Here is a 144,179-nt window from a genome sequence, read left to right on the forward strand (position 1 = left end):
GGGAGAGCTCTCTGTTCAAGAAATATTTTTTTGGAGGCATCACTCTTTTTTCTCATTTTTTGATTTCATTTTACATTCCAACCATAATTCTCACTCCCACCCCTCCTTCCAGAAAATGATACTACACACTATAAATTTGTTCATCTATTAGAATGAAAAATATTGAGCTACCTAATTCACAAGATTATATAAAGCAAAAGGAAGGAAATTCAAACCTTCGCTTCTTGTTTATATAAATTGGAACAGGGATTACATTGAGGATATCATAATAGGTATTTGAAAGCAAGCATTGAAAACTGTGTGAAATGAAGTTATTTGAATTAAAAGCTAAAATTCTTTATATTCTAGATTGCTTAAAAGTAAGACCTATATAAATAAAGTCAAATGATCTATGGGTAATGGGAAAATGGGGCAAGACTTTAAATAGGAGGTGGGGAGGCAGACAAATATAGAATGAGGGAAGAAAGTAAAATAACAGAAAGGATGTCTGAAAACATTACAATGAATCATAATACTATCTACCTAAAACAGCTACAATACATAAATTACATATAAAAACTATACATATGTGGTTTTCTCATACGAGCTAAAAACTTTCCCTCCAAGAGCCAAAGATCATCTACCAAATATACCAACACAAAGCATGAGAAGCCCTCTTTTACATAATTGCTTAGCATTGTCCAAGAGACCCCCCAACACATTACAGGCTATTGTTATTGCCCTGGGTTTCCCCACAGAGGTAAACGGCAAGTCTCTATTGCAAAAGACATCGTGAACATCAGACACTCAGCCCAAAGCCCCCTGAGCTGGAACTGACCTGAGGAAGCCTCCTCCAAGATGACTAGCTTTCACTGACCAAGAGGTCTTATGCAAGCTTCCAAAGGCAGGAAGCAATACATGAGTGCCCCCAAACCCTGATCCACCATTGCACACCAACAGTCCCAGGATACAAAGGAAATGAGGAGCAAGGTCTCCAGCGGCAGTGACTACAGCAAGTATGGATGACCACAGAGACTGGTTCAGAGGACTGCTTGTTTATTGAAATGGCAGGGCTAGCTTATATAGCTCAAGTCAGGGGGAGGACGGAGGTCAAGGAATGAACTGCTGCAGTAGGAGTAGGAGCTCTCCAAGAATATGAGTCAGACTATCAGTCACATAATTTCTGAGGAGCCAGTTTTCTGGGAGGGAACAGAACCTTGACTGATTTTATCATGATGTGGCCTTTGTCTCCATGGAGTTGAGTAGTCCCAAGTCTGATTTGGGTAGGGAATGACCCATTCCTGCTATGCTCCCTGAGAGATGTCCGGGGTATGGGCAATGCTCTACTGTCCCTCATCTGGCTTGGAAACCCACACCAACAGTCCTCCCCAGCTATGACACCTATAAATCATATCAATGACCACCTTGGTATGATAATCCTAGGGTACAGTAGTGGCACACATACCAGTAATCAACATTCCTCTAATTGTACTTAAGACAAGCTCCACAAGAGGGAAATTGTGCCTGGTACTGGAAACCTAGCCTGCTACATATGGATAGTGAAGTCATGGATCTTGGAAGATATCTTAATTAGGGTTACAATTGCTGTGATGAAATACCATCACCAAAGCAACTTGAGGAGGAAAGGGTTTATTTGGCTTATACTTCCATATTACTGTTCATCACTAAAGTAAGTCAGGACAAGAACTCAAACAGAACAGGAACCTGGAGGCAAGAGGTGATACAGAGACCACAGAGGGGTGCTGTTTACTGACTTGCTCCTTATGGCTTGCTCAGCCTGCGTTCTTGTAGAACCTAGGACTATAAGCCCAGGGATGGCACCACTCATGATGGGCTGGGTCCTCCTTCTTCAATCACTAATTGAGAAAAATGTCCGACAGCTGGGCCTTATTGACACATCTTAATTAAGGTTCCCTCCTTTTAGATACCTCTAGCTTGTTTCAAGGTGTCATAGCTAAGCAGAAAGAGAGCCTACAACCACTACTTTGCTAAGTCAGTGTAATCCTTAACTACATTCTAAATATGTGTCCTTCTACTCACAGATAGTTGAAGCCTCCACCCAACATTAGGACATTTCTCTTTGCAACAGATGGAGACCATTAAAGAAAAGCACAGCCTATCAAAATGCAGAGTTTCAGAATCCATTCCCAAGGAATCCATCTATAACACAACAACTAAGGCTCCGCTAACATTGGGGAAGAGAGGGCGGAAAGATTGTAGAACAAGGGGATCAGGGAGTTTGCTGTGAGATTGTGTCTCCTAGGAATGTCAGAAGCTATGCCCTTTAAATCTCACCAATATAACTGCCTAAACAAGAACTGAACTAGGACAACTACTACAGACAAGCTAATGTAGATGCAATGCGGAGAACCCAGGAGGACTCAACCCGGCACAGTGAACTCTATAGAGAGTTAAGGAATACTGAGGATTGGAGAAATAGTCCTCTACATGGAAGAGCACATCAAATGATTATACAATATCAAATGTTCAGCCCTGAAGACACATAAAAGTAATATTATACAGACTGTGCAGGCTGTACTTATATATGTAGGAGTGTGTGTGTGTCTTTGTATGTCTGTGATGAAAATGTTGCCATTAATTTGAAAGAGAAAGGAAAGGTATATAGAAGGGTTTGGAGGGAGGAAAGGGAAAGGAGAAATTTTATCAATATGTTATAATCTCAAATAAAAGAAACAAATTTTATAAACACTGTCTGTCTTGAAGGGTGTTGGTAAACAATGGTTATCTCTACTGTCACTTGATGGCTTAATGTATCTGAAAGACTGGATATTGTAAAATTAGAGCAATGTATTATATTACTGGCAACTATGGTACCACTGAAGCAAAAGAGTCACCTACAGATAGAGTTTTGCCATTTTTATTTCTTGTGATTATCTTAGACCCAAGCTCTGTGGAAGAAGAAGTTTGATTGAAGGACCTGAATCTGTCCTAGTAATAGTGAAAAATCTGTAATAGTGAAAAAAGTTGAATCTTACATGGGTTGTGGCGGCAGAGTCATGGTGTGACAGTATTATCCATGTAAATACAAGATTAAGGAAAGTCTGGGAGAAAGAATGAATGTCAGGAGTAACTTCCCAGTATAATAATGACACTTAATAGAAGATGGCAGTTAATTCATTGAACTCTACATTATGAAAAAATTATTATGATCTTAGTATGGTATGTGCTGGGATGCACTAAAGAAAGGGTTCAGGGGGTTCAGGGACTACTGTCCTGTGGGAATCAGAGGAGTTTTGATTTTCAGTGCTAATTGTGATAGAGTGCTACTAAACTAAACAGGGACAGTTGGTAGGTATCCTGGAGGGAAAGTATCAGATAAAAGTCCCAAGCTGTCATATAAATTACACAGATTGGTAATGTTTTTGTAATACAAGTTTACCACGTTTTGATAAACAGTAAGAGTGAGAGAGAATTTTTACGTATATCACTGACTATGCAGTACTATAGTTTTTCAGTATATTGCATTCAGTTTGCAGCATTGAATAGAAATAAGATGATATTATGATATTATCTACCAAGGTTTTCACCCTCTCAAATACCACATGTTCTCTCATGTGAATCCTAGGTTTAAATGTGCTCTCTCTCTCTCTCTCTCTCTCTCTCTCTCTCTCTCTCTCTCTCTCTCTCTGTCTCTCTCTCTCTCTCTCTCTCTCTCTCTCTCTCTCTCTCTCTCTCTCTCTCTCTCACACACACACACACACACACACACACACACTGATGGGGATCATGAACTACAGAAGACATCATAAGAGAGAAAGACCTAAGGGGGATAGAAAGATAGAAAGAAGAGAAAGTGTGAATCCTTGTGATGTGAACACAGAAGGAAACTATTAGCAGGAAGAAAGGGGACCAGCAACCAAGGATTAGAAGGTGAGGAAGGGGAGTGGGGAGAAATGAATAAGAATAAAGTATGTTTGAAAATGGTGTAATAAAACCCATTACTTTCCATGCTAACTTTAGAAAACAATAGTTTAAAACAAACACAAAAAGAGTAAATACAGTCTCTGGTATTTGTTAGTGTCACAGAACAAGGGACTGCATGCACTTCTGAACCTCTATATATTGGGAGTGCAGAGTAGAAATCAGGGGATTTAGTGTGGTGGCACAAGCCTATAATCCTAGCAATTTGGAAGTGAAGGCAGGAAGATCACAAGTTCAAAACCAGTCTGGGGTACATAGAGAAATCCCGTTTTTTAAAAAAGGATTCTACTCCACAGAAATTCTGTAAAGAACTAAGTTAATAAATAGAAGGCATGGAAAACACCTAAACATAGCCAGTGGTCCAGTGTATATTCATAAGGATAGACTGACTTAAATTTTCTGAGACTATTAGCAGAACATTTATTTTATCCAGTCACAGAAAACTTGCTCTCAATGCAGGAGACAATGTAGACTTTACTTCAAGATTTTTTTTTATTATTTATTAGTTCAAGTTAGGGAACAAGCTTGTTTCACATGTAAGTCCCTTCTCCCTCTCCCTCCCCTCACCCCCATCCCTCCTCCCCCACCTCCAACCTACCCCCCGCCGCTTCCACCCACCACTCCCCAGGCAGGGTAGGGCCCTTAACTGGGGCTCTGCAGTGTCCAGTGTCCTCCAAATCTTCCTGTGCTGGGCCTGGGCCCTTCCCCATGTGTCCAGGGCCAGAGTGTATCCCTTCATGTGGGATGGGCTCTCAAAGTCCCTTCTTGCACCAGGGAAAAATACTAATCCACTACCAGAGGTTCCCTGGAGTGCAGAGGCCTTTTTTAATTTGTATTGTTATAATTTATAGGATTTTATGGATGTATTTCCAGCTTATTTATGTACAAACAGTAAACAGAAATTCTTTCTTTTTACAGTTGCTATGCTGACATGCTTCAGAGTTTGTGCATATTTAAGACTCAATTTTAAGGACAAGGCTTGTTGATTTGTAAGGTCCTTCCCTGTCAGCTCCTAATACATCTGTGCAAACAAGATTTATTTCTTGAATTCACATCTATGTCGCTGAAGTTAGGATTGGTCCAGGGGTAAATTTTGGAGATCAATTAGTGGCAAATGTAATGAGTTCACATTTTGTGAGTTGCTGACATACTGTAAAAAATAGTTTTCATATGCTACACTTGGCACTAACTTCAGAATGCCACAAAATGTTCTGTATCATTTCATGGCAAAATGAATTTCTGTATTACCTCACTTTCTCCCCAGAAGGATGCCCTTCTGTTCAAGTTGAGCAGACATTAATGTCTCAGCAGGGAATATATGACTCTTATAATTCATATAATAGTCTTTCAGTCCCAAGAATTACAGCTCAGTTATTACAAAGAATTCCTTTCAACAAATATTTATTAATCACCTTCTACACCACAAACCAGGCTAATCTCTAGAGTTAGAGATGGAACTACTCGTAGACTACTGACCAAATATTGGAGGTCAAAGTGGAAAGAGAACCTCAATATAAATCCTAAAGACTAAGGACCCACAAATAGGGAAACCTTTCTAGTTTTCACTTGTCCAAATGAGAACCATTCTTCCATTCACACTGATACTCCTGTCCTCTGAGCTCTTGCCAGGGAAAATCTCTTTATTACTCTTTCTGCTGGGCATTCTGCACATCTGTAAGTAATCAGGCCCTGGGTAATACTAAAATACAATGCTGAAAAGTTTTTAAGGTTCAAGTCTTCAAGGCCTTTAACCAACTTTGAGCTGATATTTTTGTGTAGGATGAAAAATAAGGATCTCTTTTCAATTTTCTACATGGATATATTCAGTTTACACAGCACCATATTTTGAAGATAACATCTTTTTCAAAACTCAGTTTGCATCACATACCCACACTTATTTTTAAGTCCTCTGTTGGGTCTATTGTCATGTCTATATGTAAAGATAAATCTTTCTGCCAAGCCACCCGGGCCCCACTGCCACGTGGGCGCCCAAAATAACACACAGATACTTATATTAGGTACAATGCTGCTGGCCAATGACTATGATTTCTCATCTGCTGTCTGTCTTAAGTATTAGCCATAATTATTAATCTGTTTATTTTATAAAGTTATCTCATTGAGAATGCTGGTGGCGTGCGTCCATTCTTCTCGGGATCACATGATGGCCACTGTCCTTACTACATTTCCCAGAATCCTCCTCGACAACTAGTCCTACCTATCTTTCTGCCTCATTGGCCCAGCAGTACTTTATTCAACAACCAATAAGATAAACATACACAGAAGGACGTCCCCCATCACCTATGTTGTTTGAGTAACTGTCTGTATTATATTTTGAAATCTAGTATTGACTTTTGTGCTTAATGTTAAATTGACTATCTAGGATGTTCTGTTTCCATATGAATTTTTCTTTTCTTTTTCTAGGAGAACTGACTCAACTAAGTAGGGCTCATGTGGGCTCATAGAGAGTGAAGTGGCAAACATACCAGGTCTTCTGGTTATACCTAGTGGCTGTTAGCTTAGTGTTTTTGTAGGACTCCTAACTGTAGGAGCAGGTGTGTCTTTGACCATTTTAACCTGCTCTTAGGACTCTTGTTTCTGTTGGGTTACCTTGTCCAGCCTTGGTATATCTGAGGACTTTTGCCTTGTTTTATTATACTTTATTTTGTCATGTTTGGTTGTGTCTCTTGGAGGACTGCTCTTTTCTGAAGGAAGATGGAGGGGGAGCGGATCCAGGGTAGAAGGGACATGGGGGGAAGCTGGGAAGAGTAAGAGAGGGGAAATTGTGGTTTAGATTTTTGTATTAGAGAAGAATCTGTTTTCAACAAAGAAAAAAAAAGAAAATGAATAAAACTAGTTAAGTGATCCTAGAAATAAATAAATACAGAAGTAACAGGTAGGATAACATGTCTCCACTACAGCCCACCAACCCTTCCACAACAGGCCGTAAGTATTTCGACATAGCAAAAGAATTACAAAGAGACCTTAAAACAGCCTTTATGAACATCATAGAAGTCCTTAATGAATCAATGAATAAATCCTGTGAAGAAATATATAAAAACACAAACAGTGAAAGAAAATGAATAAAACCATTCAAGACTTGAACATAGAAATAGAATCAATAAAGAAAGTACAAACTGAGAGAAATCTTGAAATGAATAATTTAGGAAATTGAACAAGTACCTTGTCAGAAGCCAGCCTTGGAGACCCCCCATGCCTAGCTAGCTGCCAGCCAGTCTAGCATCCCACCCCTAAGGTTCCGGGACCTGGCCTGAGAAGCAACTAACACCTATCCCTTCCCCCACTTCTTTAACACAGGAGATTCCAGATACCTGCCTGAGAGCAATTAATTCATCCCTTCCCCCACCTCCTTTTTCTCTGCTTCCTCCTTTCTCTATAAAAACCCCTTGTAATAATCAATAAAGGGGACCTTGACAAGGGAATCTGCTTGGTCCCACTCTTTCTTTCCCGCCCATTATTTGCAGGTGTGATCCACCTCGGACTCACGAATTACCAGAGCCCCGAGGGACGGGGCAGTACCTCAGAAGCAAGCCTGACCAACAGAATACAGCAGATGGAAGAAATTGTCTTAGACATTGAGGACACAACAGAATGGATACTTTAATCAAAATAAATGCTAAATTTAAAAAAAAACTCCTGACCCCCCAAAAAAAACTATGAAATCTGGTACATTATGAAAATACGAAATCTAAAAATAATAGGAATAGAGAAAGAAGAATCACAGGTCAAAGGCAGAGCAAATATTTTTATGTTCAACAAAGTCAAAGAAATTTCCCTAGCCTAAAGAAGGAGATGCCTATCAAGGTATGAGTAGAATAAATCAGTCTAAAAGAGTAACAGATCACTTGCCTTTGATTCCAGCACTAGAGGGGTAAAAAAGATAGAAGCAGGATCTTCAGTAGTCAACATCAGATATTCATTCTCCAGGAGAGGCAGCAGGATCAGCCTCTTCGGGCTGAACTTGAGGTAAGAGCTGGCCCACCACTTCACTTTTCTGATCATCGGCTTGAAGTTTGAACCCCAATATCAGTCACTGGGTCTTTTATTTTGCATGTTACATAGACAAAGGTCAAGGAGGACCTGACTGAAACACAGTCTTCTGAGCCTGACAAAAACCATGTACTCAAAAACTCAAAATAGCTGTGGCTGCCTGAACAAGACCTATACAAGGTCAACCCACTCAACACTCCTACATGGAGTGAGGAAGAATTCATAAGGCATCACCCCTAACTGAGGAACTATAAACAGTTGGTGGTTTGGGAGGAGAGAGATAGTTTTCTTTATTGATATGGTCCCTGGTCAACCATCCTCCATTGGATGGCCCCACACCCGTGAAACCAGGTACACTGAACCTGAGAGAAGAGAAAGTGGGAAATGGCCTTGAATACTTTGGACAGAAGACAACTTTCTGAGTGGTACACTGATAGTACAAGCACTAAGATCATCAATTAAGGTAAGGCCAACAACTAAGCTACACATGCACTGTATCAGACCCCAACCCTAAACTCATACACATACTCACACATCATGGATGTACACAAATTGGATTCTGTGAATTATTAATAAAAAGAAAACATACATGAAGTTGGTAGGAATTACAGAGGTTTGGTGGATCTGGGAAGAGTTGTGAAAGGGTTAGAAGGTAGACATGGTCAAAATATATTGTATTACGTTATAAAAGTCTCAAACAATAATATATTATATTTTACAAAAGCAAGGTAAGCTGGCATACACATTTAACTCCAGCACAGCAGAGCAGGAAAGACAGGAAGAGTCCAGACTCTCTGCCCAATGAGTCTGACCAAAACAGTGAGTTTGAGGTTCCATGAGACACCCTGTCTCACAAAAGACAGTGAAAGAATGGAGTTATGAAAATATAAGCAAAAATTCTTGCCAGATCAGACTAATAATCTGAGTTTAGGATCCACAAAAAAATTCAATAGAAGTCAGGCTGTGGGGGCACATGCCTTTAATCCCAGCACTCAGGAGGCAGAGGCAGGTGGATCTCTGTGAGTTCCAGGCCAGCCTGGAACTCTATAAAGCAAGTTCCAAGAGATCCGGAGCTACATGGAGTAACCCCATCCCAAGAAAAAAAATCCAATGGATATGACAGTACAAGTATCTGTAATGTTAGCAGTACCATAATCTTAGTAACACGCCTACAGAGAGAAAAGGACTGTTTCAAATACAGTGGAAAGGCAAGGTCAACACCAAAGTTACACATGCAACGAATCAGACCCTACCCCCAAACTCACACACATACTCACATATCATGGACGTGCACACACATCAAAAATAAATCTGAGAGCTGGATAGGTAGCTTTCAATTGTGAGAGGGTACTGCTTTTGCAGAGGACTGAAGTTGGTTCCAAGAACCCACATTTGGCATTTTACAACCACCTGTAACTCCAGCTACAGGGGAATTGATGCTCCTGGCATCTTTGTGTAACTGCCCATACATAGAAACACATTCAGATGCATAATTTAAAATAAAAAATAGATTAACTTTTATTTTTTCTTTCTTTTTTATTTAAATTCTTTAATTACAACTCATATTTACATATCCATCCCCCCATTCCCTTACCCTCCCATCCTCCCATGTTCCCCACCAACGCCCCCAACCCATCCCCCAACTCCTCTCCAGGGACAGTGAGGCTCTCCACCAGGGGCCTTCAAAGTCTCATATTGTTTGGGGGAGGGCCCAGGCCCTCCTTGCTGTATCTCTGCTGCAACAGTATGCCTCCATAGGGAATGGGCCCCCAAATTCATTTGTGCTCTAGGGTTGAAGACTGGCTCCACTGTTAGAGGTCCCATAGACTGCCCTGGCCTCCTAGCTGGCACCCACATTCAGAGGGCTTGGTTCTGTCCAATGCTGTTTCTGAAGCTTTAAGACTAGGATCTCACTAGGTCAGGTCCACTGTTTCTGCAGGTCTCTCCAGCCCGGTCTTGGCTCCTTGCTCATCCCTCCTCCCTCTCCACAACTGAATTCCAGTAGTATGGTTCAGTGCTTAGCTGTGGGTGTATAAAAAGATAGATGATAATTACATAAATATATTATTGATAGATGTTGTGTTTGAAAGAAAATGGCCCACAAATGGAAAAGCACTCTTACAGGTATCACCTTGTTGGGATAAGTGTGGTCTTTTTGGAGGAAGTATGTCACTGTGTGAGTGGTCTCCTATGCTCAAACTACACCCAGTGACACACTTCACTTCCTGTTGCCAAGATATAGAATTCTCAGCTCCTTCTCCAGCATCACGTCTGTCTGCATGCCACCATGTCCTACTATGGTGATAATGGACTAAACCTCAGAAACTGCAAGCCACCTCAATTAAATGGTTTCCCACATGCACACATCTCCATCTCTCTCCTCTTCTCTTTCATACACACACATAAATAAGCAAATGAGAAAACAATCAAATAAATAAACAAACTCAAGGGGTTTTTAGCCAACAGGATATTGCAAAGGATGACTTTTTTAACTAGAGACTCAAAGCCTTAGCACCCTCACCATTGCAACCCTTCAAACCACAGCAGTGTATTTCCAGCTAGTCTGAAATGGAAGGCAGGACCAGAACGATTGGCACAAAGACAACCAGGTTCATGTGACTTTCACCAAGCATGACTGTGGGTGCTGCCTGGGTAGACATGGTCATGGGGCTAGGATGGTATAAATAAAAGTACAGGAAAGATGTGAGATAGTATACTTTAAGTGTTCTCAAAACAAAAATGATGAATATGTGTGATATAACATGTTAATTGGTTTAATTTAGCCATGCCAATGTGAACATACTGTATTGTGTATCATAACTGTGCATGACTTTATTTATGACCTAAATAAATGAATGGAAAAAATAAAAATAAATAAAAATAAAAAAGTACAGTAAAGAGACAGAAAAAATAATAAGAAAACAAAAGTTTCAAATCCAGTGGCTTCTGGCCTTTCAAAAGTCACAAGAATGGGCATATGGTACTGCCAATGCCACCTTCCATCCAAGGTTGTCTCTTCCTAATGATTTTATTGAACACTTATTGTGGCTCTAGCATTGTGCAGACTTTATCCATATTAATTTTGTTCTCATTACAACAGTATGAAATAGTTACTAAGTCTAGCACATTTTCTATTTAAAATGTTTTTTCACACAGGATATTTTGGTCATGTTTCCCCTCCCACTACTTCTCCCAGATCCTCCCACTCAACTTTGTGATCTCTCTCCCATCTCTTTCTTTGCCCCTTCTTCTCTCTCTCTCTCTCTCTCTCTCTCTCTCTCTCTCTCTCTCTCTCTTTCTCTCTCTCTCTCTTTGTCTCTCTCTCTTTCAAAAAAAAGAGGGGAGGAGAAAAAGTTCCACTGGCACATGGGAGCTCAATCAGTGTTTTCCAATGGAGTGTCACTGGGTATATCAATCTCACTTAAAGGCAGAATCCAACACTGAACAAACTCAGTGCTATTTTTTGCATACTTTTGTTTCATTTTGGTTTGTTTTGGTCTTTTTTTGTCCAAGGTTGTTTAATATTGGCATTTAGTTTCCAACTGCAGGCTTCACTTTTCACTAAAGACAAGAAAATGAGAAAATCAAACACAGAAAACAAGTCAGTACTTAAGAAGAAAACACTTCTGTTTTATAAGAGAAACAATAAAATATCAAAAAACGCAATCCCTATCAAAATCCCAACACAATTTTTCACAGACATTGAAAGAACAATACTCAACTTTATATGGAAAAATAAAAAACCCAGGATAGCCAAAACAACTCTTTACAATAAAAGATCTTCTGGAGGCATCACCATCCCTGACTTCAAGCTCTACTATAGAGCCATAGTTCTGAAAACAGCTTGGTATTGGCACAAGAATAGACAGATAGACCAATGGAATCGCATTGAAGACCCAGATATTAATCCACTCACCTACGAACACCTTATTTTTGACAAAGGTGCTAAATCCATACAATGGAAAAAAGATAGCATCTTCAACAAATGGTGCTGGCACAATTGGATTCGGACATGCAGAAAATTGCAGATTGATCCATACCTGTCACCATGCATGAAACTTAAGTGCAAATGGATCAAAGATCTCTCCATAAATCCAGCCACACTGAATCTTCTAGAAGAGAAAGTGGGAACAACCCTTGAACAAATTGGCACAGGAGAACGATTCCTGAACATCACGCCAGAAGCACAGACACTGAGGTCTGCAATCAATAAATGGGACCTCCTGAAACTGAGAAGCTTCTGTAAGGCAAAGGACACAGTCAGTAAGACAAAACGACCACCCACAGAATGGGAAAAGATCTTCACCAGCCCCACATCTGACAGAGGACTGATTTCCAAAATATACAAGGAGCTCAAGAAGCTAGCCACCAAAACACCATACAATGAAATTAAAAAGTGGGGTGCAGAACTAAACAGAGATTTTTCAACAGAGGAATCTGAAATGGCTGAAAGACACTTAAGAAAGTGCTCAAAATCCTTGGCCATCAGAGAAATGCAACTCAAAACAACTCTGAGATACCACCTCACACCTGTCAGAATGGCTAAAATCAAAAATACCAATGACAACCTATGCTGGAGAGGTTGCGGAGAAGAAGGAACACTCCTCCATTGCTGGTGGGAGTGTGAACTTGTAAGACCACTTTGGAAATCAGTATGGCGGTTGCTCAGAAAAATGGGAATCAATCTACCTCAAGATCCAGCCATTCCTCTCTTGGGTATATACCCAAATACTGCATGTCCATACAACAAGGACATATGTTCAACCATGTTCATAGCAGCATTGTTTGTAATAGCCAGAACCTGGAAACAACCTAGATGCCCCTCAACTGAAGAATGGAAAGAGAAAATGTGGTACATTTATACAATGGAGTACTACTCAGCAGAAAAATGCAATGGAATCTTGAAATTCGCAGGCAAATGGATGGAACTAGAAGAAACCATCCTGAGTGAGGTAACCCAATCACAAAAAGACAAACATGGTATGTACTCACTCATATATGATTTTTAGACATAGAGCAAAGGTTTACCAGCCTATAATCCTCTTCCCCAAAGAAACTAGAAATCATGAATGACTCTAAGGGATAAATGGACCCCAGGAATGGGAAGTGGCATAAACTCCCGAGCTAATTGAGAGCATGAGGGTAGGGGAGTGGGTGCTGCCACAATAAGAGCACAAGAAGAAGAGGAGAGGAGAAGAAATGGAGGAGCAGATATATTGAGTTGGGGGAAGAATAGAGGAGAGAGAGCAGGATGAGAGATACCATATCAGAGGGAGCCACTATAGGTCCGAGAAGAGATCTGGAACTAGAAAGATCTCCAGAGACCTATAAGGATGACACGATCTGACAGTCCGGGCAGTGGAGGAGAGGATGGCCTAGAAGCCCCTCCCCTAGAATGAGAGTGATGACTACTCTCTATGCTATCCTAGAGTCCTCATCCAGTGGCTGATGGAAGCAGAGACAGACATACACAGAAATACACTGAGCTGAAATCTGGAACCTAGTTGAAGAGAGGGAGGAATGAAGAACGAAAGGGTCTGTACCAGGTTGGAGAAACCCACAGAAACAGTTGGCCTGAAAAAGGGAAAGCATATCGACCCCAGACGCTCTTTTGGAGGCCAGTACGGGACTAATCCAGTCCCCTGATCATGGATGCCATCGGGGAGGCCCCTGCACTCCTGGGAGCCTCCGGAGGTGGACTGGCTTTTTGCCCTGGTGTATGTGGGGGACTTCGAGAGCCCATCCCACTTGAAGGGATGCACTCCGTCTCTGAACACATGGGGAGGGACCCAGGCTCAGCACAGGAAGATTTGGTGGACTTGGTGGAGCCCCGGTTGGGGGCCCTACCCTGCCTGGGGAGTGGTGGGTGGATGGGTGGGGGGTAGGTTGGAGGTGGGGGAGAAGGAATGGGAGTAAGGGGAGGGAGAGGGGGAGGGAGAGGGGAATTACATGTGAAACAAGCCTGTTCCCTAACTTGAATTAATAATAATAAAAAGAGAGAAAAAAATTATACAATATGACAAAGCAAAAACAATTTTCAGTAAAAGGAAAAAGAAAGAAAAAACCATTTTTCTGACTTAGTAACCACATATTAAGGCATCTGTAAATTATCTTTGAAGCTTAATAAAACTGAACTAGACTCACACTCTGTAGCTGTCATTTTGGAGATGCTAACTACAATAGTAGAAGCTGATTTCTTTTTGTTTGTTTGTTTGGTTGGTTGGTTGGTTGATTTTTTGTATAATTGTAATTAGACCAATTTTAAATTGGAAACAAGCTTCTTTTACATGTCAATCCCAGTTCCCTATCCCTCCCCTCCTCCCCTGTTTCCTCCACCCCCTATCCCAATCCCTTTCTGCTCCCCAAGGGGGGTGAGACCTTTCATGGGGGACTTTCAGAGTCTGTCATATCATTTGGGGAGGGCCTAGACCCTCCCCCATGTGTCTAGGCTGAGTTCCTCTATTTGGAATGGGCTCCCAAAGTCCATTCGTATACTAGGGATAAATATTGATCTACTTCCAGAGGCCCAATAGATTGCCCAGACCTCCAAACTGACATCCTCGTTCAGGGGGTCTGCAACAGTCCTATGCTGGTTTCCTGGCTATCAGTCTGGGGTCTATGAGCAACCCCTTGTTCAGGTCAGCTGTTTCTGTGGGTTTCACCAACCTGGTCTTGACCCCTTTGCTCATCACTCCTCTCTCTCTGCAACTGATTTCTTTTTAAAACATTCATATTAATTAAGAATTTCACACTATATATTTTATCATATTCACCTCCAGCTCTTCCCTCTACCTCCTCCCAGATCCACACCTTCTTCATGTCCTCTTTTTAAAATTAACTTATTTTTATTATTTTTAATTTTTGTATAATACATTCAATCATATTCTTTCCCCTCCCAGATCTTTCCCACACCCAAATTTATATATACACATATAAGCATATATGTGTGTGTATGTGTATGTATGTGTAAAAAAACTATTAATGGGAAAAGTGTCCATTAACTTGAAAAAGACAAAGGAAGAGTATATGGGAAGGTTTGGAGAGAGAAAGGAAAAGGGGATGGATGTACTAGTCAGGGTTCTTTAGAGAAATAGCATAGAAGATAGATAGATAGATAGATAGATAGATAGATAGATAGAAAGATAGACAGACAGATAGAGGATTTATTAGAGTGGCTTATAGGTTGTGGTTTAACTATTCCAACAATGTCTGTTTCCTGATGAAAGTTGAAGAATCTAATAGCTGAGGCTGGATGTCTCAAAATGGTGTTTGGTATACACTGTAATTCTGAAGAAATAAGATCTAATGCCAGTGAAGAAATTAATTTGCCAGTGAGAGTGAAGGAAGGCTTGAAAACAGCAAGAACTTTCTTACTCCATGTCTCTTATATAGGCTGCCTCCAGAAGGTGGGGCCCTGATTTAAGATGAATCTTCCCACCTCAAATAATCCAATCAAGAAAAAATCCCTCACAGGTGTGTCCAGAAGCTTGTGTATTTGTCGATTTCAAATGTAATCAAGTTAACAGTCAAGATTGTCTTAGCCATTGGTTCTATTTCTGTGAAGACAATACTTATGAATGTAACACTTGTTAAAAAAAAAAAACATTTAATTGGGGGCTTGTTTACGGTTTATCATCGTTGAGGAACATGGTGGCACTCTGGGTGCTGGAGCAGTTGCTGAGCATTACATCCTGATCCCCAGGGAGAGAGAGATTGGGCCTGGCCTGGGCTTTTGAAACCATAAAGCCCACCCCCAGAGACAGACCTACTCTAACAAGGCCATACCTCCTAATCCTTCAAATCCTTCCAAACAGTTCCACTCCTTGGTGACCAAGCATTCAAATATACAAGCCTATGGGAGACATTCTTATTTCAAACTAGTACAATTACAATCTCCAAAAATAAAATCAATAATTTAAAAATCAAAAAGGCATACAGACACACACAAAATACCATGGAGTTCAATAGTCTATGAAGTTTGGGATTGGGGGAGTCTATGTGACTCTTCTGGTCAACTATTCAAAAAGATGTAACCTATTCCTGGTATTGGGAGATTTATTTAGTAACATATGACTAGTTAGGATACTATCTCCACCATGAAATGGTAATGGCACTTACCATTTAGAAAGCTAATACAGTCGTAGGTATTAATATGGTTTTTCAAAGGACTTGAGTGTTAGTTGCTTCTCTCCAAAGCCTTCCCTCTACCCTTCCCTCCCATTCCCTTCGCAATTTAATCTTCCATTATAGTTTTTTCATTATTTCTCCATAGTGCTGTCTTCTATCTCCCCATTCCTTGTAAGATCCTCTCCTCTCCAATACTAGGAACCTAACCTCTGTGGTTATTCAGACTGTAGCACACATATTAAAAGCTTAGTACCTAGCATCCACATCTAAGAGAAAACATCAATATTTGCCTTTTGAGATCGGGTTATCTCACTCAGGATGGTTTCTTTTCTAACTCTGCTCATTTACCTGCAAATTTCCTAATTTCGTTTTTCTTGGCAGCTAAATTATATTCCCTTGTATAAATGTACCACATTTTCATTATCCATTCATCAGGTGGTGAACATCTAGACTGTTTCTAATTTGGGGCTATTATGAATAGAACAGCAATGAACACAGAACTTCTATAGTAGGATGTAGAGTCCTTTCCGTATATACCCAAGGGTGGTATAGCTGGATCTGGAAGTAGATCTATTTTCAGCATTTTGAAGACCCACCACACTGATTTCCATAGTGGCTAAACCAGCTGGCCTTTATACCAGCAGTGAATAAGTGTCCCCTATCCTTTCATCCTCACCAGCATGTGCTGTCATTTGTTTTACTGACTTTGGTCATTCTGGATGCGATAGGATTACATCGCAAAACAATTCAATTTACATTTCCCTGATGGCTAAGGAAGGTGACCCTTAAAAAGCATTTCTCAACCGTTTGTGTTTCATCTTTTGATAAATGTTTAGTCTAGACCCTATTTTTTTAATTGTTTTCTTGATGCTCCATTTTTTAGTTCATTGTATAGTCTAAATACTAACCCCGTCAGATGTGTAATTGGTTGAGGTTTTTTCCCTGTTCTGTATGCTGCCTCTTTGCTTACGTTCCTTTGCTGTGTAGAAACGTTTTAGCTTCATGAGATTCATTTGTTGATTGGTCTTAATGCTAGTACTATTGGGGGTGCTGTTCAGAAAATCCTTTCTAGATCTAGGATACCTGGTCTTATGTTGATGTCCTTGATCATTTGGAGTTGAGTTTTATGCAGGCTGGTAGATGTGAATCTATTCTCATTCTTCTACATGCAGCTATCCTATTTGACCAGAAACATTTGTTGAAGATCCTATGTGTATTTTGTTTCTTTGTCAAAAATCCAGTGTCTGTAGGTGTGTGAACTTATATCTGAGTCTTCAATTCAATTCAATTCAATTCCTGTTTTCATTCAAATATCATGTTGCTCTTATTGCCATAGCTCTTGAACACAACTTGAGATCAGGATGGTGACACCACTAGCAGTGCTTTTATTATTCAGGATGCTTTAGCTATCCTGAGTTTTTTGGGTTTCCATATAAACCTGAAAATTGTCCTTTCAAGTTCTGTGAAGAATAATGTTGAAATTTGATGGGGATTGCATTGAATCTGTAGATTACTTTGGTAGGAAGGCTATTTTCCCAATATTAATCTTACCAGTCCATGAGCATGGGCCATCTTTCCATCTTCTAATGCCTTCTTCAATTGCTTTCTTCAGTGTCTTGAAGTTTTTATTATTACAAATCTTTCACTTGCTTGTGATTATCCTGACAGTCACAAGAGAAAAACCAGCTGAGACAAGTTTGAAGCAAGCTTTAACTAAATACTGGCCAGGTTAATGGACTCTGGCCAGGTCCACCCCTGGGTTCCAAGGGAATGGCCACCATGAGTCACATTTTGCAGGGGCTTAAAAAGGCAAAACCCAGTATTCATTGCATTTCCCACTATGTCCAATCAGGGGCAAGCACACATTCTGATGTATTTCCTGCCCATGTACCTCCTGCCTACATCAAATTAAGCACATCCAGTGTAAACAAACTTGTTTAGGAAAGTAAAAACACGTGGCTTGTTATTTCCCAAGAACTATAGCTTCCAGAATCCCAGGAAGTTATATTGTCTTTGGGCAAGTGGGGTTTATGCGTTAACTTTGGCTCCTACATGTGGTTAGAGTTATTTCAAGATATTTTGAGGCTATTGTTAAAGGTGTTGTTTCCCTGATTTCTTCCTAAGTATGTTTGTCATTTGTATATAGGAAGACTATGAGTTTTGTGTGTTAATTTTACATTCTACTACTTTATTGAAGGTATTTCTTACTATGTGTCCTCCTTTTTTTCAGAATAACACACTAATTCCATTTTGTGCTATCCATATAGTCCTGAATGTGGAGGCAGCCAGTGAATGCAGTCAACCTCCCTGGGGATACACCCTTAAAGATTATGCTTCCCCAACTAGTCATTAACTGTCCATAGCTCCCCAGTTAGGCTTGGTGACTTGTAAAACCCTTGTCCCTTCCATTGCTAGAATGTTGATTGCAGAAGCTAATTTTCTTTATCTCTTTTTTTAAACAGAACTCAAAGCATTTTAGCATTAGAGTTTATAAGCAGGAAATATTTCAGCATTAGCATTTTAATAAGTATCAATACTGACAATAGATTTTCACATTAAATGAAACAAAAAAGCAGCCATATATTGTAAACACACATTTAACCAACAAAATGTTTACATATAAAATATAACCTACTGCTTTCAAACTGAGTGCCACCTTTCAAACTATTTCTTTTTTCCTTTTATTGAAAATAGATTTTTTCCTCCTACATAATATATCATGATTACAGTTTCCCCTCCATCTACTCCTTCCGGTTCCTCTCTACCTCCCTTCCCATCCAGATCCACTCCCTTTCCATCTCTCACTAGAAAACAAACAGATTTCTAAGGGATAAAAATAAAATACAACAAAACAAGCTATAGTGAGATAAAACAAAACTGACATATTGGAGGGGTAGATCTATGTGATCCACTAGAGATGGGGGCAGGGGGAATGGAGGCTGCAGCAGATGGTCTGACACAGCTGTAGATAAGACTGCTTTTTGGAGGATGAGACTGGGGGGTTGGATTTAGAGGAGCAGAGGGAGAGATAGAGATCTACATGCAGCCTATCTACTTTCCTCAGAAGCTAATTTCTTAAAATGATAATTTTTTATCATTAAGTTGCTTAGTTAAAATGCGAGCTTATTAAGGGTGGCTGAAAAGGTAAGTCATTAGTCAGGGAAAATATCAATTCGCAAGTTTCAAAGATTTTATTTTTAGTAATATTCAAATAATTCTTTTTTAACCTTTTTTTTTTATTCCACATCCCTACTGAAGTTCTCCTCCCTCCTCCCCAGGCAATCTCTCCTCTCCACTCCCACCCCATTCTCACCCCCCAAATCTACTCCTCCTCCATTTTGCTTCAGGAAAAGGCAGGTCTCCCATGGATATCAACAAAATATGGCTTATCAAAATGCAGTAAGAATAAGTACCTCCCCCTGTATCAAGACCTGGCAAAGTGATGCAGTGTGATGAGTAGGGTCCCAAAAGCCAGTAAAAGAGTCAAAGACATCCCCTGCTCCCACGTTTAGGAGTCCCACAAGAGGACCAAGCTACACAACTGTAGCATGTGTGCATAGGTCAGTCCCATGCAGGCTCCCTGGTTGTTGGTCTTTGTGAGCCCCTGTGAAGCCAGGTTAGTTGATTCTGAGTTTTCTTGAAATATCCTTGGCCCCTCTGACTCCTACAATCCTTTCTCCCACTTTTCTGCAGGATTCCTTAAGTTCCACCTAAAGTTTCCCTGTGGATCTGCATCTGTTTCCATCAGTTGCTGGATAAAACCTCTCTGGTGACAATTGGGCTAGGCACCAATCTATGAGTATAGCAAGACTATCATTAGGTATCAATACATTGACTTTTTTTCTAACCTAAAACCCATGCCAGGAGAGTAAGCCCACCCCCTGACACTGTCTGGAGCACAGGACCCACAGGCTGGATGACCCAGAGACCTAGGAAAGAATCAAAGATTTTTTTTAACTATTTTTGAAATACACTTCAAAGCACTGATATTGCTCTGATGTTGAAGTTTGGCTAGACTCTTTAAGACGGCATTTAAGATTAAAAGGGAACCCCCACCCCTGTCTTTAACATGTGATATCTGACGGATGTGCTGTATATGGAATTGAGATTGATACTTGATGTTGCCCAGGTTCTGAGGTGGTGTCACAGTGAGAATCATAGGGGATATTGACTTACATTGATTCCTCTGTGAAGGTTGTAAAATGGTATAAAAGAATCTGAGTGCCTCTGATTTAGCCTACTATTTTCCAGAGGCTGACTCTTCTTTGCCATCAGCTTAGAGGCCGCAGGGGCATCTAATCTATTTTAGCTACTGTCTGCAGCCAGCCTGGCAGGACTTCTGGTCCCACCAACACCAGTTCTACCACTGCCACAAAATGTAGTTTTTAACTAATTCTCTACCATTCTATCTACCAATACAGACTTGGGAGTCAATTGTTGGATTGGAAACCTGCTAGCTCATAGAGGCCAAGAAGCAACCAGTTGATGCAGCAAGAGAGTGTCTCTGGCCGTCCCAAAAGAAAAGGACCGCCACATTCCAAGTCCCTCTCTACTACTTCCTATGGGTCTGTCTCTTCCTGGCTCCCTCATACTCTCTATGGCTAATTCCTGTCAACTAGTTGCTGGCTCCACCTCCTGACCCAAGGTTGATTTTATTAACACAGTCTTGGGGTCCACAGTGTGATCAAATATCCCTCAACAGCTGACAAACTTAAAATGAGAAGGTATTGTTCCTGCAAAGTAAAATTAGTTAATCTAAAAATCTGGGGAGATGGCTAGTGGGGGGACCAGAGTATGGATGCCCATATCCATATAAATACATAAACACTGGGCAGGTATGGTGGCCCATCAATCCTAGACCTCTGGGGAAAGAGGCAGAGGGATCCCAGAGCAAGCTGGATAGCTAAAGTAGCTGAAAAAGTAAGCTCACTGATGGTCCCTGCCTTGATATATATGATGAAAAGCAATCAAGAAAGATACCTAGCAGCAGCCTCTGACATCCACCCACATATGCTACCACACATGAACATGCATACATACATAAACACCACACAAATATAAGGAACAAAATGGAATATGCCTGTTTCCTGAAATAAGGGTTGATTGCTGCATGTCACAATGTACAGAACCAGAGTGAACAAAGTAAATGGGGTACAAAATGTAATTTACCCTAGATTCTCCTTTAGGAACTGAAATTGCTGATATAGCTGATATATTTAATATGTCCACTGTGCCTCGAATGCATATACTGTTCTCATATAACAAATAGTCACTCATTCTGAAAATGTGGATCTCAAAGGCCTTTTCTGGTATACTCAGAGACCATCTTCTTCTTATTCTGTAGCATGAAAAGAACATTAATGTTTAATTATTTTAAAAGTCTTACATCTCACAAGTACCATACAAATCAAAACTTCACTTTTGTGGCTGATGTTTTAACTAACTGAACACCAATTCTTTCCATTCAAAAACTATACTTTCAAGGCAGATCGACTCTGCCCCTGAGGACCAACCAAAACTGAGTCTGCTGAGATCACTCAGGGCAGAGGTGAACTGCTTTGGCCTCTACCTTGGGCCCAACTTCTGCCTGCCCACTCTGATAAACACATTCAGCAAAGTGGCAGGATACAAGATTAACTCAAAAAAATCAGTAACCCTACAATATACAGACAATAAGAGGGCTGGAAAACAAATCAGAGAAACATCACCCTTTACAATTGCCACAAACAACATAAAATATCTTGGGGTAACACTAACTAAACAAGTGAAAGACCTGTATAGCAAGAACTTTGAGTCTTTAAATAAAGAAATTAAAGAAGACACCAGAAAATGGAAAGATCTCCCATGTTCTTGGATAGGTAGGATCAACATAGTAAAAATGGCAATCTTGCCAAAAGCAATTTACAGATTGAATGCAATCCCCATCAAATACCAGCACAATTCTTCACAGACCTTGAAAGAACAATACTCAACTTTATATGGAGAAACTAAAGATCCAGGATAGCCAAAACAACCCTGTACAATAAAGGAACTTCCGGAGGCATCACCATGCCTAACTTCAAGCTCTATTACAGAGCTATAGTCCTGAAAACAGCTTGGTACTGGAACAAAAATAGACAGGTAGAGCAATGGAATGGAATTGAAAACCCTGATACTAACCCACATACTTACGAACACCTGATTTTTGATAAAGAAGCTAAATATATACAATGGAAAAGAGAAAGCATCTTCAACAAATAGTGCAGGCATAACTGAATACTGGCATGTAGAAGACTACAGATAGATCCATGTCTATCACCATGTACAAAACTTAAGTCCAAATGGATCAAAGACCTCAACATAAATCCAGCCACACTGAACCTCTTAGAAGAGAAAATGGGAAGTACCCTTGAACGAATTGGTACAGGAGACCACTTCCTGAACATTACACCTGTAGCACGGACATTGAGATCTACAATTAATAAATGGGACCTCCTGAAACTGAGAAGCTTCTGTAAGGCAAAGGACGCAGTCAACAAGACAAAATAGCAGCTGACAGATTGGGAAAAGATATTCACCAACCTCATATCCAACAGAGGGCTGATCTCCAAAATTTACAAAGAACTCAAGAAGCTAGTTTCCAAAACACCTAATAATCCAATTAAAAAGTGGGGTACAGAGCTAAATAGAGAATTCTCAGCAGAAGAATCTAAAATGGCTGAAAGACACATAAGAAAGTGCTCAACATCCTTAGCCATCAGGGAAATGCAAATCAAAACAACTCTGAGATATCATCTTGCACCTGTCAGAATGGCTAAAATCGAGAACACCAATGATAACTTATGCTGGGGAGGATGCGGAGAAAGGGGTACACTCCTCCACTGCTGGTGGGAGTGTAAACTTTTACAGCCACTTTGGAAATCAGTATCGCAGTTCCTCAGGATTTGCCACAAGATCCAGTAATCCCACTCTTAGGCATATATCCTAAAGAAGCACATTCATACACAAGGACGTCTGTTCAACTATGTTCTTAGCAGCATTATTTGTAATAGCCAGAACCTGGAAACAACCTAGATGACCCTCAACTGAAGAATGGATGCAGAAAATGTGGTACATTTACACAATGGAGTACTACTCAGTGGAAATAAACAATGGAATCTTGAAATTCGCAGGCAAATGGATGGAACTAGAAGAAACCATTCTGAGCACGGTAACCCACTCACAAAAAGACAAACATGGTATGCACTCACCATATGGATTTTACACATAGATTACCAGCCTATAATCCACACCACCAGAGAAGGTAGGCAACAAAGAGGACTCTAAAAAGTGGCATACATGATCCCCTGGAGAAGGAGAAAGAGACAAGATCTCCTGAGCAAATTGGGAGTATGGGGGAGGGGAGAGGGAACTAGGAGAATGAGAAGGGGAGAAGAGGAAGAGTGAGGAGGACATAAGGGAGAAGGAAGGTTGTGTAGTGGGAAGAATAGAGGAGAGAAAAATAAAAGATACCATCAAAGAGGGAGCCAGTATAGGTTTATAGTAAAATCAGGCACTAGGGAAATGTCCAGAGATCTACAAGGATGACACCAACTAACCATCTAAGCAACAGTAGAGAGGCTACCTTAAATGCCCTCCCCTGATAACGAGATTGACAACTAACTTATATACCATCCTAGAGCCTTCATCCAGAAGCTGGTGGAAATAGAAGCAGATACCCACAGCTAAATCTGAACTGATGGTAGCCTTGAGGGGTCCTGTGAAAAAAATGTTAGTATAGGGAAAGTCTCTAATGGGTTATATCCAGTCCATGTTAGATGGGATTTTCTTGATTGAAGATCTAGGTTGAAATCTTCAACTTGATTTAAGTCAGTACTCAAGGCTCCGGTCGGAGTGTCAGTTGGATCCAGTGCAGTCGAAGAGGTATGGCCCAATTCCTTTTCCGGAGCATCCAGGGATTGTCTTCAGGCAGGTCTTCATTGGCTGTATGGGACTCAAACATAAGTGTCAGCAGAGAAATGTTTGCTTGTACATGTATGTATAATGAGAAAGGCAACCATGGGAAAATGACAATTATGAGAGGGTGTGGGCCTTGAAAGAAAGAGCCAAGAAAAGACAAACGATAGTCCTCAAATATACAGTGTCTGCCTACAGAGATGTGATAAAGGTTCTTGAGGGAGTTATAGGGAAAGACTGAGGGGTGAGTATAACCAAGATATATTGTCTCCATGTGTGAACCTTGAAAAGAATAAAAGCAAATAAGATTTTAAAATATAAAGAGCTAAAAAAAAGACATTCTAAGTTTAGATGTGAGGTTTATTTTAATCACTCGATTCCTTGACGCCTGGAAAATGAACCGTGAGTTTATGAGAAAGCTGCTGCTGTCCTAAGAGTGAACAGCCTTACCTCTCTGTTCATGTATTTTGATCTAGCCAGAATAGAAATGTGTACAACATGGAGGAGACACCTGCTCCACAACATAGGAAAGTCCCCCTGTGACCCTAAGTTTCACCACTTTCATGTCATGAAACCTTTACCTACCCTTTTGAACTCACAAAATGGAATCAGAGTTTGTGTGTCCTTGCCTCTGTTGTCAAAGACAGCTCTTCTTACTCCAGCCTTACAGGAAAATAGTCACATCCCCTAACAAGCAAAGCATTTCCCTTCATCACCAGTGTCTTATTCCATCTATTACTCCTAAGTTATAGACAGCTTTGGACCCAGCCTTACAGTGGTTAGAGGTGGAAAAAACAAAACAGGATAAGAATTCACTGTCATGGTAGCAGTGAGAAGAACAGGAAATCATACACAGCACATGGCCCACAGCGTAGGCAAGTGCTTGAAGGACTATCTAATTTCTAACCCTGCCTGGGAAACTTGCTAAGACCCAGTGATGAATTATCTAACCACCTGGGCAGTTTAGGGATCTAGTCTAGAGAATACTTGAGAGATTCCACTCCCATGAGTGAGAGACGAGGGCTGCAGTTCTGTTCTCCTGTGGGTTGTCTCTCAGTCATGTCCTCCAGTTCTACTCTAGAGTGGGTTGTCTCACAGTGGTGTCTTCCAGTTCTACTCTTGTGCAGGTTGTCTCATGTTACTGTTACTGCTGTCCTGTTACTGCTGTTTTCTGCACAGTATTCTTTCCAAAAAAAGTGAGGCTTCCCTGTCTTAAGAAGGAGATTAAAGCAAATCCATTGTGAATTTGTTCCATAACATCAGATATGTGCCCCTAGAAGTCACAGCCCACATTTTTGTCAACTTTCAGAAAATATTCAAATGCTTCTAACAGAAACCCACAAAGAAAATTTTAGTGGCTACATTCCATAGGTCTAAGAGCCCAATGATTCTTCCAGCCTTTGAATCTAGTGATGTCTATTTTATTCTTTAACATTTAAAAAGTAAGTATAAGATGAAAAGGAACTAGTGCCTAAATGGGAGTAGATCTCACTCTGGATGTAGCTGGGAAAATTCACTCTGGATGTAACTGGGAAAAGTCAACGTTCACATTCTTATTAACTCACATTTTAATATTTCAATAAGCTCAAACACTGGCTAGAGGAAAAGAGGTCTACCTGCTTGTATTCTGTTTCACATCTCTACTCAGTTTTTATGTGAGTCCCATTTACAACCAGAGATAAACATGAGTCATTGTGACTTGCTATCTGTCTTCTGTCTGCTGAGTGAAGGGAACTTGGCAAGAAATGCTGTGGATAACAGGAAAATTCAAAGTGGAATCCCCTAGACTACGCCAACACAAACAAGCTCCTAATCTACAAAGAAGGATTATCCATAGAGTGAGAAATGGACCCTCCAATAGCTACTCTTTATTCTTCTAGTTCTGAGACGCCACGCCGCTCTGCTATCTCTAGCCCGAAGATAGTATAGTTCATAAGCACTAGTGCTATATTGCCAGGATTCTTTCAATGTTTCTGTTACAGTGGCAAGACATCCGAATATCTGGCTCTTCATAGAATGCAGGACTCTCAGCACAGTACAAACTCCCTGATGCCCACCTGCCCACAGTCTTCAAAGACAGTTGATTCTGTATGTTGAACTTTCACTCTTTTCCAGCCATATATGTTATATTCCCTGTCTTTGAAGGCAATTTCTCTGCATTCTGTGTTGTTAGTCAGAATGAATCCCTACTTGGGCTTACTTCCTAATGACAAGTTCCCTTGACAAGCAAGCCTGTATGATTGCTTCAATCTTTTCTTATTATTACTGTGTTCACTTCTCAAGGGCAAATCCTGTATCAAAAGATGTTCCTGAGCAATGGATGCAGACCTTAACCTGCATACAGTCAACAAAGCAATGTAAAAGACAGCTCAGGATATGGACTAAGAAACAGTGAAAAGATTTTGAAGAATGACGAGGCATTCCCTTAAGTTCTCCATAAAAAGGTTTATTTTCCCTTAAAACGTGAGTACTCTTTTGAAATGGGTGTTACAAAATAAACTTTATTTTCACCAAATTCCCATTTTTCACTTTAAATGCATATAACCATATGTTTTTAAAATAACATCAGTTATCTTTATTTATGATGTGCAGTTAGGAGACCAGAGAAGAACACACTAATTGGTTGCCAGTGTCAAATGGTCAACCCTGAAAACATCCATATGGGTAGCAATAGACAGACTGAAAAGGTTATATTTAGCAATATATATGTTTATGCAAATATATGCATACAATAACAATTTTTTTAAAAAGTCATGAATTTCAATATGCCAATATGCCCGTTCAGTATCCTATTGATGTACTTTTGTGGATAAACTGACATTTATTAGCTTTCTTCAGGCTGATTGTTTAATATGCATGATATCTCAATTTCCACATCTATAAAATAATAATAGTTTTAAGTACTTCATAGAAGTACTTAAAGACAGACCAGCATAAGTTAGTTAGTTAGTTAGTTAGCTAGTTACTAGATCATGGGAAATTAGTGTCGATTATCAATTCTCAGTTGAGATTACGACAGTAATAGTATTATCACTATTACTATTTGGAAAATAGGATTGACCAAGAAAAGTAAATGAAAACCACCTTTAAAAAGTCTGATGATATCCATGTGTGTCACTCACTACCTTTTAATAATTTTTGCATCAGGATTTAAGACTGGTGTCTCCTTAAGAATGTCCTATACATAGGCCACTGGGGACCATCAACCAAGCACATATTTTTAAATTTCTAAACATTAGTTTTAGCACATTTTGCCACAAATTATATTCTTATCCTCATACTCTTTAATAGGAAATCAAGTTCTCCCTTCTGCCAAGTTCCTCCAGAAGATACAATCCTTGAGCTCTCACAAGAAAATTTCCACAGGGAAAACATCTGTAAGTAAACATAATGGCCCAGCTTGACCTCTAGACACATGGCTGATAAAGAAGTTGAAAAAAATGGTTTACACTGTTTTTGATAATATATTAAAACTCAATCATAAAGGTACTATTCAGATTCAAGATGCCAAGAAGAAGCAGTTTCTCTGTGAATGCAGCTTCTAAGGCATGGGGCATTCATCATGGTGAGGCAGAACTGTCCCCTCTTCCCTGTGTTGCTACTAACATCTCACAAATTATCACCAAAGCATTGAGAGGGAGTGAACCCTGAATTGTAGGCACTGAAGAACCTGGCAGAATCACTTCCTGTAAACTAAGAGGGAAAAGAATTTGGACTGGCCTCCCGTCTCAACTCAACTACTGAGGGAGCTGGAGAGATGGCTCCACAGTTAAGAGCATGTATACACTTCTTGGGTTTAGTTCCCAGAGCCAATATGGTGGTTCCCAACCAGCCCAACTCCAGTTCCAGGGCATCTGTTGCCCTTTTCTGAACTCTGAGGGATTTCCAGTACATTCATGCTGTACCTACATACATGCAGTTAAAACAATCATGTGCATATAATAATTAATAATAATAATAATAATAATAATAATAATAATAATAATAAAATTCTAAGGACAATCAAGACTGAACATGTATTAACTAGCCCTGTCTATGTTGGTGAAGGTCATGTTCAGCAGAAAACATGTTTGGAGGTTGAGTAATGTCTACATTATAAGGGTATTTTCAGCCTCTACAATATTCTTAAGTGGTTAAGGTTTTCCTACCATCTTCAGGCTATTGTTCTTAAGGGTAAATTGAAATTCATTTTCTTTAAAAGTGCTATTTGGCTGTAAAGGTAATGGCTGTGAATGTGCATGACAAGAAGAAACTGTTAAGTTTCTTAATCCTTTGCCCTGAGCCTGGAAAGTGTAATAAGACAAGGCAGGAGGCAGGGGCAATGTTTATGTCACTCAAAACAGGGCTGTGGCTGTTTTGCGTCAAAGGAACAGTTGTAAAACTGTACAAAGCCTAGTTCAAAATAACTAAAAACCAGCTCCCTGTGAGCTGAGAAGGAACAGCCACCTTCTTAAAAATGGTTCTAAGGTATTTACTGGCCAGCGTTTTAATGTGGCCATGATCTAAAGTTTTAATCACTAAAGATAAGGTTCTTAATGCCTTTGAAAGGTCCAAAACCCTGCAGCAACTGAGCAGCTGGGTATGATTAAAAATGTAAATAGGCTCAAGAGATGGATTCCATTTCCAGGTCCTCTGTTTATGAATCACCCACCCAGAGACATAATTCTAGTGGAAAGAGAATTTCCTTCTAAAGCAAAAAATAAATTAAGTCACAGGCCCCAGCCTTCGTCTGCAGCATTGTGCTACACAACCAGGCTCAACTTTCTTTGCCATAAGATCTTTGTAATGTTGATGTGTAATCAGGAAATGTGGGTTTCTCTGGCTTTCATTTTCATGGGAAAGGAAAATATTAAGACTGCCTTTCCAGTAACTGCAACTTAAGCTCCAGATCTTGCTGTGGCAGATGAAAGATCTTTTACCCAGGAAGCAGTGTGCTTGCTGGTAAAACCCAGCGTGTTATAAAAGGGCGTGCAAACCAAGATAGGCCAGCCAGCTGCTTACTTGACCTCCATGATCTAGATGCAAGTGTTTGGTTTAAAGATCAAGATAGAAATCCACTCTAATCTGAAGTGGCTCAGAGACTGCACAGGGTGGCACAGGAGTCACCCAGCTGTCACCTACTGCCAGAAACCAACCCTTAATCTCCCTAGCCGGTGAGAACAAAGATAAGCGAGTATCAACCCAGGTAAAACTGAGTAACCTGAAATCAGGGGCTCTGGCTGAAGCTAAAGAGAAAGGCAAGTTACTTCAAACACAGACAGTGCCTCAAACACACCACCAAGTATATACTGGCAAAATACACATAGACACACAAACACACACATGAACACACACACACACACACACACACACACACACGTGCACACACTACTATGCCTGGTCATGGCTGTTTTTCTTTTCCCTCTCATAGTATGATATTGAGAAAAGTAAATGCATACATAGTATGAATATGTAAAATCAGACTTGAAAAATCTGTAACTATTAATTCTTAAAAGTACTCTGAATAGCATATGATATGAAGCATAAAAAGAATAACCCTAGGGACTAGGGTGGACTTTAATGATCATACCTGATTTGAAATGATGTGACTTACACTCTTTCATCTTTTTATAATCACCCTTGACCCTGAATAGAAGCCATGTAGGATAGAATGGCCATCACCATCCCCACCATTTCACTGACCCCCTGTAGAACACAATAACAACTGCACGTGATGAAGGCATGTCATGTAAATCTTAACACAGCTAACTATCCAGGCTTATTTGTGAGTCAGCACTGTGTTTTGATATAACAAATTGAATTGTTTATTTAATAGTCCTTTTACATTTTGTTGCCAACATCTAACCTGGAAATAACAAAGCAAAGAGTAACTGAGCAGAACCCTAACCAAATACCCTACACAGTTAGTTTTCACAGGGGCTGTCATTTACCTGAAAGCCAGAATGGCTCTTTGCCTTCTTCGAAGTCTTGTGTATAAACATTTATTTTATGGTGTTCTTCCTTACCCAAAGATATGTTTTCTCTGTGTCTTTGGTTTTGTTGGGTTTGCTTCAAGACAAAGTTATGGTAACAAAATGACACCAGATAGATTCTGGTGCCATGGAATTATAGAGACACCTTATACTTTGACTTTTTTGGCTTACCGTTACTACTAAGCAGTGCAGCCCATTGAGAATTACATGTCTAATTGCCCAACTAAAGCTGAGGGATTAAAGTAACAAAAGGTCATTGTTAATTAGTTAATACTATCTCTGAGAAGTCATTAAAATGAGAGGTAAATTTCTACTTCTAATTGGGAGGGAAAGTAACATGCTAATAATTATAAAAATTCAGATTTAACTCCTCCTTAATTACTTAAAACTTTTCCCTTACTGGAAAAATGTAAAATTAAAGTAAAACATAAGCTTTAAAAAACCATTTTACAAGACTAAATTTGTGACAAGATGATTTAATTAACCAATTATTTTTTGAGAGGCTCTCCCTAATTAAATTACTGCAGCTTTAGTGGTTATGAAATGACTGAAACAGACTAGAAAACCTAAAGAATTTTAAAATCATTTTCTCTCTACTCCAAACCACAGTTTTATGGAAACTTTGAAATGGCAGGAGTGCAGAGAGTATATTTGTTTTGGAATTATAATTCAGGCAGAAAAAAACAAAAGCTAAATCATGTTCAATATCAGGCACTAAATGGAACCAAGCAGAATGAATGCTTCTTTTCCTATCTTAGAAGCAAATATATATAATAACAGTAGGATGGGCTCCCAATGCTTTTAAATATGCCCATACAGATTCCAAACAATAACTTATTTCTCGTTCATGTATTCAAGACCAAAAGATATGTGATTTGAGACCAAAATAAATACAAAACAAGCAAGACAAAACCTAAGTTTAAATTTAGAGAGCAAGTGACAGATTTCCATGGATGAGTATAAAAAGCAAATTAACACAATTTATTTTTTAACATTTTGAACTTAGTTTTACTTTGCAAGGAACACTCTGTGTAATCAAACTGCCCCTTGGTTGTTGTTAATGTACTCTAGCACTACCATGTTCTCATCAAACTAGACATTTAGAAAGGTCAAATGGCCAGTTAATCACTAAAGTAGCATTACCACAGTGTACCTGCAACACTGTTTATGAAAACTTAGCTTCTGGGTTAAGAAGATAAAGATGAACGTGAATGATTCACTATAAACGAATGTTGTTTTCAGTGTTTATATAACAAAGCAGAAATGTCTCAGCGCTTAGGATATGATGAAGTGTGTAACAACACAAAAATGCTGTTAATACACATGATATTGCCCACAGTTTTAATCCCCTGATATATTTTATATATGCAATTAGAAGATAACTAGTTATTAATAAAAATATGTAAATTTTCATTCTGGAAAGTCCTGCGTTATCATCTTGAAATAATATAATTCAAGGTACTTCAAAGTTATAATTCTTTGTTTTTAATTAAAGTTTTATCTTCCTATTTCCAATCTTTTCCAGCATGACTCTTGGCAGTATCTGTCTGTCTGCTCTCATCACCTAATCTCTGCAGAGCCTCCCGAGAGCTTTAGAAACTGTACCAGAGCTTGATCTGTACTCTATACATAAGCTATTGCACATGTCATCCGTCTACCTGGAAAACATGCTGCCCTTTTCAGTTCCCCAGGCATCCCCTCTCTTTCAATGCCTGTCCACAGCATTGCTTGTTCTGTTCATGCTTCCTGGTGCCTCAGAATTATGGGCTGCTTCTTCTTTGCTGTCAAAGATTTGAACTCTGGTTCATTGTCAGTGTTTCATAACTGCTACATTCAATGTTCTTTACAAAGGAGAATCTCTTCTCCAAGCCAGGAGTCAGCCTTAAACTCATACACATTGGAGCAACACTAAGTGAACTCAGCAGGACACACACACACACACACACACACACACACACACACACCAATAATAATTACAGAAGGTGTTATGCATGTGAGAAGTAGTGGGGGCATATTTTGCAGTTGGAGGGTTATGAGAAGTGTGGAAATAACACAAAATAGTACTCATGTCAGAAATTCTCAAAAATTACAAAATTAAGAGTGAGAACCCTTGATTACCTTTGTTTTCCTAGAATCTCCAATTTGTAAGCAAATACCCTACCACTAAGCATCTTTATTCAAGACAGTTTCATTATACTGCGCAAATAGGTTTTGAACTCAGATTGTTGGCAGCCTCCCAAGAAGCCTCTACCAGCATAATCCATGAGGTACACAGATCTCTGAAAAGAGAAAGGGAATGGGGGAAACAGGAAGATAGAAAAGGAGATAGGTGGGAGGTGGCTCAGATCTGCCATCGTAGCTCCTCAGAGGCTGAGGCAGGCAGATCCTAAGGAGGGTGGATCACAAGTTCTGGTCCCACCTGGGCATCAGGGTCAGTTAAGAGGAACCTTGTTACCTCAGTGAGACCTCGCCTCAGAGTAAAGGCAGTGAGGGGGCTGAAGATAGACCTCAGTGGTGGAGTTCCAGATGAGCATGCCTGTGTGTGACCCTCCTTCACTCACCAGTACCCTAAGATGCTAGTTCCAATCATTTTTCCAGGCGTTGGTGGGGGGGTGATTACTGGAAATATAAATCATCACAAGATTCGAAATATTGGTCATCAGCAAAGCATAGACATCGGAAGACACTTAAAATGTGCATACCCATGTAGGTCTTTAATATTTGCAATGGCAGCAGTTAAGAAGTCATGTACATGTTGCATAAACAACTATTTGAACTGAGCATTAGGAAATAGGAATCAGAGCTATTACTTAAAAGTGGCAAAATCAGGAAGATCTAGCTTGTGTTTTACCAAAACTTGCATGACTGGGCTTCCTAAATAGACAAAGCCGAAAAGTTTATAGAGATGGGAAAGAAAACCATACTGGTATTAAAGACGTTTCAAACAGATTCCAACATTTATTTGGGGCAACTGTTTCCCAGGGATGAATTGCTTCACAATAATGAGGTCAAACACACTGGATGGTTCTCCAGAGGCCTTTTCTATTCAAAAGGTCTTTCAAAATCAAGTGGGAGTGAAGGAGGAGGCTAGGGAATGGCTCCTTCATGAGCCAAATGCATTCTCAGAGCACTAACATCTGTTTCAGTTTACATAGTTGAAGTATGACATTGCACATGGAAATTAAACCCAGGCACCAGGCCGAAAATGCAGCCTGTGTGCAAAAGAGCTGCGTCTACAGCTGGAATTGCTAGAGATTCACCTCCTACAGAGTATAATATCCTGTGAGCCACCCATGACCCCACTCTCAAAACCCAAATGTCACAAACATCATCCCAACTCTCATGAAACTTTTTAGTAGAGGGAGAAAAGGCCATGAAAGAGAGGAATGTGGTTACAATATGGAGGTGCTCTAGAATTTAAGACACTTTTCTCTAGAAAAAGGACTTTAAAAGTAAATATCTTTATTCATTACTTTAGACTAAGAAAATACCACTCTGTTTCATTTCACCAAGTTTCTTTGTTATTTAGGTAGATAATCATAATACTTTTCAGCTGGATAATCAGATCGGTTCTGGGAGATACAATGATGTGCCTTTGCTGCCCCCATGTGGTAGCCTTGTGTTTCTACAGTTGTAGTTGAACTTTTTAAGCAATAGTCTTCATATTTGATTCTGAAGCCATTTTCATCACCTCAGACTTTAGATAGGAAAGGACTGCTAAGGACTCGAAGACTGTAGGATCTGTTCACAGATAATTTGCATAGTAAAAAGCAATTAATAAATTAATAGTAAGTAGGAGCCAACAACACAAGAAGTACATATTATCTTGGATCAAACCACGAACAAATGTATTAATGTGCAGCAATCCAAGAGTTACTGTAAAAGTCGATGGCAATGAGTTAGCACTCATTCAAAGTATTTAAATGTTGCGAGCAGAAACTAGGAAGGTTCGTGCAAACATTCACAGAAGAGAACTGAGAAGCCATATACCTACTGGAAAGAGTAGATATTTATAGGAAAATAATTTATCTCCAAAACTGGAAATAATCTAGTAGGTCATGTCCTCCAATCCTGTACTCTTACTAGGCAATTTAAAACTACAAAGACCTGAAATCAAAGAAAAGCAGCCGATGCCTGCCACGTCTCCTGGAGAAAAATAGACATTTAGAAGAATAACATAATGGAGTTTGCACGGATGAGAAACCTGCTCTTGACGTTTTACTGAGGCATTCTGTTCTGATGAGGTTCACTGTGAGAGTGAGAACTTCACAGAAAGCAAAGAAACTCAGCCTCCCACAGTTTCAACACATCTCTGCTGTACCATCAGGGAAATACAGAGTAGTGCTAAGGACTGAACACTGCGGACTGCTCCCTGGTGAATGAGTCTCAGAGGCAAGCATGAAACTCCAGAACTTGATCTGTTTCCTCAGAAAATGATTGATAATTTTAATGGCTTAATGTGGACTAGATTTTATTGAATGTCATTCTTTTTTTTTTTTTTTTTTTTTTTTTTTTTAATGGAGTCATGGAGTACCACAAAAAATCAAGAATCCGCAGTGAGGCTCAAATAACAACTTCTCAGTCCTCACCCAGGTGAAGTGACAGGAAATTTACGTAGCCCTCCAGAGAAAATAGCAATTCTAAAAACCGCATACTAAACTTCACACTGTAACTCAGTGTGTTTTTCTCGTTGTAATGCTGTAATGCAGATGTTACTAATCATGACGAAAGCAGGGTTTCCCACTGCCGTTCAGAAGGGCACAGCGCCCTCTGACGGCCAAACTGCTTCCTGCCACCTTAAAGATCCCTAAGAGCCTGTGGCGGTTCAAACCAGACAAAGACCCCAGAAGCTATCTGCAATTAATTGATAGCAAAGGGGAAATCAGTTTTCTCCAACTGAGTGTCACTGGCATGTCAACCACACTTCAGGGAGGGCCCCATACCCAGGACTAATTGGCCAACACAAACTGAACTGGGTGATGTTGCTTGTTGGGGAGTTGGCTGTTTACTTGGGGGAGGGGGGGGAGCTATTGTTTCACCTTTTTGTTTTTGTATTTTTTTTTTCTTATTGGGTTTTCGTTTCGATTTTCATTTTCTAATTCGTTTGGAAATTTTTGGAAAGAAAGAAAGACAAAGTTGGGTGGGTGGGGAGAAACTGGAAAGAGTTTGGAAAAGGGGAAAATGTGACCAAAATATTTTTTAATGTTGAAAAATAATGCTTGAGAAATTTTTTTAAGTCTTTTTCTTTACTCCAGAGGAGGGAACATATGGGAGCGAGGAGGCGTCAGGAGCATGACAGGAAACCGAATGTTGATCCTGCCTCAACTGAATGTGCCAGGCTTTGTTGACTCCTCTCTGAGGAGTGGAGGCAGGGTGGGTTGTGAGGAGATGGAAGGAGGGGAGGGAGGAAGGGAGGGGGAACTGGGTTTAGTGTGTAAAATGAATTTTTAAAATTTTTTAAAAGGGGCTGGAGAGATGGCTCAGAGGTTAAGAGCACTGACTGCTCTTACAGAGGTCCCGAGTTCAATTCCCAGCAACCACATGGTGGCTCCGAGGGCACGCAGGTATACATGCAGAGCATTCATAAAAAAAAAAAAAAAAAAAAAAAAAAAAAAAAAAAAAAAAAAACTGTAAAAGAAAATAAAGTCTTTTGCCCCCTAGTGGCCACTGCTTAGCCAAGAGAAACAACAATATTAAATAGAAAAGTCTTTTGTTTTCTTTTTATTTATTCTTCTCTCATATAATACATCCTGACCGCAGTTTCCCCAACCCACCCCCGTCCCTCCTCTCCTCTCAGTCGCGTGCGTGCACACACACACACACACACACACACACACATACACACACACACACCTCCCTTCCCCCCCAGATCCACACCTCCTCCATTTCCCTTCAGAAGAGGACAGGCCTCCCAGGTATATCAACCAAACTGGCATAACAACTTACAAAAGGGTCCCAGAAGCAGACAAAACAGTCAGAGATCGTTGTCGCTCCTTCTATTAGGAGTCCCACAAGAACAGCAAGCTACACAACTGTAACATACATGCAGAGGGCCTAGATCAGACCCACACAGACTCCCTGATTGTTGGTTCAGTCTCTGTGAACCCTATGAGCCCTGGTTAACTGATTCTGTGGACCATGTTCTTGTTCTATCCTTATCCCCCTCTGGTTCCTACAATACTTCCTCCCCTCTTCCACAGTATTCCCTGAGCTCTGTCTAATATTTGGCTGTGGCTCTCTGCATCTGCTCCCATCAGTTGCTGGATGAAGCCTCTCTGAAGAAGACTATGCTAGCTAGGTTACTGTCTAAGTAATGTCCAAATGTCATTAGAAATCATTTCGTCTTTTTTTTTTTTTTCACTCATGTTTGGCTCTATTCTAAGTCTCAGGGCTATCCAGTCTCTGGGTCCTGGCCCTCAGAGGTGGGCTCCCTCTAGTGCCATGGGTCTCAAGTTGACAAGTCAGTGGTTGCACCACCTTTACCCTTGCACATCTTGCAGGCCGGACAAATTGTAGGTCAAAGGATTTGTGGCTGCATTTGTGTGTCGAGTGATCGATCCGCAGTCAGCTAGGCCAAGGTTTTCTTTATTCAGGTATACCAGCCAAGCGCAAGCCAAAGGCAGCCAGGCCAGAGAGAGGAGAAGGGAGCAGGGAAAAGAGGGTCTCCACATGTGCAGGGTCCCTTAAGAAACCTTCCCACGTCACCTTAGACTTCCCCTCACCACGCCCTTATGGGTGTGTCCCGGCACACTTGTCTGGGCTATTAGGAGGCGGGGCTACAGTGTCTCCCTACATTTGTGTATTAGTCAGGGTTCTCTAGAGTCACAGAACTTATGGAACAAATATGTATGTATGTATGTATGGATGGATAGATAGATAGATAGATAGATAGGTAGATAGATAGATGGAATTTATTGAAATGATGTATAGACTGCAGTCCAACTAACCCAGCAATGACTGGCTGTGAATGGAAAGTCCAAGAATTAAAAAGTTGCTCACTCCCACAAGGCTGGGTGTCTCAGCTGGTCTTCTGTATGTCCTTGAATCCCGAAGGCATAGGCTCCAATGCCAGTGAAGGAATGGGTGTGCTGACAAGGCAGGGGCAAGCAGGCAAAGGATATCTTCCTTCTACCAATGTCCTTACATAGTCTTCCAGCAGAATAAAGGTGTGTCTTCCCACCTCAAGATCCAGATCAAAAATTTGTATCTTCCAGCCTCAAGATCCAGATTGCCAGTGTGCACTCCATTTCTGTATTGTAATTCATTCCAGACATAGTCAAGCCGACAGCTAAGAACAGCCATCAAAATTGGTGTCCTCATCCTTCCACTGAAAGCCTTGCCTATTACAGGAGATGGCTTGTTCAGGCCCTGTATCCCCTTTACAGAAAAGGCTTTATAAATACATAGGCAGGACTCAAATGAGCCTCCTGCCTCAGCCTCTTACATGATGTCTTATATAGAGATCTTGGGCACTCAAGAATTGTTGGATATACAAGGGATCCTAGAACTGTGCCCCAAGAAACTCAGAGACAACTGCAACCCACTTCAGATGAATAAGGCCTTCTGAAGGGTTCTTCCTCTCTCTGGTTACATGTAACCTCACTTAAGAAACAGAGCACTCAGACCCAGGATCTATTAACTAGTCACTGTGGCTTGCAAGTTCAGTTCCTGTAACCTAAACTCTTAGGTGGGAATTTCTGGTGGATTCCAGGCTTCAGAATCCTCTGCAGTTACTTGGGGTTTCTCTGAGACATTTCCACACAATGTCGCTTATGAGATGCTGTCTGGGTGTCTGGAGATTTGAAAGTTAGCAATTTAATTTGGTTTGATTTGGCTGCTCATCTCATCTCTCTCATCTAATTGGTGCAGAGAGCACTATCCTAAAGAGCTCTAGAGACCTTGCTTCCAGGGCTCGTGTGGAGCACACACTCAGTTATGGAAGAGACGACACCTGTCAGGAAAGCCAGACTTGCAGCTTCCTCATTAGACGCTGATGTGGTGTTTATGGTGCATCCTTGCCCAGATGCAACTTCAAGTGAGTAGTTGTTTTGCTATACTATTATCTCAGTCAGTTCTCTGTTGCTCTGAAGAGACGCTGCGTTCCATTCCTCGGCCCCCGTAGGCTGGTGGCCATAGCATAACACAAAATGCATTTGTCCAACTTCAAAAGTCTCCATAGTCTATCACAATCTCAACGCCATTTAAAGTCCGAAGTTCGGGCTCTTCTGAAACTTTTAACTGTAACCTGCTATAGAATCAAACTCAAAAACAGATCACATATTTCCAACATACAGTGGCATGGAATAAACATCATCATTCAAAGGGGAGGGAATACTGACTCAAAGCAAGAGAGAAAACCAGATGGCAAACTCCAAACTCTGTATCTCCATGTCCGATGTGAAAACACCCTTCAGATCTCCAACTCCTTTCAGCTTTGTGAACTGCAACACACTTCTCTTTCTTGGGCTGGTTCTATACTCTGTTAGCCTCTTTCCTTGGCAGATATCCAACATATTTAACATCTCCAACATCTTTGGAGTCTCCAGCAAAATTCAGGTTTCACTTTCACAGCTTGATGCAATGGCCTCGCTGGGCCTCCATACAGGGACATTCCTGCCACACACCCGGCTTCAGCAGCTTTTCTTGGTTATGGAGGAAGAGTCAACAACCCCTGTCTTCTAACCTCATCTCTAAAGCCAGAGCCACATGGCAGAAGCTGCCAAATTCTGTTGCTTGCTAGGGCAGGAACCTGGCCCTTTGTTCAATTACATCTTCACCAGCTTTCTGTTTTTGATGGTTTCCTTCAGTGATCAAACTTTTCTTTAATTCCTTTTCATAAATTGGAAGCTTGGCTGGGTGGGATCTTGCCCTGATGTTACCACCTCCTTTATCCCATTTAGCGTTAGGCTTTAAACCTTTTATCTCCTTGAGCACTAGACTTAGCTCTATACCACATCCTGGTGCTCACACAGACTTTACAATATGCTCATTAATATATTTACTACAGGCACTGAAAAATTTGATTTGAGATTGCTCTAAACTAAGTAAAGTGTGATCCTCCTGCCTCTGCCTCTTCAACATATCCTACTGGCTTGCCATTTGCAATTGATGCCTACCGGCAAAGGAATAATCAGCTTTCCCCAGTGATGTGTCACTGGGTATACTGACCACACTCCAGGACAAGCCGCATTCCCAGGACCAGTTGGCCAACACAAGGCAACCCCGATGCTATTTGTGTGGAGTTTTGTTCTGTTCAGTTTTGTACTGGCATTTTTTGTCTTATTGGTTTTTTTTTACTTGTGTGCTTGATTTTTTTTGTTTTTGTGGGGGGCGTTGTTTTGATTGAGAAAGAGACAAATCATAGAATTGGGTGAGAAAAAGCATGATGGAAAGATATTATAAGAAATGCTTTAATTAAAATGCATATAAAATATGTATTTATAAGCCAGTTAATCAATTAACCTGACCTTTGATTTAAAAAAGAAAAAGTAAAAGGCTCCCCATTGTGTATCAGTATACTTCTCTCACCCCTTAACTCTCCTGTCCAAGAATATTCAGGGAATACCTCAGCTTCCCAGAAATACTTCAATTCTCATGAGACAATTCATTTTTGCAGGAAAATATTACCCCAGCCCCCAAATAAGTTGAGATATAGACATATGACTCAGACACTCCAAAGGAGACTATTAAACCTAGTCATGGTGATGTATGCCTACAATTCTCAGGAGATGGAGGCAGGAAGACCAGGAGTTCACAGTCATTTTCAGTTATATAGTAAGCTCAAGGCTACACTGGGCTATATGAAACCCTGTCTCAGAAAAATGAAAAAAAAATGTGGAGGTGGGGAAACAAAGGCAACCAGTCTGAAAGGAGATTCAGGTACATCCCTGATAGAAAAAGTCACCAGATACAAGAAAATTTTGTAATTTTTTTCTTTAATTAAAATATTACGACATCATTTCCCCCTCCAACACTCCAGTGTCCCCTCCGTGTTCTCTTTGTAATCCAAAATTATTAATTTTTATTAATAATAATAATTATTATTACATGTACATATGTAATAATATTATTTATTATTATTACATGTATATATGCAAATGAATGAATGCATAAATCCAATTTCTGAGTCCAATTAGTGATGTTTGCAGGTACATTTTAGGTGTGACCACTTGGGTTTGGTAGCCACTTAGGGGACTCATCTCTTGGAAAAACTAATTCTCCCTCACCTAAGAGTTTTTAATTGTCTGTAACTCCTCTGTGGGAAGGTGCTCTGTGTAATCTCCATTAACATCGAGTGTCAACTGGTGTTTTCATTGTTCAGGTCTTGTTTAGATGAGTATATTTTTGAGATTTTATGGGTGTAGCTTTGCTGACATATATAGAAAATACAACCTTGAAGCTGACTTTCTGGGCATCTGGCTCTTAAATCTTTCTGCCCCCTCTCCCACCATATTCTCTGAGCCTTACGTTTAAGAGTAGTATTTAATAGATGTATCAACTGTGACCAGGAACACTGCAGATAGTTGTTCTCTGGATTTTGAGCAGAGGTGACTTTCTGTAATAGTCTCTGTCTACTTCAAAAGGAAGCCTCTTTGATGAGGAAGTAGAGATACACATATCCGTGGGTGTAAGAACTTGTCCTTAGAATACAGCCAGGAAATAAAATGGCTTAGCAAAGTAACTGTAATAGATACTCCTCCAAGATCTAAAACCTCACCAGCTGTGGTTGACTAGCTGGGTGGGCCTTAAGTCCTGTTAGATGGTTGTTGGTTACCACCGAAATGTAAGTGCCACTACTGCACCTTTATCTTGCCATGCTGATCATTGTTGAGGTGTGTAGGCATTACAACTGGATAGGACTACTGAATATTTTCTTCCTTTGGCAGCTTGCAGAGCACTCTCTGGAATGATAACACTTAGGTGCTTGAAAAAGCCGTAAGGAATATATCATTTTACTTTTACCTAAAATTAAATATAATATATACAATAAAATATAATGTGTATATGTTCTACTCCGTGAGATGGAATCCATGCCTAGTACTGCTTGGGTAGCCAAGAACCTGAGACTACATAGGACACAAACATGGGAGAAAATCAAATACTACTGTTCTGTTAAAGTAGAAGATTAACACCAAACAAACTCAATGGTATTTTTTAAGCTTTTTTTGCCTCATAATGCTTTGTCTGGTCACTTATAAGTCTTTTGCTTATATATATTGTGGGTTCTGGTTTTGCATGTTTATGAGACTTAGAGTGTGCAAATGAGTTGTATATTTGTGTGCTCTGTATGTTTGTTGTGCTTTTCTTTGACTCTTTTCTGTTTGCTTTGTCCTATTTTGTTTAAATTTTTATTATCTTTTTTTAGATGTCTGTTTATTTTCTTTTTCGGGGTCATTTTTTCATCTTTGTAAAATTAAAAATTTCAATTTATTTTACACACCAACCACAGTTTCTCTTCCCTCTTCTCCCATTCTCTCCCCCACCTCCTTTTTATATCCCCCATTCACTCCTCAGAAAGGGTAAAGCATGGGAGTCAACAAAGTATGGCATATTTAAGTTGAGGCAGGACCAAGCTCCTTCCTGCTGCATCAAGGCTGAGCAAGGCATCCACCATAGGGAAGATTCTAAAAAGCCAGCTCATGTGCCAAGGACAGGTCCTGGTCCCACTGTTAGGGGCCCCACAAACAGACCAAGCTACACAACTGTCACACACATGCAGAGAGTCTAGGTTGGTCCCATGCAGGCTCCCTAGCTGTCAGTCTAGAATCCTTGGGGTACTCACCCATAAGTGGATATTAGATGTAAAGCAAAGGATAGTCAGGCTACAATCCACAGCCCCAGAGAAACTAGGTAACAAGGAAGACCCTAAGAGGGACACAGGGATCTCCCTAGGAAGGGAAATTAGATGAGATCTCCTTGGTAAACTGGATGCAGGGATGGGAGAGGGAATGATGAGTGGGAGGGTAAAGGGGAGGGGATAAGAACAGGAGGGATCCGGATGGTTGAGTTGGGGGGAAGGATGGAGAGAGCAATGAAAGATATATCTTGAGATTGTGATGTCTAAAGCTGTTTTGACCTTTGAGAATATATTTTCCGCTATGAATAAGCATAAATGTGTGGTGAGTTGCAAATGTACCAAGCCTCTGCTCCCGATAGGATTAAGCTATCAGTAGCTCTTCCTTAGGGGTTCTCAGCACAAATGGGATCTATTATTGACACATTAAGAGCTCAATATAGACAAACATGCCCTAATATGCAGGAACCACGAACATAATGCATATATAAAGTGTTAGAGAGGAATCAACATCCTCGGAATTCAGGACTAAAGCCAAAGGAACTGAACAACCTTAGCAATCCCAACAGCCATTGCAGCTTTTGTTTTTGTTTTATTCTTGGTTTTGAAGACTGGTTTTCTCTGTGTAGCCCTGTCCTGGAACTCGTCCTGGAACTCGCTCTGTAGACCAGGCTGCTCTTGAACTCACAGAGATCCGCCTGCCTCTGTCTCCCTAGTGCTGGGATTAAAGGTGTGCTCCAAGCTTAAAAAAAAAAAAAAAAAAAAAAAAAAAGCCTTAATTGGGCAACCGGGGTAAAACTGGCGCGACGTGATTGCGTCATTTCGCCGTCGCTCTATTCCTGGGACAGAAAGGGCGAGACCTTCGGTGGGAGGAGTGGCGCTCACTTCTGCCTCTGCGGCGGCTATAAGAGTCGGACTGAAGAGGCCGAAGAGAAAGCTGTTTGCATTAAATAGTTGTGGCGGTATTGGGCATGGTTTAATTTTGTGCATGGCTGTCTGGCTTCACTCTTAATTTGACAGCGCCCAAACTAAAGATGGCTGCGCAGGCGCGGACCTGACCATAGAGTGTCGGAGCTAGAGAAACCCGGGCGGAGCGCGGCGGAGAAACGCGCCAGTCTAGCCGGCCTTTGAGGGAAGTTAGTGGTGCGGCGGGCGCTCGCCGGTTCCTGCGTCTGCGCGAACATGGTTGAGGAAAGCGTGCGCGTGGTTCGCTGCGGCGGCAGCCGGCTCAACTTCAGGAGAGCCCTGTTCTCTGCGGATTCCAAGTATGTCGGGGCTGACGGGGCGCCGGGCTCCTCGGGCCGGGGAGGGGACTGTCAGGCGCGGCAGAGAGCGAGTCCGGACTCCGCGTGCCCAGACCCGGAGCTCCCGGGGCACCCTGGCCTTGTTGCGGCGTGGGTGAGCCTGGGCTCCCGGACTCCACCCCCGTGCGGGAGGTCGCGGGTGCGGGGACAGGTCGCGTGGCCAAACGAGGCCAGGTCTGCGCGGCTGGAAAATGCTCCAGGCTGTGTGCTGTTCCGCCCAGACGAGTGTTCGTTCTCTTCGTACGGAACGTTTTGGATCGCCATTGTTACTTAGGCTTTTTACTTTCCTGGAACGTCACATAGTAAAAACCGATGTTAGATCTGTAAGAGATAATCAGTCTACAGAGTTTGGGAAGAATGAAATGTCTAGGTGTACACAACTTTTACAACAGCGCCTGGCCTCAATGGCACGCTGCGAGTCAGCTGGGCATCCTTGCTGCTACATAGTATCATGTTAGAAGAGACGCCCGCTAGTAACTACTAAGTATTTACTCAGTATTTTTAAATTACTTAGTAATTATTTATTTGTTTATTTATTTATTCAAAGTACTCTGAATAGAGATACTTAGTAAAAAAAAAACTTTATTAGAAGGGTAAAGATTGAAGATTGTATTTATGGAGGGTGACTCTCCCTGAGTACCATGCCCATGGATGTATGATGGTATGGAGCTGGTTTGTTGAATGGATGAGTGATGAAAGTAACTTTCACACATTCAAGTCAAGGGTTTTTACAAGATAGTCCTTACAAGTAAAGGTAGTTTTGTTGGCATTGTTTTATGAAATACGGGGGGGCGGGGAGGAGGGGACACGGACGGGCTTAGAGTTGTCACAGTTCTGATCCTTCAGACTCATCCTTATATCCAGTTTCACCCTTCATTGAACTGCACCTCGGCTTAGCTATTAGAATGAGGTATGTGGTCCATTTCATTTACCAAGTCTGATAGTTAGATGGTTTTGTTTGTTTGTTTTGTATTTGTCAATTGTTTTATGGCGTTGGTGGCTCATGCCTTTAATCCCAGCACTAGGGAGGCAGAGGCAGGCAGAATTCAAGGCCAGCCTGGTCTACAGAGCTGAACTTTCCAGGACAGCCTCCAAAGCAATACAGAGAAACCCTGTCTTCAAAAAACAAAACACACAAAACACCATGACCAAAGCAATTTAGAAAACGAAATGTTTAATTTGAAGCTCACAGTTGCAGAGGGTTAGAATCTGTGATCATATCATGGTTGATATGATCTTGGCTCTGGAGCAGTACCTGAGGCATCTCCATTCAGAGAGAACTAACTGAGAATGGCTTGGGCTTTTGAAATCTTCAAGCCTGCCCCCAGTGACACACCTCCTCCAACAAGGTCATGCCTTGTAATCCTTCAGGAATAATTTTTCCAACTGGGAACCAACTATTCAAACATCTGAATCTATGGGAGCCATTCCATTCTCAGTGAAACCACCACACTAGGCTAGGCTGGTTTATTGAGGATATCAATGAAAGGCCTCCCTTTTGGCAGGATCCAAAAAGATAGTGGGTTGTTTTGCTTTGTTTGTGCAGATTGGCACTAGGACCTTGCATATACTAGGCAAGCACCATCACTGAGCTCTACCTCTGAGGAGACACACACACACACACACACACACACACACAGCTACCTGTTGGCCAGTAGTTTATAGACATACCATCAATTGTGAGCCACATTCTATCTTTAAAGATGCAAACAGGTAAGCAACTCAGTGTCATCGTTTTGCTAAAGCAGGCTATATCTCAGCAACCTCTCAGTCACATCTCCTCTTAGGATGTTCATGCACAGGCACTTTGGGAACACAGAGAATAGCCTGACTGGTCCTCACTGGTTTGAGCCTTCCACCATGTGTGGGAAGTGTGAGATACAATTGGCACCGAGCAAGTATCTTTTCTGAACTTTCCTTATGAAAAGTTCTATTATGAATGTAACCACCTTGGGTTATGAAGGAGCATCTGCTTTATGGGAGGAAGCCACAACTCCAAAGAGGTATAAACAAAATCAGCATTTCAGCAGTTGGAAAAGAAGCTGATAGAACCATTGAGAGCACCGTTCACTCAGCATTTGTGAGTTGATGTCTCCAATCAGCTGTGGAGCTCCAGTGAACCACTGAAGAGTAGCTGGATATCAGTGTCTGCACCATTAGTCCCATTGTTTGTGCTATGGTTCTGTATTACCTCATAGTCCTTTACGTGTTAACAGGTGAATCCATCTTTGATATCCTCATAGGTTTAACAACACATGCATTTGAATGTACTGTTCTTAAACTATTTGGAAAGGTATTTGCATGTCGTTGTCTTTGTAATAGGCCACAAAAGGATTATGTTGCCTTTGTAATATATGAGACTTAGATTTTTCTCTCTTCCAGGTATATCTTCTGTGTCTCAGGTGACTTTGTTAAGGTGTATAGCAGTGCCACAGAAGAGTGTGTACATGTTCTGCACGGGCATGAAAATGTGGTGTCAGGAATTCTCCTCAACCCCAACAACCATCTGCAGGTGCCAGTCTAATGGGACATGCTATCATTGGTCTTTCTGTTGACAGGAAGATTTCAGTTAAATTTGCTGGGGGTACTTTACCGATTATAACCAGAGAAATAATCTGTTGGGATGAGGTTGTGGGACAAAACTGATGTGAACTTAAGAGTTCTCCGTTGTTCTGACAGTGCTTGTATTTGTAACTGTTTTACTAATCCATATGTATGATTCCTAGATAAAATAACTGGCATTTTTTTTTTACCAAACATAATTATTTTACCTGAATAGATAATACTGTCTTACTCAAGTACTTTTTCTTTTTAATCTCTGAATTCATGACCTAGTTCACAAAAATTATCAAATTAGTACTTTCTTTCAAATTAAAATTATTTATAAACCTTATATAAACAAGCTATTTTCACTTAACAATACGTAACCCTAATAAAGCTAAGCTTATTAATCCTAATACCATACGTTATTAAGATCTGTGCTCACCAAGAAGGGTTCACAGACTGGTCTAACACTGTCAAGCTGTCTGCATTGATGTCCTGCAAAGATGAGTCCTGGAATGTGACAGCACTGTTTGCTGTAGAATTCCTGCTGTATTTCTGAAAATAATGGTCCTAAATGGGTTGGATTAAAAAAAAAAAAGGGGGGGGGTTATCTGGCCATTTGAGGAATGTATTTTAATACTTAGATAAGATGAAGTTGCTAACTGCTGTAATTAGATTATTTTGCAGAGACCGATGGCTGGTATCCTTCATCTCAGAAATTTAGGGCAGTAGTGTCTCAGATTCTAGAGCTTTGGGATTTGGGGAATATTTGTTTTACTTGCTGGTTGAACAGCCCCAAGTCCTAAAGCTGAAGCTGATATTTTTTTAGTATAATGTTGGGGCTCACAAAGCTTTGCACTTAGATTTTAAATAGGGATATTCAAATTTTATAAATTCTACCACCCCTTAAAGCTAACAATGAGCTAATGAGCAACAAACAAAAAGTAGGCCTTTAGTTATTCATGTGATGTTTTTGGAGTACTACTATTTAATCTGTTTTGTGCTATTTTACCCTTTTAGCTCTTCTCTTGTTCCTTTGATGGCACAATTAAGCTGTGGGACTACCTTGATGGCATTTTGATAAAGGTATGTATATTGCTCTTTAGTTTTCTTCTTCCATGAGACTTAATCTTAAAGGGACTTCCTGAACAAGTTAAGAAATCTACATTATTTTAAAAGATGCATAATCTTGACTATATAAATATCTGAAGATTCCATCATGAAAAGACTAATAAAAATCACTGAGAGAAAATGTTTTAAACACCAACAGGATGAGCATGGACCCTGAGGATGTAGCTCAGTGATAGAGTGTCTGTGAGATCCTGGGTTCTATCCCAGCAGTCAGTCTCAAGAAAGGGGAGGGGAGGCAGCAAAAGAAATACCGGTTACCATGATGACATGGTTCATCCCAGTAATTTTAGAAGTGTGAATTTAAACAGATAGCAGAGTGATTTCTCTCCTTGCCAAAACACACATTTAAAAAGAAATGCAGTAATGAGTATAATCTAGAGAGACCTTTGTATGTGTAGTCAACAAGGCAAAAACCAAAAACATAGTACTTTTTTGTCCATAAGAATTTCTCATTGAAATATCTTATAATGTATGTAGTTCTTAAATTATTTATAGTGGAAAAAATCTATATAAACTTGATATTATTTAAAATTATGATAGGTTTAATCGGTGAGACACTGTGCAATCATTGAAAAGTCAGGAAGGTATATAGAAGATTATTCAACAAATAGTATACATGGCCTCTACAGACAGGCACCCTCTTGAGGTAGGAAAACAGCAGGAAGAAAACCTTAAACTGCCCTGTGAGCACAGTGTTCTGGAAGAACTGGATAGTGCATAGTGGGATCTGTTATCTATTTCAGACGTTCATCATTGGACCTAAACTCCATGCCCTCTTTATTCCGACCCGAGCCGAAGATTCCATCTTCCTTACAATAAGTAAAGAAGAACCAGGTACAGCATAATGCACTTAATTTGTTTTTGTGGACATCAGAAGGATCTTTCAGATTCTCAAAATTATGTTTCTCAACAGTAGTTTTAGTCTCAAGATAGCAGTTCTGAGTTGGCATTTAAATTTCTGTCATCTTTATATTGGGGGAGGAGGTTCTGTTCTGAGGTGTTCAGCAGATGATGATTACCACATATACATACTTATTTATCAATTAATAATGGACTCAGAGCTCAGTGTTAGAGCCAAACTAGAATTTGTCTTTCTGCTGAATTTTAATGCCATTCTTAGTATCACTGTCCTTTTATTTGTTGGTCTTGAGTCATATCAAATAAAATAGATAGAAATTGATATTAAGAACCTGGAGTGTGTGCCTGAGTTGTTATTGTTTGCTATTGGTAAAACTATCATGTATCAGCATTTTAGGAATGTCTACAATATTATCAGTAATCACAGAGAATTATTCTCCATTGTAGAACTTGATATAATATAATATCAACATGAAATAACCCAAACAAAATTTCTGATGCTGGAATTAAAGAGTGCCACTCACTCTATACGATACAGTTGTATCTGAATTAAAAGTTCAAAGCAGCTTTGATACAGTTACTAGACAGTCAGCTGGATTGCCTGACATTTAATTCTGTATGTAAAAATACACAAGCATACACATGTCCTTAGTAGGACGGTGGTGGCACACGCCTTTAATCCTAGCACTCGGGAGGCAGAGGCAGGCAGATCTTTGTGAGTTCGAGACCAGCCTGGTCTACAAGAGCAAGTTCCAGGACAGCCTCCAAAGACCCAGAGAAACCCTGTCTCAAAAAAAAAAAAAAAAAGATATGTCCTTAGTATGAAAATTGTTTTCATTTTTACTAAATGGTACAATTATGTATACCAAAAATTGCTTATAGTTTAATATCAGTAACTTTTTGGTTTGTGTGCCTATTTTATGCTTATCTGTGAACATTATAATGGGCCACAGCTGGCTTACATACGTACTCATGTACACAGATGTGCACGTGGAGGTCTACTCCATGGTATCTTCCTTTATCTTAATCTCTGCACCTGCAGCAGGCTGACTCAGCTAGACTAGCTGCCAGTAAGTCCCGGAGCTCCTCCTGGGCACTCACCACTGTGCTGGCTTTTATAATTCATTAGAGAATCTAACTCGGGTCTTCATATGCTCATAGCAAGCACCAACTTTTCAGGAAGTTCTCAGATAGCTTCTTAATTGTGGTTGCTTAATTCACCAATCCCATTTTATTTTATTTTGATTTGTCAAGACACACTTTAAATAAGAGAAGATATGTTATCTGTGAGGTTAAGATATCTTTTATTAGATAAACTCCAGCCAGGGGCAGCAAGGCAAAGGAGGCCAAAGAGAGAGCCCCCATGTGCCTTGTCTGTCCCTTTAAACCCTATCCCCTGTCACCCTGACATCACCTTGACCACACCCTGGTGGGTGTGGTTGGGCACACCTATAGCCAGCTTCTAGCAGACGTGGCTTACAGTGTCCCCTACACATTTTCTCTGTGTAGTTTTGGAACCTGTCCTGGAACTAGCTCTGTGGACCAGGCTAGCCTCGAATACATAGAGATCGCCTCTGCCTCTGCCTCCCGAGTGCTGGGATTAAAGGCATGAGACACCACTCCCATTTTATTTTTTTTTATTTATTTACTTACTGGGTTTTGGTTTTTTATCTTTGTTTTGTTTTTTGAGACAAAGTCTTTATAGTCCTAGCTGTCCTAGAACTCAACTGTGTAGACCAGACTGACCTCAAACTCTCAGAGATCCTTCTGCCTCTACCTCTGACTCTAGAGTGCTGGGATTAAAGCCAAGTACCAGCTCAGACCCATTTTAAACCTCAGTTTAGTACTTTGAAACAAAAATATACCTGTGTAAGGTTTCTGTTTCTACAGATAAAGCCAGGAGTGCTGAGGAGTTTTGGATTTAGACTTCATTAAATGAAGAGTTCAGAGACTAGGGAGATGGTTTAGCAGTTAAGAGCACTTGCTGCCCTTGCCAAGGACTCAGATTTGGTTCCCTTCACCTATATGGCAGCTTAAAACCACCCATTACTCCACTCCCAGGACCCCTGTAGGCGCCAGACTCTGCACAAAGTGCACTTATATACAAGCAGGCAGAACCCATAGACATAAAATAAGAATAGAGAAATCTTTTTTTTTTCTTAATGAAGACTTCAGTCAGGTAGTGGTGGCTCATGTGGATCTCTGAGATCAAGGCCAGCCTGGTCTACTGAGTAGGTTCTAGGACAGCCAGGAATACACAGAGAAACCCTGTCTTGAGGGGGGGGCGGTATGTTTTGTTCAAGGTGACCTACAGTTAGTAGAGTACAGATTCACAGTTTTGTATGAATACATGTACTTGGTTTAAACAAACCGTCTAACAAATGACTTCCTCTGGCTAGACATATTTCAGCTGGTTTCAGTAAAGCTGCCCAAGTCATCAAGCCAAGACGTGGAAGCTAGGGAGCTGTCCTTTGTTTTGGATTATGTAAACCGGTCGCCCAAGTGCATTGCCTTTGGTCATGAGGTACATTTGTTCTGTTAGTTTCTGTTTATATTTAAAATCTATTCCCTGAAAGTTTCCCCTCAACACTGATGATCCAGTGCAATATTGTATTTTTGTTAGTAACTAAAAATCTATGACATTCTTTTGACAAGTATTCCTGAGTTATGGTATGTGTATTATTTTATAGCCTTCCTCATGTTATATATTCTGCCCTTTGCTCTTTTATAATTTTTCCCAAAATAATAATGTCTGGTATTTGTCTTCTTTGCCTGTTTCATATAAGAATCACTGATATTGTTCCATTTTAAAAAAGAAGAAATTGTTCCGTTTTAGGCCGTGTGTCTTTAGAAAATATGGGTTCTGTATCTATAATTAGCATACACTATAGGAAATTCAGATATTACAGAAAAATATAATGAAGAAAGAAAATATTCAGTCTCACCAGTGATAATATTTAAGGACTTTTCTAGACCTCTTTGAACACATAGAAGATGACAGTTCCCAAAGGAAGTAGGATGAGAATATTTTTCTCTTTTCAACTTAATATTGCAAAATGCAAGGCTAACATGTTTTAGACAGGTACTTTATGGTATTTGTACCATTGTTTAGCTGCCTGTTAATAACTTATTTTTTAAAAAATAAAATGCCACTAAAGACCTATTTCATTAACTGTGGGGTTTGTAGAATTTGTCATTGTTCTGGGCAGTGTTAATTCCTCAAAGGAGAGAAGGCTTTATCATTGTCAGTTCTGTATCCAGTCTTGCTGACCATCAGTTTGGGTAAAACCACTGTTAGAATCCTCTTCACCTCTACTAAGATTACTACTGGTGTCAAGATGAGGAGCAAAGTTAAATCCCCTGGCCCTAGTCCCCTTCTGTACTGAGACAGAACATGACCACAGAGTAAGATGTGTAGGAGTACTGACTGTTCCACTCCACGTAGCCCCCTATGGTTGTTACATAAACATAACAACCCAGAGTCAACCAGCTAACAGAATTCTGGTGTACTTATTCAGCTGAATGCTACTCATCAGTGAAAAGAAATTCACAATATACCTAAGGCGAATTTCAGAAGGTTAGTGTTGAGGTACATTTGCAATAAAATAAGCTGTGATGTTAAAATGACAGTTGCTGGTGAGAATTGGGACACTGAGGAATGACCAAACAGAGAAGGGACATTTTTGGGTTGAAGGAACTGTTTCTAGGACTTGATTATGGCAGCAGTTAATGTAGACAGAGTTACACAGGTATCATATGTATGCCTAATGGGAAAAAATGTAAATCACTGCACTTAAAGCTGGAGAGTGAAATTGTAGGTAAAGAGATTTCTTTTTAATGTTACCTTTTGCTTAAATCACCAGGGGGAGTATATTGCTGCAGTGCGGGACTTTTACTTATCTGTTTACTTTCTCAAAAAGAAAAAAACATGCAAGTAAGACTTCCCTTTTATTAACTTTGTTGTATTTACCAGAGCACTTGTTACAATGCTGTCCAAACCTGTTTCCAGGGTCTCTTTTCAAGAAGTGGGACCATCATGTAGAGGGACAAACCTTTTAACCCACAGTGGTAGGGGAGGATCTTAGCCATACTCCATATTTGTAGTGTACTAAGTGTGGATTTGGTGTAAAAATTTAGATTGACAAGGCTTGGCCTGATGATTCTCATTGGTTGTTGGAACTGAAATAGGCATTAGATTACTAAGGTTTTGTTGCAATCTGTTTTCTATTGCTGTAATAAGATATCTTTACCAAAAGTAGCTGGGGAGGGAAGGATGTATTTGGCTAACATCTTAATTTCACAATACATCATAAAGAGAAGTTAGAGTAGAAACTCAGGGGGCGGAAATAAAACAGAGGGCTAGAGTGGTGATTACTGGTACACTCTGTGGTTCACTCCACTTGCTTTTTATACCTCCCAGACCAGCATAGTCTTAAAATGTTTAGAGCATTTCAGCTACCATGTAGAGATAATATCTAATTGAGTTATTAGCATGAGTGAAGATGCCATGTCTAGAGAGGCTGGTGCTAAGCTGAGTGTTGTGTAGTCAGTTTGTCTTAGCCAGGGTCATCTTCCCAGCTACTGTTAAGATTAGCATTGTTTGTAGAAAGATCCTCACTTCTTCAGAAGTGGAATAGGAACCAACCTAGAAAAAGCGAATGATTTATCACTCTGTATTGTCCTTTAGGATACATAAAGTCATTTGCTTCAGCTAGAACTTAATAAGCATAGCCATACGTTTAATGCTGAAATTTTGCTTCAGAGAAAAAAAACTGAATCAGCTGTCCCCAGGTCAGAAAAAGGTACTAAAAGGACTGTCTTCATGACTTACCTTAGTAGCTTCCACTGACCAATTCTTGTGATAAGATCTGAGTCAGATGAAGTTTATACTGTGTATTGGTAAATGTTAACCAAACAGAATGCTTGATTCATAACCAAGGGAAAGTTGTTTTTTCTTTTTCCTAGTTTTACTTTACCATCAACCAAAAATAAGAAGAATGCTAAGAACAGGTTTACCTGTGTAGCCTGCCACCCAAAGGAAGACTGCATCGCATCTGGCCACATGGATGGCAAAATCCGCCTTTGGTGAGTGAGCTTGAGAAGACACGGGTCACTTCTGTGCTGCTTCACACTCATCCTACAGAGCAGCACTATCCATAGGTCTAAAGGAAGGTGGTGCGAGCATCAGTGCTGCAGAAGGACAGGGCTGTGCTACCACCCCATTTCTTGCCATGCTCTCCCTTCATACTGTGGTATAGGATTCCTGTCCTTAAGCTTGTGGAGAGAGTGAAGCATTCATGTCACCTGGAACCATTTTATGGCCCGTTTTAACTAAAACAAGACAGTGTAACATTGCTGAGTACCTAATGGGTGGAATGGTGGTACCGTAATAGCATTGCCTATAGAAGTGGTTCTGGTTAGGAACAATAAGGTATTCCTAAATACTGATGCCAGAGCACTTGAGACTGCTATTTGTTGGATTTGGCATGCCATTATTTCCTATTTTCACCTGGGGTCAAGTTCTCTTTCCTCAGCCCTAAATGAATGTCTCCATCAAATAACTTCACTCATAGCTCAGGGAACCCCGTAGAAGAGGAGGCAGACATAGTGTCCTATACCTGTGTAGCATGGCTTCCAGTTTAGTGTTTGTATGGATTTCCTGAGCACAAAAGTGGGTCTCTGTTTCTGGTGCCTTCTCTTAGACTTTCTTCCTTTTGTTTGTTTGTTTTGTCCAATTCTGACGTGTTATTTTGTTTTACTGTATTTTATTTTATTACTGTCTCAGAAGCCTGTTTGTTTTCTAATCAGAGACAGAAAAGGGAGTGGGTCTGGATGAGCGGGGAGGTGGAGAGGAAGGAACTGGGAGGGCTTGAGGGATGGGAAACCATAATCAGGATATATTATGTGAGGAAAGAAATGTTAAAGTATTTTATTTTCTCCAACAGGAGGAATTTTCATGATGATAAGAAATACACATATACATGTTTACATTGGCACCATGATATGGTGATGGATCTGGCTTTTACAGTGACAGGTAAGTGCCACTTTGATAATTAAAAGGAAATTTACAAGTATCTGAATGAAATGTTGGGAGTCACAGCATTTATGGTTTAAGATTTAAAATTGTACCAGGTATGGTATACAAATGAAAGGAGGCTGAGATAGGAGGATTACCATGAGTTCAAGGCCTGCCTAAGCTTTGTAGTGAGACACTGTCATACACAAAAAACATGTTATGGGAGTCAAATTTCGGACACTTTTTATGACTTTTGTTGGGCTTTGCTCACCACAGTAGTATGTGGTTTAGCTTCCAGAGTATATACTTGTGCTCATCTCTCTCCTGACATGAAGAACATATGTAAAGTGCACACCAGGTTTTGATACAGTCTTATTGTAAAGTTGTAGTCCATAACTGCTGCTATTTATCAGATGCAAATAGCTGCCAGTGTTTTCCGTCCTCTGTCTTTGGACTAGTGAAGTGTGTTATTAGTTGTCCTTTCACAGATGAAGGAAGTGAGAATTTGAGGTGGTAACTAGCTAGCATAAAGTTCGATGGTTAGTAAGTAGAATTTGGGTCTGGGTGTAATTTAGAAGCCCATGTTTTGAATTGACAGACTGCCTGATTGAGTGTTCCCTACTTTGTGTTTTTGGATGTGAGACTAGCACTTAACAGCTGCACCAGCTCTCCAGCCCAGGTATTTCCTACTTTAAATTCAGACCCTGTTGCATGTAAAGCAGACATAAGAAGTACATTGTGTCTTTTACTTTTAGTGCCCTCACACCCATGTGACAGAAGTTATGTTGCTTAGGTCTGTATTCTAACAGGACGCTAGGGAAGACCATGTGCCTGCAAAGCAAGACAGGAACATGATTTATTCTCCACATGTTCCTCCTGGAGCCTAACAGGACAGGTCTTAGTGCCCATGTGCTCTGGATGCTGGAGCTCCCTAGAGCCAGGAAGTAGAAGGTAGAGTTAGCCTCCTGAAGCTTTGGACTTGGGGAACCATGCCTGGTGTCTGCAGGAGTACTGTTGTGACATAAGCATCAAGACATAAAAGAGAAAGAAAGGGAATTAGTCCTACACATGGGAAAATGTGGGCTGTTTATTTACCTTCTTTATCCTCCTTTCCACTTACCTCGAAAAATAAAAACTAAATGCTGTGTGGTTTTGTTATGCTGGTACATGGCCTCTGCCTATCTCAGGGCAAGGAATGATCATAAACACACAATACTATGCACTATTAATGTTGGGTGAGTAAATCCTATCATGTCTTCTCCCAGTGCTGCTGACACTATTGTTTATTTGGGCTGAGCACAGCTAGTTTGTATAATTGAGCCCAGGCTTTGGTTACTTTCTTCAGTATGCTGGTTTCATTTCACTTGGGTTTCTTCCCAGAGCGAGCTTACTAAGTACAGTGTAGACTTTGTTTTCTGAAATAACTGTGTAAGAATCCCTTTTCTCCACACTCTCACAGAGTGAGGCTCGGCCTCATTTGGAGTGTTTGTTTGTATTTCTGATAGATACAGATGCAGAGGATTTTTTTTATGTATCTGTTGATCATCTGTGTATCTTCTGGGAAATGTCTATATTAAAGGGCTTTTTTTTTTAATCCATTCTTCAATTGTATTATTTATGATTTTGAATTATTTGAGTTCTTTACATCTTATAACTATTAATCCCTTATTAGACATGATTGACAAACATTTTATCTGTAGGTCATCTTTGCTTTTTCCTCTGGACAATAGGGTGGCTGTAGCTAGTACTATTATGACTGTAAAAGAATATTTTGATTGCTTCTTCATAAGGAATAGATAAATACTCAAGGTGTCATATGTTCAAATTACATGATTTGAGTATTACACTATATATGTATGCAAGCATTATGTTGTAATGTATATATCTGCACAGCTGTGTCAACTAAAAATAAAATAAAACTGAAAGATAATCAATAAAACCAGCTAAAATGATAGGACAACACTTTTGTAAGTTTCCAAAGAGATCACTTAAATGCTGATTATGTTTGTTTTTGTTGTTGTGTTGTTTTGTTTTTCCCTTCAAACTCTGCCCATTTGGTTTCTTTGGCTGGAAAGGCACCAGTCTGCTGAGTGGTGGGCGAGAGTGTGTGCTTGTAGAGTGGCGAGAGGGATCAGAGAAGAACAAGGAGTTTCTCCCTCGCTTGGGATCTACTATTGAGCACATCTCCGTCTCACCTGCAGGAGATTTGTTCTGTACTTCTCACTCTGATAACAGTAAGTCTGAGTTTCTTGTTGTGAGGCGGTAAGGTAATAAGGTTAAAAAGTTCTGCTTTTCTCCATCCCTCTTAGCCTCACATGCCACCAGATCCATCATTTTCAAAATTGTTTTTATGAAAGCATAAGGCTAAATGTGTTTGTTTGTGGTTATGGATATTATATTTTCAGAATCTTTAAAGTGGAAGGCAGGTTTAAAGTGGGCCTTCCTACTTTGATAAGTCATGGCATTTTCAGAGAATGCTGTGAGCTTCTCTTGATGCAGCTCTAGGTGTGTGCTCACAGCTGAGTGCTGTGGCGTGTGGTAGGAGGAAAGGGACTTGCTTTCCGTTCCTTCTCACCTAGGGCAGTTTGTAAACTAGAGTGGATAATAGATACCCTAATCTTATGCAGACCCTACTCAGTTCCCAGAACCCACATCAGGCAGCTCACCAGCACCTGTAACTCCAGTTTTGGGATGCCCGCCATTCCCATCTAGCTTCCCCAAGCACTTGCACTCCCATGCACATTCCTCCCCACACCCACACTTGGGCACACATAATTTGAAAGAAAGGGTTAATGACTTTCTACAGAAACTTCTGTCCCCATCCCTAATTGTTGAACTAACTCAAAGAATATAGCCCTGATTTCTAGTAACAGTGGCTTAGTTGAACTTACTGGATTTTCTTGTGTTCTGGTGTATTTCAAAGTAACATAAACATCTGGCCCTCATCACCTTGAAATTCTGTTCTATTTATGTTTAATTATTTTTTCTCTGCTTTAACAGAGATAACAGTTATTCACCGAAATCTCAACGCATCTGCGGTTATTCAAGGCCTAGTGAAAGGTACTGCAGCCTGTAGGGGATGCGGGACTGTACCTGGTGAGTGGCCGCTGCCACAGTTCAGTTGATGTCTGTCGCTTCTCTTGCAGATAGGAGTATATCTACTGGCTTGATGGTCGACCCAAGAACCAAAGCTCTAGTTTTGAATGGAAAGCCTGGTCACCTGCAATTTTATTCTCTCCAGGGTGATAAGCAGTTATATAATGTAAGATTTTGATCCATAAGTTTTAAAATGAGTGAAAGATCTTTCCAGTACTGCTGGGGTTATGTGGAAACTGCTGATACTGATCCCGTGCTTTTGTATTTGACCATAGCTGATGTGTCTGTGATTACTCTAGTACAGTTGTTGCTGCCCACACATGTGCTTTAGTCACAGTGAAAGGGAATGAGCCTGTGTGGATAGCCAGTACACATTGGGGTCTGCTGTGTGCTAAAACTGTCATTCATGTGCTAGAGTTAACGTTTAGTGTAGATTAAACAAGAACACTTCAGTCCTGACAAATGCAGCCCACCTTTTTCTTGTGCCCTGCAGAGCTCTTCTTACATTACTGCCACAGTAACTAACTTGTTCTTTCTTTCTTTCCATATCCTATAAACATAAAAACAATACCCCCCACATCTTCTGAAAGGACAGTTACTACATTTAATATAGTTTGAGCATCCCCAGCCTCAAAATCCAAAGTTTTTTCTTTTGCTTTGTTGTTTTGTTTTTTTTTTTTTTTTTGGGGGGGGGGGCGTTCAAGACAGGGTTTCTCTGTTTAGCTCTGTCTGTAGTGGTACTCACTCTGTAGACCAGGCTGGCCTTGAACCCAGAGGTCTACCTGCCTCTGCCTTCTGTGTGCTGGGGTTAAAAGGCATGTGCCACCATGCTTGGCCAAATCCAAAGTCTTAAAGTGGTTTCACATCTAAAAATTCTGAGTATCTCCCTGATAATACACAAGGAAAACCCTGTGCCTGACTTCATGTGAAGACATGTCACAGCACAATGCTAAAACTATTATGTAAAGTTAACCACCAGCTGGCTATAGATTTAAGTGCACATAAAAAACATAATGGATTTTATGTGTAGACTTGGGTCCTAGCCCCCAAATACCTCCTGTGTCTATATAACCATTCTAAACATTGAATAAAATTTGAAACATTTTGGATCTATAGCTATTTAGATGAAGGCTCCTCAACCAAAAACAACCACTTTATTTTCTTAGCAAACACAAGACAACCCATTTTAAGGGATTAAAAGATCAGTCATAAAAATAAAAAGCTAGCTTGCTTTAGGCTATTGCTTACCTTGTTTTAATTTTTTACTCTCTTATTGGGATAGATAATTTAATTTAGCCTTTAGGTTTTCTTAGAAGAAAGCACGACTGTAAGTTAATGGTATTAATAACATTTTGGACTCTTTCACCTTGTCAGTTAGATATCATACAGCAAGAGTACATCAATGATGACGGTCTAATTCAGATTGAACTAGTAAAGGCTGCCTTTGGATGCTCTGGCACTTGGCTGGCAACAGTTGAACAACGGCAAGAAAATGAAACTGAGCTCGAACTGCAAATGAAGCTGTGGACCTATAGCAAGAAAACCCAGGGGTAATCCTACTGTGTGGCCACCTCATTCCTGTTTTACAGTTAAAACTGTCAACCTTTATGTTTCATTTTGACACATATGGAAATGGGGCTTGTTTTATTATTCTAATAAGAAAGCTTTATTTTAGCTTTCTGTTTTGAGAAAGCATTGGTATAATGTAGGTCATGTTATGTCATCACAGAAAAGATCAAACTTGAGAAAGAATTGTAACCCCACAACATAATACCCAATTCTGAGCAAATCCAGAATTAGGATCCAAATGTGCCTCAGTACTGTCAAAGTAGGAGTATAACATTTGTCATGTTTAGGTAAATAACCCACTGCTTGTTTGCAGAATTGTTTACTGAGTCTTTGTGTACCAGCCTTTTTATTTTGGAGACAGGGTCTCTCTGTGTAGCCCTGGCTATTCTGGTACTTGCTATGTAGACCATGCTGGTTCAAACTCAGATTTGCCAGTCTCTGTCTCCCCAGTTCTGGGATTCATGGCATGTACCAACAACCTGGCGTGTACGTTTCTAGAGAATAGTAAGCTAAGCCTATGCCCCACATTTCACAGATGAGAAAATCAGCCCAGAATTAAGTGATTCTCCTAGTCCTCTCTTGTAACATCTGCTCTTGGAGGCACTTGATACATGGTTCGGTGTTCTCTAAGGACAGAGCAACCATTGTCAATGACTGGGGCTGTTTGAATAGGTCATTTTTATCCCATGTTTCCACAATGTAAATATAGTGGAGCTTTCAAGGCCTCTCTCTCTCTGTTTAGAAGAAACCAGACCTCTAAGTTCTGTGTAATTGCCCTACAGAGTCTGCTACAGAGGCCTTCGGTCATAGTTTGTTTCATATTAGGTTCATTTTTACCAGTGAGCTGGCCGCTGTCTATAATGATCAGTATTTGAGTCACCCCAGATGCATGTGATATTAGAGCTTGTCCTGTAATGTTAGACACAGAGTATGTGAAATTTACCATTGTGGGTGACAGCCCATCAGCTGCCCATTTTAAAGGTGTTATTGCATGATGTACAGAGTACTAGCCTACTGAGTCTTTTCTGAGAGTAAACTTGTGATTTTCCTTCTACTAGGTTTGCTCTTAACACAAAGATCGCCATGCCACATGATGACCACATTACAGCTCTCTGTTTCAATAATGCAGAAAACTATGAAAAACCCATACTGGTCACAGCTAGCAGAGATGGCCACTTCAAAGTGTGGGTGTTAGCAGATGATTCTGATATATACAGTAAGTTAACATATAGATTGTATTGAGAAATTACAGCTTTAAGAAGTGATATATTTGTATTATCATTAATATCCTCTTTGAGAAGGTGTTTTCTACCTTGTTAAATTCTGTAAACTATTGCTAACTTGAGCAGCTTTTTGCATATTAAACTTTTACATACTGTTTTACCAGAATCTGTGCCTTGGGGAAGTGAGTGAATTTGTGTCAGTTTGGTGCAGCTTAAAGGGTTCTTGCTGCGGGTCTTTCTCTTCTCCACTAGAGGGAGGTCAAGGTCCTCAGGAAGGGAAAATACCAAAACGGTATTTTGCAACACTTTGTTAGCACAGTTGTGTGGAATCTGTTTTTATTATGTTTGTTTTCTTTAACTTTTTCAGCTAATAACATGTCTGTAATGCTATTTATTAATGTTTATGCCATTTTTCTTATGGCTTGTTTTTCCACAGAAAAAGCCATTGGCTGGACCTGTGACTTTGTGGGTAGTTACCACAAGTATCAAGCAACCAACTGCTGTTTCTCTGAAGATGGCTCCCTACTAGCAGTTAGTTTCGAAGAAATAGTTACAATATGGGATTCAGAAACATGGGAACTAAAATGTACATTTTGCCAACGAGCTGGGAAAATAAGGTAGATAAATTAGTTTATATTGCTACCAAAATATCTTTGTAATTTCAGTGAGTCTTTAAACTTAAATAATAATGTATGTTTTCCCCAATAGAAGTAATCTATAGTTTGCTGGGGAATAAGGTTAAGAAGCTAATCAAAATGTTGGAAAACTGAAACTTGTGAGTACATGGGCAGTTGACAGGCATTCTTAAACTAGGAGTAACATCGGACTATTGTATCCAGCTTTGTTCAATATAATAGGCAATTTAGTCAGCATGTCATGTAGCAATTAAAGTTATGCCAGCCTTCGTTGATCCTGACATGCCAATCTATGTGTTCCATAAAAACATAAGGTAAGGGACAGTTCTGACAGGTGACTAATTTCATCTAATATAGCTGATTTTGAATTTACTTTTTAAAACTTTCTTTAGAATTCTAAATGTAGATTTCCTCCTGTAGGTAAAGAACATAAGGTTTTGTTAATTGTCATTATATATTTTACATAAATTGTTCTGTGCCATGTGGTGGTTGTTACATGACGCAGCATACAAGAGAGTTGATCCTTCAAGTTTCCTAAAGAAATCCAAGTGCCTACATAACCCTTTGTATAGCCTTAGCACCTTTTCCATTGCTGTTAGTACAGCTAGTAGCACAAAAAGGAAAATCCATGCCTGCTTATAAGTCTGTACTGAGTAGAACTAACCCAGTGGGCACATCCTGCTGCTCTTTGTATGTATGTAAATATGCTAGCACTGCTACGGCTCACCCTGATGTGGTTCTGACCTAGGCACCTGTGCTTTGGAAGATTAACATGTTCCAAGTACCTTCTCGGCACGACCGACAATGGCATTCTCTGCTGTTGGAACCTGCTCAGCTGTTCAAGTAAGCTGCTGTGTTACTCTGAGGTGACATAGAGAAGCGCGTGTGGGATGTTGCAGTTAGAATTTAACAGGTTTAGGAATAAAGGGTCCTATTTCCGTGTCTTTACCACAACAGTATGTCCGTTTTCACTTGACCAAGTTTTCAATCAGTGGGCTGGTAGTAGATTATGTACTGTAAACAATAAGACATTTGCACCCAGTGTGCTCAGGGTGCAGGACTCCATCATCAGACGTTGAATTGTGTGTATTGTATTGTTGATTGTATGTAAACAGTGTAAGATTTTAAAGTAGTTTGTCAGAGTACTCCTGAAAAATGAGGCTTTGGTGGCATGGTACTGATTTGCCTATAGGGAAGGTCTGGTGTTATTTTGCAATGAATGTTTTTGGTGGTCTCTGTCACTCACATTTAATAAGAGCAGAAAAGCAACATCCATGAGTCTGAAGGAGCCTAACTTTGTCACAGTGTGTTGTGATATTTTGTTTATGATATAACAGATAGAGCTTGCCAGATGATCAAAGTGCAAAGCTAGCCACACTGGCTAGCCATAGAGGCCAGGCAGTGGTGGCACTCAGCTCTCAAGAGACAGAGGCAGATGGATCTCTGTGAATTCAAGGCCACCCTGGGTTACAGGAGAGTGAATCAGTCTAAAAGAGGATCAGAACTCACACTTTGAATCCCAGCACTAGGGAGGTGGAGACCGGAGTGATATGGCTGGGTGGAGAGAGGAATATAAGGTGGGAGGAGACAGGAACTCTGCAGTCTGAGGTTTGGTGGAGACAGATGCAATTGGATTCATTCTGAGGATTTGTGGAGACAGGATTGCCCTTTCAGTCTGAAATAGAGGTGAGAACTCTCTAGTGGCTGGTTACTTTGCTTTTCTGATATTTAGCTTGAACCACAATATGTGTCTCTGGGTTTTTATTATTCATGCCACAATGTGTGGAAGGATCTGAAATTGGTTGTGCAGCTCTGCTTTCTCCTGCACACTTCAAGCCTCCCCAGGGAATGTCAGTGTGTGTTTGTTGTTACAGAATCGTAAACTCCTTCCATATAAGAGTAAGGGACTAGACTGTCCAGGAAAGAACACCCATTGTAAGACTTAGAGCTTTGAGTGAAGCTGTTCTCAGAAGTGTGTTGTTTTCCCACAGTGCAGTGGAGTGCAAAACTGAATGTTAGCGTTTTGGAACCCGACCCCTACTCAGACCATGTTGCTGCAGTTTCTCAGTCTGCGGAAGGCTCGGATCGTAAGTACTAACCATGCTCTGAGAGCATGAGGCCTGTTTCCTAGGTTTTCTTTTTAATGTCTTTAGTATAAGCTCAAGCACGCTCACTTTGAACCAGAAATTCATCTGCAGCTGTTTGCCTGGGGCCCTGCCCCACCTCTCCTACCCAACACCTATAATGTATGCTTTCACACTTAGTGCTAGGAGTGTTCTGTTATATCCCTGAATTTTCCACAGACCAGTTCACACTCAGTCTTCAAAATCTCCCTTTGGCTGTCTAACTGGACTTCTTCTGCTTCTGAAACAATGTCTGCATGTCTTTTCTGATGCTTAAGACCAATGTTTGGGCATTATTCTGGTGTCACACTCTTCTACAGATGCCCCTGGTCTCTGGAACAGAATTCCTTTTCTTTTTCAGATCCTAGTCCTCATTCCTACCCTGTTTGGTGCATAGTAGGCAGATTAAATGGAAACAACAGATTTGAAACAGTGCTAAGTAGGGCCATTTACCTGGTGGGCAGGGTATAGGTTGAGTGTGGTCCATCAGCCTGAGGTTAGAACCAACTTCCACAGGTAAAATGCCATCATCTTTCTGTTTTCCCCTTTAGTGTTTGTATTTAAACCTAGTGAGCCAAGGCCATTGTATATTCAAAAGAATGTCTCCAGAGAGGAAGTCCAGTGGGGAGTGTTTGTCCCTCGAGATGTCCCTGGGTCATTCACCTCAGAAGCTTACCAGTGGCTGAACAGGTCCCAGTTTTACTTCCTAACAAAATCACAGGTAATTGACTTCCTCCAAAAGTGTGAGCAGGTTATAGACGCCATTTTAGAAAATTTGTATCTATGTAGAACTCTTTCATTAAATGTTTTATTTCCCAAAAGAGCTGGTCAAATATACAGCAGTGCTATGGATGTGGTTGTCCTAGCACTTTACCCCACAACTGTGAGGCTTTGTGTTACCTCTGTGACATGAGAAAAGCACAAAATTACTTTAAGTTGCATTTATTAGCATTTTCCCCTAATTTTATGATTTGATTTGCTATGGAAGAAGCTGGTGGCTTTTATTTTGTTAGAAGGTCTTACATGCCTCTCATAACATAGTCTTATAACTCTTAGCAGAACCTTTCCAACCAAATTAAATCTTTTATAGCTTTTCTGTGAGCTGATGTGTATATCAAAATGAAACTTTGACATTTTAGGACCTTGTGTCACATCTTATTTAAGTTGTACCTCATAATGTTCATTTTGCTCCATTAATTGGCTTCTCTTTTCAGAGTTTATTAACATTTAGTACGAAGTCTCCAGAAGAGAAACTCACACCAACAAGCAAACAGGTAGGCATTTGCTACTGTGTGTGTGCTTCAATGTCTTCCTAAAGAAAGTTAGCTTTTAGAATTCAGCTGCAATGAAAGTGACTAGCTGGGCTGTAAGAAGGAATTTTAAATTGCATACCTGTAAACTGATTTGACATTACACTGCCCTTTTAAAGTTAGACTACTAGAAGAATAATCTTTGTTTTAAATCATCAGTCATTTAGCCTGCCATGTCTAATTTTTGAAATGGAATTGACTGAATAACCAATTGGTAGATCAAAAATATTGGGTTGGGGTGGAACATGCCAGAGTAGATGAGTGTATGTGATGTTCTGAGCTTATATTGAAATGACATCCCAACCTACTCCACTAAGGGTCTTGGATTTTGTTATCTATACTGTTTTCTCAAAACGACCAACACCCTATGAACTTTAAGGGATTTCAAGATCACCATCGTCACAGAAACTTCCTGTGACTGTGGTTAAAGTTTTGTTTACTTGCTTGGACTTCATATCTCTAAGAGCCTGTTTAAATTATAGATTATGGATTTAGCTATCTGTTGAATTTATTGAAGTTCTTGAAGCTGAAAGTTTGTATTGTCTTCACATATAAGTATATTCATAGCCAGGCCGTGCACACACACTCTTTCTGTGATCAACTTTTCCCCCTCCTGGAATTAATGATTGTCTCCTTTTTTTTTTTTTTTAATTTGCTTATTGTTTTGTTTTGTTCTTATTTAATTCTACTCTAGCATTTATGCAAATTAACTTAATTCTTTCAGAATTTTCAGACACCTGGGTATTCTTTCAAATCATGGAAAACCTATACCTTACTTCAGTCTGAACTAGTTGCTCTCTGAGTCTACTACACAGTGGTCATCCTAGAACCTGTGTTCTTCATTCTGGGGATCCGTGTCACCTCTAGGACATTAGATCCTGTAGAACTGCTCTTTCTTTGGTCACTGCTTTGCTTTGGTGAAGACAATAATGTATGTGTGGTTTAGGATCTTGCAGTTTGGGCAGTATTCTTTATTCTCTCTGACTTGATTGATTAGTTGTGAATAAATGTAAGCTGAAAACCATTTTCTCACACTTTGAAGGTAGTGGCCTAAGATCATTTAGCTTCTGATGTTGCTAAATACCCCGTGCCATTCTTTGTCTTTGATTGTTTATCAATAGCTTGCTTAATTTCTTCTGAAAACTCATTGAATTTATTCACAAATTTTTGTTTGTTGAACACCATCTATATACCACGGACTATTATATTGTAGACAGTTGGAACATGTTAGCAAAACAGCTTTGTCTGTAAAGATGTGATAATTAGCTGGGTGTTGGTGGCACACACCTTTAATCCCAGCACTTGGGAGGCAGAGGCAGGCGGAGCTCTGTGAGTTCGAGGCCAGCCTGGTCTACAGAGCGAGTGTTAGGATAGGCTCCAAAGCTACACAGAGAAACCCTGTCTCGAAAAACAAAAACAACAACTACAACAACAACAACAAAAAAGTGGTATTTATAGTTACTGGGAAGATACAGATGCTAAACCAAAAGCGATAAGTCAGTCAATGTGGAGTGCTTCAGACAATGCAGAGACGTGCAGCAGGGTTGGAGATGGAGGGATGGGAGTGAGACATGTCTTGCAGTTTTAAATAGGAAGTCAAGAAAGGCCTTACTGAGTCCCTACTCAGCATTCACTGTGGAGCTCCCTGGAGAGTTGGAATAGGGAACTGACTCAGGAGGTGCCTGCTCCTTCTCCCACACACGCTCAGCTGCCCTGGGCTGCTGTCTTAGAATATTGCTTTCTTGGCTCTACTAAGATTTCATCCTAGCATGTCACCATGGGGCCTTTCCCCATTCTCTGCCCTTGTGAGCATATGCCCACTGTGGTCTTTATAAGCCCCAGCAAGGACGCATGGTTCTCACATCAGCATCTGTGGTTAGCTTTCCCATATAGAAAGTCAACTGCTGCCTTGTCTGTGGCATGAAATTAACTGAGAATAATTTCTAAACTTTCACCAGAGCCATTTACAATTCAGTGGCATTTAGCTGTTAAGTCAAAGAAGTCCTCCTTTTTACTGAAATAATTTCCTTTTCTCTTTCATCCATACAGCTGCTGGCAGAGGAAAGTCTGCCGACAACCCCATTTTCTTTGATATTGGGAAAACACAGGCAACAGCAGGATTCAAGGTTAAATGAAACGTCAGAGAATGAACTGATACAACTCCCCTTAACAGAGAACATACCTGCAATTAACGAGGTGAGTGATCAGTACACAAGGCCATGGGAGGCAGTGGGTACAGCAAGCACCTGTCTCAAGTAGCATTTGATTCGTCCTCCGTCCAGACAAGCACAGTCCCTTAGTGGGGTGATTCTCTCCTGGACCTGGGTGAGGAGAGGGTTGCACAGGTGTGGGAAGTAGGAAGGATTTTCCTTTGGTTTGGTTTCTCTCCAGGGAAGCCTTTTGTGTTTGCCTTGGCACTTAGAATAAAGGGTATTAGGAAGTAAAGTAACCCTGGATGAGAAGACGATCTTTTAATAAACCCTTCCTTTCCATGTGCCTCTAGCTGCTTCACACCCCAGCCCACGTACTGCCATCAGCTTCTTTCCTGTGCTCCCTATTTATAAACTCACTGCTGCTGTCTAAAGAGACTAAAAGGTAAGAGTTCCAAATGGTTCATCTTTCCTATTGGTTGGGGAATGTCGTCCACTGTATTTGTATCTTAGCTTTGAAATGTAGCTAATGACATAAGATTATTAAATATACTTGTGACAAACTGAGAAAGATACTTTGCATGTGCTTAAAGCTGTGGTGAGAATTACATGTTTTCTAAGTTCACTTGCTCTTTTATGGCCCATGCTCCATAAGGACACTCACCACAATGTTTTCAGTTGTGTTACCTTTCTATGTGTATTTCAGTGTGGGTGTCTTAAAGTTATTATTTGGAAGTGTCTAACGGTGTTTACATTTTATTCTGTTATTGTCAAAGTACTGAAGAAATTCCTGATGATGTAGATATGGAGGAAAAAGAAGAAAGTGACAGTTCAGATGAAGAAAAGGATTTTACTGAAAAAGCCCAGGAAACAAATACCACGGATTTGGGGGAAGATGTTATACATCAGCTGTCAAAATCTGAAGAGAAAGAGCTGAGGAAGTTCCGAAAAGTAGACTACAGCTGGCTAGCTGCTCTGTAGGCCAAGACTCGAGCTGCTGGCTGAGGCACAGCACACTGACTGTTGTACTTAATTTTTTACTGTTAATTTTCAAAACATAGTTTAAAGTTATTTTATTAAGACAAAATATTAAAGGTCTTTTGTTTATTTGCTTGTTTGTTTAGAGTCTTGATAAGTTGCGTAGACTAACATTGGACTTGAGATTCTTCTCTCAGCCTCTCATGTCAGTCTGGTTAAGTTTATTTGTGTTTGATTAGATTTTAACTTTATGTGTATGAATGTTTTCCTTGCATGTATATATGTGTACCACTGACTTCTTGGTGCCCAACAAAGTCAGATCAGGGCTTCTGGTGCCTGGAACTAGTCACCCATGATCATGGGCTATCATAAGGATATGAGAAATCAAACCCTGGTCCTCTGCAAGAAAAAGAAGTGGTCTAAATCACTGATCCAACTCTCCAGCTTCTGGCCAGGCTTTTAAAGAAACTCATAGTGTAAAACTCTATTTGTGTCAGGCCTTACAGCTGTTGGGGGGTGTACACTTATCACCAGGTTTCTGTGGAATCACAGAGGAACATTTTTTTTTCTGGTAGGTATTGTTTCTAATCGATATGACACAGCTGACTGTAATTTACATGTATACCCTCATCTTTAGTTTGAAGATAGGAAAAGATTTCAAAAGTCAAGAGGCTTTGCTGCTATTACTTTTAAATTTGACACCAAGATTATTTGCCAGATCTGACTGATTAATTCACACACCAGATGTGATTCTTTTTGGTTGAATTTCTCAGCCTCTACCACTCAAGACAAAGTATAAGCCACCCAGCCAGTAGCATTGTGTCATTTTAGCACAAATAGCCTATATTTTAATCAATACTAAATACCAAGTATACTGAGCTGTAACTCCTCACTCACACATGTAAAATGAACAACTCAATGAAGTCTGGTTATGTTTACAAAATTGTGTATCATCATAAAATCCATCTTCTGAGCAATTTCATGCCCCCCCCCAAAAAAAGCCCACCCACTTCCTTCAACCTCCACACCCTTCCCGATAGGTAACAGTAGTCTAACTTGACAAATTTGCCACTTCTGAACAGTTCATTTCAATGGAGCTATGCAATGTGAGCTCTTGCAACTGGTTTTGTCCACCTAATGTTCTTTACTGTAGCATGGTTGAAAGGACAAAAGACTTTGTTTAGGTTCACTGTGTCCATGGTCAGCTAGGTCTCTTGCCACAGAACTGTGGTGAAGTATAAGAGCTTGGCTGAGGACAGCGTATTATCAAGCTCCTGGTGTATATAGTGACTGCAGAAAGAGAGGAGAGGGTGGAACAAGACATCTCAAGTAAGTTCCCTCCAACTGGGCCTCATCTCCTAACTGGCCATTTAGCTGTTAATTAGTGAATTAGTCCATGGAGGAAGTAAGTTTCAGGCACCCAATGATCCTGAGACCTAAATTGTGATCCTACCCCAAAAAAATTGTGTCCCCGGCTGGGACCAGGCCAACAGGTGAGCCTGTGGGGAACATTGATTGCATTTACAAATATGACCGATAGCATTCATGTTACAGTTTGTATCAGCACTTCATTCTGTGATGGTCATTTTTCTTGCATACGTAACCTAGGAGTAGAGCTACTGGTTCATTTATCGTCATGACTTGAAATGCCTACATACTAAACTGAAAAATCAGTTGTGCCATTGAACATTGCTTCATAGCCTGCTTCATTAATCTTATGTCCCTTTGGAAGAACAAGTTGTTCTGGGTTGTTTTAAGGCTTTAAAGAAAAATAATGGTGTGTATATTGGGGTGTAGGGAGCTCCAAGTGCAGTGCCCACAGAGGCCACTAGAGGGGACTCCTACATGGGCTGAGCCACCTGATGTGTGCTGAGAGCTGAACTTGGGGGCTCTGTAAGAAGGGTACACACTCTTAACCACTGAGCCACCTCTCCAGCCCCAATTTTTTAATCAATTTTAAGTTCAAAGCAAAACTGAGGAAAAAATTAAGAAATTTCCTAAAAGTTCCCTCCCCTACATGTGAATAAGTTCTGAAATATCAACATACTGACAGTGCTAACATTTGTTCCAGCTGATGAACCTGCATTAACTATCAAATCAAAGACCAACTCCTTCCTCTGCTCAGCTTTATCAAGGCATTGACATCAATCACCGTTGTGTCTGTGATGGGAGGTACAGCTTTTCATTCCTAGAAGTATATGAACTGAACCTCAACCTCAGGATGGGCCACAGCCTAACCACCTACATGTGGGGTATGCATTTCATACACTCCTATTTACTTATAATTCAATGTGTTAGCTATTACCTTTATTTGGTGGGGTGGAGATCTACTCATCTCTGGGGTCAGAGATGAGTAGATCATTAGTCTATCAAAAGTGCAATTAAAACACAAGAAATTTGCCTGACAAATTCCAAATGCTAAGCACTTCTAGTATAGAACTGTCTCCAAACATAACAGCCATCTATCATTGGGAAAGAACTGAAGTAAACAAAATGTCCCAGATTTAGAACTAATCCCAAATGAAAACAAGAGCTCCACATGGCTCTGAACCAGCTGAAGTCCTTTAAACTGTTTGGGCTTCAACCCTTCATCTATAAAGAATTCCCCTCCCCAAGCAGATGCTTTTGTTTTCCTCATTAGTTGTATCATGTGCAGATAGAAAGGGGGAAGTGTTACGTATAACATACACTAGAGAATAAGGAAATTGTGATTTTAAAAAATCTAAACTTTTGGATAGTTGCATATTAATTTAAACAGCTTTTGTTAATATGCTGGAACGCCATTCTTGGATTTTTTTGGGGAGGGGGGTTGATTTGGTTTTTGTATGTTTTCTTATTATAGACTAGAACTCAAAAACTATAAACTATGTTGCAATGTTGTGGATGTTTTCTAACTCTTTGTACCGTGACTGCACAGGCGCTTTTCATAGGATCGCTAAGATAAATATAACCATCTGGTTGAAATGACCTAAGTCTCATAATACACTGGTTATTTTGTAAGGGTACCTTATTTGAACTTCTAGAAACTATGTTTTCCTTAGCTAATTCTATTGCTTGCAGCCAAGAAAATGATCACATTACCCTATAACACCAAATTAAATTTCTCAAAGTGGAGGTTTACAGAAAGGATGATTAATAGCACAAAATACAACTGGTGAATAACTTCTAATGTTCTATAGCATATGCAGGTAACACTGATTGACAGTGATGAGTTGAATTTGAAAACATCAAATAGTTTAAATGTTCCTGACACAAATAATGAAGGCCCAGAAGGATTAAGTAAAATGTACACAGTGATAAATAAATATACCAATGATTCCAGTCAGATCAGTATACCTGTTCTTTATTGAAAGGTCACAACATACCCATATATGAACAACTGGTATGTGCGCCTAAAAGTAAAAATATATTAAGTAATGAAAGAGAAGGAAAGGGCACCAAAGAAACAATTAGAAGGACAGAGTGGGTCGTGAAGGGAGAGCCACCTGCAGGAAGATGCTCTTCCAACTTGCAGCTGTTCTGCCTCACATGGGTCCTGAGGTCTCCCAGCAGAGCCACTAGAGCTGTTTATCAGTCTCTCTACAATGGCATTTCACAATTCTCTACTTCCTCTCCAGACTTTTCATTCCTCGAAGTCCCTTTGTCAACTTGCAGTGCCTTCTTGCAGCTTTCAAACAACTGAAACAGTAATTAAGATCATTTCAAATGATAGAAGTCAATATGTGTATAGTATAGCGTCAGATAATTTTAGATAGAAATAGTAAGTCCAATTGGCTCAATAAAGAAGTTTCACATTAGATGTCTTCTGATTTCTTGGAAGCCATACATACTCAAGAGCAAAGCCTTAATAACCCCTTGTTTAATCTAGGTCTTTTTAAAAAATAAAAGATACAAAGGATTGTTTAAAAACAGGATTCTGTATCATCTTACGAGGTGAACTGAAAAGGCAAGAGGTAAGACCTGGAAAGGAGTTAAGGCCTGGAAGAATCCTCGATGGAGAACGGCTCTGAGATGAAAACAAGGCAGAAAGCCTCTGCTAGGATCAATGCACACGATGGGGCCTAACTAGAATACAATCAAAACAAGCAGCAAATCAGTGACCTAAGCAGTGATCATGTTTCTTGCTTGATTTGTTTTCTAAAACCCATGAGCAAGCCACTGCCTTCTGAATCACAGTTCCTTCCTCTTAAACTGCAGAATCAGACAAAATGACATCTTGCAGTTCTGCTTCTGTGTAACCACAAAATTAAATTAGGTACCAGAACACTGCAATATGGCTCCACTCCCATCCCACCCCAAAGCAATAAACTGGTCTGTCATACTAACTCATGATTCACATAGACAGTGTGGAAATACAGTTCTGGTTAGTTAGCCAGCTCAAACATGACACACCTTTGGCTTAGAAACTCCTTGGGAGATCAGAGCCCTGTGTTCACAAAATGCAATAATCAGACATGAAAGTGCACCAGTTCCTCCTATTGTTTTGTGAGGTTTTGCTAAGCCCTGGCACTCCATGGTCACCTGCCTTAACGGAAGGGGGAATGAATATGTGCTCCCAAACAAGCACTTGAAATACAAATATTGATATTGTGCTCTAGTTCACATGGAAAGTAAACATCTTGTTCCTTCAGAAATGCCTGTCTGTCTTTTTATGGCACCTCAGTCTTCTTGCCCAGCTCAGTGATGTAGTGAATGGCATCTATGCTAGAAGAACTCCATGCAGCACCAGGAGACAGCTGGATCATCTAGGCCTTTGACAGTCTATGGCTCTACCTGACTTACCACTTTTACTTTCCTTTTCATCAGATAGTCCTCAAATGACCCTTTCTTTACTCAGAAATTGTGGCTCTCCGAAGTCCCCAGAGAGTTGCTGGCTTTTTATAAAAACTTACAGATGGCCTTGCTACTTAATTGCACCCTCCTTTGGTGCAGAACAGGGCATCTTTGAAGTCCATATTTCTGAGTAAGACAGAAGAGCCTGTGCTCCCCTCGATCAAGATGTGCTTGACCCAAAGTTGTCGAAATTGTATCCTAGAGAAGACTGGAGTCAGAATTCTTCACCATCCTCAGAAATCATGTGGAAAGCAAAAACAAAGACTTAAGAGCAGGCTGGATGACACCAGAGACACACAGAAGAAAAGGCAGGGATGAGCCTTTGCTTGCATTCAAAAACTGGGGGGGAAAGGATTTGCCACAGCTTGTCTTGCTCTTCACCTCTGTCTACCAGCATGTGGGAGTAACACTATTAGGAGGTGTGGCCTGAATAAGCAGGAGTGGTGTCGTTGGAGAACTCCTGTCACTGATAGTGGGCTTTAAAGTCTCCAGAAGCAAAAGCCAGGCCCTGTCTCTTCCTGCTGTCTGCTGATCCCAATGTACAACTCTCAGCTACCTCTCCAGCAACAGGCTTGCTTGCATGCTGCCATTTTCCACCATGATGATAATGGACCAACCTCTGAAACTGTAAGCCAGCCCTGAATAAATGTTTTCCTTTATAAGAGCTGCCGCAGCCATGGTTTCTCTTCATAGCAATAGAAACCCTAACTAAGACAGGCAGTGAAGGAACTTTTGGAAATGCTACAAACCAAATGTCCTGTCCCATGCTATCCCATCCTCATGGAAGAATCAACCTGGTAACATTCTTCTGTCATGCCCACAATGTCATAAAATGTCCCATTAGCCATAAAAGACAGTCTAGAAGGAACATTAGAAAACATAGCAAATACATAAAAGTATCATATGAAGGGGCAGAGAGGCTTATGAGTAGATAACTGAAAACTGAACAACCCAGAGAACACACCTTCATTAGCACTGGGATTGTCTTGAAGAACAAAATTGCTATTTGATATTTTCCTTTATGCTGACTCATCAGTTTCCTCTTCCAGTGGGAAATCAGACCACTCAATATTTTTTTCTTCTTAGAGCATCTCTACAGCCGCAGCTATCTCTGTAATAGACACCAGACCCACCTTCCCTTCTGGATGTTAAGGAATCAGCCCACAGGAAGTGCTTCAAGTGCAAGAAATAAAAAAATGTAACCCAACTCTGATCTCAGTCACAGGGGCTCTGATAAGCTATAGAGGAAACCACTGCAACTTCCATGGATATCCTCTCTCTCATTAGGAACACTGGCAGTCATTGACTGCAAGCACTACTCAATACTACTTGTAACTAATGCCTTGGTAATGGTAATGCATTGTTGAATATGCTAATAGTCTAAAATCCCAGCATGGATTGCAATGATTCCCACCTGGATACCATCCTACAGATGTTCCAGTCCATGGGTGGTGGGAGATATTGTGGTTGGCAGGAAGTTGGAAGGGAGCTCAGCCATGAAACAACTCATCAGAAGAATCAACCGAAGTTTCTTAGGGGTCCAGGGGATATAGCAGCAAAACAACAATAATTAAGACAGTTCACAGTATTTATTTAGGATTTATCATGTACTGCTTAATACACTTCTTAGGATATGATTAAATGTATACATTAAAATGCAGTCTTGGTGGTGGCACATGCCTTTAATCCCAGCACTTGAGAAGCAGAGGCAGATGGATCTCTGTGAGTTTGAGGCCAGCCTAGTCTATAGAGTGAGTTCCAGAACAGCCAAGGCTACACAGAGAAACCCTGTCTGAAAAGACCAGAGAGAAAAAAAAAGCAATCTTGCTGGGGCTGGAAAGATAAAGAAGATAAAGCAGCAGTTAAGGGCACCAGTTGCTTTTCCTTGGGGCCAGGTTTGGTTTCCAGCACCCACATTGTAGCTTACAACAACAATCTGTAATCCATTTCCAGGGGTTTCAACACCCTCTTCTGGCTTACATGGCACTGCACACATGAGGTGCAAGCATAGATACATACAGTAAAAGACCCATACACGTTCAAATTAAATAAATAAAATGTAATCTTGCTGCCTTTATCTTGTAGGGTAGGAAACTGAGGCCCAGAAAGGTTAAGTAAAATATCAAAGGTCAGAACAGCTCTTTTAGACTCTAGGGGCCATGCCTTAGTCACCAGGTCCCCTAAATGAGTAAGCAGGCTTACCACTGCCACCACACCAACCTCCTTACTCCTGGAATCTTGAAAAAGCAGGTCACTAGAGCATTCCCCTTGAGAAGGCTGTGCAGAGCAGAGTCTCTTCTGCTTCATCAATTAGGCACATGATGGTTGAATGATGCCTACCTCCATCTTCAACCTAGCCCACAGGTTATTTTCCTTTTTATACACTCAAGCTTTGCAGGTCTCCATTGCTTTGAAAATCCCAAGCATGATCCTGACACTACTTAGCTAGGTGAATTTCCAGCACCCACACTTGAGGAAGGTGACTGCCTCAGCAGTTGCATTTGTGCCATGCTCGCTGGCACAGAAGGATTGTATATGTCCTGCCTGGTCCAGAGCATGGCTCACTACAGAGTCTTCTGCTGGCTCTGCCTCAAGAACTGTAGGCCACCCACACCATTTGCATCACCATCCTCCTTGTAGCCCTGCTAGGCTTTCTGGTCTACCTCACCAAAGACAACTAAGACCTTTATAAAGGACAGGAATTCCATTGGCCCATTTGGTGCTCATCCTGGAGATTGTCTTCCCCATTCTGGAACTGATTCTGATCACTGTCTCCTGGACAGCCTGCATCATCATCTGAGACTCCTGAAACAAATACGAAAGCTGTCAGAATCAAAATGAAGTCATTCATGTCAACTTAAAATGAAAACACAATTCAACTTAAAATGAAAACACAATGGGGGTTATGAAGGGCTTTTACACATGATTACCTAATAGTATTTACTCCAAAAGACTCACTGAGGCCACAAGCTTCACAGAGGCCACCACAGCCATATACTCATCTGCCCAGTAACATTTCAACCCCAAATTAACATCCCTTTCAAAGTTAATCACTATAACCAAGGGCCAGTGCATCAACATAGAATATGTAATCTTTGTGTTTTTTTTGTCTGTAAAATGTTCCCTGCCTCAGTCTCTTTAAGCCTACCCATAGTTCATTATGGCACCAATGTTCCCACAGCAATGTTCTACCATTCCCAAGTAACTACCATTATTCTTGGAAAAGATTTCTCTGACTTTTTATTTAAATTGGTCAATTTCATCAACTGTCAGGTAGTAGTCACATCCTTTTACCTTGGCTGTGCAATCTTGCCAAAAGCAATCAGTGCAATCCCCATCAAAATCCCAGCACAATTCTTCACAGGCCTTGAAAGAACAATTCTCAACTTTTATATGAAAAAACAAAAGACCCAGTATAGCCAAAACAACCCTGTACAGTAAAGGAACTTCTGGAAGCATCACCATCCCTGAGTTCAAGCTCTATTACAGAGCTAAAGTCCTGAAAACAACTTGGTATTGCCACAAAAATAGACAGGTAGACCAATGGAATATAGTTGAAAACCCTGATATGAACACACACCTACAAAAACCTGATTTTTGACAAAGAAGATAAATTTATATGATGGAATAAAGAAAAAATCTTCAACAAATGGTGCTGGCATAACTGGATGCTGGCATGTAGAAGACTGCAGATAGATCCATGTCTATCGCCATGCACAAAACTTAAGTCCAAATGGATCAAAGACTTCAACATAAATCCAGCCACACTGAACCTATTAGGACACAAAGTGGAAAATACCTTTGAATTAATTGGTACAGGAGGCTGCTTCCTAAACATTACACCAGCAGCACAGACACTGAGATCAACAACTGAAAAATGGGACCTCCTGAAACTGAGAAGCTTCTGTAAGGCAAAGAACACAGCAAGACAAAACATCATCCCACAGATTGGGAAAAGATATTCACCAACCCCACATCTGACAGAGGGCTGATCTCCAAAATATACAAAGAACTCAAGAAGCTAGTCTCCAAAACACCTACAATCCAATTAAAAAGTGGGGTACAGAACTAAGTAGACAATTCTCAATAGAGGAATCTAAAATGGCTGAAAGACACATAAGAAAGTGTTCAAAATCCTTAGCCATCAGGGAAATGCAAATCAAAACAACTCTGAGATACCATCTTACTCCTGTTAGAATGTCTAAAATCAAAAAGACCAATGACAGTTTATGCTGGAGAGGATGTGGAGAAAGGGGAACACTCCTCCACTGCTGGTGGGAGTGCCAACTTGTACAGCCACTTTGGAAATTAGTATGGCAATTCCTCAGGAAAATGGGAATCAGTCTACCACAAGGTCCAGCAATTCCACTCTTAGGCATATCCTAAAAAGAAACACATTCATACAACAAGGACATCTGTTCAACTATGTTCATAGGAGCATTATTTGTAATAGCCAGAACCTGGAAGCAACCTAGATGCCCCTCAACTGAAGAATGGATAGAGAAAATAGAGAAAATGTGGTACATTTACACAATGGAGTACTACTCAGCAGAAAAAAAACATTGGAATCTTGAAATTTGCAGGAAAATGGATGGAACTAGAAGACACCATTCTGAATGAGGTAACCCAATCACAAAAAGACAAACATGGTATGTACTCACTCATATGTGGATTTTAGACATAGAGTAAAGGATTACCAGCCTACAATCCACACCACCAGAGAAGATAGTAAACAAGGAAGACCCTAAGAGAGAAATACATGGCCCCCTGGAGAAGGGGAAAGGGACAAGATCTCCTGAGCAAATTGGGAGCATGGGATGGGGGGAAGGAGCTAGGAGAATGAGAAAGGGAGATGAGGAGGGATGAGGAGGACATGAGGGAGCAAAAAGGTTGAGTCGGGGGAAGAATAAAAGAAAACAAGAAAGGAGATACCATAATAGAGGGAGACATTTTAGGTTTACAGAGAAATCAGGCACTAGGGAAAGGTCTGGAGATCTACAAAGATGATACCAGTTAACAATCTAAGCAACAGAGGAGAGGCTACCTTAAATGCCTTAAATGCCCTCCCCTGATAATGATATCGATGACTGTCTTATATGCCATCCTATAGCCTTCATCCAGCAGCTGGTGGAAGTAGAAACAGACACCCACAACTAATCACTGAACTGAACTGGAATCCAGTTGCAGAGAAGGACGAGTGATGAGCAAATGGGTCCAGACCAGACTGGTAAAACCCACAGAAACAGTTGACCTGAACAAGGGGGAGCTCATGGTCCCCAGCCTGATAGCTGGGATACCACCACAGGACTGATCCAGACCCCAGGAACATGGGTTTCAGTGAGCAGACCTCGAAAATCTACGGGACCTCCTGTAGTAGTTATCAGTACTTATCCCTAGCATTGTTGTGGACTTTGGGAGCCCATTCCACATAGAAGGATACTCCCTGAGAAGGACACATGGGGGAGGGTCTAGGCCCTATCCCAAAGGATATGACAGACTCTGATGACCCCCCCACACACACACCATGAAAGGCCTCAGCCTTCCTGGAGAGCAGAAAGAATATGTGATAGGTAAGGCTTTAGTTGCGGGGGGGGGGGGGGTGGTAGAGGAGGGGAGGGAAAAGGGAACTGGGATTGACATGTAAAACAATCTTGTTTCTAATTCAAATTAAAAAACATCTGCAAAAAATGGAAAAAAAAAAAAAAAGAAGGAAAGAAATTACCAATCAAATACAGGTAATTCTGCAATTTAGGTTCTGTCTTCTTAGGTAACTATAGTTTGTGTTGAGTTGACACAAGTAGAATCTAGCCCAAGTAGAATCCAGTTCTCTAAGTCCCTGACCTTTGCTCCTCTTTAATCTGTTTTATCGTTCCCTCCAGGAACAGGGACTCCTAGCTCCAGATACAGGACTTTTTTACTTCTTAGCCACAGCCTGTGTCTTCCTTTACTTGCCTGACACTTGTAAGGTTGTTTGTTTTTGTTTTTGTCTTTTACCTTCAATAAAATGTGTTACAGTTTGTTTCTGTTTCTTTAGAGAAGCATATGAGGATGAAGCCACAGTTGAGACCACATCTTGACCATCAATTCTCCAGACACAAAAAAAATCATTTTATAATTATGTCAAAGATCATTGAGTTTTTATGTTCATCTTAATCTTGTCTAGAACATAGAGTGTTCTGGATCAGAAACAGATTTCTTGTTAATTACGTTATAATAACAACAAGCATTGCACACCCACACACACATACTCAGGGGTCAATGAGAACCAGGTGAAATGCTTTACATGATAACTGAAAACTCCAGTTTTACGAGTCATAAGAAGTGACTTCTTTCTTTTCCTAACAGGGAGGTCAGGGTTCTTAATTCTCCTGAAATAGCGTTCTTGGAGATAATGAATGTGACTGCCTGCTTCTTGTGTAACAGCTATCTCCAGGGGCCAGGTGGTCTTACCAGTGTGTGTTTTTATGACCTGGGCTGTCTTCTATGTTTGGTCTTCATAGCACTATCATCTCCAGGCAGCTGGAGGTCTGACCCAATGACATGGTCTGTGATGCAACTATTTGTATCTCTCGGGTTTATTCCTTATCATCAGTCCATGTCATAGCCACCAGCTAGGTAAACTGGTTTGATTCTCGTAACAGGTCCATCATCATCACATGCAGGCTAAAATGTCAATGACAAGAGAAGTGCCATCTTATATAAAAGCAAACCAGTTAGATTAACAGCAGATTTCCCAACAGAAAGTAAAATTCAAGATGTATGTCAAGCTCTGAAAGAAACAGTTGCTAATTTGGATTACTGTATTCAGCAAAACAATCCATTATAGCCAAAGAACAAAGAAACAATTCCACAATAAACACAAACTGCAGTAATTCATGAACACCGAGCCTGTAATAGAGAAGATACCTGAAGGGAATCTCATACACAGAAAAGAAAGATGAACACAATCATTAGACCACAGGAAGGAAAAAACTAAATAAACTAAAACAGAAAATAAAAAAATGAAAAATAAGAAAATACCAAATATTACAAAATGACAGAAATTAAAAGATACCTTTCAACATAACAATGCTAATTATCTCAATTATCCAATCAAAAGGCTAGAAAATTTGATTAAACATAAGACATATCTGCTAGAAGAAACCCCACTAACAAGAGGAAAAAAACCCCTGGAAAACACAGGGTTAATGAATGGCAAAGGATGGAAAGGCATGCTGAGCAAATGGACTGGGAACAATCATGTGTGGTTCCACTAACATCAGCAAGATGAGCTTCACACTAAAGATACTCACAAGAGTTGTTTTGTTTATAAAGGAGATTTCATTTTGACTAAGGAAACAAATTAAGAAAAAATTCAAAACATAGATGCTCTGAACATCAGTACATCCTGTTTCATAAGCAAATACTATTAGATGTAAAGGCATGGATCAACTCCAACACAACAGTAGTAGGTGACTTTAATACCTGATCTCACTACAAGACAGATCACCCAGACAAAATAAATAACAACAAAGATAAAAGACATTAAGAGTGTGACAGACAACTACACACTATTATACCTAAACCCTGAAGATCCTATTATTCTCAGCTGCCCATGAGACTTTATCTGAAATTAACCACATTTTGGGATACAAATAAGTATTAAATTTATCTGGTCATAATAGGACAAAACTAGAAGCCAAAAATAGTAACTATATCATACACACAAACTCGTGAAAATTGAACACACAAATAATGAATGATTTGCATTTCTGATAACACTTTAAGTTTCTCACTTAAAATTATCTAATTATCTCAAGTTTGTGCCTTTTGCAGAAAAAGGAGAATCCTTCCAAAATTTACAAGCAGATGGTGAAGTTTTTTGCCCTAGAACAATTGTAAAATTGTTGGACATCCACTGCAGCTAAACGAGATAAGAGGACTTCTGAGAGTAAAAGAAACAATTAACTGAGTGAAAACATTGTCTGTGGATGAGGGGGGAAAAAAGCTTTATTTGCTGTGCATCTGACAGAGGATTCATTTCTAGAATTGAAAAAAAAAAAAAAAGCAAGCCAGGTGTTGGTGGCTCACGCCTTTAATCCCAGCACTCGGGAGGCAGAGGCAGGAGGATCTCTGAGTTCGAGGCCAGCCTGGTCTACAGAGCGAGTGCCAGGACAGGCTTCAAAGCTACACAGAGAAACCATGTCTCAAAAAAAAAAAAAAAAAAAAAAAAAAAAAAAAAAAAAAAACCTCTAAGACTAAATACCAATAAGTCTCAGACAATCTTGGTCAGTAAACAGGCTAATGAAATACTCTAAAAACATGAAATACAAATGGCCTATAAATATATTTAAAAATGTCAGGTGTGGTTTTGCACACCTTTAATCACAGTAGCACACAGAGGGCATGGGCAGGCAGAGCTCTGTGAGTTTGACACCATTAGGGGCAAAATAGTGATACTCTGTGAATACGTAAAATAAAAATACAAAAAATGCTCAACATCTTTAACCACCAAAGAAATTCAAACTGCACTGACATTCTGTCTCTCAGTAGTAAGAACAACCATCATTAAGAAAACAAACAACAAATGCTGGTGAGATACAGGGGGAAAGACGCCCTGAGATGCTGCTGGTGGGGAGGGAAATCGGTCCCAGCACAATGTTAGAAATCAGTACGAGGGTGCCTCAAAACGGTAAAAGCAGAGCTTCGTTAAGACTCAGCCATACCACTCACGGTGTTTACTAGGAGGACGCTAAGTCAGCACATCAGATATTGTACATACACGTTTATTTCAGCACTATTTACAACCACCAAATTATTTCCTCAGCCTTGGTATCAAGCAGCAGATGAATGGATAAAGAAAAAGGGATATGTGTGTATGTCTATGTATATACTATACTGAAGTTATAACATTTGCTAGAAAATAAATGAACTGGAGATCACTATTACATGAAATAAGCCAGACTTAACATATAATCTCTTATAAAATTTGGAGTGTATATAAATTGACAAAAATAATTTATATGCGATATCATGAATACAAAACACAGAGAAAAAGACTAGTGATAGGTGATATGGGGTAAGTGTGGTTAAAGTAAATACTGTGCTTGAAAGAAACTGTCCTTATAAAATCCATAATATGTACAATGGATATAAGAAATAAAAAAATTAGAGAGAAGATTCTGACTGTGTTTTTTAGTTAGCTTTACTTTGCTTTGTTTAAATGCCTGGTAAACCATTTAAAAGAGGCAAAAACTTGCTCTGAATCAGGGCAAGGTTCATCCTTCTGGACAGGTCCGCCTCCATACTGGCTCCCTCTTCTCGGTTCCCACGTCCTTCCAAGTGTTTGTTCAATTCGGAACTCATCATTCATTGATGAGGTTAATGTCCTCCTGATTTACGAGCTAAGGACCAGACCTTCCACATAGGAGCTTTTATGGACATTTTGACTGTGTAACCTTATATCCTGCCTCTGAACAACCAAAATCGCTGCCTCCATCTCACTGTATTCGGTTCCCTTGGAGCATGTGCTAACAGGAACAAGCCTACCTGGGTCCCTCCGCAACTTACACAACATAACAAACAGAATGCCTGCTTGATCTTAGTTAGCTAAAAGTTAGCAGAAGAGTGACTAGGAGAGCTCAGAAATGACTTCCCAAAAATCAAATGATGGGAAAGTGACAGTGCCCAAAGTCAAATTTCCGTCCTTTTATTTCATTGTCCAAATCTTGTAGTTCATTTTATGTAAGTCTATGTGAGCACCCAATAATGCCAGTGATTTAGGGTAAAAATCGTCACTGTTGTTAATCTCAGTCTATGTGCCTGCTGGATAGATTCTCAGCCTTCGCTCATGCTTGCCTCAGCAGGCCTTAGTCCTGTGGAATCTTCCTGCTTCGGCTTCCTATGTGTAGGGGAGAGTCACCATGCCTGGCTGTTTCATTCTACTTCTTATGATATTAAGATGTTCAATCTTCTTAAATCAGTTAAGCATAAGTAATTACATAAGAATGAACTGAGAGCTTGTTGCCTGTGGTATAAACCTGGTATAAATACTGGACAATGACAGGGAAAAGCGGGTCAATTTGGTGTGTGACAATCTGTGATGATTTTTTCTTTTTCCAGAGGTGAGTATGGAATCGACAAGAGGATCACTTTTTCCAGTGAGGGAGACTAATAAACTTTTCAATATATGAATGTTCTAATGCACAAGGCTTAAATTAAGCCCAAGAATTGTACAGTAGAAATATACTTAAAAATGCCCACCCTGTGTGATAGCACACAAGCCGTATCAGCCGATCAGCTGCCACTCTCTGAACCCCAAGTCTACTCAGACAACATGGAACAAGGCACAACCCTCCTTTACCACACAGAGAGATTCCCCATAGCTATAAATACCTTTGACTCAGCTGTCACCAAGTAGCCCCGCAGGGTAAGTGTAGGTATTTGTCCCAGAGCTTGGAAGAGCCTTGTTTTCAGAAGTGAATGAAAGTATTGCAGTGTGAGGACGGACATCCTGCACGTACACAGTGCTTATTCCCTTAGGTCTGTGTATACTAGAAATCTACAGTAAGTAAGGCACTTTCACAAGATGACTATAGTTGTTTTTTTTGTTTTTTTAGGTGAAATAACATGATTCTGAAAACTGCACATATCTACCTGGGGAGGCCTACCTGTGTGAGGGCAAATCATCTCTAAGCCGCCAGGGCTTGACAAAACTAGATTCGTTGGCTTTCAGAACAGCAACTGCATCTTTTGCTGCATAAATGTGCCATTGTTCTTCAGCAATTTATTTTTACAAATGGTACAAGCCTGTGACACATGACAGGTAAGCCAGAATCAATGCTTCACACACAGGAGGAAACATTGAAGCAACCATAGAAGAAATGAGTTTAGGAGAACTTCCAGCTGGGATAACGTGTGTGTTCCTAAGACACTGTCCATCCGACCAGTGTGGCTTTCCATAGTCTCTTGATGAAGAGGCCCCCTTAGTGACTGCTCCTAATACAAGTTCTGACCACAGATGGGGTTGTGTTATGCCAGCCTTTCTTGCCTTGCTCTTGTGTGTTCTTAGGGAATCCTTGTGTCGTCTCCTTGGTCTTCAGAAACATGTCTGTCTGTATGCTGGGATGATCCTGCTTCTCCCCTTGTTTAATAGATTGCTTTACTATGATTCTCTGGTGTCTCATTTCTAAAGAGTTCCAGGGACTCTTGCTCACACATCCTTTAGAAGTCACCCTGTAGGAATGGAGCCACAGCCCCCACTTCTAACTGAGGATCCATTTGATGGCTTCTACGGAAGGGAAGTTGGTTTTCTTTAAGGGTGTGACCCCTGGTAGGTCAACTCTCCTCCACACCCAATAGTATAGAGGTAGCAAAAATTGGATTCAATGGATAATAATTTTTTTTTCCAATTTTAGAAGACAACACAAAGTTGGGGGAGGTAGGGCGGTAGAGGTGGATCTGGGAGGAATTGGGGGAAGGGGGTACATTTGATCAAAGTACACTCTGTGGAATTCTCCAACAATTAATAAAATATTACATTAAAAAAGACATGAGAAAAAAATTTGAAAGAAAATGACGCAGGGGCTGATGCCTTAATGTTTGAAAGCCCTGATAGCTTTTCCAGAGGACCCAGGTTCCATTCCTAGCATCCACATGGCAACTTGTAAGCATCTGTAACATCAGCTTCAGGGGACCCAATGTTCTCTGCTGACCTCATTGGGCACTGCATGCCTGTTATACATGCATCCAAAACACTCAGGTGCATAAAATAAAAATAAAGGAAAAACATCAGGAGAAAAATACAGACCACAGCATTAGCTATGTAATACACATTTAAATAAGGATTCATTTTATATTTCCAATGTCCTGGAGTAATTAATGCCTAAGAATTCTACATCTTGGGGCCCAGCTCTGGCCACGCAGATGGTTTGGCAATTGAGAAAGCAAGCCAGCATGCTTTCTCACCTGCGTCCTCTGCACTCAGTAGTTGGAATGCTGCCCTCTGGTACTCAAGCCTGGAGGCTTCCTGTCTGGAAGATCTCTGCTCTTGGGCTTCAGGTTTCAACATCACGAGCCCTGTTTTGTTTTCAGGTGATGTAACTTCGCATCCACCCCAGAAGTCGTCTTGTGTGGCCTTTCTGGTCATTTTGTTGATCTTGCAATTAACTAGGTTGCCTTCCTGATCACTAAACCCTTTGCTAAATGATTTAAGTTTCCAAGTTTAGTGTTACACTTAGGATGCATCAAGAAATCCTTCCTGGCTGCCCTTGTTTATCTGTCTAAGCACATTCTAGTTGCACCTGTTCTTGAAATCTCACATGCAAGAGACAGTCACAGACAGGTTTCAGAAGATGGGGTGTGTCACCAGTGCCTGAAGACTGAGTATGTCACCACTGCCTAAGGATCCTGTGATAACTCAGGTGACATCATATTTTCCACCAGAAACACAAAGGCATCATAAACAGTGTTTCAGTGTATGCTTGAATCCATTTTTGTCTGTTTTGATTGTTAACATTTCTACTAGTTAGGTTGTTCCAACCATTTAATTTTATTTTACTTTTGTTAGGGAGGTCTTCTATCTATTAAGTTTTTAGGTTATTGTACTAAGAAAAGGGTCTTGATATGGCATCTCACACACACACACACACACACACACACACACACACACACACACACACACACACACGTTATGTCCTTATGCTTTGTTCTTACATGTTCACCCATGCCAGCATTTTAAAAGGAGGTATGCTCGTTGGGTAATCAGTCATATGTTGTGGCTAGCTTAGGGCTGCATCCTACCCATGGCTGTTCTCTGGACGTTGAGGGATTCTGCCAGAGCACAATACCAGGAACAGACTTTTCCGCAACTAAGGACACCTGTGTTATGTCTTCTTTTGGCTGCCTTTGAAAAGCATTTGAAATTGTCTGTCTGATTAGAAATAATTTGCTCTGATTTCATATTTTGTTCTTCCAAAATAAACAGTTTCTAATAGTATAGAGAGCTTTTCCAGGATTTTCTGTGTATCCAGTTTTCTATTTCATGGGCTTGGCTCTTTATGCATTTCTATTCATTAAAAAAAAAAAAAAGTGTAGGCGGCACTCTGTTTATTTTCCCTCCCCTGATATGTTATCCAATCACAAGTAGTCAGTTAAACATTTGTATATATGAGCAATACTAATGGACTCAGAAGGGTGTGTGGGGGTGGGCTGAGACGGAGAGAAAGATAATTATAGAAGAGGTTTGTCATGGATCTGAAAGGGGGAAGAGACGGGGAGCAAGGAATAGTGGAAATTATGTAAATACAATATCCTCATACATAAAACTCTAAAAGTAATTTGATGGGGGATGTACTTCTGTAGATATGTTTCTCTTATTGGTTGATGAATAAAACACTGATTGGCCAATAGCCAGGGAGGAAGTAGAGGCTACAAGAGGAAGGAGAAGGAGAGAGGGGGAGTCCTGAGAGAGACGCCATGTAGAGACTGGGAAGATGGGATGCACAAGGTGTTCTCTAATAAAATAAGGCCATGTAGAAATACATAGATTAACAGTTATGGGTTAACAATTAAGAAAGAGCTAGCCAGTAAGAAGCCCTAGCCATTGGCCAACAGTTTATAAATTAATATAAGTCTTTGTGTGTTTATTTGGGGCTAATCAGCTGTGGGACCAGGCTGGAAAGAAACTCCAACTACAGAAATTATTTTTAAAAAGAATCTGGACATGGAGAATGCCTTAATCCCAACTCCCAGGAGGCTGAGGCAGGTAGATCTCTGTGAGTTCAAAGCCAGTCTGGTCTATAGTAAGTTCTAGGACATCCAGGGCTATGTTCAGAGACCCTATCTCAATGAATGAATAAATAAATAAATAAATAAATAAATAAATAAATAAATAAATATTTTGAAAGAAAGGACCAGAAAGCCTGACTAAATAAAAAGTTTAGAGGTTAAAAGTTGTCAATTTCAGCCAACTACTAAATCATGTCATCCAGAACCCAGACTTTCTGTTTGTTTCATCATCTTTAGATGTAAGATTTTCCTCTCTTGGTCTTTCAACTTACAGTTTCAAGGTGGATGGTGAGTTTTCCAGTCTCTCCAGAGAGAGAGAGAGACAGAGACAGAGACAGAGACAGAGACAGAGACAGAGAGAACATTAGCAACACCTAGTGTGCCCCTTTTTCAGGAAAGCAGAAACATTTCAAAAGTTCTCAACAGACTATTTTTGTTTAGTTCAGTGGCTAAGATTAGGCCATTGTTTTGTCTGGAAAGAAAAAAGAGAATTTGCTTAGCCTGATTATGATTCTTCCTCTGAAGCTGGGCAGGTTGCCACTCCATTTTTAGACTCCAAACCAAGCAGCCACAGTACCTAAGTGGGTCACAAGAGCAACTAATGACTCTTTGAGGACATGAGGCTCCTGGTGATTACTGGATTTGCTCACAACTGACTGAGCATGGATCAAAGCTGTTCATGTTTTCATGCCTACCTCACATATAGCCATATTTTGGCACTACTGCCAAGCTGTGCGCATTCTCACGAAGGGTAGGAGATAGTGCATATCTCCAGCCAGATAAGATCACACAAATACACAAGGCATCTCTGTTAATGCTGTTAATGTCATGTCCAAGAGTATTTGATTCATGAAACAAATTACCTGGCCAAGTTTAACATAATGAGACACACACACATACACACACACACACACACACACACACACACACACACACACACACATATATATATATATATATCCTACTCACTGCAGTGGGAAGTTCTACCACTGTATTCCACATTAACTGAGACCCCAATGGCAAGAAAGGCAGGAACATTTGTTGGCTAGGCATCCAACAGTATCTGCCACATGGAAGGAGATAAAATAAGCCTCAGAAATCTCTTGCTTTGGTTTAGTTAGCAAGAGGAAGTGGAGAAAATAATAAGCTGGAAAAGTTATCAATTCCTTTTCTGGCCAAGGTTTCCAGTGATAACATTGGTTCTGATCTCAGAAGGGCATGGTTGACATGAACACCTCTGAAGCTTAAGTTCTGAATCCCATAACTTTGACGTTTTTCTCTCTCTATGTTGAATCTGAAGAAGTTTTTGAACATGAAGAACAGAATTTAGGGAACCCTAAAATATATTTTCCAAAAAATCCTTATAGGAAATTGCTGTTTTTATTTATTTATTCATTCATTTGTTTGTTTGTTCATTTATTTTGAGATAGGGTCCCTCTATGTAGCTCTGTCCTGGAACTCACTGTGTAGATCAGGCTGGCCTTGAACTCACAGAAGCCCATGTGCCTCAGTCTCCTGGGTGCTGGAATTAAAAGTATGTGTCACTATGCCTGAGAGCCCATTCCCACTTCTCTTACACATTTTAAAGAGCATAACTTCACATTGTGTATATCACCTTTATAAAAGCACAATTTAAGAACTTGGGGTGTCACTTAAGAGTAGGGTGTACTTAGCCTGCATAAAGACCTGAGTTTGATCCCAAGCATTACACATGCTCACAAATGCACACACACACACACACACAGAGAGAGAGAGAGAGAGAGAGAGAGAGAGAGAGACAGACAGACAGACAGACAGACAGACAGACAGACAGACAGACAGAGAGATTTTTTTTTTTTTTGCGTTATCTTGAGTCAATATCTTCGGAGTTCTCAGTTTACCTTGGAAGTAAACTGAGAAATGAAAAGTGTCACTCCAATTTCTTTCTTTCTTTCTCTCTTTCTTTCTTTCTTTCTTTCTCTCTCTCTCTTTCTTTCTTTCTTTCTTTCTTTCTCTCTATTCCATCCACCCTTGGGGGAACCAGATGCCATGTTTTGAACAGATCCACTGAAGGTCCAGTACAGGGAAAACTTGGGCCTACAGGTAAGAGTCACATGAATGAGGTGACTGAGAAGCAGGTCCTTCAGCTCAATCATGCTTTCAGATGTTTGAAAATTTAGTTAACTACTTGCCTTTAACCTTATGAAAAACTCTGAGAGAAAGACATTATGTTCCCGTTCAGAGAACATGCATGAGAGGGGGAACAGTCTGTTGAAACCTGCAATGCATTGGTTAAATTTGCTATGCGTAAGTAGATAACTAAAAATGTCAGGAAACTAATATTACCTAATAACATCATCTTTGTCTGTGATCCATGGATCCAGAAGCTGCTGGATCACCACTGATAAACGAGTGTCTGAACTCGGAAGGTTTATGTACTAAAAATCCAATACTCAGCCAATGACCAGATTGGCAAACAAGAGGATTATGACCCTTGGCTTACTTCATCTTCCAAATCATACACTTCAAGTAACTAAAGGGCAAAAGTGTATTTGCACCTGGAGCCATAGCCATGAACGTGGCCTGAGAAGTTCCACAACATGGAAAAGCACATTGCTTTACTCAGCTTTCTCATTTGCTCTGGCAATCAAGAGTATACATTTAAAAAAATAAATAAACAGAAAGGGTTTCTTTTAGCACATGGTTGTAGATGTCTCAGTCTGGGACTGAAGAGATGGTTCAGAGTATGAGAGGGATTGCAGCACAAGCATGAAAACCTGTGTTCAAATCCCAGCACCCACATAAAAGCTGGACATGACTCCATGTACCTGTAACCCGTGCGCTGGGCAAGGGTGGGTGGGGGACAAAAGGAGAACTGTGGCCTGCTGGCCAACAGCCTCATCCCTCCACAGTGAAAGCCAGGCTCAGTGAGACACCTGGTTTTTGTTTTGTTTGTTGTAGTTATTGTTTTCATTATGTTTTTGTTGTTGTTTTCTGAGACAGGGTTTATCTGTATAAAAGCCCTGGCTATACTGGAACTTGCTCTGTAGACCAGGCTGGCCTCAAACTCACAGAGATCATCCTGCTTCTGCCTACTGAGTGATGGAATTAAAGGTATGTGCCACTATTGCCCCACAAGAGACCTGTCTGTGCTCTTCAGGGTTCACAGAGCATCTGTCTGTCTATCCATGCTCTCTGCATGGCCCACAGAGCATCTGTCTGTCTGTCCATGCTCTCTGCATGGCCCATATACCATTCTGTCTGTCTGTGCTCTGCCAGGCCCACAGAGCATCTGTCTGTATTCACAGTAGCTTTTTTCTGTCGGCATCACAGATACAGCAGCCAGTTGTCCAACACAACACCCAGCCCACATCATAAGTCAACTTGTTGGATGGAGATTAACATTTTTGTAAACCTCATAAAGATCAGTTATAGCAATGTCAGCCTTTTTGCCGGGCAGTAGTGGTGAATGCCATTAATCCCAGGACTTGGGAGGCCAAGGCAGGCGGAAGGATCTCTGTGAGTTTGAGTCCAGCCTGGTCTACAAAGATACACAGAGAAACCCTGTCTCAAAAAAAAAGAAAGAAAGAAAGAAAGAAAGAAAGAAAGAAAGAAAGAGGAGGGAGGGAGGGAGGGAGGGAGGGAAGGAAGGAAGGAAGGAAGGAAGGAAGGAAGGAAGGAAGGAAGGAAGGAAGGAAGGAAGGAGGAAAAAAATAAAAAGAAAGAAATGTCAGCCTTTTACCAATTTTTGAGGAAGAATTATGATTATGTCTTTTTGAAAGACATGACTTACTCAAATTTTATATTTCATTAGCCAATTCTGGTCAATACTTCAGTTTTAAATCTTTTCTTTTTCCATATTATTTTCAAGGCATTCATACAAATCTATTCAAAATAGCTCACTGAGGTGGATGTGGCATACTGTCATACTGTCAGCTGTCAACTGTCACCTGTCACCTGTCACCTGCAGTTTGGATGGGTGACATTTTATGTCACAGGTAGAGCCTAGTAGAAGGTCTTTAGGACATTGAAAGTATAGCCTTGAAGAGGTCTGTGGTACCCTTGTCTCCTGGTGCCCTTTGTTTGTTCCCTGCTGATGATATGAGCAGTTTGGGATATCATAAAGCCACACAAAGATGCTCTGTGGGCCCTGCAGAGAGCATGGACAGACAGACAAGATGTTCTGTGAGCCCTGCAGAGCACAAACAGACAAAATGGATTGTGGGCCCTGTAGAGCACAGACAGATGCTCTGTGGTCCCTGCAGAGAGCATGGACAGACAGACGGTCTCTGGGCCCTGCAGAGCAGAGGCCCTGGTGCACTTCTCTTCTATAGGAAATGGGGTAATTTGCCTGACTAGCAGGCCTCTGGCTCAGTGTGAATCTGGGTGCATCAGAACACTCCATAGAGCACCGACATTCTATCTCCTGTGGAGACTTGTTTTCCCAGGCTCTCTACATGTTCTATAAGTGTGGGAGTTTTCTTTTCCCACTTCCTCACCAGCTCCCCTTGGCAGGATTCACATTATTATTTTGTCTTGTGATGCTTTGTAATGCTTGTTACCAAGAACCACAGGATGGAGAGGTGACTCTGAGGTTAAGAGCACTGGCTGTTCTTCCATCAGATCTGGGTCTAATTCCCATCACCCACATGGGTGGCTTACAAATGTCATTATTAAAAGTCTGATCTCCTCTTCGGACCTCCATGGGTGCTAGATATAGCAAGAACTTTTTAAAAGAAAATGTAAATGTAAATAATTAACAAATATCTCCATTCCCCAAAATGAATCCTTTCAAAGAGGAAAAGACAAAGCTGAGAATTCATGTTCCAAAATATTTACTAATAATATTATAAAATAGATATTATATTATAAACTTTTTCATAAGATATAAACATATCCTTATATCAATAAAAGTGAACTAATAATGATTTTAGTTCTTACATAGTGCTCTAGTAGAGCAACACAATATATTTTATTTATAGAATTCTTCCTCTACATTGTTCAAATTTCCAACTACATTTTAAAAAGTCTATAATAAAATATTTGAATGTATGCACATAATGATATTCTTTAGGATACAGTTTTAAAATCTGCCAGTTTCAAAATAATAGGTTATTAACTGATTGACTAAATTCTAGCAAATATTGGAAGACTAGGGTGCCATATGGAAGAGGAGAAAGTGTTAGGTTAGGAAATCTTTTGGCCATGTACTTTTGTCTTTTTAAAGTCCTTTGTGGCCAGGCGGTGGTGGCCCATGCCTTTAGTCACAGCATTTGGGAGGCAGAGGCAGGTAGATCTCTGTGAGTTTGAGGCCAGCCTGGTCTACAGAACAAGTTCCAGAACAGCCTCCAAAGCTTCAGAGAAAAACCAAATAAATAAATAAATAAATAAATGAATAAATAACAAATAAATAAATAAAGTCCTTTACATTACTTCTTGAATAACTAATATGTAGCTATCATTATAAAGGCCCTTGGACTTCAGAACATGCAGAAAGCAGTAAGAGTCTTCCACATCTTCCAACTCTCTAGCTTTCTTCATGTCATTTTAAACACTGGGGTGAGCTATTCAAATGAATTTAAAGAAGTGCAATGTGAATCCAGTGAAGATCATACCCACACAATTTGCTTTTTTCAAACATGCTTAGAAGATATTCCATGATTTGTCACATGTAACAAGACATCTTGCTACAGACATTTCCCTAGTGAAATATTTGGAAGTAATTTTTTAAAACTTACAATTGCTAAGGAAAGTGGTCTAAAAAAGAATAAAGGAGATCTGGGGTGTGGTGGTGTCTTTCATTTGCCTAAAATGAGCAATGGTTTCTTTCAACTTGAAGACAGAGGATGTGTTTGAAGTCTATAAGTTATACAAACAATTGATAAGAAAACATATTGTCTGAAGAAAACCTCTGAATAATAAAGGTCACTGCTTCCCTTAGGAGTTCTGCCATGTGGGTTTTGGCTGTGCCAGTACCAGCTAGGGGAAATCATGGTTAGGTCACTACATCTTAATACTGGAAGCCAGGATTTGGTAATAAAGTTCCCTAAAATATTTTTTTGATCAATAAAGGACTATGAATAATGTTTTTGTCACAACTCCACTTCCTTAAAGCAGATTTTTATGACCGGGCGTTGGTGGCTCACACCTTTAATCCCAGCACTTGGGAGGCAGAGGCAGGCAGATCTCTGTGAGTTTGAGGCCAGCGTGGTCTCCAGAGTGAGTGCCAGGATTGGCTTCAAAGCTACACCCTGTCTCGAAACAACAACAACAACAACAAACAGCAAAGCAGATTTTTATGTTTGAAAAGAAAAAAATTTTACGAAATTCTCATGGCTGTATGGGTAGAATAAACGATGTTTTAAAAGAAATCCAGAATCTTGGAAATGAAGGTTCATTGATATGAACATTTCCTGTGACATTCTGTTCTTTTGTTTAAAATACCAAACTAATGGAATCCAGTCAAGCAGCAGATGAAAAAAATTAGCCCAAACACAAGTAAAATCTTCTCTGGTTTGAGCACAGGGATTGGATCTTGTAGCGTTGGCGTGGCCCTTCCAATATCAGTCTTCCAGTGTCTTCAAATCACTGCTCAGTCACCTTCTCTCAAAGGCATTCTAGACAAATATTAAGTGTTCCTTTATATGAGGAATCTGAATTTAAATTTACATGTAAGTATGTCCTATTGTTGATGGATATGTATCTAGCTATATCAGCATATAGAGATGTACGACAAGAAATTAGAAGTGGAGCTATGAGAAGGGAGGAACAAGAATGAAATAAAATATGGAGGAAGAGCACCAGCCCGAGCAGGTAGGGAGGACAGAGGAGGGGATGCTGGGAACAAAGTACAGTGCATGAAAATGAAATCATTTACTTTGTACTATAACTAAAATAATTTTAACTATGTCCAAATGATAAAAAATAACTCTATTATTCCCCTCTCAAAATTTATCTTAGAATCACTATATCTTGGTCCTTTTTGTGAATGTGAGCTCATGGTCCACCCATGAGCACATGTTTTTATGGGCTAAATACTAAGACTTAAGCCAACATGAGATACTGTGTGAGAATCTGTCTAAAAACAAAACAAAAGACTGCTGAGGGAAGTGCAAACCGGTACAATCATTGAGAAAATCGGTGTGGATGGATGGAGGCTTCTCAAAACCCTGAAAATAGATCTACCACGTGATCAGTCTATGCCAGGCTTGGGCACATCATCGAAGGACTCTGTGATTCTACAGAGATTCTTTTGCTTACCCACATTCATTGCTGCTCTATTCACAATAGCTGTGAAACGGAAACAGCCTAGATACTCATCAAAGGATGAGTGGATATTGAAAATGTGGTCACTCCAGCCAGGGAAGCAAGTAGACTAATTGCAGATTTTCACTCCTTCCTGAGCTCCCCCGAAGCCAATCCCCCAGTCTCATCCCAGGCTCTGCTATAGACCACCTAATGAAGCCTCCCTCCCCCAAACCACCTTCATCTCTGTGGATCACACAGATCTTCCCCTCCTGACCCCTGACCCCCCACCCCACACGCCCACACCCACACACATATACTCATTGATTTACTCCAGCTCCTAACTCCAGCAAGCACTCCTTGGAACCCACAGGCCACTCTGGTCAAATCAGATTTCCACCTATCCCTCCTCTCCTCCAAATCCAATCCCCTAGTCTCATCCCTAGCCAGGCAGAAGACTGCCTGCTGAGGCCTCCCTTCCCCCACGCCATCTCCAGTAGATCACACAGATCTTCCCTCCCAACTGCTATCCTCACCTTTGCTTTGTCACAGCCAGCTTCTACAGGCATTCCCTGGACAAACCACTCCTGCCAGGGAAGTCTAACTGTACATCTTTACTCCTCCAGCCACACCTCCAAGTCCAAATTCCCTGGTCTCATCCCAGCTCTGTAGCAGACCACCTGCTTTTGACCTCTCCTCCCCCACCCCGTTCCCAGGGGACTAACTAAACAGATTGTTGTGGAACACCCTGCTTTCTTCTTACCTGTGAAACCCACCCCCCACAACTATCATCATTCATAAGTGTCAGTTCCCAATACATAGAAACACATTTGTTTGTTTGTTTTTCAAGAAAGGATTTCTCTTGTAGCTTTGGACCTTTTCTGGAACTCCCAGTGGCCACACATATCAGGATCCCAGAATTTCCTACTAGGCAGCATGAAGCCACCACACTCTCCTAAGAACCAGAGAAGGCAACAGAAACCAAGGAATAAAACATCCACCAAACGAAGACAAGGCTAGAAAGCATCACCTAGAATTAAAGTCTTCCCCAAATACAAATGCTTAGACACCAGCATAAAAACTGTAATCAAATAAAGCCAGGACAATGTCTCCACTAGAGCCCAGCACCCCACAGCAGGCTCTGAGTATTGCAATATAGCTGTAACACAATTAAAAGACCTGTATGAATATGATGGATATGTTAAAGGGGAAATGAAGAAATCTCCTAAAGAAATCTATGAAAATACAAACAGTAGAAGTAAATGAATAAAATAGTTCAAGACTGGAATCAGTAAAGAAAACCCAATCTAAAGGCTATGAAAAATAATGAGCTCAAACAGGAACCTCAGAGGTAAGCCTCACCAACAGAATGCAAGAGATAGAGGAGACTCAGGCACTGAAGGCACAATAGAGGAAAGGAATATCCTGGTCAAAGAAAATGTTAAATCAGAAAAATCCTGGCACAAAACATCCAGGAAATCAGAGACAGTATGAAAATACCAAACCTAAAAATAATAGGAATGGAAGGAGAAGAAACCCACATCAAAGTCACAGAAAATCTTTTCAACAAAATCATAGAAGAAAAATTTCCTAAAGAAGGAGAAGCCTATAAGGCCACAAGAAGCATATAGAACACCAAGAAGAATGGCCCAGAAAATGAAATTCCCATGCCATATAATAATCAAAACCCTAAACATACAGAACAAAGAAAGAATATTAAAAGCTACAAGGGGAAAAGACCAAGAAAAGAAAAAACGGTGTAAATGTTCCTCCATCTTGTATTCTTGTATTCTTTCAGGTTTAACTAGAATTTGATCTCTTTGATGGAGAATCCCATGGAAAATTACCTAACTCTATTCTAGGAACCAAGGGCCAGTATGTCCTAGCTACCTTTTATTAGCATCTGTTAAATGGCCTGCTTGGGCAAACCTCCCCTTCCAGCTAACAGCTTATCTAAGCTTCTGCCAAATTGTTTCCTTAGAGAACCTGCCCCCATCCCCAAAGCTGCCAATCAAGATGCCTGCACATGGTTTCTACCATCAAAACCCCCTTGTTTGGAACACCCAGGACTACACCTAGGTCTCTGATGCCTGGGTGCAGTACCAGCTGGCTGGAATAAGTTTTCTATTGGCTATAAACTGTGTCTGAGTGGTCATCTCTTGTGGGCTGCCTGTAACAGTAACATATAAAGGCCAATCTATCAGAATAACTACTGACTTCCCAGTGGGGACTCTAAAAGCCAAATCTAATCAGAAGAGCTAGGAAAAGACATTATATACTTATCAGAGGAAAAATCCACCAAGAGGATATTTTAAAAAATTTTTTTTGGTTTGGTTGGTTTTTACTTTGTTTTTTTTTTTTAAATTTTATTTTATTTTATTAGTTCTAGTTAGGGAACAAGCTTATTTCAAGTCCCTTCTCCCTCTCCCTCCCCTCACCCCCAAACTTTCTCCCCCACCCCCAGCCCATCCCCCCAACCCCATCCACCCACTACTCCCCAGGCAGGGTAGGGCCCTCAACGGGAGCTCAGCAAAGTCCACCAAGTCTTCCTATGCTGATCCTGGGCCCTTCCCCATGTGTCCAGGGCCAGAGTGTAACCCTTCATATGGGATGGGCTCTCAAAGTCCCTTCTTGCACCAGGGAAAAATACTAATCCACTACCAGAGGCTCCCTGGAGTGCAGAGGCCTCCTTATTGACATCTATGTTCTGGGGTCTGGATCAGTCTTGTACAGGCCTCCTGGACAGCATCTGGGGTCGATGTGCTCTCCCTTGTTCAGGCCAACAGTTCCTGTGGGTTTCTCCATCCTAGTACAGACCCCTTCGTTCTTCATTCCTCCCTCTCTTCAACTAAATTCCCGATTTCGGCTCATTGTATATCTGTGGATGTCTGTCTCTGTTTCCATCAGCCACTGGGTGAGGGCTCTAGGATGGCATAAAGAGAAGTCATCAATCTCATTTTAGGGGGAGGGTTTTTAGGTTATCCTCTCCACCATTGCCTGGATTGTCAGATCGTGTCATCCTTGTAGGTCTCTGGAGATCTCCCTGGTTCCTGATCCCTTCTCGGGCCTACAGTGGCTCCCTCTGATATCGTTTCTCTCATCTTGCTCTCTTTCCTCTATTCTTCCCCCAACTCAATGTTTCTGCCCCTCCATTTCCTCTCCTCTTCTCCTCTTCTCTTGCTCTTATTGTAGCAGCTCCTTCCCCCCCCCACCCTCATGCCCCCAATTAGTTCGGGAGTTCATGCCACTTCCATTCCTGGGGACCATTTAACCCTTAGAGTCCTTCATGTTTCCTAGTTTCTTTGGTGAAGAGCATTATATACTGGTAGTCTTTTGTTCTATGTCTAAAATTCATATATCAGTGAGTACATACCTTGCTTGTCTTTTTGTGACTGGGTTACCTCACTCAGGATGGTTTCCTCTAGTTCCATCCATTTGCCTGCGAATTTCAAGATTCCATTGCTTTTTTCTGCTGAGTAGTACTCCATTGTATAAATGTACCACATTTTCTCAATCCATTCTTCAATAGAGGGGCATCTAGGTTGTTTCCAGGTTCTGGCTATTACAAACAATGCTGCTATGAACATGGTTGAACATATGTCCTTGTTGTAAGTACATGCCCTATTTGGGTATATACCCAAGAGAGGAATGGCTGGATCTTGAGGTACACTGATTCCCATTTTTCTGAGCAACCGCCATACTGATTTCCAGAGTGGTCTTACAAGATCGCACTCCCACCAGCAATGGAGGAGTGTTCCTTTTTCTCCACATCCTCTCCAGCATAGATTGTCATTGGTGTTTTTTATTTTAGCCATTCTGACAGGCGTGAGATGGTATCTCAGAGTTGTTTTGAGTTGCATTTCTCTGATGGCCAATGATTTTGAGCACTTTTTTAAGTGTCTTTCAGCCATTTCAGATTCCTCTGTTGAGAATTCCCTATTTAGTTCTGCACCCCACTTTTTAATTTCGTTGTTTGGTGTTTTGGTGGCTAGCTTCTTGAGCTCCTTATATATTTTGGAAATCAGTCCTCTGTCAGATGTGGGATCGGTGAAGATCTTTTCCCATTCTGTGGGTGGTCGTTTTATCCTACTGACTGTTTCCTTTGCCTTGCAGAAGCTTCTCAGTTTCAGGAGGTCCCATTTATTAATTGCAGACCTCAATGTCTGTGCTTCTGGCGTAATGTTCAGGAAGTGGTCTCCTGTGCCAATTTGTTCAAGGGTAGTTCCCACTTTCTCTTCTAGAAGATTCAGTGTGGTTGGATTTATGCTGAGATCTTTGATCCATTTGCACTTAAGTTTTGTGCATGGTGACAGGTATGGATCTATCTGTAATTTTCTGCATGTCCGAATCCAATTGTACCAGCACCATTTGTTGAAGATGCTGTCTTTTTTCCATTGTATAGATTTAGCACCTTTGTCAAAAATAAGGTATCCATAGGTGCGTGGGTCGATATCAGGGTTTTCAATTCGATTCCATTGGTCTATCAGTCTATTTTTGTGCCAATACCAAGCTGTTTTCAGAACTATGGCTCTATAGTAGAGCTTGAAGTCGGGGATGGTGATGCCTCCAGAAGATCCTTTATTGTAAAGAGTTGTTTTGGCTATCCTGGGCTTTTTATTTTTCCATATAAAGTTGAGTATTGTTCTTTCAATGTCTGTGAAAAACTGTGTTGGGATTTTGATGGGGATTGCATTGAATCTGTAGATTGCTTTTGGCAGGATTGCCATTTTTACTATGTTAATTCTACCTATCCATGAGCATGGGAGATCTTTCCATTTTCTGGTATCTTCTTTAATTTCTTTCTTTAAAGTCTCAAAGTTCTTATTGTACAGGTCTTTCACTTTTTTGGTTAGTGTTACCCCCAGGTATTTTATGTTGCTTGTGGATATTGTGAAAGGTGATGTTTCCCTGATTTCTTTCTCATTGGATTTATCATCTGTGTATAGTAGGGCTACTGATTTTTTTGAGTTAATTTTGTATCCTGCTACCTTGCTGAAGGTGTTTATCAGCCGTAGGAGTTCCCTGGTAGAGTTTTTCGGGTCACTAATGTAGACTATCATGTCGTCTGCAAATAGTGAAAGTTTTACTTCATCCTTTCCAATTTGTATCCCTTTGATCCCCTTTTCTTGTCTTATTGCTATAGCCAGAACTTCAAGTACAATATTGAAGAGATATGGAGAGAGTGGACAGCCTTGTCTTGTTCCTGATTTTAGAGGAAACGCTTTGAGTTTCTCTCCATTTACTTTGATGTTGGCTATTGGTTTGGTATATATTGCCTTGATCATGTTTAGATATGTTCCTGTTATTCCTGTTCTCTCCAAGATCTTTATCATGAAGGGATGTTGGATTTTGTCAAAGGCTTTTTCAGCATCTAGTGAGATGATCATGTGGTTTTTCTTTTTAAGTTTGTTTATATAGTGGATTACATTGATGGATTTTCGTATGTTGAACCATCCTTGCATCCCTGGGATAAAGCCTACTTGATCATGGTGGATGATTTTTCTGATATGTTCTTGTATTCGGTTGGCCAATATTTTATTGAGTATTTTAGCATCGATGTTCATGAGGGATATCGGTCTGTAGTTCTCTTTCTTAGTCATATCTTTGTGAGGCTTGGGTATCAAAGTGATTGTAGCCTCATAGAAAGAGTTTGGCAATATCCCATCTGCTTCTATTGTGTGGAACAGTTTGAGGAGTACTGGAATTAGCTCTTGTTTGAATTTCTGGTAGAATTCTGCAGTGAAGCCATCTGGCCCTGGGCTTTTTTTGGTTGGGAGGCTTTTGATTACTGCTTCTATCTCATTAGGGGTTATAGTTCGATTTAAACTGTCTATCTGATCTTGATTTAATTTTGGTAAGTGATATTTATCCAGAAAGTTGTCCATTTCCTTTAGGTTTTCCAATTTTGTGGAATACAGGTTTTCAAAGTATGACCTAAAGATTCTCTGGATTTCCTCAGTGTCCGTTGTTATGTCTCCCTTTTCATTTCTGATTTTGTTAATTAGCATGCTCTCTCTCTGCCTTTTGGTTAGTTTGGCTAGAGGCTTGTCTATCTTGTTGATCTTCTCAAAGAACCAACTCTTTGTTTCATTGATTCTTTGTACTGTTTTCCTAGTTTCTACTTTGTTGATTTCGGCTCTCAGGTTGATTATTTCCTGGCGTCTACTCCTCCTTGGTGAGTTTGCTTCCTCTTGCTCTAAAGCTTTCAGTTGTTCTGTCAATTCTCTAATGTGACTTTCCTCCAGTTTCTTCATGTGAGCACTTAGTGCTATGAACTTCCCTCTTAGCACTGCTTTCAGGGTGTCCCATAAGTTCGGGTATGTTGTGTCTACATTCTCATTAAATTCTAGAAAGTCTTTGATTTCTTTTTTTATTTCTTCCTCAACCAAGGAATGGTGCAATTGGGAGTTATTCATTTTCCACGTAAATGTAGGTTTTCTGCAATTCGTATTGCTGTTGAATTCTAGCTTTAATGCATGGTGGTCTGATAAGATACAGGGGGTTATTTCAATACTTTTGTACCTGTGGAGGTTTGCTTTGCTGCCAACTATGTGGTCAATTTTTGAGAAGGTTCCATGTGGCGCTGAGAAGAAGGTATATTCTTTTGTGTTTGGATGGAATGTTCTATAGATATCTGTTAAACCCAGTTGTGTCATAACTTCTTTCAGATCCTTTGTTTCTTTGTTAAGTTTCTGTCTAGTAGTTCTGTCCAGTGGTATAAGGGGGGTGTTGAAGTCTCCTACTATAAGTGTGTGTGGTTTTATGTGTGGTTTGAGCTTTAGTAATGTTTCTTTTACAAAAGTGGATGCTTTTGTATTAGGGGCATAGATGTTCAGGATTGAGACTTCGTCTTGATGGACTTTTCCTGTGATGAGTATGAAATGCCCTTCTTTATCTCTTTTGATTGCTTTCAGTTTAAAGTCTAATTTGTTAGATATTAGTATTGCTACCCCAGCTTGTTTCTTGAGCCCATTTGATTGGAAAATCTTTTCCCATCCTTTTACTCTGAGGTATCGCCTGTCTTTGAATTTGAGGTGTGTTTCTTGTAAACAGCAGAAGGATGGATTCTGTCTTCGTATCCATTCTGTTAGCCTGTATCTTTTTATGGGTAAGTTAAGACCATTGACATTCAGGGATATTAACGTCCATTGTTCATTGGTTCTTCTTAGTTTTGGATTTATTGTTGGTGGTATCATTGCGTGTGGATTTTGCCCTTCTGTTTCTTTTTGTGTTTGGTGAAATTCGATTAACTACTGACAGTGTTTTTGTGAGTGTAGTTATGTTCGTTGGGTTGGAGTTTTCCTTCCAGAGCCTTCTGTAGTGCTGGATTTGTTGATATGTATTGTTTAAATCTGTTTTTGTCGTGGAATATCTTGTTTTCTCCATCTATAGTGATTGAAAGTTTTGCTGGGTACAGTAGTCTGGGTTGACATCCATGCTCCCTTAGTGCTTGTAGGGTATCTATCCAAGACCTTCTGGCTTTCAGAGTTTCCATTGAGAAGTCGGGTGTGATTCTGATTGGTTTGCCTTTATATGTTACTTGGCCTTTTTCCTTTGCTGCTCTTAATATTTTCTCTTTATTCTGTAGATTTGGTGTTTTGATTATTATGTGTCGGGGCGACTTCTTTTTGTGGTCCAGTCTGTTTGGTGTCCTGTAAGCTTCTTGTACTTTCATAGGCATATCCTTCTGTAGGTTGGGGAAGTTTTCTTCTATGATTTTGTTGAATATGTTTTCTGTACCTTTGAGCAGTATTTCTTCACCTTCTTCTACACCTATTATTCTTAGGTTTGGCCTTTTTACGGTGTCCCATATTTCCTGGATATTTTGTGTTAGGGTTTTGTTGGACTTGAGGTTCTCTTTGGTGGATGAATGTATATCCTCTAGCGAGTCTTCAGTGGCTGAGATTCTCTCTTCCATCTCTTGAATCCTGTTGGATACACTTACATCTTTAGTTCCTGATCGTTTATCCAACCTTTCCATTTCCAACATGGTCTCATTCTGTGTTTTCTTTATTGTGTGTATTTCAGCTTTCATGTTTTGAACTATTTCAAGAGCTTCCTTCACTTGCTTGGATGTTTTTTCTTGGCTTTCTTTGGATTCTTTAAGAGATTTATTTATTTCTTGAATTTTTTGGTTTGTCTTTTCCTCCAATTCATTTAATTTTTTGTTTGTTTTCTCTTCTATTTCTTTAAGGGATTTTCTTGTTTCCTCTTTAAAGGTCTCTATCAACTTGCTGAGATAATTTTTGAGGTCCATCTCATCTTCATGCTCTGTGTTGGGCTTTTCAGCTCTTGCCGGAGTGGAGTCCCTAGGTTCTGGTGGTGTCATGTTGGTCTTTGTGTTGTTGAGTGAAATCTTATTCTGTCTTCTCCCCATATCCTTTTAGTGGGTGCGGGTGGGTTCTCTCTATCTCCTCTTGTGGCCCAGTGGTGTGTGGGGGCTAGGAATTCGATGTCCACAACTCTAGATGATCTCGACGCTCCTGGTGGTCTCCTCGCTAGTTCCTAGTTTCTTGGTCGTTCGGCGGAATGGAAGAGTGGGGTGCTACCAGATTTGGGGCACAGGGAGCTCCTCCCTGCCTGGGCTTGTCTGGCCCAAGCCGGCAGGCACAGGCGGGGGTGGTGGGATGGGGGTGGTGGGGTGTTCTGGTCTGGGGTCGGGAGCGGGCAGGAGCTCACTCACCTAGTTCCAGGTCAGTCTGCGGCGGCGGAATGTAAGAATGGGGTGCTAGCAGATTGGTGGGGCAGCGTTTTGTTTGTTTTTCAAGACAAGGTTTCTCTGTGTGGCCCTGGCTGTCCTGAAACTTGCTCTGTAGATGAGGCTGGCCTCAAACTCACAGATATTTACCAGGCTCTGCCTCCTAAGTGCTAGGATTAAAGAAGTATGCCACCACTCCCCAACTCATACTTTGAAGTTCTTAACATCTATGCCCCAAGCACAAGGAAAGCCAAGTTCATTACAGCTTAAATCACATATTGGCCCTCACACACTCATAATAGGAGACTTCTGTACCCCACTCTCACCAATGGACAGCTCATCCAGACAAAAAGTAAACAGAGAAATAATGGAATTAACAGATGTTATAAACAAAATGTACCTAACAGATATCTGCAGAACATTTCACCCAAACAGAACATTTGGGACATTCTCCAAAATTGACCACATACTCACACAAGCAAGTCTCAACACATAACAGGAAAACTGAAATAGTTCTGCATCCTATCAGATCACCACAGATAAAAGCAGGATTTCAACAACAGAAACAACAGAAAGCTTACAAACTCATGGAAACTGTGTAATTCTCTATTAAATGAAAAATGAGTCGATTCAGAAATAAGAAAGAAATGAAGTATCTCCTAGAATTGAATGAAAATTAATACACACCATATCCAAACTTATGAGACACAATGAAAGCAGTGTTAAGAGAGAAGTTCATAGCACTAAGTGCCCACATTAAAACAGAAAAACTAAAAGATCTTACACTAGTAATTTAAAAGCACACCTCAAAGCTCCAGAACAAAAAGAAGAAATCACACTCAAAAGGAGTAGAAGGCAGAAATAATCAAACTCAGTGCTAATAGCAGAATGATAGAAACAAGCAATCAAGCAAACAAAAAATAAAGAATCAAGGGAACAAAGAGTTGATTCTTTGAGAATATTGTTAAGATTGACAAACCCTTGCCCAAATTACCTAAAAGGTGAAGAGAGAATATCCAAATTAACAAAATCAGAAATGAAGAGGGGGACATTACAACAGACACGGAGGAAACCCAGAGAACCCTAAGGACATACTTTAAAAACCTATACTACATTTAATTGGAACATCTGAAAGAAATGGATAATTTTTCTATACTTACCAAAGTTAAATCAAGATTGGATAAGCAATTTAAACAGATCTATAACCCCTGGTGAAATAGAATCAGTCATTAAAAATCTCCCAAACAAAAAGCCCAGGGCTAGATGGTTTTGACACAGAGTTCTACCAGACTTTTAAAAGAAGAGATAATGCCAATCTCTTCAAATTATTCTGCAAAATAGAAACAGAAGGAACATTGCCCAGTTTGCTTTACATTTACCCTGATAGTCAAACCACATAAAGATCCCCAAAAGAAAGAGAATTACAGACCAATATTTTTTATGAACACAGATGCAAAAATTTTCAATAAAATACTTACAAACAAAATTCAAGAACACATCAAAGAGATCATCCACCATGATTAAGTAGTCTTCACCCCAGAATGTTGAGTTGGTTCAACACATGTAAATCAATGAATGTAACTCACCATATAAACAAACTGAAAGGCAAAAATCACATAATTATTTCATTAGATGCAGAAAAGGCCTTTGACAAAATGCAATTCCCCTTTGTAATCAAACTCCGGGAAATATTAGGGGTACAAGGGATATAACTCAACTTAATAAAGGTAGTTTATAGCAGTCCCATAGATGACACTTATTTATTTATTGTAAGAGAAGAGTTTATTTTGTTTACATGTTCTGATCACACTCTGTTGCTGATGGAAGTGAGGATGGAAACTCAGGTAGGAGCTGAAGCAGGCATCATGGAGGAAAGTTGCCTCCTGCCTTGCTTTCTCTGACTTGCTCAGTTACTATTCTTACACAACATGGACCATATACCCGTGGATGGCATTTCCTGTATCGGTCATAAATCAAAAACATGTCCTGCAGATATACCCACAGCCCAGTGTGATGGAGGTAATTCCTCAAATGAGTTCCTTCTTCCTAGATGACCCTAGTACTTTTACAAGTTGGCAAAAAGCTAGCTAGCACAATTTTTATCATTTAAGATTGTCTACTACATAAATACTTGAAATGCTATGAAAGCCTACAGCTTTTGTGTAAAGGAAACTTAAAAACATTTTTTTCTAAATTTTCCAAAATTAATTATTTAAATTATATCATTAGTAAGCTTTGAAAGTGGGGCATTTTCATATTATTCACCCTCTTATTAAACCAATTTTGTTCTCACACAATATAACCTATACAGTTTCCCCTCCTACTCCCGGGAGTTCTTTCCCAGCTCCTCTCTCATTTAGATTCACCCCTTTCTGTCTTTCATTAAAAAGGAAAAAGACTTCTAAGAGATAACAACAAAACGTCACAAAATAAAAATATAAAAATAAAATAAAATAAAAAATAAAATACAATAAGCTATAACAAAAACCATGACATTGAAATTGGACAAGACAAACCATGAGAAAAATAAAGAGCCCCAAGAAAAGTTATGAGCACCAGAGACCCACTCATCCATGCATTCAGGAGCCCCATAAAAGCACTAAACTGAAAGCTACAGTATATAAGGAGACCCATGTAGGCTCTGTGCTTGCTACTTCAGTCTCTGTGAGTTCATATGAGCTCTGCTCAGTTGATTCTGAGGGTCTTGTTCTCCTGGTGTCCTCTGACTCCTTTCTCTCCCCCACTCTTGCCTCTTCTAATGGATTCCCTGAGCCCCAGAGGGATGGATTCAATGGAGACATCTCTTTTACAGTTGTGTATTCCAAGGTCTCTCTCTGTGTAATGTCTGGCTGTGGCTCTCTGTATTTGTTCCCATCTGCTGTAGGAGGAAGACTCTCTGATGTTGACTGGATAAGGCACTGATCTATGAATATAGTAGGATATCATTAAGAGTCATTTCATTGTTGCATTGTTGCATCATTTTTTTTATAAAGATTAGTAGTGGTATTTGGTTTTACCCTAGGTCTCTGAGATATCTAGTCTCTGGTTCTTGGTCACCCAAGCAGTGTCATTCCATCTCTTGGAGTGAACCTTAAATCCAATAAAAATTTAGTTGGTTGCCCCCACAAGGTTTGTACCACCATTGCCTTAGCATACTTTGCAGAAAAGACAGATTGTAGATCAAGGTTTTACAGTTGGGTTGGTGTTTATGTTTCTCTTTTTGTAGCCTACAAAGTACCTATACTGGCTGGTTTTATGTCAACTTGACACAAGCTAGAGTCATCAGGGAAGAAGGAGCCTCAATTGAGAAAATGTCTCCATAAGATCCATCTGTAAGGCATTTTCTTAATTAGTGATCAACAGGGAGGGCCTAGCCCATTGTGGGTGGTGCTGTCCCTGGACTGGTGGTCCTGGGTTCTGTAAGAAATCAGGTTGAGTAAGCCATGTGGCCCAAGCCAGTAAGCAGCATCCCTCTATGGCCTCTGCATCAGCCCTTGCCTCCAGGTTTCTGCCCTGTTTAAGTTCCTATCCTGACTTTCCATTTGTGGATAGCAGCCTATTGTCTTGACTACAGTCTGGGTTGTTTGGGGATTTCCATTAAGATCCTTCCGAGCAACAACTCAATTGGATAAAACCTATTCCTAGTACTGGAAGATTTGTTGAGTGTCAAGGGATGGCCAGTTGGGATTCTGTCTCTCTCGTTATTTGGAGACTTCATTAGGATCAACTTCATATATTTTAGGAAGTTTCCACTGCACTAGCTTTCTATATCACCCCTTAAATGCCTTTCAATGCTAGTTGTCTCTCCCCCCATTTCTTCGGTCAACCCTGTCTCCCCTCCTCCTTCCCATTTGATCCTCCCGTTCTAATCCACCTCCAAGTGACTCTAGTCCACCAGTAAAATCTATTCTAGTTCCCCATCCCTGGAAGATCTATTATGGGGTCTCCCTTTTTCCCATGGCCCATTGGCCACCAGGCTACAAGGACAAAGGGAACAGAAACAGCAAGCAGGGCTGTGTAGCTATGAGTCAGCTTCAGTGAGACTGCTCAATTTTATTCCCAGGAATGAGGGGGAATATATAGGATGGGGACAGCAGCTGGGGCATCACCCAATAGGTGCTCACAGTATGCTTTATTAGCATTTGGCAGCACAGTCCCACCATACAGATAGGTGCACAACACCTAATTATCGTACGGGCAGCAGGGGTAGAGCTTTTGCAGGGAACTGTGTCAAAGGTCACACTTAAGATAAGTCAGGAATCCAAGCTCAGGGATGGCCTCCAAATAAGGTCAGGCAGAGAGCAGAAAGCTCTGGGAAGGGGGAGGGGGTCTTCCATTTTGCACTGAGCTTAGAGAGCTGTCTGAACATGGTGCACTGCAACCTTAAGTAACAGTGCCTTCCAACAATCCATGTGTCCCCCCACCAATGCCTTTCTCTATGCCTAACCTATCTATACTGTAGCTTGGTTATCATTTGTTTAATGGCTAAATATCCAGATAGAAGTGAATACATACCATTTTTATTTTTGTGAGTCTGGGTTACTTTACTCAGGATGATTTTACTTCCAGTTCTGTCCATTTGCCTGCAAATTTCATGATGCCATGTTTTTGAGGACTGAAAATAAGACTCAAGTGTGTAAATTGTACCACATTTTCTTTATCCATTCTTCTGTTGAGTGTTATTTAGGATGCTCCCAATTTCTGGCCAGTATAAGCAAGTGTCCCTGTGGTAGGATGAAGTGTCCTTTGGGTGTATGTCCAAGAGTGGTATAGCTGAATCTTGAGGTGGATTGATTCCCATTTTTCTGAGGAACTGCCATAATGATTTCCATAGTTGCTGCAGAAGTTTGTACTCCCACTATCAATGAAGGAGTGTCCCATTTGTTCCACATCCTTGTGAGTGTGAGTTGTCACTTGTGATATAAGATGGAATCTCAAAGTAGTTTTGATTTGCATTTCCCTCATGCCTAAGAATCCAACATCAGTTTAAATGGAGAGACATTCAAAGAAATTCCACTAAAATCAGGAACAAGCCAAGGTTGTCTACTCTCTCCATATCTATTCAATATAGTGATTGAAGTCTTAGATAAAGCATAAGACAACTGAAGGAGATCAAAAGACTACAAATTGGAAAGGAAGAAGTCAAAGTGTCTTTATTTGCAGGTGATATGATAGTAATATAAGTGACCCTAAAAATTCCACCAGGAAACTCCTACAGTTGATAAATAGATTCAGCAAAGCTGCTGGATACAAAATTAACTGACAAAAATCAGCAACCCTCCTATATACAAATGACAAATAGACTGAGAATGAAATCAGAGAAACAACACCTTTCACAATAGTCTCAGTTAATGTAAAATGTCTTGAGGTAACTCTAAACAAGCAAGTGAAACACTTCTATGGCAAAAACTTTAAGACATTGAATAAAGGGGCTGAAGAGACGGCTCAGCAGTTAAGAGCACTGGCTGCTCTTCCAGAGGACCCAGACTCAATTCCTAGCATTCACATGACAGGTCGCACCTGTCTCTAATTCCAGCTCCAGTGCTTCTGACACCCCCACACAGATGTGCATGCAGGCTAAATGCCAATGAATATAAAATAAAAATAAATTATGTATAATTACATAGATATATACTACATATATGAAGATATTGAAGAAGATATCAGAAGAGGGAAAACTCTCCCATGCTTATGGAATGGTAGGATTAATGTAGTAAAAATGACCATCCTACCAAAAACAATCTACAGATTCAGTGCAATTCTCATAAAAATTCCAACGCAATTCTTTATAGAAATGGAAAAAAATCTATTTTTGACTCCATTTGGCAACACATAGGATAGTTAAAATGATCCTAATAATAAAAGAACTGTGGTATCACCATCCCTGATCTCAAGTTCAACTATAGAGCTATAGTATTAAAAGCAGCACGGTATTGGTACAGAAACAGACATGCTGATCAATGGAATCAAATCAAAGACCCAGATGTAAATCCATACACCTTTGGACACCTGGCTTTTGGTAAAGATGCCATAACCACACTGGAAGAAAGACAGTATCTTAAATAGTGCTGGTCTAAGTGGATGATTGAATGTAGAAGAATCCAAATAGATTCATACTTATCACCCTGCACAAAACTCTACTCCAGGTGGAACAAAGACCTCGACATAAAATCAGATACATTGAACCCAATAGAAGAGAAAATGGGGGAACAGCTTGAATGCATTGGCACAGGAAATGACTTTCTGAACAGAACACTTACAGCACAGGCACTAAAATCAACAACTAATGAATGGGACCTCATGAAATTGAGAAGTTTCTATAAAGCAAGGGACACTGTCACTCTGACAAAGCAGAAGCCTTACAGAGTGGGAAAAGATCTTCATTAATTCCACATCTGACAGATGGCTAATATCCAAAATACACAAAGAACTCAACAAGAAACCAGATATAAAAAGAACAAACAATCCAGTTAAAAATGGAATACAGATCTAAATAGAGAATTCTCAAAAAAGGAATTTCAGGTAGCTGAGAAACACTTTAAAAGCTGATTAACATTCTTAGCTATCAGGGAAATGCAAATCGGAAGTGCTTTGAGATTTTATTTTACACCTGTTAGAATGGCTAAGATCTATAATAAAAGTGACAGCTCATGCTTGAAGGATGTGGAACAAGGGGAACACTCCTCCATTACTGGTGAGAGTGTGAACTTTCACAGCCACTAAGGAAATCAGCGTGGCAGTTCCTCAGGAATATGGAAGTCCATCTTCCTCTATATCCAGCTGCACCACTCTTGGGCTTATACCCAAAGGAAGCTTCACCCTAGCCCAAGGACAACCACTCAACCATGTTTACTGTTGTTATATTCATACTAGCCAGAAAGTGGAAACAAAACCTAGATGTCTCTCAACAGAGGACTGGATAAAGAAAACGAGGTACATTTACACAATGGAATATTACTCAACTATTAAAAACGAAATTCACAAAAAATGAATGGAACTAGAAAAAAACAATCAGGTATCCCAGACCCAGAAAGACAATATGTATTCATTTATATGTGGATATTAAGCTGTTAAATCAGTAATAATCAAGCTACAACCCATAGACCCACTGAGGTTAAGTGTAGAATAAGGGACAGGGGTGACAGAACTCATTGGGAAAGGGAAATAGAATACAGTGATGCAGAGGAATGGGGTAGGTTGAGGGAGGGGAGAGGGAAACAAAGAAAGTTATATAGGGAGAAACAACTAACATTAAAGGCCATTTGAGGGGTGCTATTGAAAACTAATGCAGTAGAAATTTCCTAAAATATATACATGTATGAAGATAATCTAACTGAAATCACCAAATAACAGGGGAGACAGAGCCCCAGTGGATTTTCTTGTCATCAAATGAAGCTTCCAGTGCCATGGTTGGGTTCTATCTAATTGAGTTGTTGACCAAAGAGGGCCCAAGGAAATTTCCAGTCAAGGCTGTTGCCAAGACTATAAGTTGCTCTCCAGAAACCAATGGTAAGGCCCTGCTGTTGAAGAAAATACCTATATAGTACATCAAACATGGAAAGTTGATCTAGTGCCTCCTTAGAGCCTTCATCACTATGTTCTAGCATCTTTTATTCAAGGGAGGTACTCTCCTGTGCTACCAAAGGAGAAACATAAACACCAACGCAGCCACAAGCCTTTTGATCTACAAAACTGTCCTGTCTGAAAGATATACTAGGGCAATAGTGGCAAAATCTTTTAGGAGTAATCATTCAATATCTGATTTGACTTAAGACCCACTCCATGAGATGGTGCTGCTTGGCTAATCAAGAACCTGAGACTAGAGAGCCCAGTGTCCTGGTAGTAAAACCAAATACTACTGTTCAAAAAATGAACAAAAAAATGTAGCAATAAGACAATTCCTATGATATTCTGCTATACTCTTAGATTGCCTTCCTCAGCAATCATTGGAGAAGCTTCTCCTGCAGCAGATGGGATCAAATATAGAGACCCAAGGCCAGACATTATGCAATTAGTGAGAGACCTTGGAACACTCAGTCCTAAATGTGATGTCTCCATCAAGTTCCTCCCCTTGAGGCTCAAGGAACTTTTTGGAAGAAGAAGCAGAAAGATTGTAAGAGCCAGAGGGGATGGAGGACACCAAGAAAATAAGGCCCTCTAAATAAACATGATCAGGCCAGGCAGGAGTGGCACAAGCCTTTAATTCCAGCAGTCAGGAAGCAGAGGCAGGCGGATCTCTGTGAGTTTGAGACTAGCCTGGTCTACAAGAGCTAGTTCCAGGACAGTCTCCAAAGCCACAGAGAAATACTGCCTTGAAAAAAAAATCAACATGATCAAAGCATATAGGAACTCACAGAGACTGAAGCAGCAAGGACAGGGCCTACACAGATCTGTACTAGGTCCTCTGCACACACACACACACACACACACACACACACACACACACACACACAGTATATAAGGATTTCGGCTTAGTGTTTTTATGGGATTCCTGAGTGTGCCAACTAGTGAGCCTCTGATTCTTGTGTTTTTTCTTAGATTCTTTTCCTTCTCTTTACTTGTTTTGTCTAATTTCTATGTGTTAGTTTTGTTTTATCTTATTATTATCCCTTAGAAGCCAGTTCATTTCCTAATGAGAAATAGAAAAAAAGTTGATCTGGTTGGAAGGGTATGTGGGAAGAAATTGGGAGAAGTAATGGGAAGGGAACCTCTAATCAGAATATACTATGTGAGAAAAAAATCCATTTTAAATAAAAGGGAAAAAAGAAAATGTGGTCTATTCACAATGGAATATTACTGGGTTATTAAGAAAACTAAAATGGATTTAAATGTATAGAGCTAGAAACAATTACTCTAAGTGAGATAACCCAGACCCTGAAAGACATATATGTTTATGCTCTCTTTAAATCTTTAGATATGTGTGTTTTGTTTTTGAATACTTTTAGAGGTCATAAAATTACCAAGACCCATGGAAAATTGTTTTAAAAGAAAGAGAACTAGAATACACTAGAAGCTAACAGTAACAACAACAACAAAACAATGCCAGGAATGGGTTACAAATTACATAGTTGTTTGCCATTGAGCTCCCAAGACCTCCATACATCACATACTATTGTCAGTGGTCTTGGCTACCCTCCAGAATTCAATTGTAAGTCTCTTTTGCTGAAAACACCACATGCTTGAGTCATAGAACATTATGAAATCAAGTTGCTGCTGACCGGGAAGCTTCATCCCAACTCGCTTTCATAGTGCTAGAAGGTGCTATGAATACTACAGAAATCACAAAGTCATCAACAATCTTATCCAGCTGTAAATTTTGTGAGCTACAAAAATGACTGGTCTAATGAAACATGCCCACTGGTGCAATAGTGGCACAAATGTCATGGGAGTAACCAACCACTTTCTAATTAGTTTTAAGGCCCACTCCACAAAGTGAAACTCATACCTCCTGGCATCATTATTGGGCCAAGAACCTATGGCTAGATACATCATAAACTCTAGGAGGGAATCTGTTACTATTATTCTTCTAAATGGACAAAGTGTTAGACCAACTCCTGATAACATCTTATAACTACAGATTAAGGCATTTTTCAACCCTCATCAGAGAAGCTTCCATTTGCTGTTCATGGTAATCAACACAGACACCCACAACCACCAAAGTACAGAGAATAGGAGATTGCAGAATGTTCAGCCCTAAATGGAACATATGCACTGCATGCCCTGACAAGGGCTCAGAGATCATTGTGGAAGAGGTATTTGAAAGATTCTTTTTTGTTGGTGTTCATTTTTTATTAACTCGTTTTTTACATTCCAATCCCAGTTACTCCTCCCTCCTTTCCTCCCACTCCTCCCTCCTCCCATCTGCTCCACGGAGAGGGTAAGGCCTCCCCTAGGAAGTCTACTAAGTCTTTCCCATCATCTAGTTGAGGTAGGATCAAGGCACCTCTCCACCCCACACCCCTGTGTCTAGGCTGGGAAAGGTATCTCTCCATATAGAATGGGTTCCACTAAGACAGTTTGTGCATTAGTGTTAGATCTTGGATCCACTGCCAGTGTCCTCATATACTGTCCCAGTCACACCATTGTCACCAATATTAAGGGAGTCTAGTTTGCTCTTATGCAGGTTCCCCATTTGTAAGGGCTAATGGTGGTGAATAACCACAAAGAAACAGTGTCTTCCAGACACAGCGGGGCAGCTACAGTTAAGACTTTATAGTAATTGTTACAGAATGCACAAGACCCTCAAAAGTTCACGATAGACCAGCTTCAAGCATAGATAGGAGAGTAGGGCACAAAGCTCTACCCCTGGTCAAGGGACTACTGGCAATTGTTAGCTACTGGGAGAGAAAAGGTCAATTTTCTCTAAGAATGTAGCTTCTGATAAGTCAGCCACACTCTATTGGAAGACCATATGTATTTGGGCAGCACAAATTGGCCTTGAAAGGGAGTTGTTTTTTTTTTTTTTTTTTTTTTTTTTAAAGGACACACAGTTGAGTAGTAAAGGAAGAAATAGATCTGGGAAGAACTAAGGGGGGGTGAGTATGCTCCAAACACATTGCAAAATTCTCAAAGAACTAATAAAATAATTTTTTTTTTTTTAAGAAACGGCTGCGGAGATGATTTGGTGAGGAAAGAGAATCTGAGTCCGGTCCCTAGTACCCATGTAAAAAGTCAAGTTTGACAGTAGCTGTAATCTCACAGATAGGAGGCAGAAACAAGATGATCCCCAAAGCTTACTGGCCAACCAGTCTAGCCAGTCTCATTAAATTGGCATGTTCTGGGCATAGTAAGAGACCCTGTCTCAAAAACTAAGTTCAAGAATGTTTAGAGAAGGGGCTGGAAAGATGGCTCAGAGGTTAAGAGCACCAGCTGCTCTTCCAGTGGACCTAGGTTCAACTCTCAGCACCCACATGGCAGCTCATAACTGCCTGTAATTCCAGTTTCAGGGGACCCAACAACTTCCCACAGATACACATGCAGGCAAATCATGAATGCACATGAAATAAAAATAAAGAAATCATTTTTAAAAAGAATGCTTAAAGAAAACACTCCTGCACACACCCATGCACACATACAAACATGTACATACATTAAAAAAAAAAGATTAGCTGGATGGTGGTGGTATGTGACTTTGATCCCAGCACTTAGGAGACAGAAGCAGGAAAATCTCTGTGAATTCCAGACCAGCCTGCTCTATAAAGCAAGTTCCAGGGCATCCAAGGCTGCACAAAGAAACCCTGTCATGAAAAATCAAAGCAAACAAAAAACATGATAGATGGGACAGGACAGGATGGGAGGGGATGGAGAGAAGACGAGGAGGGAGGGAGGGAAGGAGGGACCCATCAGAACAGAATGAAAAAAATGGTACAGGTTATCCGGTGCTCTTACTAAGGGACATGATGTGTTCCTCCAACCTGGTCAGTTGTGTGTGGTTCTGATTTACTTGTAAATGATCATAGGAGGCTTTCCCAAAGCCTTAGGTATGTGCCTGCCATTTTACCAACTGGCATCACTCCACAACAAGAACAAACCTGGACAAGACTGAGGATTCCAGGTGTCACTTACTTTTCTCACCCCTGCCATTGCCTGTCACATTGCTCAAGGAGTCAACCAGCAATGAAGTGAACAAGTGTGGCTTTTACAAATGTAAAAATGCACTGCCATAAACGGAAAATGAATCCCATTATATGACCACTGTCAATGAGCCAAGTGCTTTCTATCCATAAGGAAAAGACAATGGTATTTATTGTAAGGACCATGGTTCATTAGCACTCTTAGATTCTTTTTCAGTGTATTACTTGTCTACTAATAAGTAGGTGTGTATCTTGAACAAAGAGAAACCTTGTTATACAGAGAAGTTAACTACATCTGTCAGTGTTTTCATTCTTAGAGGTGCTTTCCCACGTGGGTGGAATATGTAAAGGGATGGAAAGTAGGGAGGATGGATTGTGGAATAAGTAACAAGTATTTCCTGTGGCTGGTTCACCGAATATTAAATGCAATTACCTGTTCTGAGTTCTGAAAGTTCCCCAGTCCAAGAAGCAGGGCCTGCAGTTGGCATTTAAAGGATGCCAACGAGCCTTTAAGATTACTATTCTGCCAGAATACCCACAATTCCTCCAAAACATTAGCATGGAACATGTGAATGTCTTAGTGCATCATAAGCTATGGTCATTTAACAGAGAAAATGTCCAGTGTCCCTACAGAGAGGGAAGAGGCACTGTCCATACATAATGGATTGAATGCAGACTCATGTGTCACAAAATGAAATTTACAAATGCACATTTGTAAAAGTATCAGGTCTGATCAACTTGCTAGAAAACACTAAAATAGGCTAAGATCTGTCCAGGGATCTTGTTTTCTCATGGGTGATAAAATGTCCAAGATCACATCTCATGGGCTTGCTATGAGATAAAAGGCTTGTTTGAATTTTACTACTCTCCCCTGAGCATCTCTCTACCAGGTAAGACTCAGATTGTCACCAAGTACAATCAACTGTACGTTTCCTGGCTAGTGTCCCATTATAAAGACTCACATAGCTCCCATAAGCCCCGAAAGTGTGACAGGAGCCTTCCAATCTAGCCATGTGATTGCACTCTTGGCAATAATCTGGAGAGATCCAAAAGTGACTCTTACAGTATGACGCAGTACCACTTATAGAACTGAAGGAAATGCTGTCCAACTATACTTGAGTCAGTTCAAGATAATTTTCTAGCTGAGTGTGTAGCCCGTACCTGTAATATCAGTACTTGAGAGGCAATAGCAGGAGGACCTCAGATTTGGTACCAACCCAGTCTTTATAACAAACTAAACCAACCAAACAACAACAACAATAAAAAAGACATTTGCCTAATGCTTGCCTATTTTTAAATTAGGGAGAAATTGTAAAAATAACAATAACATTTGTTTGAACTAATTTGATTTTTTAGTAATTCAGTAATAATCAAAAGAGATTTAACTTGATATCTTGACCTGTTGATATGTATACATACAACAGGATATATAATGTCTCTTTAAAAAAAATGACTTCTCTTGATATAGATTCTCTTATGGTTCCTTGCATGCAAATAGTGGAATCCATGTTGGAAGTCTTATCAAAAGATATAATTTATCCTAATATGTGGTTCTATGCTAAGAAGATTTTTTAGACAAGAGGCAGTTGGTGGCTCAAAAGGAACTTACAGAAAAAAATTTTTTTAAGAATCATGGTGAATTAAAATCATCACTAGTATTTTCTTGCAAAAAGAACCCCAAAAGTTTCTACTATTAACTTATTATTATTATTATTAATTTATGGTACTGGGATGCAACCTAGGGCCTTGTTATATAAGGCTACCACTGAAGTATACACCATACACCCCAACTAACTTTTCCTTTTTTGTTATTTTGGTTTTTTGAGACAGGCTTTCTCTGTGTAACCAACCTGTCTGGCCTAGAACACTCTGTAGACTAGTCTGGCCTGGAACTCAAAGATCTGCCTGCCTCTGCCTCCCAAGTGCTGGGATTGAAGGCGTGCGCCACTAACACCCAGCCAGTAATACAATACTTTATCCCACCTTGAAACTGGAGAGCTTTCGTCTTGATCATGTCAAAGCATTTTAATGATCATGCATGCTTGGTATGTCATTCATACATGCATAAATGCCCTCAGGTTATAGTGGATTCTCATGGTCACAGTGAATGAGTCTCCAGCCTAAGGTTGGCAGGTTAGGTTTGAACAACACACTCTACTCCAATTAGGTCAGAAAACAGCAGCAATTTTTCAGTCATACAAATCAAATACATCAAAGTTGTAAAAATAGGCTTTTTTGTCAGTTTATAAATGTTATAAATCCTACAGATGCCATTTCAGAACTGATAAGCTTTTTTTTTACATTTTGGATGTTTCCTATTTCCAAGGTAAGTACAGAAAAATCACACTTCACAGTGTGGATAACCAAGTATACTGCTTTCAAAAACTCATCACAAAACACAGGATTTTGTTTCATTCTTCCTTCATCGAGTTTAAAAAAGAATTTAAAATGTCTGATATCAAAGAGAGAGAGAGAGAGAGAGAGGGGGGGGGTGAGGGAGGGAAGGAGGAAAGAAGGAGGGGAGGATGGATAGAAAGAAGGAAAAAAGGAAGAAAATAATTCAGACAAAGCCTTGCTATTTTTGTCCAGATGCCGATGCCTGAGGACATGTGATGTGGCCTCAGCCTTCCCAGTAGGGCTCTATGAGCACACACCATCCTGACCACCAAAAGACACCTTTCTAAAGACCTGCTTAGCTGCCCACTCTCATCTGACTTCTGGCAAGCAGTTCTTATGCTATCAGGCCAGAAGTCCTTGAACTGAAATATTTGGTAAACAAAAATCTCTTTGATGTGCTTTCCCCCCAGTGATACAGTTCAGTTAGTAAAAACTAGAAAATAATTGGCCAGCAGATTTAATTCTAAGGCTTCCCCTACCCTACAGCATTCCCCTTCCCATCTTCACTTTTCTGGTTAGGTTATCTGTATGGATGTGTTGTACTTGAAGTAGTGTCATGTTGTTGTTGTCTTTCCCTGTGTTGTTTCCAGTGTCTCATCCACTTCAGTGGGATGAGGCGATTGTTCATTTAGCCCGAGAATGGGTAGAAATTTTTTTTTAAATTAGTGTTGAACTATAATGTCTACACTTCCAAAAAATGTTTCACAAGTTCTTTGTATCCTCTTCCTTTTATATTGAGACACATCAGAGTAAGTGATAATCATATTAAAATTGCTGACATTAAATCCACAATGTAAGTTTATAGGTGATTTTTAAGTAAATATTTATGTAGCTAGAAATTAGACATTGATTATTGATGTAACGCTTCTGTAAGACCAAAACAGGAACAATATACCTTACAGGCTAAAGGTTCTGTTTGTAGTTAAGACAGGTAAGAAGTTTCTGTTTGTCTTATGTTAAGTCTTGCAAGTTAGGTTTCTATTTGTAATTAAGAAGAGGTTCCTGTTTGTCCTGTGCAGGTTAAGGCTTCTGTTTGTAGTTAAAGAATAAGTTCCTGTTTGTCCTCTGTTAAGTCTTTGAAAAATAAAGTTTCTATTTGCAATTAAGAATAAGTTCCTGCTCTGGCAGAGATGACTCACGCCTTTAATACCAGCACTCCAGGGGCAGATACAAGTGGATCTCTGTGGGTTTGAAACCAGCCTGGTCTACAAAGCTATTTCCAGGAAAGCTAAGACTGTTGCACAGAGAAAACCTATCTTGAAAACAAAAAAAAAAAAAAAAAAAAAAAGATTTTAAAAGAAAAGAAAAAGTTCCCATTTCTTAGATCTGATGCAAACTGCTTGCCATCCCATCCACACATGTCTATCCTTACCCGTGTTCCTTCCCTTTCATTGTATCTAACAATGTATAACAGCCAACTCTCTCACCCCTGCATCTATCTCTCCTCGAAAAGGGACTTGAAGAGGCCAGCAGGAGCTAGGAAATCTAAGTAGAAGACAGGGAGGGGCTGGGGCAGGATAGGAGAGGCCTAGGGGCCCAGAGTGGTCAGAATGCTTTGAATAATTATATGAAACTATCAATGAATAAATTTAACTTATAATAAGTAAAACCATTCCATATTGTATCTTAAACTGCATGACAATCTATAAATATCTCAACAAGTACTTTCAAACAAAAATGAATACAAGGCACATTTTCTTTTATTTTTTTTTTGAGACAGGATTTCTCGGTATAGCCATAGCTGTCCTGGAACTAGCTCTTGTAGACCAGGGTGGCCTTGAACTCACAGAGATCCATCTGCCTCTGCCTCCCAAGTGCTGGGATTAAAAGCATGTGCCACCACCCTGATACAACGCACATTTTCTTTTTTTTTCTTTCTTTCTTTTTTCAAGGCACATTTTCTAAGCACAATATTTGCTGCCTTTTGCATTGTCATTGTTTTAAGCAAGATGGAGATGAGGCATGCTCACTGGAGAGCAAAATAGAGATGAGGCATGCTTATTGGAGAATAAGCATTTTGTTGCTCATAGGCTAACACAGCTATGTCAACAGGCCATCCCTCCATATGGTGCAGGAAAATGAGTTTAAGCAGCTTTTAGCCAGATAGTCAATGAATCTATTATTTTCAAATAATAAGCCTGTAGCCAATTTCACTCTATGAAAACCACAATCATTAATTTTTTCCCAAACTCAGATGTTTTGACAACCTAATTTCTGAGAACATGAGAGTCAGGACTTCCATCTGGACAGGAATTTGTGAAGGGCTCTTTAACAGGGCCAACAGAACCCAGACTTTGCTTCCTGCACTAATGACAGTCATGTGAGGAACTAATGTGAACCTTAGGTTGGAGTTCAGTAGCTGAGTGGGCTATGTCCTCATCCTTCTCACAGCTCAGGAGACATTTGACTCACTTCCCCAGCTGCTCCGCCATTCTCCATGGTAGCAAGCAGGTTACAGTGTTTACAGAGCCCATTACCAATATACTCTAAGGTAGGCACATTTTTACCAGTTTGATTTAACATTTTTCCTTTTATACTATAAAGTGTTCTAATAGGAAATAGCTATGTGATGCCGCTCCTTCGTTTTCTTAAACTGTGAATAAAGTGATATCTACCACATCATTAAACATATTGTTTTGCTTTAATTTTTGAGACAAGATTTCTCTGTGTAATAGTCCTGGAACTCGATTTGTAGACTCAGCCAGCCATCAAACTCACTATGGAGACTGAGACAACAGGGAAGGCTTATGCTAAAGACCTGCTCCCACACAAAAGATTTCTTTAGACATAAAGTGGAATTCTTTAGATTTATTTGTGAGAATACTCTGACATGATTTATTTTTACTGTAATTAGAATGTTAAGTTTTGCTGTTATTTACTGCTTTTAGCCTAGATATAATTATCCCCCCAACCATTATATATAATATATATATATATATAAAACTTTAAATTTAAATTTTTATCTAAGTTTAAGATAATTTGAAATCTAATAATTCAATTGATTCTTTTAAAAGAAATAATGAGCCACACACTTAGTGGAAGTAGAACTAGTAAAAAAAAAAAAAAAAAAAAAGTTACATCGGGAGCTTTATAGTTTCATTTACTTAAAAACTAAAAACTTGGAATATTTCTTTTCCCACTGAAAATCTTTCATATACTTCTTTCAATTTAAAATAAACTGATTACTTGGACCTGAATTTAAGTGACCAAACATAACTTTTGCAGTGGACCTAAAAACCCAGACTCTGTCACAGGGCCTCCACATAGCTAACTATCAAAGAAATACCTCCTGGACATGCATATTTTCCATTTCAATATTAACAGCATTCATAGTCATGAAAAAATATATTTATTAATTAAAATTTATTTTGTTTAGATAACACTATAATAGTCCCTTTTAGCTCCTCATCAAATAGTCTACAATTATGGTACTTTCTGGACATAAATAAGCTGATCTAGTTTCTGCCCCCTTCTCCATCTTTGTCTCTTGTCTCTTTCCTTCTTGGCATAGCTACATTTACTTTCTGTTCCTCAAATGCCTGTCTAGGCTGTCATGTTATTTTAGCTTTTGCCTAGCTATTATTTATCTTTAGTCCTTGCTGTCTTTAAACACTTCTTTTGCCCTGTGTAATCCATCTATATGCATATATGGTGGGGATCTACAGGGCAATATGTGTTTTTTCATTTAAAAACAACTGAAATAACATTGTTTCACATTTTCAAAATGCTACCTTGGTTATTTCTCCTTCTTTGACAGTCTCCCTATCTGTACTGATAGCTCTGTGAGATCAGAAGATATGGCAATAGAGCAAATAGTCAGTGCAAATTTGTTAAATGGATGGCTAATCAAACTATATTTTTCTAACAAGTCTCTTCAATTAAATGCCCTGCTAATACATGGGTTGGATGCATCCCTCTGTGAGCACGTGGGCGTTCTGCTGCAACTGCCTGGCTTTGGGTCCCCACGTCTGTCTTCCAGCTGGACTTTGCCTATTCCTACAGTGGAAAGTAACATGAGGTTCCCTGGTTTTAAGGTAAATTAGTCTCTTCAAGTAAGCAAAGGTCACACAGTAAATGTATTGCCTTGTTCAGATCTAGGCCTGTGGGCTACACAGAGAGATTCTTGAAGAGGCATTCTGCTATCTAAGCTTCATGTAACAAAGCATTGATTTTGAAAGTTTATAGTCCAAAGCACAGATTACTCAAATTTGGCAGTGAGACATCTAACCAGTTAATTACATCACTCCCAAGGAAAGCTTGCATCTGTCACTGTCCTTATGATTCCTCCTGCAACTTTGAAACTAAGACTTTTCACCATTGGCTTGATTTTCCTTCTCAAGGTGACTTTAAATACTTGCAAGCAAGGGTATCATTGTGAGGACCTTTTTTTTTTTTCTGAACAAAGTCCTTTTCATTTTTGCTGAACCATGCTATGATTGCTTTTCCCCAGCTGAAATGTGTTTATGTATCTAGTGAAAATAGAAACATCCACTGTAATCAGTTCTCCGGCTCAGGAAGGAAGCACTGGCTCTTCCTCCACAAAAGGATGTTGGTTTGTGGGAACATGTACCAAGCTCCGAGTCTCCCTGAGCCTCCTGTCTTCTACAGCAAGAAGGTTCAGAAACTGTTTACAAGTATTATCTTAACTTCATTACATCTAATCAGTAAATTCAGTGATTCAAATTTTATAAGTATATATTTTATACTTGAATTTTTTAAATAAGGAAACAGTGATTATTCTTTTTAACAACTTAAAACCTAGATAACTTCTCAAATACTTTTATTTTTTAATTTTTCTTTTGTGTGTATGGGTGTCTTGCCTACGAGTATGTCTGTGCCCCATGCGCGTGCCTGGTGCCCTCACAGGCCAGAATACAGTAGTGAGCTGCCACGTGGGTGTCTGGGTCCTCCTCAGCAAGAGCAAGTGCACTTAACTGCCATACCATCTCTCCAATGCCATCACATATTTTCCCCATATTAATAAAAAATACTTTATTAATACAGGCAACTGCTAAAGCAAATACTTTTATCCAGCATCTTCAGATCTTCAAAGATTGTCCTGAGATGTAAGATCAGAACACTCAGATCACTGAGCCCAAATCTCAGATTAATTCCAGGATCTGGTAACATGGCTACCTTAAAAGGCAGTACAGTGGAATGAGGGTGGGCAGAGGAGATACTTCGTGAGTACAGATTTAGAAATGTAATAGTGAGGAAGAAGGAAACACACAGTCTCTGTCTGGGGTTACAGACCCAAGGAGACCTGAGACAGGTACCCTCTTAGCATTCCCAACTTGTGGGAGCTGTTTGCTGAAGAGTTAGCCTCAGGCATAGGACATGTCTACCACAGAGATTACCTGGTTCTTATAGCTGTGTTTGAAGCCTCTAAAGACAAGCATCTATTACGTGACACAGAGAAAGAGGCACAAGTTTTATTTTGTAAAATAGCTAAATAAACGAATGTTTAGGATACTTCAGTTATGACACCAGAGTATCAGCAGAACACTTCAGATGCATAAATCTTCTCATAAGTTCACATGGTTTAGATTTGAGCAACATGCAGAATTCTATTGATGCTTCTGAACACTAGCAAACTTAAGGAAAACACCAATTCCCTGACAGACAATGCAAGGCAATGTTTCATTTGCAGTATGGCTAAGGGAACGGCACTCAGCAGTTTAAGTAGCTGGGGAAGCTACTTCTGCTTTCTTTGCATTCACTAATTTCCATGTTTCTCATGGCACAGATATCTGCACCCACCCACAGGAGGAAGTTCACCTTCGAGCGAGGCCCCACGCTTCCCTCTTTGACAGTTTTCTGTTCCATCTTCTTCTATACCCATGCTGAGCCTTCCTCCACCCTGACCATCTTCATTAAAACTCCATTTCACCTTGAACCAATATGTGTTGGTTTTCGTAATTCCTGGAACTTGACAAGAAATGGTAGAATATTTAATTATACACAAGCAGTTCTCAACATATGGGTCGCAAGGCCTTTGACAAACCTCTATCTCCAGAAATATTTACATTACGATTCAGAATAATAGCAAAATTTCAGTTATGAAGTAACCATGAATATAATTTTATGGTTAATGGTGTTAAAGGGTCACAGCATTAAGAGGTTGAGAACCACTGTTATACAGCAACAACAACTAAAGCACTTAAGTTTAGAAGACATGTAACTGTGCTTGGCTTATGGAACCCAGAGCTGTTGTTGGTAATGAGTTAATGGACTCATTAGACCAGTACATATGGTATAAGTAGGTGACATCAGTAATGGCTGACCACACTAAGGCAAGAAACAATGAACACAGAGGGGACAGGTTGAAGGAGAACATGGGATGCCACGTAAATCCTGGGGGAGTAGAAAGACTGAGAGAAAGTGAAACAGAACAATAAAAAATAGAGAAATGAGAATTGTGACAAAGTGATATGAAAGAAACCAAGAAGGAAAGGGGAAAACACACAAGCAATAACAAAAAAAAAAAATATATATCAGGAAGGCAGGGCAGAGAAGCAGGTTCCAGGTCTGCAAGGCTGAGGTTGCTAGAAACCCCAGTAACTCCAGTCCTCTTGAATATTTTGTATTACCTCCCCCCCTTACATGGGAAGGAGATACAGTGCATGCTGGAAGTAGAGCAAAAGAAATGAAGTGAACTCCAACTTAATGACTTAAGAGGTAATGTTGTATACTTAGAACAAGAGGATGGGAAGGATAAATAGTTAAAAGAAATGTTGGAAACTATCCCACTAAAGACAAAGAATGAACATTAAGAAGTAATGAAATGCCAGGAAATAATTACATGGAAAATGAGAACTATCATAAATTCCTCAACTTTCTAGGTAAAACTTGGGATCAGCAGCCATGCTCACCATGGCTCTTAAAATCAAACTCTCAGAGCCAGGTATGGTGGTGCACGCCTGTAACCTTAGTGTCATCTTAGAATGCTTTCTTTTGTTTCTGAACATAGGTCATGTTTCAAAAGGAACAGTTTTCTTTTTAAAATTTATTTAAAACTATTATGAAAAATTAAGAACACACACACACACACACACACACACACACACACACACACAGCAGCTGAGATACAATAATGAAAAATTTCCAGGCAGCCTCTGGTCCCAGTGCCCTCTGTGGGATGTTTCTGGGTGGGCTGTGGTGGAGATGACTCTCTTTCCGGGCATCTGTAGGAAAACTGGTAACGCCTGAAGATGTTTCTGACTAGAGTGTGGGTTTTGTGCATAAATCCTGCATTGAGTGAGGAGTCAGGCCATGCTTTGCAAATGCTCCATGATGCTCTCTTCAGTTGTCTCCACCGCACCCCACAGAAACATGAAAGCTGGCTTCGGACAGACAGCCAAACAAACAGCAAAGCCCAAGAAGACTGAACCGTGGGGAAGGAAAGGTTGATGGCAGAGTTCACTCATTTTAAGTTAGAAAGACTAAGGTAAATGAGGAACAGAGGCATCAAGAATGAAGGTCAGAAGCTCCTAAGCACAAAACAGCCTCCTTGGAAGGATGGTTCCAGTCCAGCAGTTCTAAACTAGAAGCCACTGCCAGAATCCTTCTGCCAAGAAGCAGCTGTTTCAAGACATCTGGCAAGAAAAACCAACCAACTAAACAAACAAACAAAAAACCCCAAAGCATAAAGTACAGTTATGAAAGCAAAAAATTCTTACTATTTGTTTTTCACTAATCTCCTACCAGATGGACATCTCTTAAAATATTCACTGTCAGCAGGGCAGTGGTGGCACCCACCTTTAATCCCTGTATTTGGGAGGCAGAGGTGGGTAGATCTTTATGAGTTTGAGGTCAGCCTGGTCTACAAAGCAGATGACAGGACAGCCAGGACTGTTACATAGAGAAACCCTGTCTCAAAAAATCACACACACACACACACACACACACACACACACACACACACACACACACCTCACTGTCCTTTTGTATTTTAAACATTATTCATTATTTGTCATTTATTGACATAATGCATTTTACTATAAGGCAAGTGTCCTTAACTTTCCCTACTGTAGATATATTTCAGAGTGACTTGCCTAAGAAAAATTAAGCCCTCTAAAATTGCAGTTTCTGAAGTTTTCATTAATTCTGTTCCTTCTATAGGATGGTCTCATGCTTGTAGCTCTCTTAGCCATGTTACCAAGTTATTTGTACTACACTTGTTTTGAAGACACAGTGCTAGGTGTGAACAATCCTCTCTGCTTCTGTGTGTGAAGCCTCTCGCTTTCTGATTCGATCCCTTCTCCCAAGGAGAGGGTCTGTCCAGGTTTTCTGGAGGCTCAGCAAAAGAACCCTCATAACACACCCCTGAGTCCCCCTTCTTTACCCACACCCCCTCAAACTGCCAGAAGTCATAGTCTCATGTATGAACCTTCTCACAAAGTCCTCGCTGACCTTGTGTGGTTTGTTACTATGACTGGATATTTCACCCAAGTGTCTGCCGTTGCAGCATGTATCACATTTTTGGAGAAGACATAAAGATTTACCAGATAGCTGGACTTTCAGGAACAAAAGGCATGGGGGTGACTTACCTTACAAACTTTATCAGTGCCTTAAAGAAGGCAAGATTTATTCTTAAACTCGAAATACAGCCACAGTGAAAAACAAATTTATACTTCAAAGTTTGACTGTAGTCACTGTTCTGTTTTTTAATACAGGATAAGAAACTGCCTCTATATTATTCTTTATATTTGGGGAAGGAAATGTTTAAACAGCACTATTTTCCAGTACAAACATTTCTGAGAGGGAAGTTCTCCACAGTGTAGGAAACAGAGGGGCAGTTCTCATGGCCATGACCAGGAAGCAGGGGGGCTTCAGGCTGTGGCTTCCTTTACACAGAGCTGCAGTCACTGAAGCAGGGTGTCCTGAAAGTGCTTTCTGAAAATGTAATGAGAGGCTATACCATTCTGAATTATTTTACTTTTAATCCAGTGTAACAGACAGACAGCAAAGGTCCCCAAACCCACAGCAGTTCACATCCCTAAGGGAAATCTATTATCTATAAACCAGCCTGGGCTAGTTCTCAAATACTGTGCATGAAACAAAACAGCATCCAAGCAGGAAGGGGCAGGTGAGGAAAACAAGAATTAAAGCCAGAAACATGGCCAGAAGACAAATGTCTGGAAAAAGCTTTCTACCTACAGTGGAAGCCTGGAGTTGTTTATATAAGTCTGATATCTTGGGAAAAGACATAATGAAGAAATAAGAACAATTCATAATTAGCACTTGAGTAGTTGTTTATGAAGTACTTCAAGGAGCTTGAAAGCAGTTCTCTTAAGCCTCAAATGTTTGGATATGCTATTAGTATATGTTGTAAAGAGCATGACTTATTAAACAAATGTCTACACCGGCCTAAGCCAATTATGACTAACTTTAAAAATACTGCTGTCCAAACTAGCAGGCTTTATTGATGTATTTGCACATGCTAATTTAGAATGCAAAGTTAAACCTAAAGGCAGAAACCTATTACTTTTCATGAGGTTTCACCAGTTATTAATTAAGGACATATGCATTCTTACACATGGTGTGTGTGTGTGTGTGTGTGTGTGCTGCATTTTAAAGTAATAAGATTTAAATAGACTACAAAGAGTGGCAGACTTCCCTAGCCAATTAGCAAAGCATTCTCTGTTCAGAAACATTCCAGCATGGGAGAGTCACCATGAGCAGGTGCCTCAGCTGGCAATGCAGTGCATTCTAGCTTGGGAATCCCCACTCTAACTAAGGAACAAATCAGGACTATCCTAAATCGACAGACACAAAAGACATCCACATTTAAGACCAACAAGGAAAAGTTTGATTTCAGTGAGAGTGAAAGAAAAATGGAGATGCAGTCTGTGAGGGGGAAAAAATTCCTTCTGTTACCTCCAAACTAATTTGTGGAGAGAAGACTAAAATAAATCTCCCCATGGAAAGGAATACAAAGATTTCTGAAGTAGCAATATGTGCTGTCTAGACACTAGAACTTAGCGATTTCTAAGGAGTCTCTCAAACATTCTGAATGAGAACCATGAGATAGAAATTAGACACCACAGACTGGAAACATGTGTGGGACTCTACCAAAACTGAATGATGAAATTTTACTAAACTGAGGATTTCCAAACCTACTCTAAACCATCGCTCCCAACTGAAGAATGAGTGTGCTAATAAAAGCCTAAATTTATAAAATTACTGTTAAACTGCTCTTCCCCTTCAGGATACTGTTGAGCCTTAGCTGTTACAGATGATTTTGAATGAGGTATTATCTTTGTTCAGTGTGTGCCCACTGTCCTCTATACATGGGAAGCATGAATCAAGAAAAGGAATTTTCCTCTATTGAACAGCAAATAAATGAGTTTCTAACAGAAATCAAATATCATTAACTGAATACTACAAATACCAGTGATCATTTGAGATTTGACTTTTTTTTTTTTTTTGAGACTTGTTCTCCCTATGCATCCCTGTAGATCATGCTATCCCTGAACTCACAGAGATCCACTTAGAATTAAAAGTGTATGCCTCCATACCTGGCCCAGTTTTTAGTTATTAATATGATTTTTTATGTTTATTTGACTGCTGGTACCATTGGCATTGTATTTTATGAATGCAAAACAGGGTATCCATAGCTTCAAGGTCACACATGACTGGCAAATAAGGAAACCTCAGGAAAATTCAATCAGCCTAGTAGTTCACGCTGTATTTTTCTCTTTCAGCTTCCTTTGTTTAAACAAGGTGTGTGTAGCCCAGACTGGTCTTAAACAGCCTTGTAAGTGCTAGGACCACAAATGTGTGCCACCAAGAAGAACCATTTCAGTCCACGCCCAGGCCAGATAAGACTGGCATTTTAACCACTATATTCCCACCTACAGTTCTCTACCAAATTCTTCATGTTAATAGTTTGGTCCTATTAAATACCACAATAATGTACTTGTGTTCTTCTAGACTAAAGTTCCTCCTCATTAGCCACAATTCTCGTCCTCATTATGGCTTTTACGTTTAGGGTTCCTAACTTCATTAGCATCCACATTAACTATATTCATATGTTTTGCCCTTACACATAGCCATTTGTCTCACAGAAACTTAAAAGCCTAGCTCAGCCATGCATCTGTTGCTTGAATTCCTTGTGTGATATTCTGCCCAGATGGTCTGGAAGTTTGCAACTTCTCACGGTAGCTCATTCCATTTCTGGGACAGCTTTAATTGTGAGATTAAAACTGACCCTGGTCACCCTTTCCATCCCTTAGCTATAACGTTTAAATATCATGTGGTCCTTCTCACTCTGAACACTTAATACAAATGATGGATTGCCTTTCTTCAGGAAACATGTAAGCAAAGCACAGAAGTTTTATAAGCAATTTCTAGGGAATTGTAGCTACCCAGAAGCCTGTGAATTGTCTATGGATTTTACATATGGAAATCCAATAATGGCCCCTTAAGAGCTGCAAGGAAGTAGATTCTGTGTTCTCCCACTGGGCTGAGGATCTGGCCACTCATTTCCATCCCATGGAGACGTCTGATTCCCAGGTCTATGACCTTACCTCCTTCAAGTTGCATTTACGTCCATCAGCAAGTTCACTATGGCCACTGGCAAAGCAGGGAGGACCAGGAAACAGTTGGAAACAGCACTGCAGCCAGCAGCCTATCATCAGAATATGGGACTGTGTGGCCACTTTTTTTTTCTTCTACAGATTGTATCCTGAAATGAAAGCACAGGAAAACACAAGGAAGTGCAAGAATCAGAATTTATCATGTGTTGTTAATTTTATCCAGCAAACGAGAACTGCTTTTGTTTTGAATTCTTCTATACTGGGTTAGTTCAGGTATCAATTTGGAGAATACGAAAACGCATGACAGCCACATGGTAGAGGAACTAAGTAATAATTGCAAAATTTCCTTTTAGAACTGCATGTCTGACCTTAGGAAGCCCACATGCCATTCCAAAGCTACAGACCCCCAAGGATATAGCCCTCTTAAACAGCTCTTACCCAATAGCTGTCTCTTTGGTTGAAGAGTTCTCATAACTGCTTAGCATCAGCACTTCATAGCTCTATTTAATTGCTCTCTGGTCAACTTTTCTATGCTTTGTGAGTCTCTTACTGCTAGTGGTAGAGTTCTGTGACAACTTGTCCATATGTTTGGGGAAGTTTAAGAATTGAGTTATATCCCTTCTAATGTTTCCCATTTCAGAATAAGAGTTTTAATTTAAGAGCCAACATTGTAAATTTAAAAAATAAAAAAAGATTTGTCAAAGGATTTAATTAACTATCCAAGTGATTAGAAACAACTCACCTATCCTTTCTGAGCCTCTTTCTGTGGTGGGGTGACTTCCCTAAGGTTTTCAAGATCCTGTTATTATAATTTTGTTAGTCTGTTTCCTTTCTGTGCCTTAAGCTTCCAGACTCAAGAATTGTGATTTTAATACATAAGACCTGCCAGTGCATAGTTTTCCTCGATAAATGAGGCAAAATAGATTGCAGCAAACAATCCCCCAGGTCAGCAGCTCCTAAAATAGTTTCACGTTGGAAACACTATGGGGATTTTCAAAGTTGCTTTCACCCACATCTTTTCCTCAAATGCTCTGATTTATGAGTGAAGGATGAACGAGATAGAGGACACTGCCCACTAGGACCACAGTAGTTTCTGTAGATGCCAACAGCTGTTCTAAACACAAGTTAGAACAAGGATCACCTGTGAGTTTTCAGACCCAACAGCGCCTCAATCCACCTACACATCCAGGCTTACTTGTCCTGGGAGACCCAGGCTTTCGTGTGTTTTAACTCTCCCTGGGCAGTATGGTGAGCAGTCTGGACTGAGAACCACCCCTCTGACTCTACCTTCCTGGTTCTATCTAGCTGATCATCTGACCCTCTCAGCCTGCACTGGCCACTTAGCAAATGACAAATCCTTGGACCTTAATACAAGGTACAGCCTGCCTCCATTATATCAAGCTGGCTCCAACTTCCTGCTTTTTTCCACCTAGGACCATAGCCTTCTAATCTTGTCAATTACCAGCATTCCTGCTCTGTGTCTTCACTTTCTTGTCATGCTGTAGTCCCATAATTCCTATCATTTCCTGTCTACTACATCCATCTACTCTTCCTAACATTTTGCATGCCTTCATCAACTATCCCAATTTTCTTCTTTATCCTGAGTTATACCAATCAAGAATTCTCTGTACTATTAAAAAAAATTAAAAGTGATATCAAGCTGAAAGAATATTATGATTGCCAGGAGACAACTAAGTGATAGATGTGTACAATGAGAGAAATAAAATGCGCACTGAAATGATCTAAAAGATTAGCTGTAACTTGGATCACATTAAAATGGTGATCAAAATCATATTGTCTCAAACATGGAATATAAAGTACTAAAAAGTTGTTCATAGAAAAATGAAAGGTCATATGTGATAGTAATTAGAAATAGATTCATTGAAGGTTTAGATAACTTTGAACATTGATTGAGATAAATTTTCCCCTTGTAAGAAACATATACATGGGGAGAACTTTCCAACCTTGTAAAGTAGTTTCCTACGCATGGTGCTACTCAAGTTGTTCTGAGTGCATTGGGAACACTGGGCAGCATTGTGAAGGCAGCTATTGCCTCCTTCACAAATGCTTCCATGAGAAGCTCTCTGAAATGTGAAAGTGTCGAGAACCTTGCCCCAGTTCGATTCATGTCAGTAAGACTGCAGGCAGATTTACCATGAGACTAATACAGCTTTTGGCTTTCACCTCTTTTCTTGCAAGAATTCTTTCCAAAACCCAAAGAGGGGCCCCACTGACAGATTCCACATGTGTTTTTAATCAAAATATATTTTTAGCAAAAGTGAATTATGGCAATTTGTTGTGATTTCTTTATTTAGCTTTGTATGTGTTATGTGTTGGTATTCTGTATTTTGGAGAATAGACCCGCTCTTACTTTGCACCTTTTAAGGCATGGTGTCCTGCTTCCACTACAATCTGATGATGGTTTCCTTGGAGAAAATGTGTTTCTGGGAAAGAGAAGCCAGGAAGCCAAGGCAAAGCTTTTCTTTCCTTTCTTTTTTGGCTTTTCGAGATAGAGTTTCTCTGTGTAACAGCCCTGACTGTCCTGGAACTAGACCAGGCTGGCCTCAAACTCACAGAGGTTCACCTCTGCCTCCCAAGTACTGGGATTAAAGGCATAAAACATAAACCACCACCGTCAGATGAAGCTTTTTTCAAAAAAAGAGTTCAATCAGCATCTTCAAGACACCTCAGGACTGCTGAACACATGAATTAATTCATAGTCTGCAGCGGCACACAGGTTCAGGGTCCCAGGGCTGAGAGTGGGGTGTGGACATGAACTCCCATCCCTAAGGAGGTATCTGTAACTGACATCCATTTGCAAAGGAAAAATTATTTTTCTCCAACTGATTCTCACTGGGTTACAAACCACACTTCAGGAACAGCCCTGTGCCCCACAGTAGAAGGCCAACACAAATGAATGCAATAGTATTTTTGTAAACTTTTTGTCTCATTGCATTGTTTGGGCTTTGTATTTTTTTCCTTGCTTTTTCTATTGGTCTTTTGCTTATATGTTATGGTTTTCAGTTTTGTGTTTTTTATAGGTTTTCATTGTGTGTGTGTGTGTGTGTGTATTTCTTGTTTTTTCTTTCTTTTTTAAAAATTCTGTGTTTTTTTTTGTTTGCTTGTTTGTTTTTTAAAGAAAGAAAGGACTTGGAATAGGGTGGGTGGGGAGGTGGGGAGGGTCTGGGAGGACTTGGGGAAAGGGAAACCATGATCAGAATATAGCGAATAAAAAAAATTCCAATAAAATTATTAAAAATAAAGTTAATAAGAAAAATGAGTTTAATAATAACTATACACATATTTATGGCATACAATGTAATACATAGAAACTGTGGTTTAGAATGTCTGACTCAGCATACCTTGTAGTGACAACAGTATTGTGCAATTGTTCTTTGCCCAGCAATGTTCTCTCCTCCTCTTCCTCAATCTCTGAGGTTGAAAAACTCATTTTTTATGTTGGATTGTTAACCTTTGTCCTGTGTATGACCCATTGTCCCCTTGCCTGTCTCCTCCACACTTAGCCTGTCATTTTAGTCTTCTCCTCTCTCTCCCCCTCCCTTCCCCTCCTCTCCTGCCAGGACCTGTCTGATGGACTTTGATGCACTCAGCACTTCTGTTTTTAAGGTCTTATTTAGTAGTTTCTCTCTTGTAAATTGCCATGTCTTTAACCAAAAGAGAAAACAAAGCAAACATTGAATATGTCTTATCTGGAGTTGCTCCAGCCCACACCCTGGAGTGAAGGAAGAGATTTGTGGCAATTGAGCCTGAGCCAGCCTTGAGGAAGGCCACCACTTTCCCAAGAAGCAGAACTGTCAAAACAGACACTGGGAAACATAAAAAGAAAAACAGCAGCAGCAGTTTTCCCTTCCACAAAGAGTGGTCTGGTGACCCTGGAATTCTGACTCCAGCTGCACCCGTAGAAGGCCCACCACAGAACGGCGGGGGGTGGGGGGGACACATACCTTCAGGGACTCACATCAGAGTTCAGTGTGAAGACTCCTCTTATGGCCCAGTCAGCATGGGGAAGGAGAACTCTACATTCTTTAAAGATTTTAATAATTCAAGTTGGAGCTCCAAGTACACTTAAGTTTTTAACATTTATCTTCCAAGAGAATATAATTAGTAGGTTATCTCTGTCCTGGAGTATTTTGGTTATCACAGTTTTTCTGGATTAATGTTAAGTTGTGATTCTGGGGAAATACTTAAAAATATTCTATAGTACTGCAGCCTTTTAACATTTCCTCCCAGGAAAAACAAAAATAAAAGTTTTCTAACAGTTTAAGTTTGTTAAGCAAATATTTTAAGAAAGAAGCTCTTAAATGGGAAGTGTTGGGCCAGCAAGATCAGCCTTGTGTCTGAGTGGAAAGATAGAGCCTGCCAAGAAAGATGATACCCAAGGTTCTGACCTTTGCCTTATATTTTAGTCTAGGAATTTGGAGTTGCTTAATACTGCATATTGTATTCAACTTACAAACACCCACAATGTTTCTGTAAGCCTAGGACAATCAAATTCTGCTCACTGTTATTAATATAGTAAAATACTAACTGTGCTAAAGTTACTTATTTCCTCTTATTCAGTAATAAACTACTGATTTCCTATGTAAAAAATAGTTACTGTAATAAATGATATTTTGAGAAAATTCACAAACCTAGATCTTTTTACATGTCATTTACCATCTCCCAATATTAATTTTACTATTATTGTGCTAAGGATGAAAAATCAGCATATGCATAATAAACAAGGCCTGTGAATTCTGATAGACACCTTTTAGTTAAATATACATACCTTGATTTTCTTCTAGCCATTATTACCAGCCTGACCACTTTCACTACTGTAAGATACACACTCTCTGAAATATGCTGAGTCACAATGATGAGAGATATTTCTGCAAACTCATGCTTAGAGTTAACTAACAAAGAAAGTTAATGGTGGTAAGCTAAACAATGACCTGTGTGGAATGTGGTCGGTCCAGTACCGAGATTGGCTATCTTCCACTCCATTCTTTAGCTGAGTTTTCCAGACCTACAATGCCTTTTACACAAGGAAACAATTGCCCTTACAAAAACACTGGCCAGATTCCTTACTTTATTAGAGGACAGACGACAGCAGAACAAAAGGTCTGTAGGAGAAGACAACCAAGATATGGAGACTGCAGACAACCAGAAAGATAACTGTTTCCTACAAGGATTGGATTAGTCTTAATTCTTTTTTTTTTTTATTTAAATTAGAAACAAGCTTCTTTTGCATGTCAATCCCAGTTTCCTCTCCCTACCCTCCTCCCCTGCCCCCCACTGATCCCTTATCCCATCCCCTTTATGCTCCCCAGACCTCCAAACTGACATCCTCATTCAGGGGGTCTGGATCAGTCCTATGCTGGTTTCCCAGCTATCAGTCTGGGATCCATGAGCACCCCCTTGTTCAGATCAGCTGTTTCTGTGGGTTTCTCCAGCCTGGTCTTGACCCCTTTGCTCATCACTCCTCCCTCTCTACAACTGGATTCCAGAGTTCAGCTCAGTGTTTAGCTGTGGGTGTCTGCTTCTGCTTCCATCAGCTACTGGATGAAGGCTCTAGGATGGCATATAAGGTAGTCATCAATCTCATTATCGGAGAAGGGCTTTTAAGGTAGCCTCTCGGCTACTGCTTAGATTGTTAGTTGGGGTCAACCTTGTAGATCGCTGGACATTTCCCTACTGCCAGATTTCTCTTTAAACCTATAATGGCTCGCTCTGTGATGGTATCTTTTTTCTTGTTGTCCTCTATTCTTCCCCTGACTCAATCTTCCTGCTCTCTCCTGTCCTCCAGACAGAATGGATACAAAGACAGAATCCATCCTTTTGCTGCATACAAAACACATGCCTTAGTCTTAGTTCTTCACAGTAGGAATGGATTTGTGTTCAGCAGAGGCACCCATGACAAAACAGTCAGACTGAAAAGGCCCAAAGCACATGGCAGAAGCTAGGCCACCCTACTCCTTCACAGCAGTTGCCATAGCAATCACCTTCAAGTTTCTGAGAAAAAAGCAGCACACCAGAACTAAATAAGTAAATACTTATTCCAAGGATTAAAACCAGTTTTAGGCTGGGCAAAGAAGCACATGCCATTCATCCCAGCACTCAGGAGGCAGAAGCAAGAGGATCTCCATGAGTTCAAAGCCAGCCTGATCTATATATTGAGTTCTTAGATAGACAGAGCTGCATAAAGAGACCCTGACTCACAATAAAATAAAATAAATTAAGAAAGAAAGAAAGGAAGGAAGGAAGGGAAGAAGGAAGGAAGGAAGGTATAGATGGAACAGTCTTGTCTCTTTTCCCTCAATATCTTACTGTCCTTTTACTTTTATTATTCCTATGCTTGATATATATTTGAATACTGTTCATCACGAAACAAGTGGCAGAAAGAAAAATAAATAATTTAGGGTATTGTGCACCCAAATTTAGCTCATCAAAATAATTGTTTTTTAATGGTTTCAAAAAATTTCCTAGAGAGGCCCCCGAAGAAGACCTTATCATCAGTGTACCAGAAAAGGTACCATTAATTGTAACTGGAACACTGATAAGTGGCTTGAAGGGACACAGCAGTTATGTGATAGGCAATTGGGGGGGGGGCAGAGATGTGGAGATCAAGATACCAGATTAGTTATTTGAAGGACAAGAAAACAAGATCAGACCACTTGAGTTCCATTCCCAGAACCCATATGGTGGAAGGACAGATCAGACTTCTGTAAGTTGCCCTTTGGCCTCTGCACAAGAGTGTGTCATGGATACAAACACACACACACACACACACACACACACACACACACACACACACACACAGAAAATAAATTGAGATAAAACCTAATAAAAAAATGCTTGACTTTGCAGCTTAGTGTTTGCTGAAGAATCTAGTATCCCAGTCAGTAATGTGTAAGACATTCATAGGCTATGCACAGTGGATACAATTTCCTACAAAGAACAAGGGATGAGGGAAAGAAAAAAAAGGATGGTTCATGAGAATGATCTTTGGAGACTCCAATTACTCAGTAAAGGAAGAAAATCCCCCAAAGCAGAATTAGAACTGTTGCCCACAAAGGGTAGAAGGAATACATTGTGTATCTTGTAATATATTCCGAATTAGAAAAGCTGGAGGGAATAAAATTAAATGAAGAGAATGTTCACTCAAAGCACTCAAGTAAGGGAGGACCCAGAGAAGCATGACGTCACTGACCCCTTAGAATAATGAAGTTCTGTGATGGAGTGGAGAGAGCCTAGCTAGGAAAGGGATGTGCCAACATGAGTAGCCAACTCAGTTGTCCTGAGCAGGGATAGGATCTTCATAGTCCATCCTTGGTTAAGTAGCCCGCAGATCCCCACTTGTGAAGTGACGGTGTGAATGTCACCACACTCAGAAAATAACAAGATATATGCAGATAAATCCTTGTCAGCAGCACTATGTCATTCAATTGACCTCAAAAGAGAGACTTATTGTGTATATTTTATATCCTAGGACACAGTGAGATGTAGGACAATGTGCATATTTGCCAAATGCTTTTGATTTAGAGAGGAGAATGGAACAAACCACATGCATCGAAGAAAACTCGGTACATTTGGAGGGAGGGGGCATTTACCACAGCTAGAGAACTGGAAGGCTGTTTCAAAGTCAAGAGTATAAACCAAGTGTTGTAGGAACCAAGAGGAATCATCCTGCTGCTGACACAGGAGTGAGAAGACACTGCCAGAGGCCCAGGGAATGAATTCAACAGGGTGTGCTCACACAATTGAAATCCAGGTTATGCTCATATGATGATCTGCTCAGAGCATCTATGAGTTATTAGCAATGCATAGAGAAAGAAAGTGAGATCCTGAGAGACGGACAGACCAAGTTTGTGGAGAATTTATGTTAGAAGGATTTGGGATAAAATCTAAGATTAACTACCTTTATGTGAGGTAGGACCTTTAGGATCTTAGCCAAGTTACTTAAACCCAATGAGGCGAATTTTTTCTCATAGAGACTTTTTATTTTCAGTTTCCTCAAATTAAAACCTAATATCTATATCCTTATATAGAAATATCATTGACTCTAGATTACGCTTTAAAATTAATATCTGGTGAGGAAGCAGCCTTAGGCAATCACCCCCAGTCACTTATAATAATGTAAAGAAATCACGTTCCTTGGGGCTAGAGAGGTGGCTCAGCAGCTATAGCATTGGCTGCTCTTCCAACAGACCTGGGTTCAGTTCCCAGGACTCACATGCAGTTCTGTAACTCCAGATCCAGAGGACCCTACACTGTCTTCTCATCTTCTAACCTCTCAGGGCACCAGGCACAGATGTGATGCACACACACACACACACACACACACACACACACACACACACACACACAGGCAAGACACCAGCACACATCAAATAAAGAAAGAAAAAGAAAAGGATGAGTCTTGAGAGACTGCTAACTTGTCCAGGAAGCAGCAAAACCTAGAGTAAATTAACCTCTGCTATCTGATGCCATGACACAGCTGAACTTTACTTTCTTCCAGGAAGTAACAAAAAAAGGTGAAGCAATTAAATAAATAAATAGAAAAAAGGGGGAAAGCAGACAGAAGAGAGTTGTTCAATCTCAGAATGACCATATGGATGCCATTTTCAGGTAGTGTGCCAACACTGAAAGTTGAGAGTTGAGACAGGAACAAGGGGTGGGATGTGCTGTCAGCCACATCTCCACACTCATCCCCCTTCCTGGTGCAGTCCCTGAGGGCACAGATGCTTTGGCAGCTTCACACCTCTGTCCTGCCATGACTTCCTTTGTGACTGAGTAAGTATCATTTGTGTCTGCAAATCTAAAAGGCAACGAATTTTGAATTCTATGGAAACTCAAATCAGTTTGTCTATACAGATGTGCTTATCATAACTCCCAATACGCAGGGTCCCTAAACATTCTTTTATTCTTCCTAATAATAAAACAGAGCAAGCCTCCACAGAAATGAACTGAGTATAGTCAATGACACAAAGCCAGACAATTTATTCTCAAAGCATCCAAGTGAAATCTGGAAGTGGACAACTGTACAGCTGTTGTGAAGTAAGTTAATAGCCAAGACCAAAGATCAGTCTGATCCGGACTTGGTGGAGCCTCAGCTAGCAAGAAAGGGACATGTGTGGGATAGGTGTGATGCCTCCCAGAGAAGTAAGTGCAACTGAAGGCACAGCAATCACAACTGAGTGAAGCAAAGGAAAAAGTTGTCAGCTGATAAATTATCATTTCAGACACACAAGGAACGTTCTGGCTGGGGCAACTTTAAAATGCTTTGTCGGTAATTATTAACAGCTGTTGCCTGAAAACTATGTGGAGCTCATTCCAATGTGAAAACCAAGGCAGAAAGAGTCAGTTGTAGCAGAAATAATATAAAACCAGATGTGGTAATATCTTGCTTGTACAAATAAAGCCTGTCTGAAGAATAGAGCTTGCCACTAGCTAACCACAGAGGTCTGGAGATCTGTACAGACAGACAGGAAGTAAGGTAGCTGGGTGGAAACAGGATAAAAGCAGGGAAAAAAGAACTCTCTTGTCTGCTGAGATGCTAAAGGTAAGGTGTAGTGATGGCTTGTTCCTTCTTCTGATCTCTCAGCATTTTCCTCTATATCTGACTCTGGGTTTTTATTACTTAGACTAATTAAGAACTCTATTCACACCGAGAGACAGATATTGGCATTCAAGCTGAAGGTCAGAAAAGCAAAGCAGTCAAACCACCAGAGAGCTCTTACCTCTCCCAAGGCTGGATCGATACTGTCCTAGGTGTGGCTGGAGACTAATTCCCAGGTTTGAGGCCCTGCTCCTGTCTTATATACTCTAGTGCTAGGATTAAAGGTGTGAGCTCTATTTCTCTTTTAGACGGATTCACTCTCATGTAGCCCTGGGTGGCCTTGAACTTGCAGAGATCCATCTGCCTCTGTCTCCTGAGTCCTGGGATTAAAGGTGTGGCCACTATTGCCTGGCCTCTATGGCTGTGGCTAGCTTTGCTTTCTGATATCCAGGCAAGCTTTATTAGATCATAAACAATGTATCACCACAGTCAGCACTTTCCTATGACTATACAACTTTTAGGAAAGAAAGCATACATTTGCTCAAAGCAGCCATGGCTAATTCCATAACCTTCACATAACTAGGGACAGTCCCTGCTCTCTGATGAATCAACCACAGCAAGGGTGTACTTGAGGATTCTGAACTGTGTTCACTGCAGCTACTCTTTCTTGATATTTGCTAACTCTTCTGTTCTGGGCATTTGGTAACAGGCATAACTCTCCATGAAACAACAAGGCAAAGATAACACCAGGTGGATCTCTCCACATCCTTTAACTTGTGAGCCTCTGAAACATTTTACTTACCAAAGTCATGCTACAAATTGCATCGCTTTACCTTTCTTATTCTATAGTCTTCCAAACCCCCATGGGAGATGTGGAGATTAAACTGAATCACTCTCCATCTTCCTTTTTCTGTTTAAGAAACACTGATTTAAAAAAGAAGAAGAAGAAGAAAAACTAGGGATCTGAAGAGGTATCTCGGGGGTTAAGAGTACTGGCTGCTCTTCTAGAAGAACCAGGTTCTATTCTTAGCACCCACGTGCTGGTCACAACTGTCTGTAACTCTAGTTCCAGGGGACTCAGTGCCTTCTTCTGGTCTCCCTGGGTACCAGGAACACAAGTGATGCACAGACATGCATGCAGACAAAACACTCATACACACACCCCCACACACTCACACACACAAAATAATAAAAAATAAAAAAGTTTTTCAGGAAAAAGGAATTACAAAACACAGTTGAGTTTTACTCATTTCCTACCTGCTCAATGCCTGCTTTTGGGCAAGGCACTCTGCTAGGAGCACAGAACATTGAGGTAGTGAAACATAGACCCACAGTATGGGAATTCTCAGCCTAGTAAGGAAACAAGGGGCAGTCATTTCACAGACTTGAGATGACTGTAATAAAAAGCTGAGAGTAGGATTAAGCTCCATCTTTCTTGAAACTGGCCAAGAAAATGTTCATGAGTGAAGCTGCTTGAACTGAATCAGGACAGAGGAACTGGATTTTTCCAGGACATGTGAAAGGATGTGACAGATTCAGTATTGGTCATTGTTAATCATGGACTGAGGGTACAATGAAATGAAGTGGGATCAGGGATCATAGGCCAGAGAAGAGGTCAGAAGCTAAAATATAGAGTTTTACATTTCACAAGAAAAGGATTTAGCTTTATCCTTAATGGTAATGTGTATCATTTGAAAGAAGTAATTCTACGAAATGAGTAACTGAATTAATACTTTAAATTTCCCTGTAGAGTGGGGATTGGAGAGGTAAAGAGTAGAAAGAGGTAGACTTTCCAGCAAGGTCATTTTATTGGTTCAGGTGGGTGATGGCAGGAACCTGAATTGGAGGAACAGCAATGGAAATGGGGTAGAGACAGCGTATTTAGGAAATCTTTGAGATTAGACAATAAATTAAGTGCCTGGAGTGAGGCCAAGGATGAGTAAGGCATGCTATAGACAATTTAGGTTTTTGCTCTCTGGGTGAGTGGTGTTGAAATCCTTTGCAACAGAAACATAGAGGAAAATAAGGGAGGAAATGAATGTGAATTTCCTTTAGGTCATTACATTAGAGAATGCCTCATAAATATTTAGATATAGCTATGCATCTTGAGAAATAATATAAAAATCAACACATACCCACATGTCAGTGTGGCAGCAAAAATAAGTACAGTTATGTTTATGTTTCTCTCCCTGTAGTAGTCAGATTTCCTCAGGAAATCAAGTGAAATGTTACTGATTTTGAAAGTATGTGTCCAGTTCTGTCTATTTTCCCAGTCTAATCCCACAGGGTCATCCCTAGCACTGAGCAGACACCAGCTGCAGCCTCACCCCCACGCCCTCCCCAGCCCTGTCCATGTGTCCTGTGGATCCCAGGCACCATGCCCTCCTAGCTTCCCTCCCCCTACCCTTCACTGCACCCCAGCCTCTAGCACCAGCAGGCATTCACTGTGAGCCGGTTAGAATTCACCCCCAAAACAGCTGAGCATGCCAGGAAAACAGGCAACACACAGCCATCACACTTTGTGAAAATACAGAGAGGAAACAGAAACAGAGGAGCAAAACACCCACCCAAAAAGACACACCCACAAAACAGCACCTAGACCTATAATCTCCTCAAACCCAGATATTTGCACACCAGCAAAAGTACACACCAATAACAGCCCAGACAATATGTCTCCATTAGAACCCATCCATCTCTCAACAGCAAGCCCTGGATATTCCGAAGTAGGAGAAGCACAAGAATAATACCTTAAAACCAAGTGTATGAGGATAATAGGGGTCCCTATAACTTAAAGAAATCCAGATGACTGCCTATCAAGGTACAAGAAGCATAAAAACACCAAATAGATTAGACCAGAAAAGAAAGGTCTCTTGCCACATAGTAATCAGAACACTTACCATGCAGAACAAAGACAGAATATTAAAAGCTGCAAGGGAAAAGGACAAAAAACATATAAAGGCAGACCTATCAGAATTACATCTGACTTTTCAGTGGAGACTTTAAAAGCCAGAAGGTCCTGGACAGACATGGTGCACGCTCTAAGAGACCATCCCATACTATTATATTCAGAAAAACTGTCAATCAAAAGAGATGGGAAAGGACACTACATACTCGTCAAAGGAAAAATACACCCAGATGACATTTCAATTTTCAACATCTATGCCCCAAACACAAGGGCACCTACATTTGTAAAGAGTGGATTCAGAAACAAGATCTATCCTATTCCTGCATGCAAGAAACACACTCAATAACAAGGAGAGGCATTACCCACAGTGCATAATGTTGGAAAAGATATCCCAAACAAATGGACCTAAGAAGCAATCTGGTATAGCCATTTTAATATCTAATAAAATAGACTTCAAGCCAAAATTAATCAAAAGGGATGGGAAAGGACACCACATACTCTTCAAAGGAAAAATCCACCCAGATGACATTTCAATTCTTAACTTCTATGCCCCAAACACAAGGACACCTATGTTTGTAAAGGAAACACCACTAAATCTTAAATCACGTATTGACCCTCACATACTAATACCCCATTCTTACCAATAGACAGGTTGTCCATACAAAAACTAAATAGAGACATACTAGAGCTAACAGACATTATGAATCACTTGGACCTAACAGATATCTACAGAACAATTCACCGAAAGACAAAAGAATGCACTTTCTTCTCAGAATCTCATGAGACTTTCTCCAAAATTGACGACATACTCAGTCACAAAGCAAGTCTCAACACATACAAGAAAACTGAAATAACTCCCTGTATCCTATCAGACCAATATATATTAAAGCTAGATATCAACAACAACAGAAACAACAGAAAGCTTAAAAACTCATGGGAACTGAACAACTCTCCGCTGAATGACTACTGGGTCAAAGAAGAAATAAAGAAATCAAAGACTTCCTAGAATTCAATGAAAATGAAAACACAACACACCCAAACTTATGGGATGTAGTGAAAGCAGTACTAAGAGGGAAGTTCATAGCACAAGGTGCCTACATTTAAAAAAATTAAGACATCTTATACTACCAACTTCACAGCACACCTGAAAGCCCTAGAGCAAAAAGAAATAATCACACGCCTTTAATCCCAGCACTCAGGAGGCAGAGGAGGACGGATCTCTGTGAGTTCGAGGCCAGCCTGGTCTCCAGAGCGAATGCCAGGATAGGCTCCAAAGCTACACAGAGAAACCCTGTCTTGAAAAACAAAAACAAAACAAAACAACAACAAAAAAAAAAAAAACAAAAAAAATCACACTGGAGATGAGAGATGGCAGGAAATAATCAAATTGAAGGCTGAACTCAATAAAATAGAAACAATGAACAATACAAAGAATCAAATAAACAAAGAATTGGTTCTTTCAGAAAATCAACAAGATAGACAAACCCTTATCTAACCTAACTGAAAGGAAAGAGAGAATATCCAAATTAGCAAAATCAGAAACAAAAAAGGGGGACAAAACATCAGAAACTGAGAAAATCCAGAGAATCATAAGGACATACTTTGAAAACCTGTATCCACAAAATTGGGAAATATAAAAGAAATGGACATTTTTCTCTATAGATAAATTACAAAAGTAAAATGAAGATAAGATACACAATTTAAATAGGCCTATAACCTCTACTAAAATAGAAGCAGTCATTTAAAGTCTCCCAACTGAAAAAGCCCACACCAGATGGTGTTGGCATAGAATTCTACCAGACTTTCAAAGAATAGGTAATTCCAATACTCCTCAAATTGTTCCACAAAATAGAAACAGAAAGAACATTGCCCAATTAATTTTATGAGCCACAGTTACCCTGATAGTCAAACCACATAAAGACTCAACAAAAAAAAGAGAATTACAGACCAATTTCCCTTATGAACATTACTGCAAAATATACCCAATGAAATACTTGCAAACAAAATCCAAGAAAACATCAAAAAGATCATCCACCATGATCAAGTAGGACTCATCCTAGAGATGCAGGGATGGTTCAATATATGAAAATCGTTAAATGTGATCTGCCATATAAACAAACTGAAAAAGAAAAAGAAAACACATGATTAGATGCAGAAAGGCCTTTGACAAAATCCAACACTATTTCATGATAAAAGTTCTGGGGAGATTATGGAAACAAGTGACATATATAAACATAATAAAGGCAATGTAGAGCAAGCCTATGGCCTACATAAAATTAAATGGAGAGAAACTCAAAGCAATTCCACTAAACTCAGGAAAAAGACAAAGTTGTCCACAGTGTCCATATCTATTTAATATATAACTTGAAGTTTTAGCTAGAGCACCAACAAATTGGTAAGGAAGAAGTCAAATTATCATTATTTGCAGATGGGATAGTATATATAAGTGACCCTTAAAGTTCCACAAGGGAACGCCTACAGCTAATAAATGCTTTCAGCAAAGTAGCTGGGTATATGTAGCCCTCCTACATAAAAAAGTAGTAGCCCTCCTACATAAAAAAGACAGACAGACTGAGAAAGAAATCAGGGAAACAATATCTTTCACAATAGCCTCATGTAATATAAGATGTTTTGTGGTAACTCTAACCAAGCAAATCAAAGACTTGTATGATAAAAAAAAAACTTCAAGTATTTGAAGAAAGAAATTGAAAAAGATACCAGAAGATGGAAAGATCCCCCCATGCTGATGAGTCTGTGGAATTAATATAGTAAAAATGGCCATTCCACCAAGACAATCTATAGTTCAATGTAATCCCCATAAAAATCCCAACATAATTCTTTACAAACCTTGAAACTTAATATGAAAAAGCAAAAAACCCAGGATAACTAATACAATCCTGAACAATAAGAGAATTTCTAGATGTATAACCACCCCTAATTTCAAGTTGTATTACAGAGCTATAGTATTAGAAACCACATGGTACTGCTGTAAAAACAAACATGTTGATTAATGGAATCTAACTGAAGAGCCAGACATAAATCCATATACCTATGGACACCTGATTTTTTAAATAAGGAAACCAAAAATACACACTGGAAAAAAGACAGCATCTTCAACAAATAGTGATGATCAAACTGGATGTCTGCATATAGAAGAACACAAATAGATTCATAGTTATCACCCTGCACAAAACTCAAGTCCAAGTGAATCAAAGACTTCAACATAAAACAAGATGCAATAAACCTAATAGACCAGAAAGTGGGGAATCACCTTGAACACATTGGCACAGGAGACAACTTTTCTGAGCAGACACTAGTAGCACAGGTACAAATCAATAATTAATAAATGGGACTTCATGAAACTGAAAAGCAAGGGACACTATCTGTAATGGAAGGATACCATCAATAGGACAAAACGGCAGTCTACAGAGTGGGAAAAGGTCTTCACCAATTACACATCTGACAGAGAGCTAATATTCAAAATATATAAAGAACTCCATACACTACATATCAATAAACCAAATAACCCAACTGAAAAATGGGAACAAATTGAAACAAATTCTCAACAGAAGAATCTCTGAGAAACAAAGAAATGGTCACCATCCTTAGCCATCAGAGAAATGTAAATCAAACTACTTTGAGATTCCATCTTACACCTGTCAGAATCACTAAGATCATTGAAACAAGTGGCAGCTCATGCTGGTGAGCATGTGGAACAAGGGGAGCACTTCTCCACTGCTGATGGGAGTGTGAACTTGTATAGCCACTGTGAAAATCAATATTGTGTTTCCTTAGAAAGTTGGGAATCTGCCTCAAGGTCCAGTTGTATCACTCTTGTACATATATCCAAATGATGCTCAATCCTACTACAAGAACACTTGCTTAGCCATGTTCATTTTTGCTCCATTATATTTCTGGCTGCTTATAATGGCCAGAAACTGGAAACAACCTAGAAGTTACTCACCAGAAGAATAGATAAACAAAATGTGGTACAGTTACAAAATGGAGTATTATTCAGCTGCTAAAAGAAATGACATGAGATTTGCAGGTGGAACTAGAAAAAAAAATCATCCTGAGTGAGATAACCCAGACCCAGAAAGACAAATACAGTATATATTCACTTGTCAGTGGATATTAGCTGTAAAGTAAAGGATAACCAAGCTTAAATCTGTAAAGCCAAAGAGGTTGTTAAAGAGGAGGGGTTTTTGGGGATGCATGGGTCTCCCCAGGAAGGGTAAATAAAATAGATTTTGTAATTGTACAGGAGCAGAAATGATCAGGTCAGGGGTGGAATGGAGGGAGACACAGCTGAAATTGGTGGGCTTTAGGGGGACAGTGTAGAAGCTTAGCACAGTGGAATCTTCCTGGAATCTATAAGGGTGAGAACTCCTAAAAATGGGGATAAGGAGTTTGAACTGGCCATCTCTTTTAGCCAGACAATGGTTCCAGTGGTGGGAATGGGTTGCATTCGGTTGAGTTGTTGGCCTAGGGCATTCTGTAGAGATCCCCAAACAACCCAGGCTGATGATAGGACAGGCTGTAGATGGGAGTGGTGCAGAGACCCACAGCCTGACCTTATGCAGAGGAAGAGCCTAAATTAGAGATCTTCATCAGGTCCCTCCACTTGGAGCTTGGGGAATCCCATTGAAGTGGGAAGGAAAGATTGTAGGAGTCAGAAGAAATGAGGATACCAAGAGAACATGGCCTACTGAATCAAATAAGCAGGGTGAATATGGGCTCACAGAAACTGTAATGGCAAACACAGAGCCTGCATGGGTCTTCACCAACAGCCCTGCACTTAAAATGTTAAACTAACAAACCTGTTTGGGTAGAACAATGGCCTTTGGCATTAGACAAATTATAGGCCTTAGAACAGCTGGTACAGGAGCAGCTAAATGTTCAACTCACTGAAGAATTGACCAGTCCATGGAATTCTCCTATATTTGTCATTAAAAAGAAATCTGGAAA

General features: G+C 40.1%; 1 protein-coding gene and 1 long non-coding RNA gene across 3 annotated transcripts; one reads left to right on the forward strand and one right to left on the reverse strand.

Annotated features, from left to right (window-relative positions):
• Positions 1–42,611: 42,611 nt before the first annotated feature.
• On the forward strand, positions 42,612–66,848 carry Wdr75 (WD repeat domain 75). Its single transcript, XM_027396820.2, has 21 exons — positions 42,612–43,043; positions 45,465–45,594; positions 46,647–46,712; positions 47,501–47,591; positions 50,015–50,139; positions 51,479–51,549; positions 52,581–52,700; positions 53,561–53,649; positions 55,707–55,865; positions 56,632–56,691; positions 56,778–56,893; positions 58,102–58,277; positions 59,355–59,512; positions 59,956–60,136; positions 60,903–60,997; positions 62,146–62,241; positions 62,829–62,998; positions 63,492–63,551; positions 65,637–65,783; positions 66,091–66,182; positions 66,514–66,848. The coding sequence occupies exons 1-21, from the start codon at positions 42,961–42,963 to the stop codon at positions 66,716–66,718; spliced, it is 2,490 nt and encodes an 829-aa protein (XP_027252621.1). The 5' UTR covers positions 42,612–42,960; the 3' UTR covers positions 66,719–66,848.
• Positions 66,849–120,636: 53,788 nt separating this feature from the next.
• Positions 120,637–131,612, reverse strand: LOC103158689. 2 transcript variants are annotated; one of them, XR_003481471.2, is made up of 3 exons: positions 131,537–131,612; positions 126,739–126,896; positions 120,637–121,135 (listed from the first exon to the last, which is right to left on the reverse strand). It is a non-coding gene; the product is annotated as an uncharacterized LOC103158689 (long non-coding RNA). The 2 variants fall into 2 exon arrangements; XR_004768656.1 differs by lacking the exon at positions 131,537–131,612 and adding an exon at positions 130,713–131,221.
• Between the last annotated feature and the right edge of the window lie 12,567 nt (positions 131,613–144,179).

This window comes from Cricetulus griseus, chromosome 2 (assembly GCF_003668045.3).
Source record: "Cricetulus griseus strain 17A/GY chromosome 2, alternate assembly CriGri-PICRH-1.0, whole genome shotgun sequence".
Classification (NCBI taxonomy): domain Eukaryota; kingdom Metazoa; phylum Chordata; class Mammalia; order Rodentia; family Cricetidae; genus Cricetulus; species Cricetulus griseus.

What these genes read in the sequence shown, in the direction of transcription:
- Wdr75 (XM_027396820.2), top strand. Translation starts at nt 42,961, where the DNA reads ATGGTTGAGGAAAGCGTGCGCGTGGTTCGCTGCGGCGGCAGCCGGCTC. An exon ending in CTGTTCTCTGCGGATTCCAA is followed by an intron (nt 43,044 to 45,464) that starts GTATGTCGGGGC and finishes TCTCTCTTCCAG; the next exon opens with GTATATCTTCTGTGTCTCAG. An exon ending in GTCTGCGGAAGGCTCGGATC is followed by an intron (nt 62,242 to 62,828) that starts GTAAGTACTAAC and finishes TTTCCCCTTTAG; the next exon opens with TGTTTGTATTTAAACCTAGT.